The sequence below is a fragment of the Nomascus leucogenys genome, chromosome 12 (genome assembly GCF_006542625.1).
Source record: "Nomascus leucogenys isolate Asia chromosome 12, Asia_NLE_v1, whole genome shotgun sequence".
NCBI classification, from domain to species: domain Eukaryota; kingdom Metazoa; phylum Chordata; class Mammalia; order Primates; family Hylobatidae; genus Nomascus; species Nomascus leucogenys.
The window spans coordinates 103482966-103627144 of NC_044392.1; the positions used below are offsets into that span (position 1 = coordinate 103482966).

Below are 144179 nucleotides of genomic sequence, written 5' to 3' on the forward strand. Positions count from 1 at the left end.
GTCATTCAGGAGCAGGTTGTTCAGTTTCCATGTAGTTGAGCGGTTTTGAGTGAGTTTCTTAATCCTGATTTCTAGTTTGATTGCACTGTGGTCTGAGAGACAGTTTGTTATAATTTCTGTTCTTTTACATTTGCTGAGGAGAGCTTTACTTCCAACTATGTGGTCAATTTTGGAATAGGTGTGGTGTGGTGCTGAAAAAAATGTATATTCTGTTCATTTGGGGTGGAGAGTTCTGTAGATGTCTATTAGGTCCACTTTGTGCAGAGCTGAGTTCAATTCCTGGATATCCTTGTTAACTTTCTGTCTCGTTGATCTGTCTAATGTTGACAGTGGGGTGTTAAAATCTCCCATTATTATTGTGTGGGAGTTTAAGTCCCTTTGTAGGTCACTCAGGACTTGCTTTATGACTCTGGGTGCTCCTGTATTGGGTGCATATATATTTAGGATAGTTAGCTCTTCTTGTTGAATTGATCCCTTTACCATTATGTAATGGCCTTCTTTGTCTCTTTTGATCTTTGTTGGTTTAAAGTGTATTTTATCAGAGACTAGGATTGCAACCCCTGCCTTTTTTTGTTTTCCATTTGCTTGATAGATCTTCCTCCATCCCTTTGTTTTGAGTCTATGTGTGTCTCTGCACGTGAGATGGGTTTCCTGAATACAGCACACTGATGGGTCCTGACTCCTTATCCAGTTTGCCAGTCTGTGTCTTTTAACTGGAGCATTTAGCCCATTTACATTTAACGTTAATATTGTTATGTGTGAATCTGATCCTGTCATTATGATGTTGGTTGGTTATTTTGCTCGTTAGTTGATGCAGTTTCTTCCTAGCCTCGATGGTCTTTACAATTTGGCATGTTTTTGCAGTGGCTGGTACCGGTTGTTCCTTTCCATGTTTAGTGCTTCCTTCAGGAGCTCTTTTAGGCAGGCCTGGTGGTGACAAAATCACTCAGCATTTGCTTGTCTGTAAAGTATTTTATTTCTCCTTCACTTATGAAGCTTAGTTTGGCTGGATATGAAATTCTGGGTTGAAAATTCTTTTCTTTAAGAGTGTTGAATATCGGCCCCCAGTCTCTTCTGGCTTGTAGAGTTTCTGCCAAGAGATCAGCTGTTAGTCTGATGGGCTTCCCTTTGTGGGTAACCCGACCTTTCTCTCTGGCTGCCCTTAACATTTTTTCCTTCATTTCAACTTTGGTGAATCTGACAATTATGTGTCTTGGAGTTGCTCTTCTCGAGGAGTATCTTTGTGGCGTTCTCTGTATTTCCTGAATCTGAATGTTGGCCTGCCTTGCTAGATTGGGGAAGTTCTCCTGGATAATATCTTGCAGAGTGTTTTCCAACTTGGTTCCATTCTCCCTGTCATTTTCAGGTACACCAATCAGACGTAGGTTTGGTCTTTTCATATAGTCCCAAATTTCTTGGAGGCTTTGTTCATTTCTTTTTATTCTTTTTTCTCTAAACTTCCCTTCTGGCTTCATTTCATTCATTTCATCTTCCATCACTGATACCCTTTGTTCCAGTTGATCGCATCTGCTACTGAGGCTTCTGCAATCTTTGCGTAGTTCTCGAAACTTGGCTTTCAGCTCCATCAGCTCCTTTAAGCCCTTCTCTCCATTGGTTATTCTAGTTATCCATTCTTCTAATTTTTTTTCAAAGTTTTTAACTTCTTTGCTGTTGTTTTGAATTTCCTCCCGTAGCTCAGAGTAGTTTGATCGTCTGAAGCCTTCTCCTCTCAACTCGTCAAAGTCACCCTCCATCCAGCTTTGTTCCATTGCTGGTGAGGAACTGCGTTCCTTTGGAGGAGAGGTGCTCTGCTTTTTAGAGTTTCCAGTTTTTCTGCTCTGTTTTTTCCCCATCTTTGTGGTTTTATCTGCTTTTGGTCTTTGATGATGGTGATGTACAGATGGGTTTTTGGTGTGGATGTCCTTTCTGTTTGTTAGTTTTCCTTCTACCAGACAGGACCCTCAGCTGCAGGTCTGTTGGAGTTTGCTAGAGGTCCACTCCAGACCCTGTTTGGCTGGGTGTCAGCAGCGGTGGCTGCAGAACAGCGGATTTTCATGAGACCACAAATTCAGCTGTCTGATAGTTCCTCTGGAAGTTTTGTTTCAGAGGAGTACCCGGCCGAGTGAGGTGTCAGTCTGTCCCTACTGGGGGGGTGCCTCCCAGTTAGGCTGCTCAGGGGTGAGGGACCCACTTTAGGAGGCAGTCTGTCCGTTCTTAGATCTCCAGCTGCGTGCTGGGAGAACCACTACTCTCTTCAAAGCTGTCAGTCAGACAGGGAGATTTAAGTCTGTGGAGGTTCCTGCTGAATTTTTGTTTGTCTGTGCCCTGCCCCCAGAGGTGGAGCCTACAGAGGCAGCCAGGCCTCCTTGAGCTGTGGTGGGCTCCACCCAGTTTGAGCTTCCTGGCTGCTTTGTTTACCTAAGCAAGCCTGGGCAATGGTGGGCGCCCCTCCCCCAGCCTCGCTGCCGCCTTGCAGTTTGATCTCAGACTGCTGTGCTAGCAATCAGCGAGACTCCATGGGCGTAGGATCCTCCGAGCCAGGTGTGGGACACAATCTCCTGGCGTGCCGTTTTCCAGGCTGGTTGGAAAAGCGCAGTATTAGGGTGGGACTGACCTGACATTCCAGGTGCCATCTGTTACCCCTTTCTTTGACTAGGAAAGGGAACTCCCTGACCCCTTGTGCTTCCCGAGTGAGGCAATGCCTCGCCCTGCTTCAGCTCGTGCACAGTGTGCTGCACCGACTGTCCCGCACCCACTGTTTGGCACTCCCTAGTGAGATGAACCTGGTACCTCAAACAGAAATGCAGAAATCACCTGTCTTCTGTGTTGCTCAGGCTGGGAGCTGCAGACCGGAGCTGTTCCTATTCGGCCATCTTGGCTCCACTTAATTTTGTATTTTTAATAGTGATGGTTTCACCATGTTGGCCAGGATGGTCTCAAACTCCTTACCTCAAGGGATCCACCCACCTCAGCCTCCCAAAGGGCTGGGATTACAGGCGTGAGCCACCGCACCCAGCCCTAACTAGCTTTTTTAAAAAAAAGACATCATGGTACTAATTTTAGTGACAGTGCATTGCAAAAATAACCTTTAATAAATTGAGAAATCTGAGAATGATGTTAATGTGTCACTTCCATTATTTTTGTAAGAACATTTTATTGGTCACCTAAAAATATTAGTCATTATCAGACTGTATTAAGACTGCTAAACATTGGCCAGGCACGGTGGCTTATGCCTGTAATCACAGCACTTTGGGAGGCAGAGGGGGGCGGATCACGAGGTCAGGAGAGGAGACCATCCTGGTCAACATGGTGAAACCCCCTCTCAAGTAAAATTACAAAAATTAGCTGGGCATGGTGATGCATGCCTGTAGTCCCAGCTACTCAGGAGGCTGAGGCAGGAGAGTTGGTTGAAATCGGGAGGCGGAGGTTTCAGTGAGCCAAGATTGCACCACTGCACTCCAGCCTGGGGACAGCCATGACAAAACAAAACTCCGGCCCCCCCACCCCCCCCACCGCCAAAAAAAAAAAAAGACTGCTAACCATCTTCTATGATAAACCTTAAGTACATTCGAAAGAATACTACCACTGATAAAAGAATTGTCATGGTACTCACCTAAGATATTTTGCTCAGAATGTCTAAATAAATTTCATATACTTTGACATAAAATGAAAATGGGAATAGAAGCAAAACTGAGTAAAACAGGTTGAAATTTGAAATATCTACCGCTCCAAAAATTGTCTCATTGAGAAATTTAGAAAGGTATAATGACTACTTTTGCTAATAAAACCTTAATAGACATTCTGAATGCTTTAAAAAGTACAAGTAACAATTCCATTACACCCATATTTAATTAAAACACAACTACATGTACTTGATTAGAAAAAATAGTTGAAGCAGCACAGGGATGAAATGCAATAGCTGGTTTTGAGGCGGACTGAGGGAAAAGAAATCTCAATTCCATTGGAAAAGTGCCTACTTACATTTTTCTGTCTTCCATGTATAGAATTGCCACTAGGAAACTTACCTAAGATCCATCTTCATGAAAACAGTAAGGACAACACAGCCTTTTCAATAAAAGGTATGCAATTTATTTTGTGCTTTTAACATTACCCCCTACACAAATTATTAGTTACATAATCAAATAGTAGCTATCATTTGATGTCCCAGGCACCAAAGGCTACATTGAAAAATTACTGTTTTACAGATACAGATGGGGTCTTGCTGTTACCCAACCCGGAGTGCAGTGGCATGATCATAGTTCACTGCAGCCCCAACTCCTTGGGTTCAAAGTGATCCTCCTGCCTCAACCTCCACAGTAGCCACAACTACAGGTGTGCACCACCACACCTGGCTATTTATTTTTTTTGTGGACAGGGTCTTGCTATGTTGCCTAGGCTGGTCCTGGGCTCAAGCACTCCCTGCCTTGGCCTCCCAAAGTGTTGGGATTACAGGCATGAGCCATAGTGCCCAGCCAACAACTAACTTTTGTATGCACTGCGAAGCCAAAAAAATTCATGACCTGCTTTATTGCAGTAGAGTCTGGAACTAAACCCACAATACCTCCGAGGTATGTCTGTACTTTGCAAGGTGTAGCAATCACTTCCATTTTACCCATAGGAAACTGAAGGTAAGGAACACAGTTACCTCCAGCTCTATGAAATAAAGACCAAATGCGTGACTGGACTCCATCTTTCCATTTAAAAAAGCTCATTGTATAGCTACCACCTCTCGTTCACTCCTAAAGGATTTAAGCAAATAAATAAGGACAAAACATTTTTCTAACAAAAACCACTTTTATTTTTAAATCAATTTACTATCAAATACACAACAGAACTTGGTGTGGAGGCAGTGTTTGATTTCAACTGGTTATCTGTTAAAAGGCTTGTGTCCCAGCGCAACACTACCTTTGTGCAGAAAATGTTCACTGAAAATAAATATCCTAAGAATGGATAATCTTCACTGCAGCATCTTGTCAGTGGCACTACTTTAAAAAAAAAATGATTCCTTTTAGAAAAGCTAGTATATTTGTATTCAGAGATTACAAGTGAGGGAACAGACTGTGAGTGTTACTAGGTTTACCATATGTGAAATGTGTGACTTACAAAAATGGCCATGTCACATGGTTCACCTTTTATCTACTAAAGTTTAAAACAAATGCCATTTGTGTCGAACTTTGTTTTTTAAAAATGCAGTGATTAGGACCGTTATTAGAACTTCTTTTACTCACTATAGACAAAATTCTTTTTGATAAAATCTTTAAAAAGTTACTTACTACAAACTGTAAAAACAATGCTGTTTTTCTATATGGCATTTCAGTTTTTAGGTTAAAAAACAAAACCAAACCCTATTTGTACTCAAAACTTGGATAAAAGCTACAATTCCAAGTCTCATTTTCCCTTAACCCCAGCCACCCAAACACTACTCATTTCATAAATGAATGCTATTTAGTACTGTACAGTAGATACATATCGACAGCTGCTATACTACTCCAGAAAAGGCAAATATCTATATTTCACCAAAAATATAAATTTGCTAGATATAGGTGGGATTTGTTTATACTAAAGTTCATTGCTTTGTCCAACCCCATTCCCACACAAAAAAATAAGCAATAAAATGATACTAAGCTAAGAAAAGACTATTTTGATGGCAATTATCACTACAGTGATAGACGTCCTCTTTTTACTACACTGAAACGTGGACAGAAAGGGAAAGAATTTGTAAAATGAATGAGGTAAATGTCATACATTCAATAGCGTAAATAAATACAAATACGGTTTTACAGGAACATGAACATAAGTTTAAGGGTTTTATTATCAAAGTCTTGTAAAACAATTTCAGAAACTGTACATCAACATGGCACAGACTATAGCCTACTTTTGTTTCTACTGCACAAAAGTGAAGCTTGAAACTTCTTTAACTAAGAAAACAGTTGCCTAACTACTTTGCATATATAACATGAAATCACCGTGTGCATAAGATTACTACTGCAGTAACACAAATTTATTGGTTTTATACAACTTGAGATCAAATAAAGGTACATTATCAAGTAGATTTGTCTTATTTTAAAAGCCTATGAAGGTCAATTTAAAATGCACTACCCCTTTTTCCAACATGGAGCTTAAAACAAATTAATGAAAGAGTGGAAAATTCAAAATAAGGGCAAGAGATAAGTTTTTTTTTTTTCTTTTTTCTTTTTTTCTTTTAAGATAGACTCAGGATAGGTAGATAGCTTTCACTGATGTAGATGTGGAATAAATTATTACTTCAGGAAAAAAATTCCCAAACATCTTATGAAAAAGTATACAACTCTACTTCAAAATATGCTATTTACTCACTGCCAAAGACAGTTTTATTTGAAATTTTGTTTCTGTATTTAAACCCTAATTAGCCACCAAAAAAGGTTAGTGCATAATAACCTTTCAAAGTTAAACAAAAGCCACAAAAATTTTGCCACAAGGCTTAAAGGATTATCTATTTCAAATGCTCATTTCCAGATGTAACTATAAGAATGTTAATTTGTCATGTCAACAAACAAGACCATAAGTAGATCCATCATGTTGGAGGATTTTAATGATATTTAGGATATTCTTGCCACAATAACATGCAATCAGTGCATTTCCTACATGGCTCTATTACGGCAATGAATCAAATTATAGAAATACTATAAGTGAACTTACTTAATAAAGGATATCATACGACATAAACAATCCATGCCTGCTGTAGATGCATGCAGCTTTTCATTTTTGTTATGAAGCAGCACCAGAATAGTAAAACTGCTTGGTTACTCAATCAGATTTCACCATGACAAGAATTGGTTACCTCGTACCATTTTCTAAAAGCTTTTTGATGTAAATAACTAATATCAGTAACAGGAGCTTTATAACCATTTATAACTCAGAGCTGTATACATCTAGGTTTGAGATGAACAAATACAGCATTAAGAAATCACACAAAGGAATGACACTGATGCAGGTATACAGTTGGATTCCCTCAGAGGCAATATTCAGTCACTCATATCCATATCTTCTTCATGATGATCATCCCCATTCACTTTGGATTCTCTTAGTGAATCAACAGTTCCCTTTTCCACACAACATTCCTTTGTTTTAGGGGAACCTGTGTCTATTGGTTTCTTCTCTTCTTTTTTCTCTTTCTCACTGTCATACCCCTGTTCCTCTTCATCATAATCCCGTGTAACCTGCTTTGCCAAGGAGAATAATAAAAGTAAACTTCTCCAAAGAAAAATAACTTCTGAAAGTACCAACATCAACCCAAATATAAAAATAAATCGATTTGTAAACATACTTTTACATCTTTATCACTCTCTGATTTTCTTTCCCGGTCCTTTTCCTTATCTTTACTCTTCTTCTTCTTGCTTGTTGATCGTTCTCTTTCATCCCTACTTCTTTCTTTGTCTTTATCTTTCTTCTTCTCCTTTTTATGTCTAGAATGACAGTAAAATGTACAGCAACAGGTTTAACTTGTTTAGATGATGAGCCTGACTCAACTTCACAGGATATAAGTAGTACAGCAAAGATCCAACTTCAAAACCTTGGCTGGTCAAAGCACACAAGTAACATAGGCTACAAAACTAACTTGTTTATAGGACTAAAATGTTCAATCCTTAATGGTGTTTAAGTCACAAGTCAGAAAGAGAATACATTAAAACATTCTTAAGAACTGTAACTGCTGAAAACTACCGGACAGTTTTAAAATGAAAAACCTCTGAAAAATATAAAAAATACATCTAAATGATTAACATTCTTACCTCCTAGGGGATGGTGAGCGAGACAATTTTCTTTTAGGAGACCGAGGCTTTTTAGGAGATCTTGTTCCACTCCTGCTTCTTCGTCGTCGTCTCTCTCTAGAATCACAAATGTGCAAACTAGGTTTTAAAATACAGTGTGATCTTAAAAAATGCAGACACATCATAGATGATTCTAACAATGAAAGATGTGGCCAGGTATAGTGGCTCACGCCTGTAATCCCAGCACTTTGGCAGGCTTAGGTGAGGGGACTGCCTGAGCCCAGGAGTTCCAGACTAGCCTGGGCAACATGGTGAAATTCTGTCTCTACAAAAAATACAAAAAAATTAGCCAGGTGTGGTGGTGCAAGCCTGTAGTCCCAGCTACTCAGGAGGGAGAGGCAGGAAGATCACTTGAGCCTGGGGAGGTTGAAGCTGGAGTGAGTTGTGATAGGGCCACTGCACTCCAGCCTGGGCAACAGAGAGAGACCCTGTCTCAAAAAAACAGAAAAATGAAAGATTGTTTCACAATACTGGTATAAGCTAAACAATTAAATGAGTAATATAATCATCTGCAAACCATGAATCTTTACTATCCTCAAGAAAACTCCTAATTTCTAGCAATTCTTTTAATTGCTGACAAAATGTTAGAAATATTAAGCTTGAGAAAAAACTGATTTAACAAAACTAATGCGAGAGGGGCGACGTGTGAAGTAAACTATAAAAGAAGTTAGTTTTTGGTTCAAACATTCAGTGTTCAGAGTAAGTACAGAATAATTCAATGTGATACAGAAGGTAGTTACTAATAAAACATCCCCACATTCACCTTTAAATCATTAGATGAAATTCAGAGAACTAGTTAGTGGAAAGGTAGAAACGTTATACTCTAGCAAAATCGCCCCCCGCAGTCCCCCAACAACCCTGCTTTCACCAATTACTTTGAAGATACACAGCCGATATACAGCCTTCCCCTACTTTTTACTGTAACTTAAAAAAAAATTCTGTTCCTGATTCTCAAAAGTTATCAGACTTAAAAAACCCTGTACTTAGTTGTCTAGTTTCCAAATGAAGCTTTTTTTCTACTTATATAGCCCTCTGTGACCCTTGTCCTGGAAACATTACACATATCTGAGCATTCACTTATCAAACATTGTCACGACTGTGCACCTTATACTTTTTGCTACTGTCTTATGTAACTGAAACTCCAAATTCTCTAGACAGAAGAAATATTTTATATTACATTTCCGTGTCCTTCAACAGACTGTAGCACAACTACAAACAGTGGGTATTTAATAACTCACAGAAGATGCCTTAATTTAGAGTGATCCAATAATACAGCATGAGAAGGCACTTACAAGTACATTATATAAAGCAACAGGTAAAAAAAAAAAAAAGCTTCAACAGTTTTTAAGGTAAGAAAATACATGTAGTACTTTCCATCTTTTCTATCTCTTTGCCACCTATCCCTCAGGCCTGATTCAGCATTTCCTTCTGTACTTATATTTGGTTTCATTTTCATTCTTAAAAATTTAGTTTTTAAGAAAATTTTCATCACCCCAAAAACTCCCTACCCTTTAGTTATCACTCCAATCCTCCCTATCTCCCCAGCAATCAGTAATTTACTTGGTATCTTTATGGATTTGCCTATTTTGGGCATTTCATATAAAAGGAATCACGCAATACACGGCCTTTCATGGATGTTTGCAAGTTCCATCCATACTGTAGCATGTATCAACCTTATTTATTGCTGAAAAATATTCAATTGTATAGATATACCATTCTGTTTATCCATGTCTTAATGGATATTTAACTTCTTGGCTATTATGAAATAATGCCACAAACATTCACATAAAAGCTTCTCTGTGAACATGTTTTCATTTTTCCCCAGGAGTATAACTGGTGGGTAATAAAGCTCTATGTTTAACATTTTTAGGGAATGCCAGACAGTTTTCTAAAACACCTGTACCAGTTTATATTCATACTAGCAATGCACAGGGTTCTAATTTCTCCACATCCTAATCAACACTTACTATCATCAGTCAGGCTCAGCGATCATCTGTCTTTTTGATTTATAACCACCCTAGTGACTGTGACATATCTCACTGTGGTCTGGTTTATATTTCCTTGGTGACTAATGATGTTGAACAGATTTTATGTACTTACTAGATATTTGCATATCTCCTTTGGAATAATGGCTATGGATTCTTTGCCATTTTTAAATTGGGTTGCCTTTCTATTGCTGAGTTGTAAGAGTTCTTAACATAGAATATATAAAGAAATTTTCTATCTAGCACTCTAGGTTTTTACTTTCTTGATAGTATCCTTTGAAATACAAATGTTTTAAATTTTGGCGAATTCCAAAATTTGTCTTTTCTTCTGTTGCTTATGCTTTTGAAGTCATACCTAGGAAACCAACAAGCTCATGGTCTTAAAGATTCACTTTTGTTTCCTTCTAAAGGTTTTATAGTTTTGGCTCTTACATTTAGGTCTTTTATACATTTCAGTTATTTTTTTTTTTATATGGCATGAACCTCCTAGTGAATGTAAGTAATGCTGATGAATAAAACAAGCACTGCAGCAAAACATGTGAATGAGATCTGAAAATGGAATGAAGTCCAGCCCTTACTAATATCATACAAATCCCAAATTAAGTATGAAAATGTGCTTTTTGTGCAGTAAAGTCTGCAACGTTTCAATTTTCACTGACGGCTTAAAGATAGAATTAGTCTAAGAATGACACAAACCAGAACCTGAATGGCTTCCCATTAATTCAACAATCATTAAAAGGGATAGAAAAATTCTCAAGTACTAACATGCAGATGATAAATATAGCTTACTATAATAAGCTTACTTAATGGAACAATTCGGTATGGTTTAGCCATTATAACTTAAACTATAAAGAGAAAAACTCACCTCTCTTGAATTCCATGTTACTTCAAATATACTCTAGACCATAAAATATTAAGTAAAAAGAAAAATAAACTACATTATTCTTCACAAATTGCCTTTTAAAAACTTTCAATAACGGCAAAATGTAACTTTTTTCAACACTGAAATACTTATGTTCTGGAAAAGACTTCATATTGACAGCGTACTGATACTGTTAGAAGCAAAGTTAAAAAAATAATTGCCAAGAATTCACAATGCCACCTTACCTGCTTGCACTTCTAGAACGTCTGGCTGTGCTGTAACTTTTTGGTGGTGTTTTAGAACGTTTCTTTTCTTTGTCTTCTTTCTTTTTGTCTCTAACAAAGGAACACAATTTATGAATGCATTAGAAGACTCAGCTGATGCCAATTTATATAGCACTACAAACACAAAAGTATAATCAGATCTAATCCCATCCTTAAAAGCATAAATGTTATTCTGACAGAAACTGTTTTAAAAATAATACTTTATGTGGCATATCTGAAGTACAATAACTTCTTTTAAAATCCTATTTTCCTAGGTTTTCTCCCGAGTAGACTAAAGTGGACTATGGGTGAGAAAATAACTAGGATGTTGGCTTGAAATATGCTTGGTAAACACCAATAAGTTAACTGTCTCTAGGCTCCTCAAGACTCCTTTTTCTCTCAGCTGATTACCACTTTCCCAACACACCTCTCCTATCAGGCCAAAACCCACAGAGCACTACCAAAATAATCCATCAATATCATGAATATTCTTCCAAGACACACATCCCAGGTCAACCTCTATCATGAATCAAGCAAGCTTCTATCTTTTTCTGCTGCTATATATTATGAACTTTCAGGGCTTATTAGAAAACATCAACAGATTGTGACTACAGCCATAACTCAATTTTTTTTTTTTTTTTACAGATTCCTATAAATTTTTACTCCTCACAATATTTTTTCCCCAAGATCATCATTCTCCCCAAGACTCTAAGCAAAGAGTAGATAAACGATATATATTTGTTGAATGAGAAGTCTCATAAACAACCCCCCCCTTTAACTATTCTCTAATTTTAGGAATCAAGTATCCCTCTCTCACTGTTGTAAGCTAATCTTTCCATTCTATATTCTGTATTTCATTTTTTTCCCTTCTCTGGTCATCCTCGGTTCCCTCTTCATTCGAATCTTCATCATCTAACTCCTAGATTACTAGAAGAGTCCCCTAGTAGGTCCCAGTCATGTCTTCCATAAACTGATTCTGTACTCTGTCAGAAATCTTTTAAAGTACAAACCCGAAAATATTAATTCCCTGTTCACCATTTTCAACCCATTCCAGTTGCCTCCTGGATCAAGTGCATAGTGTGAACAAAGCCTTCCACGATCTGTCTCATTATAGTTTTCTGACCTCATTTTCTAGTCCTAGTACATCAAAATATTGTCATTTCAAGAAACAGCATTCTCCACCTGAAAGCATGGCCCCCGTTGAGTCTAGTAAAATCTTTCAGAATTTAATACTCGAGTCATTCTCAAACCTCTTCCAATATCAGCAAGTAGCAATCATCATTTAACGGTTCCTCTCCTGTAATTAAATCCATCACTCCTCTCCTAGTAATCAGAAAGTCCTTAAAGAAATGCCTAATTCCTTTGTATAACTGTTCTATTAATCTACCTTGTTTGATTCACTCTGTAGCACATAAGGACTAAAAGCCCCAATACAGGTTTAACAATGATAGTAAAGCTACCCCCCACTCTTCTGTTCTCATTAGTTGAGTTTTATGCTTCCCAAGAGTAAGTTATGTTGTGTCCCCAGCTGTACTTACTTTAATGACATGATTTAACTAAATATATAAATAAATAAAATAATGCCAAATACAGAGTTGCTTCTAGAAAATTAAGATAAATGTTTTAGCAAGAGATAAAAAGCAGTTGCTAAAAAAATTAAATGCTGTGAAATTGTATGCCTCACAACTATAAATGACTGGGGGCATACTAATTTAAAAGTGGCTCTACACGAAGAGACTGGTTTTTGAATGTATTTTTAGATGGAAATAAAACGTTAAGCTGTTTCTTATGAAAGAAGGTAGCAGGACAGCTAACAATTCCTACTACTAAGAAATTTTACTTAGGCCCTCGGCTAAGGGCTGTACTTCATTCAGTAAGGGCTGGACTTCATTCCATTTTTCAGATCTCATTCACATGAAGTTTCAGTTTACAAGGAAGCACCAGAAAACAAATGTCAGCCTCCTCAAACTCAAATATTGACAGTTTCTTCCCCTGTCTAGCCCTATTTCTCTGCCCCCCACCCCAACCACCTCTTTTGTTACTAAGTATCACCGTACTAGGGGTATTGGGAACCCTAAAATTTGCTTTCTCACCCAATGCTATACCTTGTTTTTGATGTGCTCCTTGACCTTCTACCTCTTTCTCTGGAATGAGATCTTCTCCGTCTTGGGCTTTTGGATCGTCGCCGACTCCTAGACTTAGAATGGGACCGCCGTCTCGATCTGCTTCTTGACCGCCTAATAATGTAAAAGGAAGCCAGTACATGCGTAGAAATGTAAAACGACTATCAATTTTGTGCTTAGTATCAGACAAAGATTCACACATACAGACTAAACAATTAAATGGGGGATAATTCCCTTCCAGTTGCTGCTATTATCTAGCCCATAGAACAAACATCTTCAACATCTTAGAAATTAGTAATACCTTTTAACACTTGGAATTCCTCACCTTTTAATGATTTGTTCAACCTGTCAGATAGGTCCTTCTATGCCCACTGTACTTACAACTCCAAGGTTAAAAATACTACTAGATCATGAAGGAGAATAAAAATATGACTTATTTGCATTATCTTATACAATTATATAGCATTTTAGCATGTATTTCTTATTTCATTCCTCATTAGTGCAGCTTAAACCTTCCTCATCACAAATCAAATACTTATATAATGCTATATATAAACTACAAATTGGTCTCATAAGTCCGTAAAGTAAATGCCACTATTATTCCTATTTTATAAAGAGAAGCCACTTATTGTGTTGCCATCTCCTATTCCAAATTTTTCTCTGAAACAAATTCCACTCCTTTAATCCACAATTTAGGAAACTCCAGGCAATGCAGACCTTTTATAGATACATACAATTTGTATAAACTGCCTCTTTTACTCTCATTTTTCCCTGACATATCTGTTTCTCTACTCCCTGCACCAAGCCCCCATCCATTGTGTTCTGACCTGGCTCTTGCGGGACATAAGAAGCACAATTAACCTTTAGATGTTGTCATCCTCCCTACTGCATTAAAACTCATTCTCCTCCATTTTTTAAGCGATGGGGTTTTGCCATGTTGCCCAGGATGGTGTTGAACTCCTGGGCTAAAGCCACCAGCCCACCTTGGCCTCCCAGAGTTGGGATTATAGGCACTGACCACCACACCCAGCCCATTCTCTTCTATTTTGAAAATTAAAAATAAGTTGCAATCCTTTGCTTAGTCTTGATCACTTAACTTCTAGTGACCATTCAACTTCTTTCTGTGCAACATTTCAAATATAGTCTAAATTTTCTGCCTACTTTTCTTTTCAAGGTACAAGAGCATGGACATCTTAAAGACTTGTGTTAAGCTCTCATTTATAAGCCAGGTAACTTAAGAGTATTATCTAACCTCTCTGACCTTGTTACTTCAGCAGTCAAGGATAGTAACACCTCCATCACCAACACCTCCATCACCAAATAGTGACAAAGATTAAATGCAGTAATAGAGTCTAGCTCGGTGCCTTAGTGTAGGCACACACAAGTGACCCTTGAATAACATGAGCTTTAACAGCACGGGTCCACCTACACAGTTTATTATTATTATTATTATTTTTTGCCACCAACCAAATGTGGATTAAAAACAGTACTTGAAGGATGAGGAACCCATGTATAGTCAGGAATGACTTTTCCTATATGTGGATTCCAGAGGACTTGAGTATGCATGGATTCTGGCATAGATGGATCTGTAACCAATCTCCTGCATATACGGAGGGACTGTACATTAAATATTGATGTCCTTCTTTCCTCTTACTGATGTACTAATATAGCTTCTGTTGCCCTAACTCCCTAAAACAACTGCCTCAAAACCCATAGTAATGCCTCAATAAACTATTTGAGTTATTGAACTCAATTAACTTTAATTTTAATCTTTTATTTTCAGCCATATTTGAAACTATTTACTAAACAACTCCCTGCAATAACATCTCCACATCCTAAGATGCTTTTATGTACTTAACTACCCTACCACAGGCTCCACAAAGACATGGGAAGTAAGTCTTTTCATGACTGTATTCTTGAGCAATTACTACACTGCCTGATTTAAATAAAAAGCACCAATAATATACTTTGAATGAAATATAGGCATATAAAATATCAGAATCATAACCTTAAGAGATTGAACAGTTGTTTTTCAAGGGAATGTACTACAGTCACTTTTCTACACTTACTAGTTCATATGAGCTTTTAACAGCCAGCAAAAGAGATTAGTGTAACATATTTTTAATAAAGTCAAAAAGCTTGTGAAAGTCACAGTCATTTAAAACACTGTGTGATGCTTGATACTACAACTGGGCTGGACTCAGTGGCTTGTATCTGTCACCCCAGCTCTTTGGGAGGCCGAGGTGGGCGAACACAGCTCGAGCTCAGGAGTTCAAGACCAGCCTGGGCAACATGGCAAAACCCTGTCTCTACATTAAAAAAAAAAAAAAGAGGTGCAAAAATTAGCCAGGTGTGGTGGTGCATGCCTATAGTCCCAGCTACTCAGGAGACTGGGGTGGGAGGATAGCTTGAGCCTGGGGGGGGTGTGGAGTGTGTGTGTGTGTGTGTGTGTGTGTGTGTGTGTGTGTGTGGTGGGGGTTACCACAACCCACAACAATCATCTCTGCTACGATGTATTACAAGTATCTGGATTCAGGGAAATATTTCACTTCTACTTTTCACTGGTCATAGTAAAGTAATTAATATTAAAATGAGAGAGTCCCAGTAAGATTTAATATAAAGAAAAAGACACAGGCTCTCTTTTTTTTTTTTTTTTAAGACGGAGTCTCGCTGTCACCAAGCTGGAGTGCAGTGGCGCGATCTTGGCTCACTGCAATCCCCGCCTCCAGGATTCAAGCGATTCCCCTGCCTCAGCCTCCCGAGTAGCTGGGATTACAGATGCACGTGCCACCACACCCAGCTGATTTTTGTGTTTTTAGTAGAGATGGGGTTTCACTATGTTGGCCAGGCTGGTCTCAATCTCCTGACCTCGTGATCCAACCGCCTCGGCCTCCCCAGGTGCTGGGACTACAGGCGTGAGCCACCCTGCCCGGCCCAGGCTCTCCTTTTTAATAAGAGTTCGGTAAAGGGAAACACATATAAATTGTAGTCATCATATTATGAGGTATATCCTACTGCAGAGGTTAAACTAAACTATGAGGGCACTGTCATGGAGGATTAAGACTGCAAGCATTGTATCTTGAAGAAAGAAAAAGGAGCTCCTCAAGGTGGAAATGAAGATGTGGGAAAGCATTAGGCAGAAAGGATCGTGAGCAGAAACATGAAGACATAAAGAAAATGGTATGTTGAGGCAATTAGTCCTTAACTTTTGGAGTGGCAAATGACATGTGTAAAAAGATAAACCAGACAGAATAGTAAAGAACCCTGAAAGCCATTCTAAGGTTTTATCTATCACCTTATCAAGACAATAAGGAGCTTCTCAGTATCTGTGACATGATCTACATTTGGGTTTCTGAAAGACAACTCTAAGAATGAGACAGAGTGGGATAAGATGGGTGACAGGGAATAAACAGACATAGCATACAGGATAACCCCTGTAATACTCCAAGAAATGACTTAAAATAAGAAAATGATATTAGAAGATAATAAAAACAGAGTGAAGAGGTCATCTCTGAGACAGAAATGTTACTTTTTAGATATTTTATAAGTGCTTTTAATAGAGACGTGAAAAGTCTAGGATTCAAGTCACACTGCTCTTTCAAAAATCCTGACAATAAATAGGAGAAATGGTTTTATCTAACCTTTGGTAAAAACTAAGGGGTAACAGACACTAAGAAAAGGCAGACAACTGACAGAACTAGGTTCCAGAAGAGATGAACCCAGGAGTGAAGGTTTAAGAGTCAAGTGGTGACTGGCTGGGCACGGTGGCTCACAGCTGTAATCCCAGCACTTTGGGAGGCCAAGGTGGGTGGATCACCTGAAGTCCCGGGTTTGAGATGAGCCTGACCAACATGGAGAAACCCAGTCTCTACTAAAGATACAAAATTAGCCAGGCATGGTGGCACACACCTGTAATCCCAGCTATTCGGGAGGCTGAGGCAGGAGAACCGCTTGAACTCAGGAGACGGAAGTTGTGGTGAGTCAAGATCGTGCCATTGCACTCCAGGCTGGGCAACAAGAGTGAGACTCCGTTTCAAAAAAAAAAAAAAAAAAGTCCAGTGGTGGAGGGGTATGTAAAGTGAAACTGAAACTAGCTGAAGTAAATGACCACAACTGGAATATCCTAGTTCTGAATGTCAACCCTAAAAGGTTCTGACTAGAACTAGGATGCAATTAAGGTCAATTAGGATTGAGTTTGGAAATTAAGAAAATCGAAGAATGGCTGAAATAGTTAGTGAATAACCTAGAGCAATGGCTTTCATATTGTCGTTTGCGCAGATGCTCTAAGACCCTTTTATGGGGTCCATAAGGTCAAAATTATTTTCAAAATAATAACAAATATTGCCTTTTCCACTGTGTTGACGTTTGCACCAATGTCACAAAAGCCATAGTGGGTAAAAATACTGAACTCTTCAACACAAATCAAGGTAGGGGCTATTCAACTGCCCTACGAGTCACCACCTTCTTCACTGGCATTTCTGTATGCACTTGCAGTAAAAGAAAAAAATAATGCCACTTTTATAAAGATGTATTTGATGAAGCAGTAAAGTTAATTTTATTAAATCCCCCTTCAGTACTATTAACATAGTAGCAGGATTAAATCTAGTCTCTTGAGTAATATTCTGTGTGATGAAATGGAAAGTATGCATAAATCACTTCTGATGCTTATGAAGTATAATGGCTATACTAAGGAAGACACCTGTGTGAGTTAGGAGCTGAACTAACTGCTTTTTCATTATCACCTTTGAGAATCTACAATTATGATTATTCAGACTTGGGTATTTGGCAGACAATTTTTTGAAAAATAAATGAAGTCTATTATATAAGGAAAACAGATGAATCTGTTGCCAATGATAAAAATCTGAGAAAATGCCAGGCGCGGTGGCTCACGCTTGTAATCCCAGCACTTTGGGAGGCCGAGGCGGGCGGATCACGAGGTCAGGAGATCGAGACCACGGTGAAACCCCGTCTCTACTAAAAATACAAAAAATTAGCGGGGCGTGGTGGCGGGCGCCTGTAGTCCCAGCTACTCCGGGAGGCTGAGGCAGGAGAACGGCGTGAACCTGGGAGGTGGAGCTTGCAGTGAGCCGAGATCGTGCCACTGCACTCCAGCCTGGGTGACAGAGCGAGACTCCGTCTCAAAAAAAAAAACAAAAAACAAAAAAAACAAAACCAAAAACAAACAAACAAAAAAATCTGAGAAAATTAAATTTTGGAAAATGACTCCATTGCTGTGAGTATGCCAGATTCCTAGTACTTGCGTTTTACTGATGAGATCTAAGGTGATATTACCAGATGTCATTTTTTGACACTAGATAACAAATACAAGTATTTGGAAACTTGTATAATTCAATGAATCAATTATTTTTCATTTTGTTGCTCTAGTTCCAAGGCTTTCCTACCACCTCTGAATTTTTGGGGGTTTTAAAGTATAAATCATCTATTTCGTCTGTACCTTTTCTTACTTTTTACATGTGTGAACAGTCATTCACACACTAACAGCAGAGGTTACTAAAACACTTTAACCAGAGGATAACAGATTAATAGCAAATTAAAAAAGATGTGAGATATATAAATTATCTTTGTCTAACGTATAATTGACTAAAAAGCAATCTAACCTGTGTCTAGAAGATGAGGGAGTCCTCCTCCTCCTAGAACGTGATCTTGATCTTGAATGCCTTCTTTTTTCTTCTTTCTTATCTACATTTAGAAGAAAAGGAACTTGCATTTAAAAGTCATTAAATAGGGGCCGGACGCAGTGGCTCATGCCTGTAATCACAGCACTCTGAGAGGCTGCAGTGGGAGGAGCACTTCAGTCCAGGAGTTCAAGACCAGCCTGGGCAATATAGTGAGGCCTCATCTCTACAAAAAATACAAAAATTAGCTGGGCATGGCGGTGTGTGCCTGTGGTCCCAGGTACTTGGGGAAGCTGAGCAGGGAGGCTGAGCTGGGAGGATTGCTTGAGCCTGGAGATGAAGGGTGCAGTGAGCTGTGATTGCACCACTGCACTCCAGCCTCGGCAACAGAGTGAGACCCCTCAAAAATAAAAACAAGCAAACAAAAAAACACATCAAATAGGAAGATTATTCCCTTTCAGAAGTTATTCTAATAATTTTTCACCTTAGTTTTCAGCTTTTACATACAACCCTTGAATGTCACAAGTAACCATTTTATAATCACGATTTTGAAGCTTACTGAAATACTATAAATTACAAATCATCCAAGCTTTTGGTAGATCCACATTAGACGTCTAATTCTCAGCTAGCTAAAGGTTCCTTTGACTATTTTACTTGCCAGACTTAAGAGGCTGTGAAGTGTTTTCTGTCCAGCAATCCATAAAGAGGGTACATTTCTCTTTCTTTGGCTCTGATTTACTCTTGACAAGGTTCTAAATGAGGGGTCCCCTTTCCTTTCCTTGGTTCTTCACAGACTCAATATTTGGACCCCAAATGCAGAAAGTCATGGTTCACTTACTGATTTTAGCCCACTTCTGTGACAGAACCAGATTTTAGTAAGCTAGCTCGCTTCCTGTTATCTGCTCATCACTCCTCTTCCCTACCTATTTTCAATTGTGTAAGTATAGAAAGGAGATCTGGAACTACACATAAGAAATTCCTTAACTGAGGACATAACAAGAGAAATAAAGCCACTGTATTCTACATTCATTGACTATCATCAAAGTGAGATTGAGTTTCTTTTACATTTAAGTCATTTCATGAATAGGGTTTAATTTATTGTGAATGTCATTATAATAAATTCATAAAAATATTGGTAAAAAATCAGTTCATAAACTACATTCAGTCATTTTAATCATATATTTTCAATATAAACAGCAGCTAGAACACTGTGTGTCGTAAACCTTACATAGACCCAGCTGTGCTATCTAAGAGCTCCTACTGCTTGCCATGTGACTGTGGCTAATTATTTGACATTTTCCTGGTTAAATAACATAATACGTATAAAGCATTTGGTATCAGTTTATCCACTATTATACTTTAAAATTACTTTCCTAATAATAGGCACATTAAAAAACATTCCCATTTATTAATGAATAAGATATTTATAAGAAAGAAAATCCAGGGCCATAGATCTAGACATATATGGGCAGATAGTATGATATCTATTCATTTAATCTCAAAAAGACAATCTGCAAAGACAACTAATTTTCTTTAAAGAAATATCATTTTAAACAGAAGCATTTTCACTAGGTTCTCTTGATCAATGAAAAAATTTAAAATTAGGCTATCCCAACTTAAACATAAAGAAGAAAAACAAAATATTATATCAAGTATTAGATAATCCTATTGACATTTTGGACTAGATTAACCACTGCTGTGGAAGGCTGTGCTGTTTGTTGCAGGATATCTAGCAACATGTTGGTCCTTTGCCCTCCAGATGCAGTTGGTACTCCTGTGACCACCAGGATTGTCTCCAAATACGTCCGAGTGGCACTCCACTATACAATCTTTTATCAGAATTTACAACATTTTAAACAACTAGGGTGTCACTCAACACAATACCACATTTATGTCAAAATCATTTTTGCCAAAATCCACACAACAAAATTGCATAAACATTGTTTACCTGGTTCTATAGCAGCAGAAATTAGGGACTGTGCTTCTCGTACTCTTTTCATAGCTTCCTCTATTTCTTTACTAGAGGTATCTGATTTCAGACTTGGTGAAACGAGACCAGCAGCTACATGATTCAACCTGAAACAGAACGTAGAAATGGGATATGAAATATTTTAAAATGCACACCAGCATTTCAAATAAATACTGAAGTATATAACATCATTTTAGCAAAATATTCCTTCAAAAAAAGGGAGGGGAGGACTCCAGGATAACTTTGGTAAACAACATATAGTACAGCATTGTTTTGAATATTTACAAGTATTTGTTTTAATAACTAAGAGTCATCTGGAATTAGAAAAATACCTATTTTGCTGAACATCCATTAACTTTCCATAAACAAACACATTTTTAGAAATGCCAGTACAAGAAAATATGCTGATGCTAAGAACTTTTATTCATATAAATTAAAAATTTTTGGCCAGGTGTGGTTGCTCACGCCTGTAATCCCAGCCCTTTGGGAGGCCAAGGCGGGCGGATCACGAGGTCAGGAGATCGAGATCATACTGGCTAACACGGTGAAATCCCGTCTCTACTCAAAATACAAAAAACTAGCCAGGCATGGTGGTGGGTGCCTGTAGTCCCAGCTACTCAGGAGGCTGAGACAGCAGAATTGCTTGAACCCGGGAGGCAGAGATCGCACCACTGCACTCTAGCCTGGGCGACAGAGCGAGATTCCGTCTCAAAAAAAAAAAAAAAAAAAAAAAAAGAGGCCAGGCGCAGTGGCTCAAGCCTGTAATCCCAGCACTTTGGGAGGCCGAGGCGGGCAGATCTCGAGGTCAGGAGATCGAGACCATCCTGGCTAACACTTTCACCCTGTCTCTACTAAAAATACAAAAAATTAGCTGGGCGTGTTGGCGGGTGCCTGTAGTCCCAGCTACTCCGGGAGGCTGAGGCAGGAGAATGGCATGAACCCAGGAGGTGGAGGTTGCAGTGAGCCGAGATCGCACCACTGCACTCCAGCCTGGGGGACAGAGAAAGACTCCGTCTCAAAAAAAAAAAAAAAATTATGACATAGTAATTTTCTGGGGAAGAGCATTACCTTTTACTTTGTAGGTGGGGAGGAACTGAGACAGAGGCCAAAGGCCTACCAAAATTACACATGAAGTCTTGAGTGGAAAGGCTAAAGATGCCCCTTACAGGTTTACATATGTAAAAAAAAAATTAAAGGCCGGGGACGGTGGGGCTCATGCCTGTAAGCCCAGCACTTTGGGAGGCCGAGGTGGGTGGATCATGAGGTCAGGAGATCGAGGCCATCCTGGCTAACACGGTGAAACCCCATCTCTACTAAAAGTACAAAAAATTAGCTGGACGTGGTGGCATGTGCCCGTAGTCCCAGCTACTTGGGAGGTTGAGGCAAAAGAATTGCTTGAATCTGGGAGGCGGAGGTTGCAGTGAGCCGAGTTTGCACCACTGCACTCCAGCTTGGGCAACAGAGTGAGACTCGTCTCAAAAGAAAGAAAGAAAGAAAGAAAATTATAGACACAAAATTTAGTAGTTATTTGTGGGCAGAATGGGAAATGTAGTAAATAATGGGTACATAGGAAGCTTCAACTTGTATTGGTATTATTTTATTTTATAAGCTGGGTGATGGGTACCAAGCTGGTGATTGGTTTTATTTTTAGATAATTTCTAAGAAAAAAGGCCACTAACTACTGAAGTAGAACGATTCCGTCCTTTTCATGCTCTCTCACTTACTGACAGTGACTTTCACCAAGTTAAGGTGAAAAGGTATAAAGTTCAAATTTATTATGCCAACAAATAACCAGTGAAAAAAACTGATGAATTTGTCACATCGTCAAGTCGGAAACAATTTCTGTGACAGCATGAAGAGCACTTATCAAAAGCACCTAAAATAAAATGTTGGCTATTAATTATATAATATGTAATACTACTTTGCTCTGGGATAGTGATTCCCTCAGCTTTGCCTCTAACTCCTACTATCCTCAGGACTCAGCCTCTGATCTTCAAACGAAGTTGTCCCCTTATTAGCTCTTTTGCTATCATCCAGGTATAAGTCATTTACAATTACTATTCAAGACTTAAATGACACTAAAACAAAATATTTTAGAGGACCTTACTTCTGTATTTCTCTCCTTGTTTCTAGGTAACAATATATATTGCTTGTCTTGAGAAAAGATAACTTGATAACTTTCTTATAAGCTATCAAAAAAACTCTTTTTCTTCTTTTTTTAAAATTTTATTATTATACTTTAAGTTCTAGGGTACATGTGCACAACGTGCAGGTTTGTTACATATGTATACATGTGCCATGTTGGTGTGCTGCACCCATTAACTCATCATTTAGCATTAGGTATATCTCCTAATGCTATCAAAAAAACTAATTCTGTAGACATTCAGATACCACATCACCAATGAAAACAAAGAAAAAACGCTTACTTGGGATCAACAGTACTCATAAGCTTCAGCAACTGATCTGCAGCAAGAGACTGCAAAAAATAAAACATAAGAACAATGAGAATACATAAAACAATAAATGACCAATATTTTCTAGGCAGAAAACTGAACAACAGAAATCCATGCAGGCTACATGCCATGAAACATATATTTTATAGTAGCCACATTAAAAAAGAAAAAACAAAAACAAAACAAAAACCGGTGACATCAGTAGCTACAGTATTGGATAGAGCAGCTTTAGCAAGTTATCTAAAGATTATGAGGCTGAACAGTCTAGATATTATAGAATTATGTCTCCTTTAAGACTTTTTGACATAAACATGTAAAACTCAAAACAGCTTAGCCAATATAATACAAAAGATCTCTACAAAGAACTTCAGAAAAAAAGGTTAGCTAAATTAAAATAAAAATTTCCATGATAGAAAAATTATAAACCACATTCCTATCTTTTCATGACTATTTACTCTGACTCTATGACACACTGATAATGTACTGGCTTCTCGTGAACCTATTTTCTATTTTGAACTATATAAAAGAAATCCATTAATGGATAAGGAGTTAGTCATTCAGTGACTGTTTAAAGCTCTGACAAGTTTAAACAAGAAAAAAAATTACTACAACACAGCCATTAGCTTCTGCTCTTGAAATGCAAACCAACAGTTAATGAAACAGATCTTCTGTAAAAATGGGTGAAAAACTTGAAGTTACTAAGTTATACCTGAGAGTTCAAGTTTGCTCCAGGAAGCCCAAGTGCAGCAAGGGCAGGATCAAGAGTAGGAGCCCCCAAAGCAGCCAGTGGAACAGCGCCAATCTGTGAAATGTCAAATTTAATTTATTTAAAACTTCATTTCAGTTCCTTATACCAGGGGTTAATACTTTTTTAATGTAAAGGGTCAGATAACAACTTTTCAGGCTACAGGGTCCCTGTACAACTCCTCAGTTGTACACAAACCATATGACTATTGCCATCATAGCTTAAAAGCAGCCAGAGACGATACCTAAACAAACGGCTGTGGTCCAATAACAATCTATTAACAGAAACAGGGGTCTTGCTCTATATATGACACCCATGTTCCATCCATTACATTTCCCCCCTAAATCGTAGATTAAGAAAAAAAGACAAAATATTTCAACATATTCTTGTGCTGATTTTAATTATTTATTGCTTCTCAGGATCCAAATCTACTATTCTTTGCCCTGCTGTTTTGTGATACTGGAGGCAGGACCTTTATAAAGCATTTCTCCTTTGACAGTTGCCATGATATAAGACTTCATTTGGAAAGAGTGCTGGAAGGACACTGACTAAGGAAGGGGCTCTTCCTGGCTCCTGTGTCCCCTTTCTGATTATTCCTGCAGCACCATGTCAAACACCCAGTAGCCCTCACCTCTCAGTGAGTTTTAGTACCAACTACTTATGCAGCTCCCCAGGGCACCCGAGAGAACTTATTTACTAGTCACCCTTCCAAAAACAAATCTAAGTTTCAGCATAGATGGGGAAAGAGGAGTCCCCTGAACTAAATGGGTATTCCTTCTGCTTCAGCCTCAGAGGTAGTGGTTGTTTCTTACACTTGTGATTCCTGTATTCATTAGAATTCCCCTAGTAATCTCCTATCACTAGTTAGTAATTCCTTAAATGTTCCCTGTTCAAATCACTGCAGGGTTCTGCCACCTGCTTGACACAATTCTGATTAATCCATAATGTAACAGACACAAACCATGAAAGTGAGGCTACTTTAAAAACATCTGTAGCTTTTGAAACAGCCTCACTTTCTCCACACTGTGCTACAAGTTCTCCTTGTTTCAATTTATTTAGTAAATACAAACTATCAAACTTTCTATAATTTAACTATTTATTCAGTACAGGCAAAATACTGTGTTAATACTATTTTAACTTACTGTCCAATATAGCTATTGCATAGCTTTATACATTAAAGGAATTTAGAAAATTACCCAGATCTGGACTGGACGCGGTGGCTCACGCCTGTAATCCCAGCACTTTGGGAGGCCAAGGTGGGCAGATCACTTGAGGCCAAGAGTTCAAGACCAGCCTGGCCAACATGGTGAAACCCCATCCCTACTAAAAATACAAAAATTAGCCGGGCATGGTGGCGCGTCTGTAGTCCCAGCTATTTGGCAGGCTGGGGCAGAATCGCTTGAACCAGGGAGGTGGAGACTGCAGTGAGCTGAGATTGTGCCACTGCACTCCGGCCTGGGTGACAGGGCGAGACACTGTCCATCTCAAAAAAACAAAAACAAACAAAAAAACCCAAAAACACAAAAAAACAAAACAAAGAATAAGGAAAATTACTCAGATCCTGATTTTATAGGTTAAAAAAAAAAACCTAGGAGTTAAGTGATAAAAGTCACACCCAAAAAGCTTAGGAACTCCTAATCTTTCATTCTACAGTGCATTTCACAGTTAAGAGTCAATTAGTCAATTATTTACGCAGGCAAAATGATATACTAGAAAGAATGCTTTTATAAATTTGCAGTTGAGGCTCATCATTCACTACAATCTTTGAAACTACTGACCAGTTACAATCTCAGTAATTAGAATACACAGTATTTAAAGTGCCTTTTAGTTCTAAAATGATAAGCTTCATACAGCATTGTCAGTGTTAGAAGCACTATTGCAACCAATTTTCTTTCACATTCCCATATCAAACATCTCCATCAAGAACTGCCTTTGTTTTCAAGCCACTTATGTAATTTAAAACCCCCCAAATAACAGGAAAAGATAAAGGGGAAGGAAAAAAATGAAGGGTTCACTTGTGAAATTTTAACCTCAGTTTTCTTTCCTGGTCCAAATGAACCTATTTTTAACAGTGTGTTCAGAGAAGTGTTCATGCCTCACGAGAGTGTTCCAAAACTACTTATGGGTTATTTTGAGAGTCAATGGTCAAAGTGATACAACAGATATTTGATGATTTTTTCAGAATGTTCCTAAAATACAGAAGTCTAAGAGATCTTCTATACTATCTGTGATTTTAATATAGACATGTGATAATGCTGTCCGAACTAGAATCTTATGAGTACTTACAAAGCTCAAATGTTTAGCTTCATCCACAATTCTGTTTTTTTTCCCCCACCCTTTAAGAATTCAACAGAACTAGTACCTGGGTAAGTGGGTTAGGGGTAGGCAGGAGTCCACCACCAGGCAGAAGACCTGCCACTGCATTAGCTGGTGCCAACAGAGACAAAGCCTTAGCTTCATCAGGAATAACTCCTGCAGAGAAACATCCTTGCATTAGAACACATTCTTTTCTAAGACAGAAAACACACAAAAACACCCAGAAAATGTCTCCCTGATACACCACCTGAGTTTGTTGAAAGTACTTATGTTCGCTAAAATACAAAGCTTGATTTCTATGATTATTTATCATTAATTTTATGTCAGAATGAACTTCAATGTGTGAAAATTTGTTTCCTTTTTCTCTACAAATGGTTAAGTTTCTAGAGTAAAAAAAAAATAGCACAATACACACTACTTTTTTGTTAACACTGCCAAGATTTCATCACCTGTACTCGATTTTTAAGTCATGAACCAAACGTAAGCAAGCACAGTCGGTTCTCCAGGGGTGTGCTCTCAACTTTCAAAAGCTGTTTTATGAACAACGACTCGTGTCGGCTGCTTCACTATAAAGCACACAGAAAAATCAAGATACACAAGACAAAAAAAGTTTGATTTAGGGGTTAATAATATGGTACAGTTACTAAGATTTTCTTTTACACCTACCATACAAATTTTGTAAAAATTAAGAGAAGAAAGTATGTAAAGGAAATATTCTGTTGGAATCAAGCGTAGGGCTTTTGCTGACTCATGAAAATGAATATGAATGTTTCTGAAGGTCTCTGAATACACACAAGATGTGTGCATGGGAGTGAGAGAGAAAGAGAGATAGGTAAAACAACATGGCACATTCCTTACCTGTACAGTAAAATGCTTTATGTTTCGCCATGTGCCATGCTAACCATACCAAAAAATGCTGCTATACAGTGCCAGTTGAAAAGCTAACTTAGCCAAACTCCTTAAGCCAAAAATGACATATATATCTGTTTTTAAAGCCTAATCTGTGTATTCAGATAAAATCTAAGGGTCCTAAAACAAATATTTATGTAGACAATTTAAATTCTATCCAACAGCAAAAGCCCTATACAGATGGATTAATCTGTTAATGTGCCCAAGCCCCCAAAATGAGAGTTCAATAATACAATTAAACTACATATTTGCAAATACCAGTAGTATTTCTGTAATACATATTAAGAAACTGCATCTCATCATAAAACATACAATATGTACAGGGCACTTAAGAGAAACTGGATAAGCTGCAGAAGAAAACTGTTGGGTGGTATTTTCAGCAGGGCCTGGTATATAGTTCAGGCTGAACCAGGGAAAAGAACTGTAAAACACAACAACAAAAAAGAAAAACCACTGTTAAATAAAGGTAATGGTTCCTTCCACCTATACTGAGAAGTGCCGATAATATAAACAAATGTATACTACACAGCACTGTTATCTTGCTTGTGTCAGAGCTGTCATCAATTTAGATACCAAGAGTTATGGAGGGGAAGGGGGAGAAGATCATTTAGATATAGGGCAGTAATGCATCAATATTAACAAACCTACAGAGATTATGGGATAATTTTGCATGCAAAATTATGTCTCAAGAGGATATATTCAGTATCAACATCTTACTCAAATTAGTGCATTTGCAACATTTCTGGCAAACTAAAATCCTCTTGAATTTATTGTGAGACACCTGATAGAAGATCTGCATCCATTAAAAAAAAAAAAGTCATGCATCTGATCCTCTGATTAAAAAAAGACTATTTAAAAATAAAACTACAATTTAAAAATAGCAATGAGGCCCCTCACCAGTTAATTTTCATGCGTCAAGAGTATTTTTTTTACTGCTGCTTTGATAGAACCATGAAATACTGCATGAATGTGTAGAAATGAAAGAAAAAGAAACAGACAAAAGAAACAAACATTAACCAAGGAACCTAAAAAATCCCCAAATCCATTACTATTAAGAGTTCCTTCCAAATTCAGCTATCTTAGTTTTACCAATTAAGACTATTCCTTACCGTAGACTATGTCTACTGTTCTAAAACACTGACCAAGAGCTAACACCGAAGTGTAATAGCTAAATCTGGAGGGAATTGTATTTACTGGAGGTAACATTAATACAGCATATCATACCAGAATTAAATTCACCAACAATAGAATTCTGAATGAAATATTCCCCTAATTCTATATACTGTATATTCCTAAATAGTTCACTTCCAAAAATAGGTCTAGAAAAATTACTATGGCCTGAAAATATTTATGAAAGTCATTTATATGATATACTGTATTATGTTCAGGGATTGGGAACTATAATACTTAGCCAATAAAAAATTTAAATTTACAGGCTAACCAAAATGTTTTACGTATTACTCACATGATTTGACCCTTGTTCCAAGACCTATACTCTATTTTATTCATCCTGAATTTGAATTCTGTAAATTTTCTGTTGATGGTCTTATCCTATAACAGGCACACTGACATAAAAGAAATTGCTTAACCAAAACACACTAACTCAAAAATTTATCTATCTATATATTACAAAACCTTAAAACTGGGCTCATACACTTTAATATCATGGAGACAGAGGTACTATCACATAACATGCCTTAACCCATTTATAAATATAAGTTAATTTCTTTAGAAAACCAGAGGCAATTTCTGTTAAGTGTTAAGGACTAGACATTTCACAACTTTTACAAGGTATGGTGTAAATGTTCACATTTGTATTCAAAGATTTCAGATAGCATCTAAAATCAACAATATTAAGATTCCACTTCCACTGACCAGTTTATTAAGGAAAGGGGAAAGCATTTAAATCCTGGTCAGCATATTAAATTATTAACTTAAAATCCAGCAGTTTTATCATATTTCAGTGATTCGAGTAAAATTTATAGTTACCAAAAAGCAAATCAAGTAGCAGTACATTGGGAACAAACTAATTATAAAATACGCCTTAGAAAATTTTACAAAATGGTATTAAAATTTCTTGTCACAGTGGCTTTTTAGATCCAAAAAACCTGCTCATTTTTTTCTGTCAAATTACTTTAACAGCCTAAAATGTAAAAAGAGAGAAAATGTAGTTAACAAATGGTTACACCAGGAAAACACTTGGGGCACTTGAGTGCTTGCTGGCCTTTAGTTAATGTCTAGAATCCCCTGTAGCTGCAGAGGACCCACTGTTTTTCAGGCATCTGGAAGGGTTTTGCATTTGCCTTCTCCACTATAAAAATCACACACACAAATAACAGAGAGAAGAATTTATTATTTAGAGATATTCTAGAAATATAGCAAGAATGAACAAGAAAATCTGGCATAAAATAAAACACCCAGTGCCCATCTGGCACCTAAGCTACAGGAAATCTTGAACTTTCATGAAAACCAAAATCACTGCAACCCTTGGTATACTGAAATTCAATGTGTTTTTTTTTTTTTTTTTCCAGATTATCAATGTGAGGAAGCTTTAAGAAAATAAAATCAACCTACTCATTTATTTAAAACAGAAATAACATCATGCATTTATTTGAAGGTTCTGTAAGCATACATGGAGTGAATCATTTACCTTCAGGGCTTCTTCATAAAACTTAACATTAAATTAACTAAGTAGATGTATCTCAGGGAGTTACAATAAGGGACATGGTTTTAAACAACTTAAAAATGTTTTAAAAGAAAACAAAACGTAAATATAATAACAGACCTAATTTCTAATTTTTAGAATTAAAAAAAATCTGCAAGCAAAAATTACGGACTGCAGTATAACAAGGGTTTAAAAATGTTAATAGCTTAGATTTAACATGCTACTAATGCTCACTCTACATCTACTGAGGTAGATGGTCATCTTAGGATGCCCACATAGGTAGTTAAACAAAGCACAAACCTTCTGCATATGGTACGACTATCAAAGCTCTGTCAACGAATACAGTGTTTGTCAGATGCTGTGCCACAACTGCTGAGTCTGGATCATGGAACTTAACAAAGCAGACACGAGATGAGACTGGCAAAGGCGAATCACTAAAAATAAACAAATAACATAAAAGAGAAACAGAATTATCAGTTAAAACAAATGCTAACTCACAAACCAACACATTTCAAAAGTAAAACAGATTAAAAAACCTAACTGTATACTAATGTAGTTAAATTCAAAAGAAAACATTCTCAATAATATACTGTTCACTGAAATAATGTAGTGAATTGCAGGTCAGATAAAAACTTATAATCACAACTTACATTTACAGTGTATCAGGTTAAAAACAGTTTGGTACTAAAGTCTCAGAGACTGAGAGGACCACAAAATTGTCAACAGTTTCTTTCATAATACTAATACTAGCTATTTTTAGATACAGGTAACAGTAGTAGTTCGGGGCTCAGAAACTTCCTTATGGCTTTCTCAGAATAAGAAAGATGAACAATTTTTATGTCAGGGACAAATGAATATCATGAGCAAGAACATGTACTCAATCATCAGTGAGTTTTCTTGAACTGCATAGAATAAACAGGTTCCATGCCCTGCACTCTTTTACCCATAGCATATGAGAACTCTTATGCACTGTATATAATCAGTGATTTCTGGCTGGGAGCACTTTCAGATAAAAGAAAAAATTCAGGCACACATGGGGATAGTACTACGCTCCACTAGTGCTAGCCTGCAAAGTTTCAATAAGCAAAAGGGCTAGTTCCCTCAGCAAATTACTTCCTTAGGTAAAAGAAAGACAAGTGCTCAACTGCAAGCTATGGCAGTGTAGGTAAGACAGATAACACAGGAAGCAGGGTTTTTTTCAACTGTTAAGTTATAGGGTAGATCAAATTTCTGCCTTGAAACTGTGCATGAACGCAGGGATGGCTCAAGCCCATACCAAAAGTTATTTGGAAAGCTAGTGCCCTAAGGCAGAAATAAACAAACCATCCCTAGTTAATCCACTCTAATGTGTATTAGAGTCATGGGGTGGGGGTTGGGGGTAATCCACACTCTTCACATCAATTACATCAAGATCTCTGATGAAGTTTGAGCTCTTTCTCCTTTAATTCTCTCTGAAAACTTTATGCACCTAGGGTACAAAACTACTTCATTGTAACATCAACATAACACTTATATCGTAGGACTCATTAATGAAAAGGAAAATCCTATATTTTAACACTATCTGAATGAGGCTCCACAGTTTCTAAAAAATGAAACACACTCATGTGTACATAAAATTGTAACTGCATCAGATTTGGTTATACTAAGAATTTCAGATTCATTGTTGGAAAGAAAAATAATTTCTTTTAATTTAGGCCTAACAAAAAAACCCACAATTTTTATCACAACTCAAACACTAACATGATGTTATATATGGCCTGAGAACTCAAACCCATTAGAACTTCTGATACAAGTTTCCCTACCAGGATCTCCCAGGCTAAACACAGACCCTAACCCAAGTTCAAAGCAAAATTAACAGGATATCCACAAGCAAGTTAAGCCACCTTGTTATACAGGCTCACTGTTGAATGTTTCTTGAAGAATACAGTGGTTTTTAGATGTGAAACGCTGCTGGTATAAAATTTAACAATGTTGCACCCGCAGTAGTAAAAATAATGTTTAAGCAATGTCTCCTTAAAGAAATGGGAGGGGTCTTACTATGTTACCCAGCCTCCCACTCCAGCTTCCCCAATAGATGGGGCTGCAGGCATGCCTCACTGTCAAGTACTTCAGCAGGTTTAGTAAGCTACGGCACTTCACATTTCTTTGCTGACATCCATGTTTCCATCACTAAATTACAAACATCTTTTCATGCTATCATCTTATATTCTTAACACCCTACACAATGCCCTGGGAAAGAGGCACTTAACACTTCTTAAAACTGACCTCTACCAATTCTTTAACACTTTTTATTGTTATTTTATTAAAAGAAATGACTCCCAAATATGATATTTTTAATGAATAGTTCTTTAGGAAAAAAAGTACTGCCTCCGTGCTCAAATTGTATTCTTTGTACTTGGCAACCTTAAAGTGACTCATATTTTTTTTCCTACTCATTAATGGCATAGGAATGCTCCAATTATTTTGGCTACATCAAAACCTGTTAAGTGATGGTAGGGTACAGATAAAATATGAATTTGAATACCGTGAATAAGAAATATAATTTCATCTCTCTCCACTTCAAATGGCCTCCTTTAGATGGGTTTAAAACAAGTTTTTGTTGGTATCTGGGCCCACAATTACATTCTTACATTTCTTCGATTAGAATTTCTTTTTTTTTTTTTTTGAGATGGAGTTTCACTCTTGTTGCTCAGGCTGGAGTGCAATGGCACGATCTTGGCTCACCGCAACCTCCACCTCCCAGGTTCAAGCGATTCTCCTGCCTCAGCCTCCCAAGTAGCTGGGATTACACGCACGTGCCACCAAGTCTGGCTAATTTTTGTATTTTTAGCAGAGATGGGGTTTCACCATGTTAGTCAGGCTGGTCTTGAACTCCTGACCTCAGGTGATCCACCTGCCTCAGCCTCCTAATAAAATTTATCTTAATATGATAATATGTTAATATAAGATAGAGGACTGATGCCTGAAATTAATTTTTGTGCTCTAAAATTCTGTGGAAGTACTGCTTCCAAGTATGACATGTATTTTACTCCGTATCTCTTTAGAATTAATATAAAGTAGGGAGAAATGAAGAACAAGATAGGGTAAAGTGAGTCCTGCATGCCACTTCTGTCCTCCAACTAAGAGTGGTGGTGTAGTTTTTAACAGTTCTTACGTGTCCTCTGAGGGCTATTTCAGAATCTTCTAGGCTCCACAGAGAAAACCTGAGATTTCCGTCATTCACCTAAGGGTCTGTAGAGAATCTTTTTTATATGAAGGCCCAGATTCTTAACAAGGTGTTCATGCCTAGTAATGTATGAGAACTTCAGGTTTTAGGCTACTGATATCAGCCTTCCAACTTCCACCTTAATAGTGTGCTAAGTGGAGAATTTCGAGCTCATAAATAAAAGTATCTCCGAAACCCACAAAAGGAGGTGTGTGACAAAGACGACATTAACCTGAAAACTTGACTGCTGACCTCATGTGCCCCCTTCTCACTATGTAAAGAAATATACAACAAAATGGCGCATCGATTAAAACCATTTTTTCTTTAAAGGTGCACTAAACTCTTTCCCTTACCTAATATACTAATTTATACTTATATAACCATTAAAGTATCCATTTTGGGTCACCGAAAAGTTACTAATGAACTTCAATGTATCTCCATATTACAGCAGCCTTAAGTTACTGCATAACTGTGACATACTTCACTGGGATCATCACCTGATAAGCACTTTGCTGGGCAATCCCACTAAAAGAAAGCATATGAAGATCTTACAAGTTACTTGGCTAAATAAACAAACTCCTGATCAAGTGGTAAAGGAGAGTCACAACTTGGGTTCAAGTTCTAGTTCTGACACTGGCAGTATGGCTTGGGCATACAAAAAATACCTGTGAATTTCAGTTCACGAACTTGTAAAACAGGGTCAAAAACATTTTTTCCTCTGGGTTTGTAAGGATTAAGATGCATTTAGAAAGCAACTCATACACAATAGATATTCAAACAATGCTGCATTTCCAATACGCATTTCAGAAACAACCAGAATCAAAATAACAGTTTAACAAAGAGTATATGTGGGGTACATTGACAGATGCTTTCAAATAGCTGCAGAGCCATCATGCTGTAGAGATGGTTAGAATATCACCTATTGTAAAGATAGTATTTCTATTTCTCAGTGAAATTATAGGCCAAAAATTCTGGTTTAAAAAGAAGGAATAAATAGATGGACTTAACAATGCAGGCAACCTCCTTGAGCAGGCTGTCATTGAAATGTCTATCATAATCCCAGAAATGTTTCCCCAAAATAGGCATTCAGAACCCAAATGAAGAGTTTCAGTAGGTGTGGGCGAGGTTCAGTCATCTATGTATTTTAAAGCACCTCATATTCTACAGGAGAGAAGTTGTTAAACTTAACCTGTCAACTGGTGACAGGCGCTATAGAAAAAAAGTAGTGTTAAGGAGAATAAAGCAGCAGCAGAGGTGCTCTATTTTACATAGGGTGGTTTGGGAAGGTTTCTCTGATTAAGGTGACATCGGAAAAACAAAAGTAGTTAAGCATGTCATAGATATGTCTAGGGGAAAAAGAGTTACAGGTGCATGTCACTGCCTTCTTGGGGGAAATCATATAGTTTTCCCTCAGTATCCATGGTTTCAGGACTCCCTGCAGGTAACAAAATCCACAGATGCTCAAGTCTCTTACATAAAATGACATAGGGAGGGGGAAGAGGTGGAGGAAAAATAAAATCATGGCATATTACCTGTGCACATCCTCTTGCATACTTTTAAATCTCTTGATTACTTATAATACCTAATACAACGTAAACAGTTGCTATACTGTACTGTTTAAGGAATGACGACAAGAAAAAAGTCTGTATATGTTCAGTACAGACGCTCTCTCCTTATATTTTCAATTCACAGTGGGCTGAATCCATGGATGTGGAACCCAGAGATGAAGAAGGCCAACTGTGTAGATAATAGTTACAATCAGGTGACCTGTTCACAACAGATAGAATTTTATGTAATCTGAGCCATTCAATGTTATGAGTAAACATTTTTGGAATGATGAGCCCTGTGGACCACTGGGAAGTATATGCAACTTGTGCAAGTCAGATTAGTTTATTGAAACTTATAGTTAAAAAAACAAAATGCAACATCAAGTAAATAAAAGTAGCCATCTACATTACTATCAAATGTAGAAGGCCACTAGTAACATTTAACTTATTGTAACCTTGTACATTTTAAAAGACAAAATGATCTTGTATGTGGGAAGATAAATGAAGGAGTCAGAGTAAAAATGTGTCAATTTATCTCTCTCTCTCCCAATACGGGGAAAGGAGTCCTTTTAATGCAGAGTATCCCAGATCATATAGTTGAAGGAGACATTCTCAAGCACACACTAGCTGTCCTGGTTATGAAGGAACTACTTATTTGACTACGAAACAAAAAGACTCTGGTCCATCACAACTTCCTCTAGGATACTGGTCACGCATTACGTAAAAGATGAACCAGTATAATGCGTACATCTCTCTTACCTTTTTTCTAAATGCATCATAAAACTGCCTTCAGAGAATAAACAGCATTTAAAAGTCAGCAACTATAATAAAATTTTTAACTTGTAGGATTGGAAAGAATTGTAGTAAATCGAATACCTCAAATATTCCACTAATAAAACTATTAAAATCATCCAATGTATCACTATTTTCTGCTATTTTACTGTTTATTAATTTTACAAGCTTAAAACAGTAAGTCTTGAGAAAACTGAACAACAGCAAAGCATCTATTTTTGTATGTTCATGTTATGAAAGCTATTTGTCCTTCATTACCAAATCAAGTATCTGTCAAAATAACAGGAATAAAGATATATGTGTTTGTTCCCAGAACTCCACGTCATGCAAAGTAAATCCTCTCTCCACATGTACATTTCTCTAAAAATTAGAAACATACCAATTTGAAAACACCAACAATCTTGTGAAAGTATTTTAAGTGGAAAGTGATGAAATATGCTAATACTTAACAAATATCTCATTATGATAAACTTTTGTCAATTATTTTATTGAGCAGAAAGTTAATGGTTACATGTACCATAACAGTAGATTCTTAGAGGATTCCAATTTCCTGTTTAGTATTTAAGTGACGTCATAAAATTCTCAATATATAGTGTTTACTGATAAGGACGTTTGAATTGTCACTTCTCCACCAATAATTCTTCCAAAAAGCACAAGACTATTATTATTATTCCAATTGTCTGTTTTAATAGTACACCTTATCTTACTTCATAGCTTCTTTTAACTATTTTTTCTTTACAATTAATCCACTTATTTAATATTCTTGCGATAGAAATAATTTTCAAAATAAAAGTGAGATAAAAAGGATAAAAAGTCATACACTCTAATTCAAATTTCAACATTTATAAAAATCCTTCTCAAGAACAACTATGAAATATCACAAATCTGTATATTATTCAAACAAAGGAAAATCTCTGGTTTATAACCCGTTTTTTGAAATTATAAAAATTAAGTAGTCAGGCTCACTAAACTAAGCGTCTGTCAAAAAGAATATGATCTTTGAATTATATTGCTGGGCCAGAACCACATAACGGCAATAACAATAAGTGAACAACCTACAAAGTTTAACACCAAATTAACACAGGCATGAATAATTTTGTTACCTTTCTCCCAAGAACGCAAAGAACAAATACTCAAGTTTTTTAAAAAAGGGATTTAACCTATATACGACGTACAGAGTGCAGTTAGTCTTGCGTTAAGTCCCCAAAGCCAAACGACCACGTTGGCACAATTTAAGGCGGAAAAAAAAAAATTTCCCGAGAATAAGAGCCAGTGTTTCCTAATCCCCAAAAGCCCTGGCCCTGCCTCTCTGCACTTTTTTGTAGGCCTAGAACACAACCGTCTTAAGTAAATCCACCAGCCACCAGCCACTCAAGCAGCCTGGCTCGGGGAAGCAGCGACAGGGGCCTAGGGAAATCGTGTGTGTTAGGCCCGGGCTGAGGCGGCGTTAGCAGCAAACAGTGATGGTGGACGATACTCACTCCGGCGGGAAGAGGCGCAGTTCGTCGATCTTGCCTAGGAAACCGAAGAGAGTCCGCATCTGCTCAGAGCTAGCGCTCGGGGAGACATTAGTCACCTGGATTACCTCGGTGCCGCCGCCTCCGCCGCCACCGCCTCCGCCACCGGGCCCGCCGCTGGGGCCCGGACCTGCAGTGCTGGGGACGACGGTAGTGTTGCTCATGGCGCTGCTCGGGTTCTCGCTCCTGCTTTAACACATCAAACACACAACAAACAGTGAGAAGGAGGGGGAAGAGGAACCGGTTCGCGGGAGAGAGGAGGGTGTCCGATGCTACAGCCTCTGCTACTGCTGCCGTTGCCGCCGCCGCCGCCGCCGCCGTTTCTCCGCCCCGCCGCACGCCGCGGGGGAGGGGATGAGAGCGCGCGAGCTGGAGACCACGAGAAAACAAACGGCCGCCCCACCTCGCCTCCAACCACGACACTAGCGGGCCCGAGCTCCCACAATGCCTTGCGGCGCAGGGCGCGTCAGCGTCGGCTCCACCCCGCGCAGGCCCAGCAGCCCTCGCCTGCAGCCCGAGAAATGCGAGGCTCCGCGGTCTAGAGAAAGGTGTTATCCACCTTCGTCTCTCGTTTTTTTCTTCTTTTTCTTCTCCCTCTCTCTTTTTTTTTTTGGAAGAGAGAAGAGGCACGTATAAACTTTTTTTTTTTAAAGCATTCATCCTCCTGCAAAAAGTCACTTCAGCAACTATTCTTATTAAATACTGCTCACGATATGTCTTTATATAATGATAATCATCTACAGATCTACCCGATTACTAATGATATTTAAACCCAAGCTAAGATGCCACCCCACCACCACCAGTATAAAATGTCCCGAAATCTTCAATGTACATGAATTTTGGTAACATTACATCTGTAACTAATTTGTCACTAAAACTTTCAGAAAAGATATATATTTTAATATTACACTTATTAATAAGCGTTTTGTACATCCATTCACAATGGATGACTTTTTTTTGAGACAGTCGCCCTGTCGCCCAGGCTGGAGTGCAGTGGCACCATCTTGGCTCACTGCAACCTCCGCTTCCCCTGTTCAAGCCATTCTCCTACCTAGGCCTCGCGAGTAGCTGGGATTACAGGCGCCTGCCACGACGCCAGGCTAAAGTTTTGTATTTTTAGTAGACATGGGGTTTCACCATATTGGCCAGGCTGGTCTCCAACTCCTGACCTCTGGTGATCCACCCGCCTTGGCCTCCCAAAATTCTGGGATTACAGGCGCGTGAGCCACTGCACCCAGCCAATTTCACAATAGCTGACTTTGGAAACAGTTTACAGTACTTAAATATATTCAAGTATGTATTTCTAAAGAAAATACTGCAATTTCTCAAGAAAAACTTGTTTCACATACATATTCTTGCTTAAAATAATTTTGAAAGTTTTGACTATTAAAAAAATCCTTGCCTTAGTTTTCAACCTCATCTGAACTATTCTCTCAACTGCATCCAGTGTGTAGTCCAGTGACTTGTAGTGTCCCAAACATGACAAAAACCATAATATCTCTGTGCCTATATACAAGTTATTAATAACATCACTCATCTCATCTGTCATCTTCTGTAGAGCATTCCTTCCCTCACTGCTATGAATTCTGCAGGCTGTTAGGGCTTCCTCTTTTCTGCTAAGTAACAGAAGATACATATATTTATTATTAACATGTATCACTCAAAGTTGTGAGCTTCCTGGGTCAGTCCAGAACCTGGCACAATGTCTGTCACACAGTCTCAATGAATGTGCTGGACACATGCACAAATACACCTGAATGACAATGTCATTTAAGACAGTTCACTAAATAATTTACTTGACCTTGAATGTTTTTAGAGGTAAAAACAACCAACCAACCAACTTGAAGCCTTACAGAGTATCTACATTAGTGAATACCTCTGGGCACAATGCAGTCAAGATGCAATATGTGAGAGATTAGAGCACAAGGTTATTGAGATCTGGATGTAGAGCCAACTGGCTAAGTGACTTTCACTAGTGCTTATACAGAAAACGGATGGGTTGATTGAATGTCAGCCTCAGCAAAATTACAAATTACGGCCTTCATAGAAACCAACTAACGTTAGGTAGAGCCAAGACTTTTCAGAATTTTAAAGAAAAGCATATAGTTGTCCCTCAGTATCTGTGGGGAATTGGTTCCAGGATCCTCCCACAAATACCAGAACCAGAGGATGCTCAAATCCCCTATATAAAATGGTGTTGTGTAACAGTGCATTTGATCTGTATCCATGGGTTCCATGTATGTGGATTCAACCAACCTGGGACTGAAAATATTTGGAAAAAAATTGATGGTCTAAACATGTACAGACTTTTTATTTCTTGTCTAACAACTATTTACACAGCATTTACATTGTATTATTAGTAGTATAGAGACGATTTAAAATATTTGGGAGGATGTGCACAGATGATATACAAACACTATACTATTTTACATAAAGAATTTGAGCATCTGTGTATTTTGATATCCTCTGGGGTCCTGGTATCAATTCCCCATGAATACTCCCCTCAGGACTGGTACGACTCTATTTGTATGTAATGTAAGCACATACCCTCATACTCTTGAGTAACCCTTATCTAAAATGCTTGGGACCATAAGTGTTTTGGATTTTGGAATTTTAAAAAAGATTTTGGAATATCTGCATTATATTTACTGATTTAGCATGCCTAATCCTGACATTTAAAATCTGAAATGCTCCAATGAGCATTTACTTTGTGCCACGTCAGTGCTCAAAAAGTTTCAGATTTTGGAGCATTTTGGATTTTGGTTTTTTGGATTAGGGATACTCAACTTTAATACTGAATACAATGTAAATACTATGTAAACAGCTGTTATACTGTATTTCTAAAACCTTTTATTTTTAATGTCATTATTTTTTATTTTTTGAATATTTTTGATAGGGGTTGGTTAAACCCAAGTATGTGGAACACATGGTTACGGAGGCTGATTGTACAACTAACTGCACGTCACTCATAAATGAGTATCTGTGAATACAAAGAATGGTAATTCATTTTCTCATTTTGAATCAGACATACGTAACTGCCAGTTACAGATACTTAATAGTTTAACATTTATTGTGAGTGCCTACCATATGCCACGCATGCTAAAATATTTGATGATAAAAGGACAAATAACAGAAGGTCAGGGTTCATGCCTTCTTCTTTTTTTCCTTAAATGTTAACACTTACTTATTCTCTGTGATGGGTACACATAAATCTTTTATATGGCTATACATTTTTCTGTATGTTTGACACATTTCATAATTAAAACTACAAATTCAAACCAAAGAAAAAGGTAGTTGTAATAAAATCCTTTAAACCACCAGAAGCCAATTTATGTACAATAACTTACTGAACAAATAGATGATACTTTGCTATCGAGAAACTAAGTGGCAAAAAGTTTATTCAAATGAAGAGGATTTTAAAATATTTTCAAATCATTTAGCAGCTACCAAAAAAAAAAATTACTGAATTTAAAGTTAGAAGGCTGGCTTAAAATACCAGCCCTGTCAGCCAGGTGCGGTGGCTCACACCTGTAATCCCAGCACTTTGGAAGGCCAAGGCAGGCGGATCACGAGGTCAGGAGATCGAGACCATCCTGGCTAACACAGTGAAACCCCGTCTCTACTGAAAATACAAAAACAAAATTAGCTGGGTGTGGTAGCAGGCGCCTGTAGTCCCAGCTACTCGGGAGGCTGAGGCGGGAGAATGGCATGAATCGAGATCGTGCCACTGCACTCCAGCCTGGGCGACAGAGCAAGACTCCGTCTCAAAAAACAAAAAACAAAACACACACGCACAAAAAAACAAAGAAAACCCAGCCCTGTCATTAAGCATGTGATTTGAGAAAATTTCATTTCATTTCTAAGAACCTATGTCAGTTTGTCAGTCAAATGAAGAGTTGAATCATAATTTTGAAGATTCTTGTAGACCTAACAGATTAAATAATTATGTTAATGTCTGTTTTACATAGGAATAAGACATATACCTAAAGACAAATGACGGATATATTAAAGCAAATAAATATAATCAATCTATGACAGTTTTAAATCACTTCAGATTTATTTAGGCTCGCAAGTAAACAAGACTATAGAAAATACAGAATCTGGAGACAGGATTCATGCCTGTTTTATTCACTGTATCTACAATGTCATTAAGAGGCAGTCAAAAAATCTCACAAATTTCTTCAAATATTATGTACCTAAATCTGTTCCAAAGATTTTCCTAGCTGCTGGAAATAGAGTAGGGAAAAGGAAGTTAATGTCCCTGATATCATAAAACTTCAGGTCTAGTATGGCAGACTTTCAATAAAAAAACAACACAGCCAGGCGCGGTGGCTCACGCCTGTAATCCAAATACTTCGGCAGGCCGAGACAGGCAGATCACCTGAGGTCGGGAGTTGAGACCAACCTGACCAACATGGAGAAACCCTGTCTCTACTAAAAATACAAAATTAGCTGGGCATGGTGGCACATGCCTGTAATCCCAGCTACTTGGGAGGCTGAGGCAGGAGAATTGCTTGAACCTGGGAGGCGGAGGTTGCAGTGAGCTGAGATTGCGCCACTGCACTCCAGCCTGGGCAACAAGGTGAAACTCCATCTCAAAAAAAAAAAAAAACCCACACACACACAAAAAAAAACCACAAAAAACCCCACAAAGATGAAAGGAGTAATGTGTTGTGAGGAAATGAAATAGGACAGGGGATGGCGGAAAAAGTGTTACCTGCTGAGACCTTACTAAAAGGAAGAAGCAAGCCATTTGAATTTCTGGAGGAAGAGTATTCCAGACAGAGGAAATAACAAATTAGAAAGACCCGAAGAATAAGAACAAGTTTGAAGCTTTCAAGAAAAGAAGACCACTCTTTCTGAAGTGAATGCATTCCAGTTTATACTTCAGAGAGAGACTTAGAAATCTTGTCATGTGGAAAGCAAAGTGAAGGAAGTATGCACAGAGAAGGTTCAATTAGCTCATCTTTGGATATAAGTAAGGGAAAGCTTCTAGTTATATATAAATGATCATTATTATCAATTTTATTATGAGTTAATGCAGCTGGGTTATGGTGGCTCATCCCTGTAATCCCAGCAGTTTGGGAGGCAGAGGTGGGTGGATTGCTTGAGCCCAGTTGTCTGAGACCAGCCTGGCAATGCAGAGAAACCCCATCTCTACAAAAAACACAAAAAAGTTAGCTGGGTGTAGTGGTGTGCACCTGTGGTCCCAATTACTTGGGAGGCTGAAGTGGAAGATCACCTGAGCCTGGGAGGTCAAAGCTGCAGTGAGCTGAGATCGTGACATGGTACTCTAGTCTGGGTGACAGAGTGAGACCTTATCTCAAAAAAAAAAAAAAAAGTTAAATAACCTACCATTTGGCCTATAAGGTCACATTATGGATAAGTGCATGATTTCTGATAGGCTTTTGAAACACAAGAAATAACTTACAGGTTCCCCATAATACTTTGAAGATTCACAGGTAGGACACGTAGGGAACCACTACTGCTACATTGAAAAAAAAAATTAACTGGTGCGTGATATTGGCAGGAAAGCATGTCAAATAATATTAGACAATGAGGCTTTATACACATCCGTAAAACAATACTAATCCTCTTAGTCCTAATGAACAAGTTTAGTTCTTTTCCATCTCAAGCTTCTAAAAAGATCTTTGTATTTAGATGGAAGGTCTTTTAGATAAAAAAGAGCAGACAGGCCACACACGGTGGCCCACGCCTGTAATCCCATCACTTTGGGAGGCCGAGGTGGGTGGATCACCTGAGGTCGGGGGTTCGAGATGAGCCTGACCAACATGGAGAAACCCTGTCTCTACTAAAAATACAAAATCAGCCGGGCGTGGTGGCGCATGCCTGTAATCCCAGCTACTTGGGAGGCTCCTCGAGGAGGAAGAATTGCTTGAACCCAGGAGGTGGAGGTTGTGGTGACTAAAGATTGTGCCACTGCACTCCAGCCTGGGGTAACAAGAGCGAAATTCCGCCTCAAAAGAAAAAAAAAAAGAGCAGACACAGGTATGCATAATCCCTCTACCCACTGGGAACCCTGTTTGCAGCTGGATAAATCAAGTCACTTTTTGTTAGCCACTTTTGTTCACACTAATGGAAAAGACAGTGGAGTCCTCCCAATTAACACAATTATGCAAATCAGCACAAGGAACAGGCCTTTTATGAAAGTAGTTGTTAAATAGCTCTTCCCTCCACCCCCAAGCAAATACATTTTTTGAGGCTAGAAAAGGCAATTTATCAGTCTTGGGGTTTCTGATGCCTAACAATATTCTACTGGAACAAGCCCAGCATTAGAAAAACATCGACCATCACCTATGTGCTAGAAACCACAAATGCCTCCTACAATCTACTCAACTCTTGTAAGGCAGATGGCTCATCACTGAAGTATACTAAGGGAATGCATGCAGCAAAGGCTTTGTGAATGAAGATAGTATGTATTTGCTCCATTTACAGGGAAATTTGGTTGAGCAAAGTATTTGGCTACAATTTTTTTCCCCTTTAGCTATAGAGAGCAATAAGAAGAACCTAGGAAATAAATTGCTGGTTACAAATCCGTAAGTTTTAAAAAACTTATCTGCAGGCCAGGAGCGGTGGCTCATGCCTATAATCCCAGCACTTTGGGAGGCCAACGTGAGCGGATCACTTCACGCCAGGAGTTCAAGACTAGCGTGGCCAAAATGACGAAACCCCGCCTCCACTAAAAATACAACAATTAGCTGGGCGTGGTGGCATGCAACCGTAGTCTCAGCTATTCGGAGGCTGAGGCAGGAGAATCACTTGAATCCAGGAGGCGGAGGCTACAGTAAGCTGAGATTGTGCCAATTGCTTTCCAGCCCAGGCGACAGGGCAAGACTCTATCTCACACACACACAAAAAAATCTGCAGATGTATTTTGATTTCTAGTTCTATAAATTAGATAATATTTCTATTGTATTTCTAATTCTATAAATTTACACAATTTTATAAATATTAATATCTATTTAAAAATCAAATTGTAAATCCCACACTCCTGTTCTTCATCTAAATGAAGGGGAGAGGATAAGGATGAGTTAGCACTAGGGGACTGACAGACAGACAAAAGAACACATGGACACACATACCAGGACAGAAAAAAAGTCTACCTATATTTATTTTCAAATACTTCTTTCATATCGTTTAATATATATTGTCTTCCAATAGCAAGAATTTTATATGTATGTTTTTAAATTGACAGAGCCGGGTCTGTGAACACCCTAAAATTATAGGCAAAAATCTATTTGTGACCATTTTTTACAACTTTGTTTTATGATTAAATAGAGGAAAAAGTAGTAGTCAGAGCATTAAGATTCTGGTGCTTGCAATGTATGCACAGTATTCTCAGCTATAGTGCACATGTATTGCTTGGAAAATCAGAATCAATTTATTTGTACAGATCTGCTTGGCTTTTTTATTTAATCGGCTCAAAAGAAACATTTGGCTGGGGAAGCTCCAGACACTGATTACTCAATACTATCTTCTATGTTATAAAAGATTCTTTTGGAGTCTTAACTGACAAAAAGCCATTGGAGGGAATGCTTCACAATCTTAAAAAATAAAAAAAAGTTCAATGCAAGAAAATATCCAGTAGAGTTATATGTATCTTTACCTCTAATAGTTTCATGTATTTTAATATGTTTTTCGTAATCAAGGAATTAAACATATGCACCATTTGACCTTTTATGTTTTTCCCCCATGCAGTAAAATTAACTTACTCTTCATGAAGGAAAATTATTTTTAAAGACTTACTTAAAACTGGAAAAAAAGTGAAAGTGTACTCAAATCAGTACATTTCATTAATAAGACTGAATTACATTAATTGAATGCTTTTAAAATGACCTTCAATCCTCATAACACTTAAAAGGTGCTAGAGTGATTAATAATGCAGGCCCTAGAGTCAACCTGAAGGGACTTTACCAATTAAGATAATTGTGTGAACTTCAGCTGATTATTTGGTGCTTCAATTTCCTTATTTAAACTAAGAGGGTAATAATAATGCCCATCTCATTGGGGTTGTTATGAGGATAAGTGAGAATACTAATACAAATGCTTAGAATAAATTACTATTATAATGACTATTCTATAAATAAAGAAACTAAGGCTTAGAAAAGTTAAGCAACTTGTCTAACATATAAAGCAGGTAATAGTAGAGCAGGGATTAAAAAAACCAAACCAGGTACTACATCTCACTCCAAAGCCTGTATTTCCACTACGTTGTACTGTCTCCTACTAGGTCTTGTCATAATAAATCCAGAAAAATTTAAACTCACATGAAAGATATAACTCAGAAGAGTTAGTTTACACACTGAGAACAGTTTCTTATTTATATTCCACATTTTAACACAGGTTTTTTGTGGAATGTTAAAAATTATAAAGCAATAAGTTTAATGCTAAATACTCAAACTATATAAACGTAAAAAACATAAGCGGCTTCTATTCTATTCCCTGATTCTACTCCCCCATGTGTGTTCCCATCTACTGTAATAAATACTTCCTCTAATTAGCCACATGAGCTAATGTGTCCCTTATGTGAAAAATGGGGATAATGATGCCATTTGAAGTTTCTAAGATTAACAATATGAATACAAAGCACTTAGCAGAGTGCCCAACACATAGGCACCCAACAAATGTTACATGTCATTACAAGAAAGTCGGAAAAAACTCTCCAATTTCCTCATCTTTTCTTTTTAATTTTTTTTTTTTTGAGGCAGGGTCTTGTTCTGTCACCCTGGCTGAAGTGCAGAGTTCACAGCAGCCTCAGACTCATGGGTTCAAGTGATCCTCCTGCCTCAGCCCCTTAACCCCACCTCTCCAGCAGCTGGGACTACAGGCTCACGCTGCCACACCCAGCTAATATTTTAAACTTTTTGTACAGACAGGGTCTCCCTATGTTGCCCAGGCTGGTCTTGAATTCCCACCAGGGCATCCCAAAGTGCTAGGATTACAGGCATCAACCACCACACTTGGCTTTCCTCATCTTTTCAATTGATGACTAACAATAGTAATACTTGTCTTACTTTACAGCATTATTGTAAAAATTAAATTGATAAGAACCTACCCTATAAACAGTTAAGTTAAAGATATGAATTATACCATTATTAGATGCCCCTTCTCCTTTAAGAGGCTACTGCAATGCAAACATGACACCAACATGAATAGACACAAACAACTGTACCTATCTTTGATTAATATTAAATTAAAACCAGGCATAATGGCTCACACCTGTAATCCCAGCACTTTGGGAGGCCAAGGTGGGTGGATCACCTGAGGTCAGGAATTCGAGATCAGCCTGGCCAACATGGCAAAACTCCATCTCCACTAAAAATACAAAAATTAGCTGGGTGTGGTGGTGCGTGCCTATAATCCCAGCTATTGGGGAGGCTGAGGGAGGAGAATCGCTTGAACCCAGGAGGTGGAGGTTGCAGTGAGCCAAGATCGCATCACTGCACTCCAGCCTGGGCGACAGAGTGAGACTGCATCTCAAAAATGAAAAAATAAATATTAATTAATTAATTAAAAGTACCATGATGTGGGTCAGAACAAAAAAATTATCAAATAACCAAAGCATAAATTTTGGAAAAGTAAAATACTACTCACAACTTTACTAAAATTAAACAATTGTTTCCTAAAAATAAAGTAAAGTAGTTTTTAAGGGCCATGTTTCTTTCCCCCAATTGCCACCCCAGTCACTTGAAACAATAAACTGTTGTTAGTTTCAAGCCACAATTAGCTCAGGCTGAAGTCTAAAGCACTTGGAGATATTGATCAAGTAATTATTTTAGGGGAGGGATGAGATGGCAGAGATGTAGTATTTCTAGGAAATGAGTTAAAAAGAAAAGCAAAAATGTCAGCACCTCTAAGATGGCCATAAATTTGTATTGATGGCTGATAAATTTAGTGTTGAGTGAAAAACATGTACCTCTAGAATGATGATGGCTGGGTTCACAGATTTGCATCATAGGTACCAAGTATTTAAATGTCCACTAGTATTTCAACACTCTGATGATGCATACCTTTAAAATATTTAAGTATATGTAACTGTGATATTGCAAAGGATAGAAAAAAAACAACTTCAAGTAGAAAAAAAATTGTGAGCAGTCTTGAAGGTGTTCTGAAAGCTAAACTAGCACTTACCAAATTGTGAGTATAAATATGTGGCCTAGAAATCTAAGTATCACATTTTAAATTAACAATCTATTGATTGTGATTGTTAACAAACTACCAAATTGTTCAGCTTTTTCTCCTTAAGTTGACATTAAGGATAAAGTCTCAGGGACCATATCGTGTCTTACTAAAACTGCAGGCGAGTTTTGCTATAGAAACAGTACTTGCCATTTATAAACATTTACTGTGTCTCCCTTTTTAAAGTAAATGAAATCGCAAGCAGAATCCTATTGAACAAAATTGTGGGTGGGAGGGGGTGGATATAAAGTCAAATTTTAAAATAGTGGATTTTGATTGAAATTGTTTTTAAAACAGACTTAGTAGTGTATGTGTTAACATAAACATAGGGTTTGGTGCCCTAACTTTACTTCTGCATTACTTCACTAGTTTAAAGCCAAAAAAAAAATCATAAAATCCACACAATTAATACAAAATCTGAGACTTTAAGTCAGAGAACATATTAATCTTGGAAAAAAGAGCAAGAATACTGCACTAGCTTTTGAAGGTTAGGAGTAATAATCACTGTAATAGGAAACACTTCCACCTGATTTAAGAACAACTGATAAACAAATCTCAGTATTATACTGCTTTTTTGAAAATGGCATAAGCAGGATTGGTTTACCACCACCCTTGTTTCAGTTTCTTTTTATAATATAATGAAATAAACCAGAAAACCCCCAAATTAAAAGCATTTTTGATAATTTTTTTACTAGTTCTTCCACCTTCAAGTAAGTAAAACTAACATTTAAAAAAAGCCCTCATATAAGAGGGAAAAAAAATTTTCCTAAATCTGGGGATTAAAATTTTTTTGTGTTGAAAGTGGAGAGAGCTGGGCGTGGTGGCTCATCCCTGTAATTCCCTACAGGGTCTCGCTCTGTTCTCCAGGCTGGAGCACAGTGGCACAATTTTAGCTCACTGCAACCTCCGCCTTCCGGGGTCAAGCCATCCTCCTACCTCAGCCTCCTGAGTAGCTGGGATCATAGGTGCATGCCACACCACGCCCAGGTAATTTTTGTATTTTTTGTAGAGACAGAGTTTCAAGATATTGCCCAGGCTGGTCTCTAACTCCTTCCTGAACTCATGGGATCTGCCTGCCTTGGCCTCCCAAACTGCTGGAATTACAGGCATGAGCCACCGTACCCGGCCAATCCCAGCACTTTGGAAGGCTGGGGATTGCTTGAGCCTGGGAGTTTGAGACCAGTCTGGGCAATATGGGGAGATCCTGTCTCTACAAAACATTAAAAAATTAGCTGGATGTGGTGGCATGAGCCTACAGTCGCAGCTAATGGGGGGCATGGGGCGGAGGTTGAGGCAGGAGGATCACTTGAACCCATGAGTTTGAGGCTGCAGTGAGCTCTGCACTCCAGCCTGGGTGACAAAGCGAAACTCTGTCTTGGAAAAAAAAAAAAAGTGGGGGCGGGGACAGAAAATATTAGAATCAAATATTAAACCTCCTAGAGGAAGCTGTTTGATGATTCAGAAGTATATGAGAAGCAGAGAAAACAAAGAATATACAAATGCATTATTCCAAAGACAATGCACTCTCTCCATTAGAAAAAATTACCATATACGACTCCAATAACAACATAATACAAATTTCAAAGCCACATTTGAAACTATCAATAAAATGCAAAATATGTACTGCCTTCACTGAAAAGAAAAGAATGTCTTCTTGGCCAGGCATCGTGGCTCATGCCTGTAATTCCAACACTTTGGGAGGCCAAGGCAGGTGGGCTGCTTGAGCCCAGGAGTTTGCGAACAGCCTGGGCAATATGGCAAAACTTCATCTCTACACCCCCCCCCCCCAAAAAAAAAGCGAGGTGCCTGTAGTCCCAGCTAGTTGTGAGGCTGAGATGCGAGGATCTCTTGAGCCAGGGAGGTCAAGGCTGCAGTGAGCCTGGGCAACAGACTGAGGCTCTGTCTCAGAAAAAAAGGAAAAACAAACAAAAAAGAATGTCCTCTTCCGGCTACTCTTAAAGTTGGCAATGATAGCCGTGAAAGGAAAACAAATGTGAAATTGCAAGTCTAAATTTTTAAAGAAAACTAAAATGTTCTCTCAATAAGTAACTTTTACCATAAGATAGCAGCTCTCATACATAAGGCAATATTCTGAAAGATAAACATAATACAATTAGAAATAGGCTAAATTTGTTACTTTACACAAAAAGAAACTTCCTAGAATGTCTGCAAAACAAATACACTTTGCTCTTACTTGACTCCATTTTATAAACAAATGTGCTTGCAAATCTGCACAAATAAACTCAATTTACCCTGACTACAATTTCAGACTTCAATAACCCATCCCATCAATTGTACCTTTCATCTGTGTCTTAATAAATTTTAATGGTAGAGACAAGCTGCTCTATACTTTGATAACAGTCCTACTTTCTGTTGTGAAACAAAACTGTACCCTTTGGCCAATGTGATTTCTAGGCTTAACAAAAATTTGGTTTCTTCACTTTCTTCTCTCATTTAGCAAAGAAGCTTGAAGAGGGAAGCCTTTCATCACTTAAATAAAACGAATATAATAAATACTAGCTAGACAATTCCATTACAAAAGGTAGCTGTGCAGTAGTCTCCAGCCTTGACACAGGAGACGTTCATTTCACATTATTTTAGTAATGTATATAAAGTCAATTTTTCTAAAAAAGCAAATACTTTGACTTAAATGCCAGTGTTGAAAAAGAGTTAGAATTTTTGCTTTCAATGTATTCTCCTTAACACAATTGAAATGGGGCTAATTCTCACGTAAGTATATATAACTATTTTTTCATGAAGAAGCTCAATTGAAGTTGATTAGCTTTCAGTTTCCATCCATTTGAGACAAAACATGTTATTTTCTCTATTGCATTAGGTAATAATTTTTACTGTAACTTGCTCAATTTGCACTTACTACATAAATACAATATAGCAGGCTGGGTGCGGTGGCTCACACCTGTAATTCCAGCAATTTTGGAGGCCGAGGCAGGTGGATCACATGAGGCCAGGAGTTTGAGACCAATTTGGCCAACATGGCAAAAACCTGCCTTTACTAAAAAAAATACAAAAAAATTAGCTGGGTGTGGTGGTGTATACCTGTAATGCCAGCTTCTTGGGAGGCTGAGGCAGCAGAAATCACTTGAAGCTGGGAGGTGGAGGTTGCAGTGACCAAGGTTGAGCCATCGCACTCCAGTCTGGGTGACAGTGCGAGACTCCATCTCTCTCTCACACACACACACAGACACACACACACACACACACACACACACCATACACTGTATTACAGTAACTAGTACATTCTTACATATGTCAGTTTGTATCTATTGGAGTTTACCACAAGCATATGGCCACTGGGATTTTTTTTCAGAATTACTCTTTGCCATTAAACAGAAGATACTTTCCTTATACAAGATGAAACAATGTTTTAATACAGTATCATTAAATGTCAATAATGAAATATTTAACTTCAAGAACAACAAATTTAAAAATTATACCTTGCTGTTATTTTTTAATAAATTGAACTAGGCAGGGTGTGGTGGCTCATGCCAATAATCCCAGTGCTTTGGAAGGCCCTAGATGGAAGGATTGCTTGAGGTGGCTCATGCCTGTAATCCCAGTGCTCTGGAAGGCCCTAGATGGAAGGATAGCTTGAGGCCAGGAGTTCAAGGCCAGCCTTGGCAACACAGACTCGTTTATACAAAAAATAAAAACAATTAGCTGGGCATGGTGGTGTGACGGCTACTCAGGAAGCTGAGGTGGGAGGACTGCTTGAGTCCAGGATTTCGAGGTTGCAGTGAGCTGTGATCGCACCACTGTACTTCATCACGGGTGACAGAGTGAGACCTAGTCTCTTAAAAAAAAAAAAAAAAGAACGAAAGAAGAATCTATTGTAGGGGGAGGGGTGGTTACTGTAAAATTTTGTACTCGAGCAATTCAATTCTCCAAAGGTGGGTTGTTACTTCCCCAAAGGTAGGCTGTTACTACGAAAGAGAAAAAGGTGGTTCTTTAATAAAGAAATCTTCTTAAAAACAACTGAAGTGTCTCTTACAATGATTGCAGGATTAAAAAAAAAAAAAGCAAGTTGGGAATTATGAAAAGCCACTAGGGAAGTCATGGTGATTAAAAAGAAAGGTTTTGGAGACAGATCCAGGTTCAAATTCGCAGTCATGCTATTCAGAGAAATTTGTGAGGTTGGGTAAGTTTCTTTACCCCTTTTAGCCTCGATTTCCTCATCTGCAAAATTAGTCACTGTGTTAAATAAGAAATAGCAAATAGAGGTATTATTAGCACTGAGCCTGGTATGGGCCCAATAAGGCAGCTATTTCCATTACTGTGAAGACACGCTGACCAGGGACCTCATTAATAATCTTGCAAAAGCTGCTATGGTCATTTTCCTTTAAAACTCAGGCTGGGCACGGTGGCTGACACCTGTAATCCCAGCACTTTGGGAGGCCGAAGTGGACGGATCGCTTGAGGCCGGGGGTTCAAGACCAGCCTGACCAACATGGCGAAACTCTGTCTCTACTAAAAAATACAAAAATTAGCCAGGTGTGGTGGTGCGCGGCTATAATCCCAGCTATAGGAGAGGCTGAGGCAGGAGAATCACTTGAACCTGGGAGGCGGAGGTTGCAGTGAGCTGGGATCACGCCACTGCACTCCAGCCTGGGCGACAGACGAGACTTTGTCTCCAAAAAAAAAAAAAAAAGGACAAACAAAAATCCACTCTTTGCTTTTTTAGTAGGGTAACAACTATTGGTAACTTTCTCTTGTTCGATATTAATGTAAAGGACTCTACAGATATAAGAACAAAAAGAGTAGAGTTAAAAACCGAATTTTACAGGTAGCAATAACCTGGACTCAGGTAAAAGTGCGTGATGAAGAATTTGTCAAAGGGCCTTCATCCTAGCTTTCAACTATTCTACCAATCCTCAGTAGACTTGATGGGGGTTAGAATTGTTTTCCCTGGCATATGCTTTTAAAACAAAATCATTTCAGGCAAAAGAAAAGTCTAGCACCCACGATAGTACATACTAGGCACGATGAATCTTAATAATTACTTGTTGAATGAATCAGTAAGTTGTACATTTCAGATGAAAACTTTAATTTCCTAGGAAACATCGACTTATATTGAACAAAATTTTCATTTGCTATTATTCTGGACTCACCAAGAGCTCAAGATTCTAGTTTTTACCTTCACTTATTTCAAAAACCTTATGCGGTAGGAATTATCCCCAAAGTAATGAAAAAAAGGAATGAGCTTTAAAAGCGGTTGAGTAAACTGCCTAAAGTTAAGTTTCTAAAGTAAAGAAGCAGCTGAGATTTGAACTTGCTTTTTAGGGCTCAAAAATCCAAGCTGTCTGAGCTTCACTAAAGTTTGTACCACGACTTGTCTCCCTAAACTGTCTGATACACAGAACATTTATTAAATTTTAAGGATTTTTGTTTTTGTCTTCTATGTTGCCAGTCCTTCCATTTCACATTACCTCCTTTGCCGGGTAAGCCATATACCCTCAATACAACGAGAATGGTGTCAGAGTACAGGCCTTGAGAACAGAAAATCTGTTTCACTCCCTACGCCGGAGGTCTGGCGCCACCACCACAAGCGACAAACACAGGCTGGGGTCCAGAAAGGCTGCCGACCGCGCCCAGATCTCAAGTTTTAGTCAAGGCCCACGTTCAGACTAGAGAGGGGAGAAGAGAGGGCTATCTTTCCCCACACCCGCGCCACGGTGGAAGCACAGAGGAGAAGGGTGGAGTCGCAGTGAACAGTGCAAACAATAAACCCGAAAGCCCCTCTTGAGCCCGTTAAACGCACTTACTTGATAGAAGTAATTCCAGGACGCTAGGCCGGCACCGGCAACGGAAAAGGCTTCTCTGTCCTCCAGCCCAGGCGCTGGTGCTGACGACATCTGGTCTGCGCCGCGGAGAGTGAAGGCCCAGCGCGAGACCGCGAGCCCAGCGCCCAGAGCGCGCGCTCACGAAAGGAGCGGGGCGTCCCGACGGCGCCACCTTTAAGCGTCACGGGTGGGGCCGCAGCCTCTGGACCTAGGACTCTCAACATGTCGCGCCCGAAGCGGATGGCGGGGCAGGATCCCCGCGCCGGTTTCAAAGCCGGTGGAAGAGACTGCGGTACCTCGGTACCCCAAGGGCTATTGAAGGCAGCGAGGAAGAGCGGCCAGTTAAACCTGTCGGGCAGAAACCTCAGTGAAGGTAAGACCCAGAGGTACGACCCTATTGTGTCTCCTGTCAGAAAGCCTTTGGCCCAGGCAACCTCCCTTTTCTCTGGGCTGGTTTGGCCCCCTTTCTCAGACTGCTAGCCAGAATTTCTGTGCTCTGATCTAATCCCTGTGCTCATTTCGACCGGTTTGGTTAGCCCAGTTCAGTTCCTTCCCAGGTTCCCGCAATCTCTGTTAAAGGGACTCTGCTAGAAATACGGTCTGAATTTAAACGGGGCGCTTTCTGGGATTCCCATATTCGGTGGGATAAGCAACATAATACGTGACGAAACTAGCTATCAAATCGCGGGCAGATCTTTTGTTTCTTTGGCCCTTATTTTCCTCCTCTTATTTTAATCTTCAAGGGCAATTACCGAAGCTAAAATTATATATTTTATCGGCCCCTTTGTGAACCTGCACTGTTCCCTGCGAGACGCTCTTCTGTATGCAACTGTGCAGAGTCCTAATTACGAGGAATAATGAGTATATTTTCATCTGACAGATGCCACACAGAGTGTTTGAATGTGGGGACATCCTGAGAAACCTGTTAAAGACCAAGAAGCACAAATTTGGATACCATGAATGAATGGCCAGATGCTCTTCTGATTGTCGTGTGTGTGTATGTGTGTGTGTGTGTGTGCGTGTGTGTGTGTAAGAGAGAGAGGGAGGGGAATGGAGAGATGGAGAAATAGAGCATTTTTCCTGTAATGTTTTTCTTCATTTACATTTAGGTTTTAAGACTGATTAAAACCTTCCGTTTTCCTTCTAATGATTGCTTTCTTATTGTGACATGTATAAAGTAGATTAGGCAAGCAAATGCTTGCTGAATGAATGAAAGGACATATGACATAGAATCCCTACTCCACCTAAAAGAGTTTTTGATCAACGGGAACATACGCATTTTCAAACTACAGTTGTGCATATATATATATATATATATATATATATATACTTGGTTTCCCCAAAACCTGAAACATTTTTCTCTGAACTTGCATACCTAAGTATCATGCTAACATTCTGTTCTCTTACCTGTTTAATTTTTTTAACAGCATTTATCACTATCAGAATTTATATCATTTATGTTTTTTGTTTTCTCTGCCCTCCAACCAAAAGGTTAATACCATGAAGTCAGTGAGCTTTGTTTTGTGCTTTGTTGTATTTCTATCACTGAGAATAGTGCTTGGTACATAGTAGAGTCTTATTAAATTTTGCGGAAGCAATAAGTAAGTGAATGAGTATTCTCAAATCATAAGTGGTGTGCTAGATGTACTTATTGACTAGACTCAGGTGGTTTCGTCTGTTAAACTTTAAGAGAGCACGTGGATTCTGACTCTTAGGTCCGTGATGATATGGATTAGAACTGCTTAGGTTATTGTTGTATAACCAGAACCTAACACTTTACCTGGTACATAAAATGATTTTAAATGAGTGAATAAACAGTATTTCATAGGAGGGAAAAATATAAATGGCAGAAACTCATGGTATTTGTAGCTTATATATAAAAAAGGAATCCCTGTTACTATAATATAGAAGGTCTTTCTCTGTCTGGCTGTATGTAGCCTTCAGTTTCATCACTTGTCAGTGAAACTTTGATGGGCAAACCACTATAATTCTGAACTATTTGTAGTTCGTTACGGAGTCATGCTTCTTATCTTCCTATCTTTGCTCACATAACATTGAGATGGTTAATCACTCTGTGCCCTAATTCCTCATTAGTCATAACGGACCTATTAAGGTCTAAATGAGATAAAATGAAGTAAAGTGCCTGGTACATAAAAAGTACACAGTAAAAATTCACAATTGCTGTTATCATGGCAGCACCTTCTAGTTGGTTTCCTGGAGTTTTTACTTTACATCTCACTCTTGCTACTCCAGAGGCTGAGGCAGGAGGATCACTTGAGTCCAGGAGTTTAAGGCTGTAGTGCCTTATGATCGCACCTGTGAATAGCCACTGCACTCTAGCCTGGACAATATTGTGAGACCCTGTCCATAAACAACAACAACAACTACCCTCACACTCTAAATCCTAGTGTCATTACCAAGAGTCATTTTTCCAAAACAGATCTTACATCACTCAAAACGTTTAATGATTTCCCATAGCCCAGAAGATACAGTATAGGTAAAGTTTTTAGCACAGCATACAAAAGCCTTTCTAAACCTTTCCCATAACTATTTACTTTGTGGCCTCTTTTCAGCATCCTATACTTTAATAAGGATAGTAGCTCATGCCTGTAATCCCAGCACTCTGGCAAATTGAGAGGCAGGAGGATCGCTTTGAGGCCAGGAATTCAAGACCAGCCTGGGGCAACATAGTGAGACCCCATCTCTACAAAAAATGCAAGAATTAAATGAGCATGGTGGCGTGCGCCTGTAGTCCCAGCTACTTGGAAGGCTGAGGTGGGAGGATTGCTTGAGCCTGAGTTGGAGGCTGCAGTGGGTGCTATGATTGTGCCATTGCACTCCAGCTTGGGCAAGAGAGTGAGATACTGTCTCTAAAATAATAATAATAATGACACTAACAAAAATTACCTTTCCCCCAAACAACCATACTTTAAAATTTTTTAAAGAACTGTTTTGATGAAAGTTGAGCAGATGGTACATTATATTCTCATATACCCTCTGTCTCAAGCTTACAGTTTCCTCTGTTATTAACATCTTGCATTAATGTAGTACATTTATTATAATTGATGAACCAATTTTGATACATTATTATTAACTGAAGTTCATAGGTTTGTTAGGGCTCATTCTTACTGTTGGACAGATCTATGAAATTGACAAATGCATGTCATATATCCACCATTAGAGTATCATACAACATAATTTCACTACCCTAAAAATCCCCTGTGCTCTACCCATTCATTCCTTACCCATCTTCTCCTAAATTGTGGGCAACCAGTGATCTTTTTCCTGTTTCTATAGTTTTACCTTTTCCAGAATGTCTCTTAATTCAAATCATACTGGTACATAATGTTTTCAAACTGATTTTTTAACTAATCAGTATGCATTTAAAGTTCATCCATGTATTTTTGATGACTTAATCATTTATTTCTTTTTATTGCTGAGTAATATTCCATTGTATGGATGTACCATTTTGTTCATTCACCTTTTGAAGGACATCTTGGATACTTCCAGTTTTGGGCAGTTATGAATAAAGCAGCTATAAACATTTATGTTCAGGTTTTTGTCTGGATATATGTTCAACTCATTTGGATAAGAGCCTAGGAGCATGATCACTGGATCATATAAGAGACTCTGTTGAGCCCTGTAAGAAACTGTCAGACTACTAATGTGTACCATTTCACATTTCCACAAGCAATAAATGAAAGTTCTCTGCCCCACATTCTCATCAGCATTTGGTATGATCAGGTTTTTGGATTTTAGCCATTTTAGTGGGTTATTTTTTTATTTTATTGTATTTTATTTTTGAGACGGAGTTTTGCTCTTGTTGCCCAGGCTGGAGTGCAATGGCGCGATCTTGGCTCGCTGCAACCTCTGCCTCCCAGGTTCAAGCAATTCTCCCGTCTCAGCCTCCCAAGTAGCTGGGATTACAGGGATGCGCCATCACGCCTGGCTAATTTTTTTTTTGTATTTTTAGTAGAGACGGGGTTTCTCCATGTTGGTCAGGCTGGTCTCGAACTGCTGACCTCAGGTGATCTGCCCACCTGGGCCTCCCAAAGTGCTGGGATTACAGGCATGAGCCACCACGCCTGGCCTGTATTGTGTTATCTTATTGTTTTAACTTAGTATTTCCTAGTGACATATGGTGTTGAGTGTCTTTTCAGATGCTCATTTGCCATCTGTGTATCTCTTTGGTGAGGTGTCTATTAAGAACTTTTGCCTGTTTTTTAATTGGGCTCGTTTCCTTATTGTTAATCATAGTTGTCTTTTTATGCCACTTGTTTCTGCTCAGCAACTGATTGTTCAATGAATAAGTGACATATGTAAATACGCTGGTGGCTTGTTGGTTATGATTCTTAAATTTTGTGTCATGTGAAGTCTAGATAAATGCGGCAGAGGTGTTTTTTGACCCAGTCAAAAGTAATTGCAGAAAGTGATTATTATTTTCTTTTCTGATAAACTTACTAACTTGTCCCTTGTACTAATGTTGTATTTTTAATATATGTCAATCTAAAAAAAGTCTTATTATCTTTGTTTTTAGCCCAAAATATTAGTACCTCAAATTATGAATTACATTCAAAATACATTTAGTTGTTTTTTTTTTTTTAGAGACAGGGTCTTGCTGTGTCACCCAGGCTGGAGTGCTGTGGCTCAGTCATGGCTCAGTGCAGCCTCAAACTCCTGGGTTCAAGCCATCTTCCCTCCTCAGCCTGTCAAGTAGCTAGAACTACAGGTGTGTGCCACCAAACCCAGCTACTTCTTTTATTTTTTGTAGAGACTAGTATTGTCCAAGCTGGTCTCGATCCCCTGGCCTCAAGTGATCCTCCCACCTCAGCCTCCCAAAGTGCTTGGATTACAGGCGTGAGCCACCATGCCCAGGCCAAAAGATACTTTAAAACATGGCTTCTTTCAGATTGCGCTTTCTCCCTTGCTCACTCTCTTGCACGCTCTCTTTTTCTCTCTCTCTCTATACACATATATAGAAGATACTTTATGCGAAATGTACGAGATAAATGTGAAACTATTTTGTATGCTATAGGGAGTTACACAGATACTTATTCAAATAGCATTTATTGTTTATCTACTGTGTTTCTCCCAGATATAGTTCTAGAGGAAATAAAGATTAATGACACCTTCAAACAATTCATAGTCTCATAAGTGTTTTAACATAAGCTTTATTATTAAGAATTGTACTTGTTAAACAAATAATAATTTAAATTTTCATGTTATACTTTAATTCTTTAATTCTTCTCTCTCTCTCTTCACATTTACATAGTCATATTTGTAAAGTAGAGTCATTTCTGTTCCTTCTTTGTTTTAGAGGTAGGGTCTCATTCTGTTGACCGGGCTAGAGTACAGTGGCATGATAGTTTATTAGACCTTGAACCCCTGGGCTCAAGTGATCTCCCGCCTCAGCCTCCTTAATAGCTAGGACCACAGGCATGCACCACTGTGCCCGGCTAATGTTTAAATTTTTCACAGAGATGGGGTCTTGCTATATTGCCCAGCTTGGTCTCAAACTCCTGGTGTCCACAATCCTCCTGCCTTGGCCTCCCGAAATACCGGGATTATGGGTGTGAGCCACTGTACCTGACCCCATTCCTGATATTTCTACATTGGGAAAACAAAACTTAGTCTTTAATTTTTACATATATAATGAAAAACAGTTAAAATTCTGTTGATTCTTGCTCTTAGATGGTAGCCTCCTTAAATAGAAATTTTCTTAATGGAAGCCGTACAAGGGCAGTGAGAGATTTTATTAACCTGATAGGATTGTTAACTAGACTATTAACTTAGTCCAGTACAGTGATAAAGAGGTTTACTCTACCTAAATTTATTTGGGTAGAGTAAGTCTTGAGGGTATTAACTTTCACCCATAACTGAAACCTGGTTACTCTTTGGGGTGTTTAGGTATACAGTTGACCCTTAAATAATTCAGGGGTTGTGGGGCTGACTCCCTTGTGCTGTCAAAAATCCATGTATAGCTTTTGACTCCCCTGAAACTTAACTACTAATAGCTTACTGTTGACTAGAAGCCTGACTGATAACATAAACAGTCAATTAACATATATTTGTATATTATATGTATTATATACTATATTCTTACAATAGTAAGCTAGAGAAAAGAAAATGTTATTAAGAAAATCATAAGGAAGAGAAAATATATTTACTATTCATCAAGTGGAGTGGATCATTTTAAAGGTCTTCATTCTCATCTTCACATTGAGTAGGCCGAGGAGGAGGAGGAAAAGGAGGGGATGGTCTTGCTTTCTCACAGGTGGCAGAGGCAGCAGAAAATCCATATATAAGTGAACCTGTGCAATTCAAACCCGTATTGTGCAGGGATAAACTGTACTTTCTTTTTGTAGGCTCTAGATCTTTTTTGAAAAGTACCATTTATTATCTTCCTATTCATAAAAGCAGGTCTGCTGTAGAAAGATTAGAATCTATAGAGAAAAGCATAAAAAGTGAAGAAGCCAACCAGGGTTAGTCACCGTTAATGTTGTGGAGGTTTTTCTTCTAATACGGTGTGTGTGTGTGTGTGTGTGTGTGTGTGTGTGTGTGTGTGTGTGTGTGTGACTATGTATAATTTGACTATTTTTTATTTTTTTATCTAATTTAGTTTATTTTTTGATTGAGACAAGATCTCACTCTGTTGCCCAGGCTGGAATGCAATGGTGAGATCACGGCTCACTGCAGCCTTGACCTCCTTAGCTCAAAAGTGATTTTCCCACCTCAGCCTCCCGAGTGTCTGAGACTACAGGGATGTGCCATCATGCCTGGCCAATTTTTATATTTTTTGTAGAGATGAGGTCTTGCTATGTTACCCAGGCTGGTCTTGAACTCCTGAGCTCAAGCGACCTGTCCACCTCAGCCTCCCAAAGTGCTGGGATTACAGGCATAAACTGTTGTGCCTGGCCCTATTTTTTATTTTTAACAAATTTAGAATTGTACTGACTCCTGTTTTTTTGACTTCTGTTTGTACATTTTCCTTGTCATTTGAAAAATCTTATTATTTTTAGTGGCTGTATAATAATAGTCCATCTTATGACTACTATAATTAATATGTATTAATATTTAAACATTCAAATTTTGTTGGCAATTTTTAAGTAATCATTCTGAGTGTCAGTTCTATAACTTATTTAGAAAGATATTCTCAAATAGGAATAATTGTTAATAACCAACTTCAAAGAAAAATACTGTACATGTAAGTAACAGCTCTTTTTATGAGCAGCAACATGAGAATATATTGTCAGTTTGGTTCAATATTGCAGCTCTTTTTCGTCGGACTAGATAAAATGAAGATGGAGTTGGAGGTGTTGATTGTTGCTTTCCGGTTGCATGACCATGGTAGAACAGTAGTGCAAGAATGTTATTGGATGATTATCTAAAACTGAGGAAAAATAAAAGGTGCCAGAGTTTGAAACAAAAGAATACTGTAAATTCTAATGGAAACTGCACTGTTGATCTGAAAGGCAAATTAAGAGGATAATGCATTAAATAAGCCAGTTAAATTAGCTTGGAAACCAATTATTTGAAAGGGAAATATGGGTGTAAGGCTATCCTGCCTTATCTTGAAGAGAGCAGTTTGGTAGCTTTTATTTGTGTAGTTAAGTAATTGGGTTTAGGGCACCTAATCATCAAGAAAACCTACTGTTTTAGGGTAATGAGAATTTGCCCTATTCAATATGTATAGTTTGTTGGGACAGAATAAAAAATGTGACACAGGGTCAGGTGCTATGGCTCACACCTTTAACCAACACTTTGGGAGGTCGAAGCAGGCGGATCACTTGAGCCTGGGAGTTCAAGACCAGTCTGGGCAACAAGGCAAAACTTCGTCTCTACTAAAAATACAAAATTTTTAGTAGAGATGGGGTTTCACCGTGTTGGTCAGGCTGGTCTCGAACTCCTGACCTCAGGTGATCCACCCGCCTTGGCCTCCCAAAGTGCTGGGATTACAGGCATGAGCCATTGCACCCAGCCACATTCTTTTATCCTTCTGTGCAAACACTATTTTAAGCATGTTTTTTATTTCTTCTCTGTCTCTTTATCTACCCATATCATATAAATGTCCTCCTCAAACTAGATAGTTCTCTGTGATCAACCCATTTGTGAGTCCTCATTTCTATAGTTAGTTGTTACCAGTGGAAAAAAGAGTAAGACAGTTTGCTTAAAAAATAAAAAAAAGCTGGGGATTGGGGGGGCCAGGTGTGATTGCCCATGATTATAATCCCAGCACTTTGGGAGGCCAAGGTGGGAGGATCTCTTGAGACCAGGAGTTCGAGACCAATCTGGGCAACATAATGTGACCCCGTCTCTACAAAAAATTTAGAAATAAGCTGGATGTGGTGGCACATGCCTGTAGTCCTCATAGTTCTAGCTACTTGGAAGATGGAGGCAGGAGGATCTCCTGAAGCCATGAGTTCGAGGCTGCAGTGAGTTATGATCACACCACTGCACTCCAGCCTGGGTGACAGGCTCTCAAAAAAAAAAAAAAGAAAGAAAGAAAGAAAGAAAGAAAATACATCTATACATCTTCCCCGCCCCCACCACCCAGTATCTCTAAGGGCCATGTTGTCCATTGTGGAAGCCTGTACTCATGTTGGCTTTTTAACTTTTAAATAATCAAAATTAAATAAAATTAAAAATCAAGTTCATCAGTTACTTTAACCACATTGCAAGTGCCTAGTAGCCATATGTGGCTAGTAGCTATCCTATTGAATAGTGCCAATGTAGGGCATTTACGCCATTGTAGAAAGTTCTGTTGAGCCATGCTGCTTAAGGATATTGTATCTACCCTGTGATACATATTATATGTGTATATTTTTCCCATAGAATTGCCTTAATGTGTTACATCACCTATATTTTAAAATTATTCTTTTTTGGGGTTAACTTTAAGTATCATTTACAAAGAGTATGTTGCATCCATTTTAAGTGTACAGTTCAATGACTTTTGACAAATATATACCATCACGTAACCAGTACTATAATCAAGATATAGAACATTTCCAACATCTTGAAAAGTTTACTTGTGCCCCTTTGCTGCCAGTCCTACTGTTGGCTCTACATAACTATGGATCTGCTTTTTGTCAATGTAGATTAATTTTACTTCTTTTAAAATTGCATGTAAATGAAATAATACATTTGCAATTTTTTTTTTCGCTTAGGGCTTCTTTTGTTTAGAATCATGTTTTTGAGGTTCATCCATGTTGTCTACATCAGTTGTTCTTTTTTTTTTCTTTCTTGAGACAGGGTCTCCCTCTGTTGCCCAGGCTAGAGTGCAGTGGCAACGTCGTAGCTCACTGCAACTTCAAACTTCTGGTCTCAAGTGATCCTTCTGTTTCAGTCTCCCAAGTATCTGGGACTCATGGTGTATGCCACCATGCCTGGCTAATTTTTTTGTTTTTAATAGAGACAAAGTCTTGCTCTTTTTCCAGGTTGGTCTCAAACTTCTGGGCTCAAATGATCCTCCTGTTATGGTCTCCCAAAGTGCTGCAATTATAGGCATGAGCCACCACACCCAGCCAGCAGTTTTTTAAATTGCTGAATAATAGTCCATTTGTGTATACAATTCAATTTATTTATCCATTAGTCTGTTGATGGACATTTGAGTGGTTTCCAGTTTTTGGCTGTTATGAATAAAATTGCTATAAGCTTTCTTGTATAGTCTTTTTTTTTTTTCTTTCTTAGAATCATTTCACAGGTCTTACAAACAGAAGGTATGTCTGTGTCGTGGACAGTGGTGAGATAAGATGGTGGATCTCTGTGCCTCATGTACAAGTCTTTGTGTAGACATACCCTTTCTGTTGAATCCATACCTGACAATGAAATTGCTGTATTGTATAGTAGTAAGTATAGGTCCTGGCATGGTGGCTCACGCCTGTACTCCCAGCACTTTGGGAGGCCGAGGCGGGTGGATCACATGAGGCCAGGAGTTCGAGACCAGCCTGGCCAACATGGCGAAACCCTGCCTCTACTAAAAATACAAAAATTAGCCAGGCGTGGTGGCGCATGCCTGTAAGTCCAGCTGCTGCTCGGGAGGCTGAGGCAGAGAATCGCTTGAACCCGGGAGGCGGAGGTTGCAGTGAGCCAGGACCGCGTGACTGCACTCCAGCTTGGGTGAGAAAGTGAGACCCTGTCTCAAAAAAACCCAAGAAGTATTTGTTTAACATTGTAAGAATTCACCAAACTGTTTCCCACTAGCAACATATGAGAGATTCAGTTGCTCCGCCTCATTACCGGCACTTTGTATTGTCAGTCTTCTAAATATTAACCATTCTTGTGGCTGTGTTGGCATTTTTTTTGTGGTTTTAATTTGCATTTCCTTTAAAACTAATGATGTTTAGCATCTTTTCTACTGCCTTTTAGCCATTTGTATATCTTCTGTTAAGTGTTTGTTCCAACTTTTGTCTTTTTTTTTTTTAAATGGGTTTTTACTCTTGGGTAACAAGACTTTGTATATATTTGAGATACAACTCTGTCTCAGATATCTGTATCAGTATCTGTCTAATGTTTTCTCCCAGTGTAGCTTATTTTCTTAATGGTAGCTTTAGAAACATGTAAGTTATAAGTTTTTATGAAATCTAGTTTATCAATTGTTTTTCTTTTATGATGAGCTTTTTCTGTCCCAAGACATTTTTTGCCCATCTGAAGGCTGTGAAAATTTTTTCCTGTTTCTTTTAGAATTTTTCTAGTTTCATCATTTACATAGAAGTCTGTGGTCCATTTGGAGTTAATTTTTGAGTGTGTCACAAGGTAAAGGTTGAGGTTCATTTTTATAGTTTATTTTATAGTTATTCCAGTACCATTTGTTGAAAACATAATTCCTTTTTTATTAAATTATATTGGCACCTTTGTTGAAAATCAGTTTTCAATATTTTATTGTATGGAATTTTTTCTGAACTCTTTTTCCATTGACCTATATGTTTATCCTACACTGTCTTGACAAATGTAGCTTTATGGTCAGACTTGGAATCAGATACTGTAAAGCCTCCTGTTTTGTTCTTTTATTTCAAAACTGTTTGACCTAATTTAGTTCTTTTGCATTTCAATACACATTTTAGAATTGGCTTGTTAATTTCTACAGAAAAGCTTTCTGGGATTTTTATTAGGATTGTGCTGAATCTATAAGTCACTTGGGGAGAAGCGACATGTTTATAATATGGAGTCTTCCAAGCTGTCTTATGTTACATTTCTTTACTTATCTAGACCTTCTTTAAGTTTTCACAGCAATGTTTTGTATTTTCATGTACAGATCTTGTACGTATTTTGTAAATTTAATACTATTTCATGGTTTCGGATGTCTTGTAAATCTTTTAACATTTAAAATTTTTTTTTATTTGATTGCTAATACGTAGAAACACAGTTGATTTTTCTATATTGAGCTTGAATTTTGTGACCGTTCTAAATTCATTGATTGCATTATAATTTTTTTGTAGATTCCTTAGCACTTTGTACATAGATGATATATTGTCTGTTAATCGGGACAGTTTTACTTCTTGTCCAATCTGAATGCCTTTTGTTTCTTTTATTTATTTCTTTTTCTTCTTTTTGTCTTACTGCATTGGTCAAGACTTTTGGAAAATATTAAAGTACTGAGAATGAGCATCCTTGCCTTGTATACTCTTTTAAAGAGAAAGCACTGAGTCTTCTCTTTAAGTTAGTTTTAGGTTTTTCACAGATGCCCTTTGTAAGGTTGAAGGAGTTCCCTTTGATTCCTAGTTTTCTGAGTTTTTATTGTTGAATTTTGTCAGATGCTTTTTTTGTATCTCAATAATCACATAGTATTTCTCATTTTTTCTGTTAATGTGGTAGCTTGTATTGATTAATTTTCAAATATTAAACCAGCCTTGCAGTCCTAAGATAACTCACACTGGATCATGATATGTTATCCTTTTTATATAGAGTTGCAAAATTTTTTCAGGAATTTGGGTCTATAATCATTAGATACATTGGCCTGTAGTTTTTGTTTTATTTTCTCTTTTAATGTATTTATCTGCTTTTGGCATCAAAGTAAGACTGGCCTTATAAGATGAATTGGGAACTGTTCTTTTCTCTATACTTTGAAAGAGTTTATGTAGAATTAGTATTATTTTTACTCTAAATGTCTAGTAGAATTTAGCAGAGAAAATGTCTGCCTGGAATTTTCTTTGTGGGGAGTTTTAAGTAGCTAATTCAATTTCTTTAATAGATATAAAGCTACTTTCTACTGTGGTTGTACCTTTTTTTTCTGTTGTAGGGATTTATCCATTTCATCCAAATTGTTGGATTTGTTGGCATAAAGTTATTCATAATATACCCTTATCCTTTTAACATCTGTAGGATCTATGACATTCTCACTTTGATTCCTGATTTTGATAATTTGTTTCTTCTTTTTTTTTTCTTCATCTGTCTAGCTAAGGGTTTATCAATTTATTAGTCTTTTTAAATAAGTATTTTGTATTGCTTTTTCTGTTTGTTTCTATCTCATTGATTTCCACTTTTATTTCCTTGCTTCTGCTTTCTTTGGATTTAATTAATTCTCTTTTCTGAGTTCCTAAGATTGTAGCTTAGATCATTGTGGGTTGGGGTTATAGATGAAGCAACACTAGACATGTGCTGATAATTGTTAAAACTGGACAATGGATACATGGAGTTTTATTCCATTATACTGTTTTTTTTTTAAACATTTATTTTAGGTTCAAGGGTACGTGTATAGGTTTGTTATATAGTTAAAGTTGTGTCAGATGGGTTCGTTATACAGATTACTTTATCACCCAGGTACTAAGCCTCATACCCATTAGTTGTTTTTTTCTGATCCTCTCCCTCCTCCCGCCTTCCACCCTCAAGAGGACCCCAGTGTCTGTTGTTCCTTTCTTTGTGTTCATGAGTTCTCATCATTTGGCTCCCACTTATAAGTGAGAACATACAGTATTTGGTTTTCTTCTGTGTTAGTTTGCTAAGGATAATAGCCTCCAGCTCCATCCATGTTCCTGAAAAAGGCATGATCTTGTTCTTTTTCATGGCTGCATAGTATTCCATGGTGGATATGTACCACATTTTCTTTATCCAGTCTGTCAGTGATGGGCATTTAGGTTGATTCCATGTTTTTGCCATTGTGAATAGTGCTACAATGAATATTTGCATGCATGTGTCCTTATGGTAGAATGACTTATGTTCTTTTGGGTATGTACCCAATAATAAGATTGCTGGGTCAAATGGTAGTTCTGTTTTTACCTCTTTGAGGAATCGCCATCCTGCTTTCTAAAATGGTTGAACTGATTTACACTCCTGCCAACAGTGTGTAAGGGTTCCCTTTTCAGCAAAGTTTCAGGATACAAAATCAATGTACAGAAATCACTAGCATTCCTATACACCAACAACAGCCAAGCAGAGAGCCAAATCAGGAAGACAACCTCATTCACAGATGCTGCAAAAAGAATAAAATACCTAGAATACAGCTAACCAGGGAGGTGAAATATCTCTACAATGAGAATTACAAAACACTGCTCAAAGAAATCAGAGATGATACAAACAAATGGAAAAACATCCCATGCTCATGGATAGGAAGAATCAATATCATTAAAATGGTCATACTGCCCAAAGCAACTTACAGATGCAGTGCTATTCCTACCAAACTACCAATGACATTCTTCACAGGATTAGAAAAAAACTATTTTAAAATTCATGTGGATCCAAAAAAGAGTCCAAAGAGCCAAGGCAATTCTAAGCGAAAAGAACAAAGCTGGAGGCATCACACGACCTGATTTCATTATGCTACTCTTTAAATTTATGTATATGTTTGAAATTTTTTATAATATCCAACTCCATAGTAATTTTTTTGATATTTATATGCTATTGACATTCATTTTTATGGAGGTAGTTTCTATTTTAGATATTGGTAAACTACTTGTAGGATAGCTCCACAGAATTTCTTAATAATTAAGACTGTATATGCTTTTTAGTGGTTCTTATGGGACAGTTGCAACAGTGACATGAATCTTGATGCTGTAAGCTCTGGAAGAAGTTGGGCTTCCTCAAAAACGATTCGTGGGGAAAAGAATGAGTAGTAAGTAATTGTTTATGGAAAAGCAAATTGATACATGTTCAATAATAGTACAATATCAACATGTATCTGCCCCTTGATAGTTCCCACAAAGGCCAAGTTTGTTAATAAAAATATCTGAATAATAATAATAAAACATTAATACTCAGTATAGTTGATGGGTAACAGGTATTTTTATTATGTTGTGTATAAGTTTCTTGTTATCCCCACCTTCTTCCGTCCAAAAAAAGACATTTGTTATTACATTGCTTTTTAGGTATAATGGCCTTAATATACCTATGTATAGATGTTAGGAAAAAATGCATGCACAAATGTTCTATGTCTCCTCTTTAGGAGTAGAATGGTGCATCTCACATAGCTTTTTCTACATACTTCCTTAGTGTTTTGTATTGTTTTATCTTGCCTTTTTTAATCTGGAGCTTTTTGTTTGTGACTCATACTATATGGCACATTAGTAGTTTTTTTTTTCAAGAGTCACATTTATTTTTAGTAAAATATGTATGTGACCACATTTCTGTTGGCTGCTTTTTTGTCAAGAAATTCACATGCCAGTTGCTTGGCTGATCTCCTTTTCTCTTTCCTCCTTAACTAATTATCCATACCTACATACCAAAATAACAATGATGATGATAAATTGTATGGTGCTTTGGCTCTCAAATCAGTCAAGAATGGTAGAGTTATTTTATTTTGCTTCACTTTAAAAGTAAACCTCCATCCACAAACAGAAACACAGGTGGATTCATATTCTGTGTTGTTAATACTTAATGGAGATTCAGTGGTAGAAGAGTAGAGAAGCAGACAATACCTAATCAGACATAAGGAGTAAGAGAGAGACCTTATAATTTATTTTAATATGAATGTAGATAGCTCAGTTTTTTTCTTTTTCTTTTTTTAATTTTTTTTTAGAGACGGAGTCTCACTCTGTTTCCCAGGCTGGAGTGCCATGACGCGATCACAGTTACTTATTGAACTTCAAAGTCCTGGGCTCAGGCAATCCTCCTGCCTCAGGCTCCCAAGTAGTAGGACTACAGGTGTGTGCCATCACACCAGCTGATTTTTTTTTTTAAGAGATACAGTTTTTCTTTGATGCCTAGGCTGGTCTCAAACTCATGGCCTCGAGTGATCCTCCCACCTTAGCCTCCCAAAGTGCTGGGATTATAGCCCTGAGCCACTACACCTGGCTAGCTCATTTTTTGAGTGAGTATAAGTCTCATGCCTTTCAGGGGCTTGGCTTTGCTTCTGTAACACCATTTTATCTGATTAATCATCCAAAACTGCACGTAAGTGTTCTGAATCTGAAACTTTGACTATACCTTTTCATTTAGTCTCTGATGGTTTTGAAATGATAGTCTGTGGCAGCAAGGTATAACCAATTTTTGCCTTGATTAATACCAGCTTGAAGTCCTACATCATTCCTAAATGTAGTTCTACTTTTAACGAGCAGTGAAGGACTCTATTTGAAATAGTTTTGCTACAGCACTACAGCATTCTACCTTCTGGAGCTTCAAGTTATCCCTGCTCAATTTGTACAGTTTTATTTTCTATACAGGTGTCGTCACTTGCTGCAATAGCATAACACAGTGTTGTATGGTGCCATAAGAAATAAAATTGTACGTCAGATAAAATAGAGAGTAGCTACCAAAGTCAGATATTTCTCCCAAATGTTAATAGAAAGCAAGACAATATAGCACTGCCAGGCATTGAATCACATCTGTGGTACTTGTCTAGCTTTGTAACCTTGGCCAAATTATACATTTTCTTTGTGCTCTATTTTTCTCATCCATCCGATGGGAATAATAACACCTACTTTGCAGAATTGTTCCAAGGTTTAAATGAATTAGTATGTTAGAAATATTTATAAGTGTTAGCTATTATTACTAGTTCTTTCTGAGCCTTAGTATATACTTCTGTTATAAAAGTTATTACATATACATGTTGATTTCCATGCCTTCTCTGTTAATCTGTTAGCCTGATGGTAGAATGCGGTCTTTGTCTTACATATTTACCACAATGTTCTGTGCAGTGTATGTGCTATTCAGTATATGTAAACCTAGTAAATATAGTTGAATGAAGGTTAAAGTGAGAGCTAATGTGTAGAGGACATATTATTGATATATAGCCTTTTTAAATAAAATCAACTTCCACTCTAGTTACATTTATTGCTATTTAACTTATTTTTTTTTTTAGAAAATGTTTTTCAGTAGATAAATGGAATGGGTATTATAAAAGCATGTCACTTAGTATCTAGTTCTTGTTTTCATCTTTTTTTTTTTTTTTCCTGGTGTGGTGCTGATGGAACTAGTGCCGCAGTGTGTCTGGAGAATAAATGTGGATATCCCTGAGGAAGCTAATCAGAATCTTTCGTTTGGTGCTACTGAAAGATGGTGGGAGCAGACAGATTTGACCAAACTAATAATATCAAACAATAAACTTCAGTCACTTACAGATGACCTACGACTCTTGCCTGCACTGACTGTTCTTGATGTAAGTTGACTGACTATAAATATGGATTATTAACTGAAGAGACTCTAAAGCTAAATTTAGGCTTTGATAGCAGAAAACCTTTCATGTTGAGTTGGTAATGCAAGGACAGATAGTAAATTATCATGCTAGGCATAGCATAATGGTTAAAAGTGCAGGATCAGAACACCAAGTTTCTAATTCTGACTTCTGCTACTAAATGGCTGTGTGACCTGGGGAGAGTTACCTCTCTGTGCCTTAGTCTCTACATCTATAAACCAAGACTGATACTACTACCTATTTAAACATTTTGTTTGTAGAATTAAATAAGTTAATGAATACAAACAGAATCAATATTCAACAAGTGGTTATTTCTGCTCATCTTTTTTTTCTTATTACTATTTTACACAGGCAAAATAGTGGCGTGATTATGGGTCACTGCAGCCTTGAACTTATGGGCTTCAGCAATTCTCCTGCCTCAGTCTCCCAAGTAGCTGGGACTATAGGTGCATGCCACCACACCCGGCCATTTTTTTGTGTGTGTGTAGAAATGAGGGTCTCACTATGTTTCCCAGACTGGTCTTGAACTCCTGTCCTCAAACTCTCCTCCTGCCTCAGCCTCCCAAGTGCTGGGATTACAGGCATGAGCTACCGCGCCTGGCCTATTGTTACTATTTTTATCATTATTATTCTAGATAGTAAAGCAAGTCTATATGTATATATATATTACTTGCCTTCAACCTCATTGAGTTAAATTATTGAACTTAAATTTTTTGTGTTTTTATTCAGGGATTCTTTTTAGTCCTTTGTTGCCATGTCCTGTGGTAAAATGAAGCATAAGTAGTATATTTCAGAATCTGCAGGCTTCACAATCTGGTATACTTTACTTATCAACATAAAAAATCCTCCAATTCATGTGTTGAAAAGTAGAATCTAAACAGATCAATTTTTAGGGAACTTTTTATTCATTTGTAAAATGAATGGGTTGGCTTACTCTAAGGTTCTTTCTACCTTAAAAACTGTGATTCTGTGAGAACATGAGAAAAGTCCCTTTCTCTTTTCTCATATAATTTTTGTATATATTGACATAAATCTTATCATCAGAGAGCTGTTTTTAGTTTCTAACCCCCTCATCTCTTCTTTGAAATTGAAACTCTGATGAGTTGAAATTTTTCTTAGTATAATATTTAAAGTGGATGACTTAACACTTCATGACTTCTCGTCTCTTCTCTCTCCTCTCCTCTCCTCTCCTCTCCTCTCCTCTCCTCTCCTCTCTCCTCTCCTCTTCTCTCCTCTTCTCTCTCCTCTCCTCTTCTCTCTCCTCTCCTCTCCTCTCCTCTCCTCTCCTCTCCTCTCCTCTCCTCTCCTCTCCTCTCCTCTCTCTCCTCTCTCCTCTCCTCTCTCTCTTCTCTCCTCTCTCCTCTCTCCTCTCTCCTCTCCTCTTTTCCATTTTTTGAGACAGGGTCTCACTCTGTAGCCCAGGCTGGAATGCAGTGGCACAATCTGGGCTCACTGCAGCCTTGACCTCCTAGGCTCAAGCGATCTTCCCACCTCAGCCTCCTGAGTAGATGAGGCTACAGGTGTGCGCCACTACACCTGACTAATTAGAATTTTTTTTTTTTTGTAGAGACAGGGTCTCACTAATTTGCCTTGGCTAGTCTCAAACTGGGTACAAGCAATTTGCCTTCTTTGGCCTCACAAAGTGCTGGGATTACAGGTGTGAGCCACTGCTCCTGGCCTTACTTGATGATTTCTGAACAGCCGTTTGGTCATCTTCAAACTGTTCTACATACAGAACAAGTATGTTGAACAGTAGTTCAGTAGTTCAACTTGTTGCCATTGAATTTGAGGAACAGGAGATTACTGACTAATAGTTTTGTACATTGGCAAAGCTTATATATTGTTAATGATAAGACTAAGAATATTGACTTTGTCTTTTAAAAACTTGTAGATACATGATAATCAGCTGACATCCCTTCCTTCTGCTATAAGAGAGCTAGAAAATCTTCAGAAACTTAATGTCAGGTAAAAATTAAGCTTATTTACTTCTATTATTGCCCTTATAATGGTTTAAATATAATATTCTTTAAATTTCCTCAACATTAAAAAATATCTTTGAATTATCTCAGAAAGTAGTTAAAGCAGAATAAGAATTTTAAGTTTTTTAAAGCTTTAATTCTTAGTTTGTATGTTTTTTCTTTGTTTTAGCATTAACCCATCATTTCTGATTTTACAAAATGCAAGGCTAGTTGATTTTTTTTAAATGCTTAAATTTTTTTTTTATAAAACAATTCTTAGTGGTTTGTTATTGTAGTAAACCTCTTTGTTGATGTCTTGACTTTTAAGTTACCTTGATATTCTAAAAATATCTAAACAATAAGGAAGAAATGTAAAACAATTCTTTCATAAATGAAATACTTCATAGTTTTTATTAGTAGTCGTTTTTGAACTTCTCCAAGGACTCCTGGGGTTCTACGGATATATTTTTGTAACTGTCATGGACATACTGGTACATGGGATGTTCAGTGGCAAAGATTGTAGCTAACTCTGTTTGCTTTCTGATACATATCCAGACTTTTAAGAAAGAATAACTTTGCCTTATGTTTGTTATATACATATAGGCTATGGGAAAGGAGATTTAAAGAGGTCTTATTTTGGAGTAGAAATAAATGGTTTAAGAACTTAAAGCATAGTTTGAAAAACTGTGGCTTATAAAATAGATACGGTTACAGATCTATGTAACGTAGTATAGTCAAATTTGTTTTCTGGAGATAAGCTAACTGGTTCGAGGGAAAATAGTCCCTCCCAGTAACACTCCTCATTTGGTGGAAAACATAAAATTACCATTGGCCAGTGAAAATATATATACATAAAAAGGTGCTAATTATTTAGAACTCCATCAGAGTGTCTTCCCCTTACAAGTCAAAGGCATAGACGTGGCCTGTAAAGACAAGAGTGGGGATTGTTGAGAGGAAGAGAGGAAGCAGTAAGTGTTGAGTGACATGGCTTAAGCTTTAGGTTCTATACTTAAGAGTATGTAGGTGTGTTCTCAGTGAAGAAGTTTAAAAAATTAGCTAAGAAAAGGAGATGGAGGAAATCTATAGCTAAAATTATATCTCTGCCCAGTTAGATCCCTATCAAGTGTGCAAAGATTTCAGCTAGGTAACCAATAACAGTAACCGACTTAACAATATTATTGGTTCTTGTTTTAGAAGACATCTTTTGACTTTTTTTGTCCCAACTAGTTTTATTTTACTGTAATTTAGGGTTATTGTAAGCACCTTATATTTCCCATTTTCCCCCTGTTATTTGTTAAGTAACTGTATATGGCATGAAAATAGCATGGAATTCATAAGTGAATATTTAAGTTGTGATAAACCTGGGAACTAGTTGAGTCATCTCTTAATTATCACGGAGTGTATCATCCTCCATGATTTGGAACTTCTAAACCATTACACTGAATATCTCTACAGAAGGGCTTAACTGAAAAGACCAAGTATGAAGAAGAGTGGAATTGCATATTACATTCAACTTGACATCCTAGGTCCTCAAACAGAAATAGCTATTTTTGCCTTAAAACCGAACATATAAGATGTAACTCCATTGTGGTATATGTGTGCATATAGTTTTGTCAAAATTCTGAAAGTCAGTTATAGTATGTATTAGTCCATTTTCATGCTGCTGATAAAGACATACCCGAGACTGGGAAGAAAAAGAGGTTTAATTGGACTTACAGTTCCACATGGCTGGGGATGCCTGAGAATCATGGTGGGAGGCAAAAGGCACTTCTTACATGGCGCAGCAGGAGAAAAATGAGGAAGATGCAAAATTGGAAACCCCTGATAAAACCATCAGAACTCATGAGACTTATTCACTACCACTAGAACAGTATGGGAGAAACCGTTCCCATGATTCGTACTATCTCGCACCGGGTCCCTCCCACAACATGTGGGAATTATGGGAGTACAATTCAAGATGAAATTTGTGTGGGGACACAACCAAAGCATATCACAGTATAACAAATTAAGAGTCTAGTATGTCCTATCACATTGCATGTCAAATCAAGAGTTGATTATAAGCATGCAATCAAAACATCACAAATTATTTATGTTTGGCTAAAAGCCTTTATTTCTTTGTTATTTTTCTTTGAAACCCCAATGTGGTTACTTTAGATTACTGTTATTTTAATGAGTACATATTTTTGGATATGAATTTTGATAAGTACTTAAAGTTAGTAACTGTATTTGATTTCATGAGTCCAGTGTCATTGGTTAGCAAGAAATGTCTTTGATAAATATTTATTGTATTGTCACTAAATTATTCATCATTTATTTTATCAACCAATAGCCATAACAAACTGAAAATACTCCCTGAAGAAATTACAAACCTAAGAAACCTGAAGTGCCTGTATCTCCAGCATAATGAATTAACCTGCATATCAGAGGGATTTGAACAACTTTCCAATTTAGAAGATTTAGTAAGTTATGATTTTCCAATTTTTGTCTAATTTGGGGCTGGTGGGATTTTTCATCAGGCTGAGAAATTAGATATGTGAGTGAAACTGTGGGAACATGGACAGCTGATTTTGTGATTAGATTATCAGAAATGTGCATTTCAATAAGATAGCTAAATTTGTCATTGTAAATTTGGTTTTCCTGTATTATGAAATCAACTTTAAGTTTTAATTTAGGAAGAGTTTGGGAAAGGTGCAGTGAAGATTACTTTGTTATTCAGAGGCTTTACAGCGTAGCAGAATAGAGGAAAGTTGTCTTTAGCATATACCAATTCTCTTTTCTGTGCCCATTTCCATATCCTTCTTTATATTACCTGTGGCCCTTCTGCCTTCCAAATGTCCAGGTAATTCATTGAAGGTCTGTCTTCTCTACTTTTCAAAATGGCCACACTTCCTGGCAAAATTTTAATTCTATTGTTTTACTTATCTTAAATAGAGATAACTATAAAGCAATACAAATATTATTTTAGTCATATTATTATTATTATTTTATTTTTGGGGGGACAGGGTCTTACCCTGTCACCCAGACTGGAGGGCAGTGGCGCGATCTCGCTCACTGCAACCTCCACCTCCCAGGTTCAAGTGATTCTCCTGCCTCAGCCTCCCAAGTAGCTGGGATTACAGGCATGCACCACTACTGCCCGGCTAATTTTTGTATTTTTAGTAGAGACGGGGTTTCACCATGTTGGCCGGACTGGTCTTGAACTCCTGACCTCAAATGATCCACCTGCCTCAGCCTCCAAAAGTTCTGGCATTACAGGTATGAGCCACCACTGCTGGCCTAGTTGTATTATTAGGAATAATAAAAACAGTAGACATTTATCTTTGAGCATTACATATGGCAAGGTAGGCAGTTTCATCCCTTAATACAATAAGAAAGTAAAGCTGATAAAAAGGAAATTCGGAGCTGGGTGTGGTAGTTCGTGCCTGTAATTCCATCACTTTGGGAAGCCAAGGTGGGTGGATTTTTTGAGCCCAGGAGTTCGAGACCAGCCTGGAAAACAGGGCAAAAACCCTGTCTCTACAAAGAATACAAAAATTATCCAGGTGTGGTGGCACGTGCCTATAAGTCTCAGCTACTCAGGAGGCTGAGGCAGGGAAGTTGCCTGACTCAGAGAGGTTGGTTGAGGCTTTAGTGAGCCGTGATTGAGCCACTGCACTCCAGCATGGGTGACAGGAGACCCTGTCTCAGAGAGAGAGGAAAGAAGAAGAAAGAGAGAGAAAGGAAGAAAGAAAGAGACAGAGAAAAGACAATTTGTCAAAAGTAACACAACTAATAAGTAACAAAATTAGAATTTGAGTATAAGTCAATTTGACTCCAAAGTGTATTTGTCTTTTTTTTTTTTCCATTTTACCACCAAAGGAATAAGATTCCACTGTAGGCTATACCATCTGAAAGACTTTAGCTATATTAAATCAAAGGTACTAATATATAATATCTACTCCACATAGTTAAGTCATATTGCATTGTTATTCTTTTCCCTTTTACATGTTTTGGAAAACTCCTGTCATTTTAGCTTGCTTTTCATTAAAGGAAGAAATTACTCCTTTTCTATTTTTGCTGTGTGTACATCCTCCTTGATTATTTCCCTCATTTGCTCTAGTGTTTAAAAGTCAAAATATATACTCTTCTCAACCATTCCTTCAATGTCTTCTTGTCTTTCCATATGATCAAATGGGAAATAAGGTTTGGATAGTAAAAGTCATAGGTAGATAAAATGAATGGCAAAGGAGGAAGCCATCAGATTTTCTTATAAAAATTGGTGGTAAAAGGTAGCAGTTGATTTAAAAGAGTCCATTTGGAGTTGAGAGCTGAAAGGAAAAATTTAAAATAAATAAAATTTCTACTATCCACCCACATGTTCCCAGAGACTTATTTGCACAATGAAAGGATGTTTCATTTCAGAATTGTGTTCTACAGAGTCAGTATCAAATAAATAATAAATGTGAGCAACAATATATTAAAACAGATTAAACACCTATAATTTAAGCTAGTAATATTTCTTAAACTTATATAAAAACTGCTTAGCACAATGCAACTAATTAAATATTTGTTACAGGAATGACTTGGCATAAATATGGATTAATTTATATACAGTGTATTTATGTTTTATATCTAACAATTACTAACTGCAGTAATTATTTAACTTTATTAGTAATTTTATGTAGAATTTACAAAGGAGTTTATTAGAATTATTTGGGTTTTTAAAAATGCTTTGACAATTTCTGAATTAAGTTTTTTGTTAGTAACTTTTTATTTTAGGCTTTCTATTTTAGAATAATTTTAGGTTTATAGAAAAGCGAATATAGTAAAAGAGTTCTCATATACCCTACATCCAACTTTCTTTAATGTTAATATTGATATAACCACAGGAACACTCAGATGTTCATATTGGTACAATACTAATTAAACTGCAGACGTTATTTGGATTTTCCCAGTTTTTCCACTAATGTCCTTGTTTTTGTTTCAGAGTCCAATGCAGGATACCACATTGCATTTAGTGTTAGTAACTTTTGATATTACAAAATATTTATTTATTAGCAATCTTTTGATTCTTAGAGTTTTTAGTATTAGAGTTGTAGAATATGTTATGTTGTATGTTGTAGATTATGATAATATATTGTTATAAAATAATTATAACAGTATGTTTTTAAAAAAAAGATTTGATCCAGTATTTTTACCTTTTTCTATCTTCTTGGTTTCTTCAGAGTTACAAAATATTACTGTTAGATTAAATGAATTGTTTAGTGTTAGGTTGTTTAATGTTATATTAAATGAAAATCTTATTCATTGTTGCCATTGACACTACTTAACACTTTGCTGTTATGTAGTGGAGCAATTTACACCTAATTTGAGTGTTATAAAAATTACCTGATTCATAACAACATCTTTTAAAGGGAGTTTCAAAAAAAAGTTCTCTTAAAACTATTTAAAGAAAAAGCAAACATAATCATTTAAAGAAACATTGAGGTATAGCGATTAATTAAGCAATCTTGAGTGAATGAAGAGTAGAGGGTAGACTTCTGGTACCAGTCAGATCTGACTTTCTGAGGTCAGCAGAAGAACCAACAGAAAATATTTTTTTTTCCTCAAAAATGTGAATGGCCATTTTTTTCGGCTTCATTTTTCCTTTTCTCAGGAATTTTTCTTTCTTGCAAAGATGTTTTTCATTTCACATGACAGTTTATTAATAATACGCCTAATTCTTCTTAGGCACTTAATAAATACTTGATGAATACGTGAATTTTTGCATGAAAATATGATGCATAATATGGCATGACTTAGTTTTAACAGAATCCATTATGTGAAATATTTTTGAAGTTAGAATTCATTTATATCCTGTCTACTACCATTGATGAACATATAGTGAGTGGGCCTGCAAATATTGAAAAAGAATTTTGAAATGAATGATGATGTGTGAAATTTTCAGTGAATGAGGGTTACACAACTTGTCACATCTTAAGTAGTCTCTTTTATGTTGTAATTCCTTCAAAAATTTGAAATCCTTTTTAGGGCATTATTTATTTATTTTTTTACTTGTTTATTCATTTATTTTGTCTTTCTCTTTTTAAAGGATCTTTCAAACAATCATCTTACAACTGTTCCTGCTAGTTTTTCTTCTCTGTCCAGTCTGGTGCGACTCAATCTTTCTAGTAATGAACTGAAGAGTTTGCCAGCAGAAATAAATAGAATGAAAAGTAAATATTTTCTATTTTACATAATACATAAATTTGAAGTTGGTGCAACTTACATTTAGAAAGTAATTTTTAATATAGTTACAGAGAACTAAAGTAGTAGATTTTTATAGTGATAAATGCAAACAATAGCAACTAGTCAGATTTCCTCCAGACCATTATTATGTATCAACTGTCTAAAGAAATACCATCATAAAGATACTTAGGCATATGAAAAAGAAGAAAATATGATTATTAGTTGTAGTAGGATTATATACCTAAGCTATACTGTCTTTCGTTCATTCATTCAACATTCATAAAGAAGTTAGTCTCCTCTTACTGGTGAATCTACCTATGATATGTGGTTGTATTATAGCTGTAGCCTCCTCATGGTCCCTAAGTAATAATGTTGAGAAATAAGTCTTGTTTTGTCTGAGGTCCCAGGTTGTCAATCTTTTTTAAAAAAACCAAAATGTCAAAATTTATTGGTTTTATTAAAGTTTGCCATCAAACCATAATATCTGAAGTATTGTAGAACTAACATTAAGGGATTAAAAAAGTCAAGGTACATTTTAGTACCTTTTAAATTAATATACTTCATTATAAAATTAAGACTCTAAAATCATTAGTGATTTTTTTGTTTGTTTGTTTAAAGAAACTGTTATTACCAGGCACTGTGGCATGTGCCTGTAGTCCCAGTTACCCAGCTGGCTGAGGCAGGAGGATCACTTGAGCCCAGGGAGTTCTGGGCTGTAGTGCACTGTGCCAATCGGGTATCCACATAAGTTCAGCATCATCATGGTGACCTCCCACAGTGGGGGACCAGCAGGTTGCCTAAGGAGGGCTGAACCAACCCAGGTCAGAAACAGAGCAGGTCAAAACTCCCATCTGATTCATAGTGGGATTGCCCCTTTGAATATCCACTACACTCAAGCCTGGGCAACATGGTGAGACCTCTTCTCTCTCTCTAAAAAAATAAAATAAAATAAATTAATTTAAAAAATGGTTATTTTGTTACTATTTCTTGGTTGATGGTTAGCCTTTTTTTTTTTTTTTTTTTTTTTTTTGGATCATTTGTAAGCCTTCTTCAATTTAAAAAACCTCCCTTTTGTGGAGCAAGTCATAGAAATGATTGCCTGCATTCAGTTGCAGATAGTTTTGAGGTAAATTTCTAAAATTGTGTTGTTTTGCTTTAGATTAATAGTTATTTGTTGTTTAAAATTGGAGTTTTAAAATGAGTTAAATCTGCCCTAAATCAAATTGACATTTTAGGGGAGTCTTTACCTGGGATACCAATAGTTAAGATTTTGCTGTATTTGTCATTTTTTTCAACAGGGTTATTATAAAGAGCAGCTAAATGTAAAATTATCTAGAGCGAAGATATAAGCAGCATGGACTTTTTTCGTAAATTGAGTGGAAATATCTTGAGAGATAGGAACATATAGATAAATCAACTGAAAAATACATTTGAGTTTATAGTAATTTTTCTAATATCCAATGTTTTTAATGACGAGATGCTTTCTGTTTCTCAGCCATGACAATGATACTTTTAAGCTGTTACACAGAGTACATTTAGTTGTACTTTAACAGAGTACCAGAACTTTATTTTTAAATGTGTTACAGAAATGACCGGGACTGTTGTTAAATTGCCCAGGCTGGGGTGCAATGAGGTGATCGTAACTCAATGCAGCCTCTATCTCATCTCCCAGGCTCAAGCATTCTTCCTGCCTCGCCCTCCCAAGTAGCTGGGACTACAGGCATGCACCAACATGCCCAGCTAATTTTTTTTAAATTTTTAGTAGAGATGATGTTTCACTATATGTTGCCCAGGCTGGTCTTGAACTCCAGAACTCAAGTGATCCGCCCACCTTGGGCCTCCCAAAGTGCTGGCATTACAGCACAACTGGCCTAAATAATAATTTTTATGTTACTATTTCTCTTTAATTATAATTAAATGTAGAAAAATTTACATTCGTGTTTGAATATTCTTGATTATATGGCACAGGTTCATAAGTCCTCATAGCTATTTCTTACACATTCTTTAAAGTTGTATACGATTAGAAACTAATTTTTTTCTCTATTTTTGTTTTTTACCAAATATATATTACAGGGTTGAAGCATTTGGATTGTAATTCAAATCTCTTGGAAACTATACCTCCTGAATTGGCTGGCATGGAATCACTAGAATTGCTTTATTTGCGGAGGAATAAGTTACGTTTTCTACCAGAATTTCCTTCTTGTAGTCTATTGAAGGTACTAGTCAATTATTAAATAACTATATTTTCCAAAAGCTAATTATTAAAATGCATTTTTAAAGGAGCTAATCTTGTTTTACGTTGGGAGTGTGTATTAGTTATAAGTACTGTGTTCTTCCTATGTTAATACTTTTCAGAATTTTAATATGATTACTTACATTAGTGGTATTTTTAGTAATACATTTTTTAAAAGAAATAATTTAAAAAATAGAGATTTGTCCATTTCATCTGACAAGTAGTTCATAACTGGAGAAGTAGTAGATAAAGAGGCTAAAATTGTAAGTTAGGAGACCTGGAATACCAACCAGGATTATGTACCTAATTCTATAAAGTGCCACCTCTCACCTTTACCTAATCATAATCAAGTATGTTTGAAATGAATTACATTCTTTTGGCTTTAAGTATGTAGAATTAATGCTGTCTTCTAAATATGCCATGATTTGCCTTTTTTTATATATACCTTTAAGCTCTACTGTTAAAAGAGTTTATTTTAAACAGAACGATGACATATAAAATGAACTGAACAAGTTTTCCTTTAATAAGAATAATTTTCCATCTGATAATTATAGTTTCTATTAATGGCAAATCAGTATATAAAATAATCACTAATGAAAATGTTAAATAACAAACTGATGACAGTTGATCCTTGAACAATGCAAAGGTTATGGGCATTGACCCCCACGGACTTGAAAATCTGTGTCTAGCTTTTGACTCCCCAAAAACTTAACTAGTAGTAGTCTCCTGTTGACCAGAAGCCTTACCAATAACGTAAACAATTGATTAACATATAATTTGTATGCCATATGTATTACGTACTATGTTCTTACAATAAAGTAAGCTAGAGAAAAGAATCTTATTAAGAAAGTCATAAGGAAGAGAAAATGTGTTTACTATTAATTAAATGGAAGTCAGTCATCGTAAAGGTCTTCATCTTCATTGTCCTCATGTTGAGTAGGCTGAGGAGGAGGAAGAGAAGGGGTTGGTCTTGCTGTCTCAGAGATGGCAGAGGTGGAAGGAAATCCACATGGAAGTGGACCTGTGCAGTTCAAGCCTAAAACCCATTGTCATTCAAGGATCAACTGTGTTTATAGTAGCATGCTGTATTGATATCGTAAGTTTATATCATCTGCTTACAAGATGAATCATCTGTCTGAAATGGTGAGCAACATAAATCTGTGGTATATGTCAAGCAATTCGACTTTTCTTGTAATGTCATGACTTTTCTCTGCTTCTTGGGAGAACTTGCAGCATCACTAGTGGCACTTCATATTAGTCCCATGATGTTATTTGAAATTTATGGTTTTGCACTAAACACTATGAGAAACACATGAGAACTGCAAGAGATCATTTTTTACTGTGACACGCAATTTACTGGAGAGGTGAACTGCTCACCTGGAAATGATTAGCTTCATACAGGTTTTAAGTGGATACTCACAACATAGGCTTGCCACAGTACCAACAAGAAGTGGCAACAAAATTATTATAGTGGTACAGTATGTACTACAGTTAATTTTATGTAGTTATGATTTTTCTTTTTTTGAGGCAGAGTCTTTGATTTATTTATTTTTTTTGAGGCAGAGTCTCACTCTGTCATTCAGGCTGGAGTGCAGTGGTGCAATCTCAGCTCACTGCAACCTCTGCCTCACGAGTTCAAGTGATTCTCCTGCCTCAGCCTCCCGAATAGCTGGGATTACAGGTGCCCACCACCACGCCCAGCTAATTTCTGTATTTTTAATAGAGATGGGGTTTCGTCATGTTGGCCAGGCTGGTCTCCAACTCCTGACCTCAGGTGATCCGCCTGTCTCGGCCTCCCAGAGTGCTGGGATTATAGGCGTGAGCCACCGTGCCTGGCCTAGCTTTATGTAGTTATGACTGCATCTTCACATTTGTTTACATTTCTCTGTAAGTTGTATGTAAGTTTTGATAAATTTTAACTTTTTATAATAGATTTGTATATATTTTATAGTAGTCAGTGATAAACTAGTATCTACATATATTAAATGCATTCATGACATATGTAACTTTTTTTATTTTTAAAATTTTTTAGGCTACACAGTTGGTTTGCAAGTGTTTTCAAATTGTCACAAATCTCCAAATAAAATTTCAATATGTCTTCTGAAAAAAATTTATATAAAAGTGGACCCTCACAGTTTAAACCCTTGTTGTTCAAGGACCAACTGCATAATATAAATAACTTTTTAAAAAACTGATATTACTTTGTTTTGCAAGTAGTTTTTGGATTTATATTTTTATTATTTAAATGTAACTACTAAATAATTATGTCTACTTTGGTGTTTTTTGTTTGTTTGTTTTTTTTGAGATGGATTCTTGGTCTGTCATCCAGGCTAGAGTGCAATGGTGTGATCTGTGCCCACTGCAACCTCCGCCTCCTGGGTTCAAGTGATTCTCCTGCCTCAGCCTCCTGAGTAGCTGGGACTACAGGCACGCACCACCACGCCTATCTAATTTTTTGTATTTTTAGCAGAGACGGGGTTTCACCATGTTGGCCAGGCTGGTCTCAAACTCCTGAACTTGTGATCTGCCTGCCTCAGCCTCCCAAAGAGCTGGGATTACAGGCGTGAGCCACTGCACCCAGCCTACTTTGGTTTTATAAACTTGATGTTTCTGCCACATTCAACCTTTAGTTATTTTTAAATTGCCAAAAAATTTTCTCACTTGCCATTCTTCTTTAGCTGAAAGATAGCCTAAATATAATTGAAAATTTAAACATCTTGATATTTATAAAGTTACATTTTTTCTATGTTTTTCAATCACTTGAAATTAAGAGTACCTACAATTTTATTTTCATTATCTACTATAAAATTGAATACAGAGACACACATAACTCATCTTTGATTTTGTAGGAATTGCATGTAGGTGAAAACCAGATTGAAATGCTAGAGGCAGAACATCTTAAACATCTGAATTCAATTCTTGTGCTAGACCTGAGGGATAACAAGTTAAAATCTGTTCCAGATGAAATTATACTACTACAGTCCTTGGAAAGGCTTGACCTAAGCAACAATGATATTAGTAGGTAAGTTTAAATATCAAATGAATAGAAATTGTGTTTGTATTTGGTTATAATTCATAACTTGAAATATTTGTTAAAAAACCAAGAGGTTCCTTTTTTCTAAATTGAATTCACTAAATATTGATTGAGCAGTAATTATGTACAGATAAAGAAAGATTAATTAGGTTTTGTCTTTAACAGCAAGCTTGATATGATAATAGAAGCAGACATATTTATGACTTACTCTAACTAGGTTATCATTAGTATTATTATTATTACTCTTACTAGAGTAAAATTTAGTTCTAGTTACCCCCTAGAACTAAATTCTAAGAACACTGGAATGTATTTACTTTAAAAGCATTGCCATAGCACTGTTTCCCAAATATGGGTACGTATTAGAATCATTTGAGAAACATTAAGAAAAAAAAAATACAGATTCTGGGACACTAATTAATCAATCTCTGATGACGGGACCCTAGAATTTTTGTTCTTTGTTTTCTTTAAAACAGTTCCTAGAATTTGATGCTTCTGGTCTTCCAACCAGCAATTAATTGGGAACCACCATATAGTAAGATAAACTCTAGACTTTTTAGCCCGACATTCAAGGGTGTCTTAACAATCAGACTTAATTCATCATTTGTCATCTTTTGCTCATACAGGTGTCTTGCTCCCTGACTACATTGAGCTATAAATATACCAACCCTTTCTTTGTTTTATTCCTTTACCGTAGGATGCTTTTTTTTTTTTTTTTTTTTTTTTGCCTGATAGTATTTGATTTTTCACTTTAAGCCCAAATCCGGTTTTTGCTACTCCCTTCTCCCCCTTAAAGCCCCACCAGTGTCTATATTTCTACTCTCATAGCAACATGACTTGTTTAGCATTTGTCTTATTATATATGCTTTTTATATCATATTCATTTGTTAATATGTAACTTATATACAGTAAAATTTACCAATCAAGCATACAACTTGATGATTTTTGGCAAAGGTATATATTTGTGTAACCATAATCACAGCCATGTATCTCCCTGAAAAGTTTCCTCATACCTTTTGCAGTCAATTCCCTTTCCATACCCCAACCCCTGGCAACCACTGATGTGCTATGTTACTATAGTTTTGTCCTTTTTAGAGTGTCACATAAATGGAATTACATAGAATGTAGTTTTTGTGTCTGGCTTCTTTCATGTAACATAAAGTTTTTGTGATTCATTCATGTGGTTGTATGTATCAGTAGTTTTATTTTTATTGCTGAGTGTTATTCTGTTGTACAGAGATAGATATACTACAGTTCACGTGTCTTTTCAGTAGTTGATGGACATTTGAGTTGTTTTTGATTTTTTGCTATTGTAAACATCTGTGTGCAAGTTTCTGTGTGGACATTATTTTCGTTTCTCCTGAATAAACGTGTAGCAGTGTGTTTGCTTAGTTGTATGGTGACCATATGTTTAAACGACTCCACTTTCGAAAGTGACTGTACTATTTTATATTCCCACCAGCATTGTAAGATAATACTTATTATGTTTTAGTTAGCTGTATGTGTTTTTTTTCCTTTGTTTAACTGAGGACTTGAGAACAAGAATCTTGATATCACTATACCAGTGCCCAATATTTTGTAGATGCTTAATAGATTTTATTGATATTGAATTTTTATGTATAAATGGTTGTTAAAATGTGCCAGAGATGAAGATGACTTTCTTTATTGAGTGGAAACATGAACTGGACATTCAAAAATTATCTTTTTCTATTTGTCATCTTTTTTCAATTAGAATTTTGTTTCCTTGCTCTAAGTGCAAAATCAAAACATTTAGTATCAGTGAGGATGTCTATCTTGAATCACTGATTCATTCAAATTTATGTTTAACATTTACTTTTTTAGCAAATGTTATAATTTAACAAATGTTTTATAGCTCACATTTTTTTAAATTAATCTCAACATGACAATTTTGAAAACAAATCTGATTTTTCTTTTATATGTTTAGCATTTATCTTGAAAGGAAATGTTTTAGGTCTGCATTACTTGGCCTTTCTTTGAGACTATTCTGTGATATGTTGTTTGCCATATCATGTTTTATAGTTAACTATGGTTGGAGTATACTTATATTTGATGCTTTCCCTGAAATCAATTTAATCTTTTATAGTCTTCCCTATTCATTGGGGAACCTTCATTTGAAATTTTTGGCATTAGAAGGAAATCCTTTGAGAACAATTCGAAGAGAAATTATAAATGTAAGTATATTTGGAATTCAGCTCTTTGTTAAATTGAAATTCAGACATATATGTTGATTTATAAAACTGCAAGACATGTCTTGGTGAATGTCTTTGTCTCCACCCTTCTAGAAAGGAACACAAGAAGTCCTAAAATATCTACGAAGCAAGATCAAAGGTACTTTAAAATGTTCTCTTATATTTTGAAGGATTCATAAAAAGTAGTGAAGAATTAATAGTACATAAATTTAAATGTCTTTTGGGTATACATATTTGGAAGTAATAGATCCTGGCATGTATGGCTTTAATTCTAAATCCATATAGTCTGTAAGTATGCTCAGGTTATAAAAATATCTTTAAACTCACAATAATAATGTTCTATCTGTAATCCATTTGAATTGTGTTAAGTCTGCCAATTAGAAAATTTAACAAAAAAGATTCAGTAAGCACTTAGTACTTCAACTTTGAAAAAGGACTAAAACTTGACTTTCAGGATATATGGGTTCTATTGACTAGAAAGTATATTGACAAGTATTTCATTATCTATTTTTCGTGCACAGCTTTGCTAAACTCTGACAAAATTAAGACAAAACATACTTTTCAGGGTATGTTAATTTAGCAAGAACATGTACCCAAAGTGAAAATAATACAATAAACTTAATTTTTAATAATTCACTAAACATGTCATATACCCAGTTTTTATTTCATGTCTATCATTATAGAATAAACTAAAACATTTTGAAAAAAAATAGTTGTACGAGTCCTTTGCTAAGTAACAAACCACTCCAAAACATAATGGCTAAATGCAGTAGCTGTTAATTTAGCTCACAACTCTGTTGGTTATGCATAGCTTAGCTTAGCAATATGTTGCCAGTCAACATATATTAAATGAGTAAGATAATTGCATAGTTTAGCTATTTTTTCTACTTTATCCTTCAAGTGAATTATTAAAATAATTTTCTAAGACTCTTATTTTCTACCAAGGAAAGTGTTTCCTTCTCCAAATATGCTTTCTCGTCCAGAACAAATTGATTATTCTGTCGTGAATCAGTTAGAGGTCATGTCAGACTGATCAAAATTTTATGAACAGAAAGCCAAGATGAACTTAGTGGAAGTTACAGTTATGTACAAACATTTCTGCTAGACAGCTTCTATCCAAAGATGGGAGAGTGAATCCATGCATATGATTTTATTCTTTCCAGAAACCCCACAAAAAGAAAATTGGTAACGGAAATGTTTTAAAGGTATACTTCCATAAAGATAGGGAGAAGGGGGAAAAATAAAATAATAAACATGTGGACATTGGAAAGTGAGTTGTTTAGTCAGTTTGGGCTACTATAACAAAATATCTTAGACTGTAATTTATAAATAACAGAAATTTATTGCTCATGGTTCTAGAGAACTGTGATCAAAGCACCAGCAGATTTGGTGTCTGGTAAGGACCTGTTTCTCATAGATGGCACCTTCTCCATCCTTTCACATGGCAAAAGGAGGTTAACGAGCCCCCTAAGACTTCTTTTATAAGGGCATTATTCCCATTCATGAGGGTTCTGCCCTCAGTATCTAGTTACTTTACAAAGGCCCTACCTCTTAATACTGTTACCTTGGTGGTTAGATTTCAACATAGGAATTTTGGGGTAACACATACATTTAGGCCGTAGCATAAGTGAACAAATGGTCACTGAGTTAGTAGATCAGAAAGACCTTTTGGCTATTACGGATAATGCTGTAATAAACATTCATGTATAGGTTTCAGTGTGAATGTATGTTTTCATTTCTCTTGGTATATATACCTAGGAGTAACATATTTCTCGGTCATATGATAACTCTATGTTTAATCATTTGAAGAACTGCCAAACTTTTCCAAAGCAGCTGCACCAATTTACATTCTCACCAGTAGTATATGAGGGTTCTGATTCCCCTCATCAGCATTTGTCATCTGACTCTGATTCTAGCCATCTTGCTGGGTCTGAAATGGCATCTCATTGTGGCTTTGATTTGCATTTTTCTGATGAGTAACAATGTAGAGCATATTTTCTTGTGCTTTATTAGTCATTTGTGTATCTTTAGAGAAATGGCTATTCAGATTCTTTGTCTATTTTTTAATTGTTTTTTAATCATTGAGCTGTAAGAGTTCTTTACATATTTTAGATACAAATCCCTTGTTAAATATATGATTTGCAGATACTTTATAGTTCTCTGTGGGTTGTCTTTTCATTTTCTTGATGTTCTTTGAGTATAAAACTTTTAATTTTGAGCAAGTCCAATTTTTCATTTTTTTCTTTTTTTATTTTTTTGTTAATCTAAGAAAGCTTTACAAAATCCTAGGTTATAAAGATTTGGCCTATACTTCTAAACATTTTATACTGCCATTGTTTTAAAATTTAGGTCTTTGATCAATTTTGAATTACTTTTTTATGCAGTGTGAGGTAAGGGTCCAATTTCATTGTTTTGTACATGGCTATTCAGTTTCTCAGCACCATTTGTTGAAAAGAGTATTCTTTCTACTTTGAATGGTCTTGGCATTCTTGTAAAAAATCAACTGGCTATAAATGTATTGGTTTATTTCTCTACCATCAGTTTTATTCTATTGATCTATATGTCTGACCTGTGCCAGTTCCACGCTGTCTTGATTACCATTGTTTTGTAGTAAGTTTTGAAGTCAAATCAGGAAGATTGAGGGCTCCTACTTTAGGAGGGCTCCTTTTCTTTCTCAGGATTGCTTTGGCTATTATGGATTTCTTGCAATTCCGTATGAATTTTAGAATTAACTTATGAATTTCTACAAAGATAAAGTTATGCATTTCTGTAGATCAGTTTGGGGAATATTATCCTAACAATATTAAGTCTTCCATTCATGAGCATGGAATGTTTTTCCATTTTAGATCTTTAATCTCTTTAAACAGTGTTTTATAGTTTTCAGACTATAAGTTTTATACTTCTCTTAAGTTTATTTCTAAGCATTTTATTCCTTTTGATGCTATTAGGCATATAATTGTTTTTGTAATTCCATTTTTGTGCTGTTCTTTGCAACTGTATAGGAATACAATGATTTTTGAATGCTGATCTTGTATCCTGCAACCTTGATGAAACTATTAGTTCCAATAATTTTTTGGTGTATTCCTTTGGATTTTCTATATATAAGACTATGTTGTTTGCAAATAGAGATAGTTTTACTTCTTCCTTTCCAATCTGGATGCCTTTTATTCCTTTTCTTGCCTAATTCCTTTGGCTAGACCCTCCAGGACAGTACTGAATAGAAGGACTGAGACTGGACATCTTTGGGGGAAAGCTTCTAGTTTTTCATCATTAAGTAACATTAGGTTAGCTGTGGGTTTTTTGTAGATGCCCTTTATCAGGTTAAGGAAGTTCCCTTCTATTTCTGGTTTTTGAGTGTGTTTATCCTAAAAGATTTGTTGAGTTTTTGTCAATTTTTTTTCTGCATCTGTTGAGATGGTTGTGTGATTTAAAAAATTCTGTTAATATGCTGTATTACCTTAATTGATTTTCAGATGGTAAATCAACTTGCATCGATGGTTAAATCCCACTTAGATTTCTCTTTTGATATCTCTTTGGCCCATTGGTTGTTTAAGGATATGTTATTAAATTTCCATTATAATGTGCCCCTGACATAAAAAATGTTTTAAGTCTGTTTTTTCTGATACTATTATAGACACTCAGCTTTTCTGTAGTTGTCTTATTCCTTGGTTCTCTCCTGTGAGCTAGCTTGTGTACAGTCTGCTTGTATACAGTCTAGGCTGTATCTTCAGTAGATCCAGGAATTTCATCCCAACTGCCTTTTACCATAACCTTCATTGTTTTTGAGAGCTTTCATGCTTTGTTGTGAGTGAAGTCAGTTCCCTTGGAAGAGATTAGGAACCGTTTTTATGACCTGTTTCTCCCCCAGGCAAAATCTTTGAGCACAGGCTGTGAAGCTGGGAATATGGAAGATGGCAAGCTTCTCTAAGAGTAACACTCTCCTCTAGGAGCTGAACACTCAGTAGAAGGAGTCAGCAATAGACTTAGGTTCTCTTGGTTTGCCTCTCCTTTCTTTGAACCATGAACTTATGAGCCAGGGGAAGAGCAGTCAGGGCCCCAGTATTCTCATCATGCCAAGCTCAAGGTAGGGCCTTCTTTCTGTGCATGGGACCGGAGAGGAAGAAGGGAATCCTCACCCTACTCATCAGGGATTTAGCATTAGCAACGGGAAGCTGGTGGCAGGATGAGAAATGCTGACACTCCTCTCAGGAGGAAAGCCCTCTGGCTGGGAGATAGGGTTTGGGGCTGGAGGGCTGTGGGAGAGGAAACCCTGTGTTCTCAGTTGTAGCCTTCTGGAGTGGAGTTTCTGCCTCTGACCTAGAAGAGGGGAGAGAGGGAGCAGTCTAGGTTCAAATACCACAGACTCACCTCTTACAAAATTTCCATAGATTTTCTTGAATAGCTATTTCTTCATTTGCTGTTTGCTGTTAGAATCATTTCCAAGGCCAGGCATGGTGGCTCACGCCTATAATCCCAGCACTTTGGGAGGCTGAGGCAGGTGGATTACTTGAGGTCAGGAGTTCGAGACCAGCCTGGCCAACATAGAGAAACCCCGTCTCTACTAAAAACACAAAAATTAGCCAGGAGTGGTGGCGCACACCTGTAGTCCCAGCTACTCAGGAGCCTGAGTCAGGAGAATCACTTGAATCTGGGAGGTGGAGGCTACAGTGAGCCGAGATTGTGCCACTGCACTCCAGCCTGGGCAGCTCAGAGCAAGACTCCATCTCAAAATAAATAAAAATAGAATCATTTCCAGAGGCTTTAAATTATTATTGTTTTTTGTTTTTGTTTTTGTTTTTGTTTTCAGAGTCTCATTCTGTCACCCAGGCTGGAGTGCAGTGGTGCAATCTCGACTCACTGCATCCTACGCCTCCCAGGTTCAAGGAATTCTGCCTCAGCCTCCTGAGTAGCTGGGACTACAGGCACCTGCCACCACGCCTGGCTAATTTTTTGTATTTTTAGTAAAGATGGGTTTTTGCCATGTTGGCCAGGCTGGTCTTGAGCTCCTGACCTCAGATGATTTGCCTGCCTTAGCCTCTCAAAGTGCTGGGATTATAGGCATGAGCCACTGTGCTCAGCATCCCCGTCAACCTCTTTCTTTCTTTCTTTCTTTCTTTCTTTCTTTCTTTCTTTCTTTCTTTCTTTCTTTCTTTTTTTTTTTTTTTACACTTTTTAACCAGCTTTTCTGCGGAGCAGATTAACAGAGCTCCTCTTGCTGTCACGATGGACGTTGATCTCTGGGAAGTATATTTTCTCTGTGAAGTCTATGCAAAAGGAGAACAAAAATTGGGTAAAACTAGCAGTCTGCCACAATAAGCAATAATTGAAAGCCCATTGGCCAAATGTCAGTAGAATCTTTTACTGAGAACTTCATATATATATCTTTCCCTTCTTCTCAGTTTTTCATAGCTCTTTTATCTTTCAACCCTTTATGTTGTCTCTTTCCCTGTTTCTTTGTTTTCTTTTTTCTTTTTTTTCCTTTTTTCTCCTTTCTTTTGGGGATGGGGAAAATTATTTTAGAACAGGATTGTAAAGCAAGGGAAAACCAAGCCAAAAACAAATGCATGTAAGGAATGGCCTTATTGTTTAAGAAGTTCAGAAGTAGAAAATATCCAGCTCAGCTACTTTAAAAAATAATAAGAGGAATATCTCAATATAAATATTCAAAGCCTGAGAGAGTAATTTACTTAAAAAGAATTTTTAAAATTTTTGATTTTTGTTTTTTATTTAGAAGCAAGGTCTTGCTCTGTTTCTTGGGCTAAAGTACAGTGGCACTATACTAGTTCTCTGCAGCCTCGAACTTCTGGGCTCAAGCAATCCTTGTGCCTCAGCCTTCCAAGTAGCTAGGATTACAGGTGTGCACCACTACACCGGGCTGTTTTTATTTTTTTGTAGAGACAGAGTCTTGCTATTTGCTCATTCTGGTCTTGAACTCCGAGGCTCAAGTGATCCTCCTGCCTCACCTCCCAAAGTGTTGGGATTTACAGGCATGAGTCACCATGCCCAGGCCATATTTATTTATTATTTATTTGTTGCTCTGCTTCTTGCCAATAATTGGTCATATTATTAACATCTTACCACTCTTCCTTCTGTCCCTGGTTGTTCAATCACATTTAAATAATCCCTTGGTATTTCCTGACATTTGTAGTTTCTGGAGTTTAATTATCTCTTCCATTTTTCTTGGTATTTGTACAGGTACACATACTTAGAAGATACATACTTAGAAAATCCCTTTGGACTTCAAAATAGGTTGAATTATTCAAAGCATGTATTGGCAAGACTCTTAAAATGGTGATATCACGTGGAGAACAATTGTGTGCATAGTCTAAGGGGAATTTCAAATAGAACTGAAACATTTATTTTGAATTAATACTTAACTTTGCACATACATACAAGGGCCCAAGACTTTTTCCTTATCAAAGCATAACTTTATTATTTATAAGTAATAAGTATGTTCTCAGTGAAAAGATGCTCAGTGAAAGAGCAATCTACATACATATCTAGAGGCACATAAGAATCACCTGTGGAGCTTTTTAAACACTACATGCCCAGACCAGACTTTAGCCCAATTAAATCTGAATTTTGGGGTAATGGGGCCTAAGTATTTAAACAATAGTTAGAGTGGAATTGCATTTAATTATCTCTAAATTTTCTGGAGCTCTTTGAGGAAAAAGTTGGGACACTTCATTGCTTCATATTTTTTTTTTCCTTCAGCTTTTCTTCTCTGCTTTTTAACTACTGTTTTCTCAGTTTTAGAGGTAGAAATTGATTGGTGAAAATTGAAAACAGTGCCGATCATTTGATTCAAAGGATGCTGGTAAAATGAGATAAAAACTTTGTGCTGAAGTGAGTAGAGACTACTAACTTTAAAGAAACTGAACAATCCAGAAACATGAAGTTATGTACCAGTTTAAAATAAACTTTCATTAAAAGGCACTTGTCTGTGATGCTTCAAATGTAGAAACGTGGTCCACAGATTCCTCAGACTCTACTGTGCCAGAAAAATCTTGTTCTCTTTTAAAGCTTATTTAATTTTGGTTGTGATTAATTTATATTCTTCCCAGTGTCTAGCAGAAGTGCAGTAATTCATGTAGGATTTAGATAAACTTTCTACAATGTACTGTTATTTATCTTTTGCTAGGAAGAGTAAATATACAAGTCCCAGATATCCTACAAATATAACTCTGAAATTGTTATCATTTTTGAAAAATTAATCTTTTTCTAGAGTACTTAAATCATTCTCCACAGATGATCATTATTATAATTTTTACATTTTAATTGGTGTGTTGTTATGTTGAGCCTACACATCTCTATCTGTGGAATGCAGATAATACCTTTTTGAAAGGTGTGTTTTGAGGATCACAATTTCATGAGGTAGCATTGTGTGGAATTACCCTACAATGTCCTTGATTCATCTAAATAGTATTAAACCTTCTTATTTGGTTATCACAGACTTTCAAATAATCCTGATAGTTATTTACTTGTTCTCTGTTCTACATCAATAGGCTAGGTAAATATCAATGGACTATAATTTAAAAATTTGTTTTTATTGTTTATAAAATATGTTTTTAAGGACTAGATTTGAGGTTTGCAAATTAGCAATCTGACATGCAAATCTTACACTCGTTACAGTTTGTGATAAGCTCAAAGGATCGATTTTAGATTTTAAAAAAAGACCCTTGTAAGAAGAGCATCTCAAGTTGGAGATGTTGAGTGCAGATTCTAAAGCCTCCCCAGTTTATTGGCAGGAGATATGTTCCAGTGGTGATGATACTGTGCCTGCCGAAGGTGAGGTCCTGCCAGATTGGTAAAGTTCCCCAGTGGGTGCTGCTGTGGTTTCAGTGATGGTTTCCCCTCTACAATTTTGTTGAGACTTAATCCGCAGTGCAACAGTACTGAGAACTGTGGTCTTTGGGAGGAGATTTGAGTCTTAAGGGCTCCACTCTCATGACTAGGATTGGCACTCTTTTTTTTTTTTTCTTTTGAGATGGAGTTTCACTCTCGTTGCCCAGGCTGGAGTGCAATGGCGCGATCTTGGCTCACTGCAACCTCTGCCTCTTGGGTTCAAGCGATTCTCCTGCCTCAGCCTCCTGAGTAGCTGGGATTACAGGCATGTGCCACCACGCCCGGCTAATTTTGTGTTTTTACTAGAGATGGGGTTTCTCCATGTTGGTCACGCTGGTCTCAAACTCCCGACCTCAGGTGATCTGCCCGCCTCGGCCTCCCAAAGTGCTGGGATTACGTGTGTGAGCCACTGCCCCTGGCCAGATTGGCACTCTTATAAAAAAAGGGTTTGAGGTTGAAGGCAGTGTTCTCTTACACTTATGCCTTATGCCATATGAGGACACAGCAAGAAAGCCCCCCACCAGAGACCAAATGCTGGGCCTTGATCTTAGACTTCTCAGCCTTCACAACTGTGAGAAATAAATGTCTATTGTTTATCAGTTACCCAGTTTGTGGTATCTTGCTATAGTAGCACTAACAGACTAAGACAGGTGCCAACCCCAATTACGCCATCATGGCATTAAGCTTAATTACTTTATTTGATTGCAAACATTGCCTTTATTCAAGCTCTATCACCTGATTCTGATCTGTGTTCTGAGTTTAATTTCTTGCTGTGTCACCAGGATCACCTTGCTATGCTACCTTTGATAGACATAATAATGACCCTTCAATGATGGCCACACCCTAATCCCTGAAACCTGTGAATGGGTTACCTTACATGGCAAAGGGCAATTAAGATTGCTAATTGACTGACTTTAAAATAAGGATATTATTATGAATTGTGTTGGCCCAATATAATCACAAGGATTCTTAAAAGTAGAAGAGAGAAGCAGAAGAGGAGGTCAGCGTAATAGGATGTGAGAAGAAACACTGTTGCTGGCTTAACATGGAGGAGGAAGGCCATGAAGCAAGGAATATGAGGTGGCTACTAGAAGGTGGAAGGAGCAAGGAAACAGATTCTTTTTAGAAAAAGGAAGGCAGGCTGGGGGCAGTGGCTCACGACTGTAATCCCTGCACTTTGGGAGGCCGAGGCGGGCGGATCAGAAGGTCAGGAGATCGAGACCATACTGGCCAAGATGATGAAACCCCCTATCTACTAAAAATACAACAATTAGCTGGGCATGATAAAGTTCCATGGTGGCGCATGCCTGTAATCCCAGCTACTCGGGAGGCTGAGGCAGGAGAATCGCTTGAACCAGGGAGTCGGAGGTTGCAGTGAGCCAAGTTGGTGCCACTGCACTCCAGCCTGGCAACAGAGTGAGACTCCGTCTCAAAAAAAAAAAAAAAGGAAAAAGGAATACAGACTTGCCAAACCCTGATTTTAGCCCAATGAGACCCATTTGCAGACTTCTGAACTACAAAACTGTAAGATAATGTTTGTGTGTTTTAAGTCACTAAGTTTGTGGTAATTTGTTAAAGCAACCATAGAAAACTCATAAATTGGGCATAAAATAATTTATGCCAGTAAATTATATATTAATGAATTGGAATTATATTTTTAGTTTCTTTGCAATCTTGTACTAAGGAACAGTCTTTGGGCAATTATTGTCTCTGTTATCGGGCTTAGGATGGACTCTGCACAATAGGCCTGGCCATAGTTTATCACTCACAGTGTCTTACTCATTTTTATATCCCCAGCACTTAGTACAATGACTGCCCGCAGAGTAGACGCACAGTAACAGTTTGGGGGATAAAGGAATACATTTGTAGTGATTAGATCTAGACCCAGGGATTGCTACTGGTTATGTATTACCAATTTATGTTCATCATCTTTCATGTGATAAAAGTGGGGTACTTGACTAAAGAAATAGGTTTGGATATTTAGTGTCCATTGGCCTCACCTGGAGGGCTTGGTGAACCAGATTGCTGGGCTCCACTCTTAAAATTTATGATTCATACGTTTGGGATTGAGCCTGGAAATTTGCATCTCTAACAAGTTCCCAGGTTAGGGTGATGTTGCTGTTCTGGGGACCACACTTTGGGGCATTTTACGCCTCTGTCCCTCTCAGATGTCTTCTCAGGGGATAAACTAGCTCTGCATGTTCTCCAAGAACTATCTGCTTTTTTTTTTTTGTAGCCACCCACTCCATCCTTAGGGGTTATACTCTACAGGCCTGGATAACATATTTAGCAGTTTTCCTAAGGTTCGTTCTTCCACCTCCCAGCCTGTTGCCTCAGAGAATGATGGTTCACTTAGTTCCTCTCATTGTAAGAGTAATACAGGATAATAAAATAAAACGTTAAAAAAAATCTAAAAAATGAAATGGAGAAGTTTAAAAGATGGCAAATTCTTTTCAATTCTTCTACTATTGACAAGAACTTGTAATTTCTCACTCCATTCTGAGGTGGTTACTCTCTTGGGAATTACCCTCAACACGTACTGCTCCCATAAAAATACATTCAACATACATATATTACTGTACTTACCATACGATTTTGTAATTTTTGTTTATCTTGTCCACTAGATTGAGTTCATCTTCTGTCTTCGTCTCTTACTTATAATAGTACCTACCAGTTTATGTGTGATGGATAATGTTATAGAATGAAGGAACAAATAAATAACCAAATGCACTCTAGTTTTTTACTTTTATTTCTAAGGGACAGGATCATCAGCTTTTCCAACCCCTTCTAAACCTTCTGGAGAGGCAGAGTGATCAGTGCCTATTTGCTTCAAAGGGATAAATTGAAGCTCTGAAGATTTCGTTCTATGTGACACTCGTTCAACTAAATCACCCATCATGCCCTCCAAACTCACCAAATGAATATATTTGAAAATTTCTTTTTTTTTTTTTTTGAGAGGGAGCCCCGCTCTGTCGCCCAGGCTGGAGTGCACTGGTGCGATCTCGCACTGCAAGCTCCGTCTCCCGGGTTCACACCATTCTCCTGCCTCAGCCTCCCGAGTAGCTAGGACTACAGGCGTCTGCCACCAGCCGAAAATTTCTTAAAAAGATATCTCCGTGGCCGGGCGCGGTGGCTCACGCCTGTAATCCCAGCACTTTGGGAGGCCAAGGCAGGCGGATCACGAGATCAGGAGATCGAGACCATCCTGGCTAACATGGTGAAACCCCGTCTCTACTAAAAATACAAAAAATTATCTGGGCATGGTGGCGGGCGCCAGTAGCCCCAGCTATTCGGGAGGCTGAGGCAGGAGAATGGCATGAACTCGGGAGGCAGAGCTTGCAGTGCAAGATCGTGCCACTGCACTCCAGCCTGGGTGACAGAGCGAGACTCCGTCTCAGAAAAAAAAAAAAAAAAAATGAGATATCTGCATTCTTGCTTATGTGATTGACCTCTTATTTGGCTGTGTTCTTGTCAGTCACTTGTACAGTTACAACTTTTTTTTCTCTCTCTCTCTGGAAACTTATAGGATCTTCTATTCGTTGCCATTGTTTGAAATTTTATGGTAATTAACTTTGGTGTGGTCCTACTTTTATTTATTGTGTTTGGCACTTATATGGCCCTTTCAATTTGAAATTTTGATGTTTTTAAAAATTATGTAGTTTTTTTAATGAAAAAGACAGTAAATGCACATGGTAAAAAAAAAAATCAACAATATGCAAAGATATATAATGAAAGGAAATCTCTCTCGCAACAGTCTTCTCCCCAGAGACAATAGACTCTCTCCTTATATTCTCCTTGATGCTAATTATTAAAAGGAGCTCTTTGGAAATTGTTGAGAATACCCTATCTCATTATACGATCATGGCAGTATACGTAGATATTTTAAAAACAATGCTGGATTTTGTAGCTGGTTTAATACTGTCTCTCTGCTTATTTAATTTTGGCACTGTGTTATATATTATTTAAAGTAACTGAACCAAACTGCTAGGGGAGTAGTACTACTACTAGAGCATTAACTTGATGTTAATACTTTCCTTGATGTCTTTCATTTCTGTTTGATATTCTGTCATTTATTCTGTGCTACTTCTGTGAATAAAGTATTCATATGATACTTGCCTGGGAAGCAATAATAGCTTAATCATTATTGACTAATGAATAACTGATGAGCTCAATGCAAGAGAAATATACTTAGTAATATTCAACAAATGTTTATTGAATGCCTACTGGGCTGAAGCAAGATCAGGTATACTACTAATTTTTTTTGTTTTCTTTTGGCGTGCCTTCTGCTCTTATGTGTTAATGCTGGGACTGTTTCATCGTTTTCACATTGTTGAAAAGTGATAGTCTTATTTTACTTCTCTATCGTTCAAGTCTTTTTTGCAAAATATAACACAAAGCCATTTCTTTTAAAATGTGTATTTTTAAAAATATATATACCATATGATGACAGTGTTAAACAGTCTCTGGAGATTAGTAAGGTGGTTGATGGTGTGCATGTGTGAGTATGCAAGCATGTTAGGAAAATATCTATAAAAAATAAAGTCTTGCATTTGCTAGGAAAAAAATCTTAACCTATAAAATGTACCAGGGACTTCCCCAGTTATGCAGATTGTCAAATTTTAAGTGATTGAGGGTAATCAGTTTTGTTGTCTCCTAAACTAAAAAGCATATGCTTATTTGGTAGACATTTGAGGGAAATAATGGTTTTCTTTCATTAACAAATTTCTTCTAGTGGACCATATTATTTTACTTAAGAGGAAGGATTACTTGTGATTTGTTTCTTCTTATAACATCATAGTTATTCTGTGAAGGTTCTTTCTTACTGCTAAATTTCCTTTCGGTAGGATTCATTAAACAGTTTTGAAGCCATGCTACAGTAACTTTATTTTCTATTAATTAAATATTACATTCCAGATTGAGATTTGAGTCATTGGAAATAAAACATATGACTAAAGGCATTCTCACCAATAATATCTAGAAACCACGTACACTATTTTAATATATTATCAAGAATTTTAACAATGACTTTGTAGTATAAATATTGGCTTCATCTAACTTTTCTTTTGCCAGATGATGGACCTAGCCAAAGTGAATCTGCTACCGAGACTGCCATGACACTACCAAGTGAATCCAGAGTCAATATACATGCCATCATTACATTAAAAATATTAGACTATAGGTATGTAATTTATTATTTATTATTATTATTTTTATAGAGATAGGGTCTTACTGTGTTGCCCAGGCTGGTCTTGAGCTTCTTGGGCTCAAGCCATCCTCCTGCTTTGGCCTCCCAAAGTGCTAGGATTATAGGCTTGAGCTACCATGCTTGGCCTAATTTATTTTTTTTTTAAACATTACCAAACACATAGGAAACTTTTTGGAAAGAAACCCTTCAGTAAAAAGGACAATTGATGAGGAAAAATTCATCAGAGTACTTGACTTAGAATAATAGTAATTGCAAAAAGCCATGGTGAAATAGAAGGATATTAAAAGTATAATAGAAATAGAAGGATATTAAAAGTATAATAAAAATAGAAAGATATTAAAAATATAAATGACCTTCAGTGTCTATTCCTTCTGCAGTTTGTGTTTTACTATGCTTGAGAGAGAGATGGTTTTGTTAATAGTGATATTTTTATAATGGGAACATTTTATTATTATAAAAAAAAAGAAAGACAGTATTAATAATAAAGTTCTTTGACTCAGTAATCAGCATCCAGAGAGAATTTCATATTAGTGGGTGTCTATGTTAGTAAATAAGAAACTAGTATCATTTAGTTAATGAAAACCTTGACCAGCAGGCAAAGCTTGAGAGGTTGTACCCTGCTAATTTATCTGAACATAAGTCAAATAATGTACCATAGTAATAACGTGCTGTGGTAGCAAATATTCCAAAACTGAAAAAATTACAACATTAGTATATAAATTGAGACAAAGCCAAAAAATTTTAAATATTTTTTTTGGAAGTATATTAAATTGGGAAAAGAAGATACCTATGCAGAGATTGAAGGTAGTTGTAAAGTATCCTTTCAGTACTGTCTAAGGCAACAACAACAAAAACATAAGCAATAGTGTCAAAATTTTTGTAGCAATTGGTTCATTTATGGGTATTGTAGCGAAAATACAAAAGAATATAGACTGAAGTCAGATAGGTGACTAGATTTATTCAAGAATCTACACAGCCAACATCAGTGTATGGTCTTTTATCGTTAATGTATCAGTAGGAACTATCTTCTTAGCAGTCAGGATACAGTGTCCATTTCACATTTGTTGTGTTTCATTCATATTGTTCTCACCTCTTGCCTGCCACTCTTAGAAATCACTGCTCTAAGCTAAGTTTCTTTTGCCACACTAACACAGGTAGCACTCTTCTGTACTTATATCTGACTCCTTCTTACAAAGCATGGCAACTTAGCTTTTTTTTTTTTTTTTCTTTTTTTTGAGGCAGGGTCTTGCTCTGTTGCCCAGGTTGGAGTACAGTGGCGTTATCTTGGCTCACTGTGGCCTCAACCTCCTGGCTCAAGTGATTCCCCCACCTCAGCCTCCCAAGTAGCTGGAATTGCTGCACGCTATCCTGCCCAGCTAATTTTTTTATTTTTTGTAGAGATGGGGCCTCTCTATGTTACCCAGGCTGTTCTCGAACTCCTGAGCTCAAGTGATTCTCCTGCCTCAGCTTCTCAAAGTGCTGGGATTACAGGCATGAGCCACCATGCCTGGCCAACTTAGTGTATCTTATCTTCCAAATAATATGCCCATTTATTCAGTAGATATTTTTGGAGTCTACTAAGTATCAAATTCTGTGCTAGGTATCATAATAAATTGATTGATGAGACAGACTTCATTCCTGCCTTAGGCTTTTTTAGCTTAGAATTTCTTTTATGCCTGACTTCTGGCTTCCATTCCCTCCTATACAGATATCATTTATTGAGTCTCTATTCTAAGGGGACCTAGGGCGTTGTACTAGGTACATATGCTGTTGCTTTTAATCATGCAGACAATCTATAAAGTAGTATTGGTCCAATTTTATTTGGGATAACCATTTCTACTTCTTAAAGGCACAGATATCACAAAAGCATAATCTTAGGTTGCTTTGATTCTAAATTTATTCGAATTTGTTTTTCTTAAAGACTTTAACTGGAAAGGAGTGTCCTATTTAAAATATAAATTCTCAATCTCAAGACATAAATGCTTTCAACTAAAATTTTTAAATAGCATGAATCTTTTAAGTCTGACTAGCATGAGTCAGTTCCCATGAACTTGAGCATTTGTGATTGAAGAGATGAAAATGCTGCCATCTACACAGAAGAAAATTGGATGCTAAAGCAGAAGTAGAAGGCATAATAACTGTGAAATGTAGCCTGTCTTTTTACATATTTGTATTACAATGCATTTCCTATACAGTTCTTCCATATTATACATTATATGTAATGTTTTTCTGTTCATAGTCATTCATTTGGCATTCCGTTGAAGTTTCTTGTAGGTGGATGACATTGTGTTAAGCACTAATAATTTTAAAAGAAGAATGTAAGGATAATGGCTAATTATAACATAAAAAAACAGTTAAATCTGCAAATATTAGTTCTATATACTAGTCCCACTTATCCACAGTTTCACTTTCTGCAATTTGGGTTAATTGTGATCAGGTGCAGTCCGAAAATATTAAATGGAAAATTCCAGATGTAAACAATTTATAAGTTTTAAATTGTGCACATTCTGAGTAGCATCATGGAATTTTATGCCATCCCTCTCTGACCTGCCCAGGACATGAATCATCCCTTTGTCAGCATATCCATGCTGTATATGCTACCCATCCTTAGTCACTTAGTAGTCATCTTGTTATCAGATTGAAAAAATATGGTATATACTATATAGGATTCAGTCCTCTTAGAAGATTCGGGCATTCCCAGGGGGTTTGGATGAAGGGCAACTACTGTATTTTCATTTAAGATTAAATTTATATTTTATTGAAAACCTTACTGAAAATTTTAATAAAGAGGAAATTTATTTATATTTACATTTGAAAACGTGGCATAAATAACAACAAATCCTTCAGATTCTAATGTCACAGAACTGAGATTCAGGGGAGGTAAGTTATAAAGCTCATTAATGGTAGAAATAGGAATAGTTTAATCTCAGTCCACTGCTCTGTCTACCTTGTCATATACTAAAGGAGAGAGAAATTGGTCTAGGTTACTAAACTAAAATTAAACTAATTTTAAACTAATTAAACTAATTTTAGTTAGTTTAGTATAATGTTGAACTTTTTAAAAAAGTTATTATCTTGCAGAAATTATATACCCAAACAAATTTGACGGAAAACTCCTCTTATAGATTAAGACGGGGCAACAACTAGCTTTTAAAATTATAGATTTAATTCTACTCAGAGGTAAAGGAATGGGCTCCATTTACTGTATGACTTGTAGATATCTTAGACTCTGAAGATAAATATCTATTTTTATTCACATTGAGTATATGAATGCCCAGAAAATGTAGCACAATATGTTATAACACAATATGTTGTCTGAATTCTTAACAGTGAACCTTTTATGGCTTGGTAGATTATGTGGCATTTGTTACAAAATTTTATAATCAATGGCTTTGAAAAATTTCATAAAATCTTTAAACACCTTTAAAAATGAAGAGTAATAATCATATCTTTTTGGACTGCTAAGAATGGTTCGTTTTTTAAACCCATTTTTCATTTAGTGATAAACAAGCAACTTTGATTCCTGATGAGGTGTTTGATGCAGTAAAAAGCAACATCATCACTTCTATTAACTTCAGTAAGAATCAACTATGTGAAATTCCAAAAAGGTAAGAACTATTTATAATGCCATGTCTATAGATCGTGACTCATTCTGTTGTTTTTCCATCTTGGTTGCAATCAAAATTATTTTTAATGGTTTTTAAATTTAAAACTATATGTAAAAATTTTTACATTATTAATATTAGAGGGATTTAGCAAAATGTCATTAAGTATTTACTGACAATTTTATCATTTGTTGTGAGAGGTATAGAGGTTTTAAAAAAGTTTGTTTCTTTTTCTTTTATATTTAAACTTGGAAAATGGGTATAAGAATTATTAAAAACATTAAGTTATTTTTCCCATATAATGAAATATAGGGAATATATATATATATATATATTTTCATGTAATGAAATATTAGGGAAAAGTGTTAAGAGACTAACATCAGGTCCATGTGGATTAATAGGAATTTCCATTTGGGGCTTTATGTTAATGAATTGCCAAGCCACTAATTTTTCCACTGATAGGAAAAGCAGAATTAACTGAAGCCTGTTAATATTTTTCTCCTAGAAAAGGATTCTTCACATGCAGTCATTTGCTTTATACATTGTACTGTTAAATACATTTTTTGTTGTTAATTACAGCAAAATCTTTAGATTATGAGAGTTAATTTAGTATATCGTTGAACTTTAAAAAAACATTTGTTATCTAGCAGTAAACTATTTACCCCAAGAAAGCTGACAGATAATCTAGCAATTAAAACAACCCAATGTGAGACAGGATAGGGTACTGGTAAGGAATTTGAGCAATAGAGTCAATTGCTTATACCATGTCCCAGACCTGCTGTATAGTTTTTGGACAGGTTAACTAGCTGTTCTTAGTTTTCTCACCTGTGAAATAGGGATAATAATAGTGCCTGTTTATAAGAATTAAACTAAATGACATAATCCACACAAAGCATTTAACTAGAGCCTAATGCTTTTATGCATGTAAATACTTAAAAGGAAAAAAAAAGGTGATGTTATGGAGGAGAGTGATGTGATGAATTGAGAAAGTTGAATGACTTTCATCTGACTATCAAAATATTTTTAGATGTTTAAAACTTTTGAAAAGAGAGACAAACTATAATTTGCTTTCTATTTCACAGAGCATAGTTTAGGGAATGTAGATCTTAAAAGACGACAAATTTAAGATAGTCCATGGCAAAAGGGATCTCTAGTCCATCTTCTGGTTCTCTCGTGTTTTAAAGGACTGAGAGGATATTTGATAGAACTGAGCATTTAGATTTACTCTCAGATAGGACAGGTTTGCTTTCGGGGGAGGGGGGTCCTGGATCAAATAAGTTAATTGGGAATAAAGATATACTTGAGACATTACTTATTATTTACTGCCTCATTTTATCTCACTATCTGACTCTTCTTTTGCAAAACAATGTCATTCTGTTGACACAGCTATTATATCACATTTTGAGCAACTTAGAATGTGAAGAAAATAATCAAGACATGCCTTATTATGTGGCATTAAAAAAGCCATGCTTTTCTCTAGAAAGTTCCCAAACCACTTTCCCTTTTTAAAAAAATTTTTATTAACAATCCATACTTTTCACCAAAGATTATAAAAATAATACATATTCATAAAATTTGGGAATAAATAAAGGAATATATCAGTTGTAGTTTCATCACTGATTTACTCTGTTAACTTTGTGGTATACTGCATATTTTATTTCAAGCTATTCTCCATTTGCAGTTATACATGCAATTTGCGTCTTTTTTTTTTTTTTTTTTTTTTTGAGACAGGATCTCACTCTGTTGCCCCGACTGGAGTTCACTGGCACAGTCGCGGCTCAGTGCAGCCTTAACCTCTCAGGTTGAAGTGATCCTCCCACCTTAGCCTCCCTAGTGGCTGGGACTACAGGCATATGCCACCACACCCTGCTAATTTTTGTAGAGACCAGGTTTTGCCATGTTGCCCAGGCTGGTCTCAAACTCTTGAGCTCAACTGATCCACTTCCCTTGGCCTCCCAAAGTGCTGGGATTACAGGTGTGAGCCACCGTGCTTGGCCGTAATTTGTGTCTTGACTGGTTTATTTGTCATAAGTATTTTTCTGTTTATAAACCATACTTTAAAAACGTAATTTAACTATATACTATAAGGTTGATTATGACAATAAAGGAAACATATTGTTTCTCTAGGCCAGATTTCTAGAAAAATTATTAAGTCAGAGTTTGACTCTTGATATATCAAAAAAAGTTTTATCAAGTTTTATCAGTTACACATTGAAACTCATTTTCTTTCACTACATCTTTTTCAGCACAGCATTTTATATCCTTTCTTTTTTTTTTTCTTTGCTAATGAGATAGACTAAATTGTAATTTAACTTTCATTTGGTTGTCTTTTTTTTTGAGACAGAGTTTTGCTCTTGTTGCCCAGGCTGGAGTGCAGTGGCGTGATCTCAGTTCACTACAACCTCCACCTCCCAGGCTCAAGCAATTCTCTTGCCTCAGCCTCCCAAGTAGCTGGGATTACAGGTACCCGCCACCATGCCTGGCTAATTTTTTGTGTTTTTAGTAGAGGCGGAGTTTCACCATGTTGGCCAGGCTGGTCTTGCACTCCTGACCTCAAGTAATCCATCTGCCTCAGCCTCCTAAAGTGCTGAAATTACAGGTGTGAGCCACTGTGCCCAGCCAACTTTCATTTGTTAGTAAATCATATTAATAACAGGAATAAAACTATAAACCTTGATTAGGCTTACTTAGAAATGTATAATTCTTCCTCTTTAAGTTTTAAACTAAAGCTCCTTAGTGGTGATACACCACTTACGTAGTAGAAAACTACTGCGTTACAGGATGTCTATTTAACAATTTGTTTTATGGATTCAAGTTATTAACAGAATAAAGTATAAAAGTTTTCTACATTTGATTTTTCTCCTTCATGCCATAGTTGGTTTATATATAAAATAAATAGTTTTTTAAGTGAAACTTTAATGTATATCTAAAGCCAAATAGAAACTTTTGGACAGATAAGAGTGAGTCTTTTTTAAAAAGTTATTTTTATTAGTTACATATCCAAACTCATTAATGTTCCTGTGAAAAAGTAAAAGGTACAAAAAGTCATAATTAGCAGAAGTTAAATATAGGAATTTCCCCCTTTGATCTGCTTACAGTTTTGAAGTTCTGGCAGTGAATTCAAGTGCTAACATTTATTTTTGTTTCAGGATGGTAGAACTGAAGGAAATGGTTTCTGATGTCAATCTCAGCTTTAATAAACTTTCCTTTATATCCGTGGAGTTATGTGTGCTTCAAAAATTGACTTTTTTAGATCTCAGGTATTTACTGATACTATTGCTTGACTTTTTAAAAAGTTATAACTTGTCTTTGAGTTTTGCCTAACTTATTCTTTTTACCTCATATTTTCCTAGGTATGTATGGAAACTGGCCTTTATTTATTAACAATAGTTTAGGAGAATCCAAAAATAGTGTTTAGGAAACCCAAGAAAGAATTTAGGAAAAATACTGTAATCAGACATTTATAATTTGTAAGTAATTTACAAGTTATGTGATAAGACAAAATTACTGAAAATATTAACCCATTCTAAGCAAAATTACAAATAAGACATGGAAAGTATTTTCTTCACATTGTTTCTTTTCTGAAAGTAAATAGTATAAAACCAGCTGAGTGGGTTATTCAACACAACTTAATGCAGACAATAACTGGAGAAAAGTACAGAGAATGTAGATATAGAAAAAGAATATAGATTGTACTGTAGAAAGTATGACTTTGCATATTAGGCTTGACTTCTGAACACAAAGAAATAGGTTAGAGAAAAGTAATTATTTGTAGTTGGGAATAATTTTCTCACAGGTATTTTCATTATTAGTAGTTATATTGGCTCTAAAATCCTTTTACCTTTTTGTTAACTTTTCTTCTAACATTGCTCCCAGATCTTTCCAACAGTAAATGAGATTTTGTTTATTGCCATGAAACAATAGTGAGAGCTAAAAAAAAATAGTCATTGTGTAAATTTAAATTCTCAACTTAGAGTAGGAAAAGATTTGCTTTATACCTATGGAGTAGAAAACTCCAAATCTCTTAATAGAATCTTTTTAACTTCCTGGTTCATTTTTAAAATAATTTTTAAATTCCTCTTAGAGTAGAATTTCATGTCTGTATCATATATATTAACACCAATGGAATATTTATGTGGTATTATAGACATGGGGGAAATATTAAAGACCCCACTTTGAAGGAGTTAATTAGTTTACAATGTTTACCCTGTAATCACTATTAAACCTGTAAAGAATTCATTGCATTATCAATTGGTTGCATATTGGTATTATTAGAATTTGGCATACTAACCTAATAACTGCAGTAGGTGACTGATTCAGAATTCTCAGAATGCAGCCTTTATAAAGTCAGATCACGGATTGACAAACTGATCTACATATTTTTTTTCCTGCTCAACATTTTAATTATAAATTAAACTTGTAAAATTTTTCAAACTTTGTAAATCTTCTGTTTTGATTTCCAATTTAGGAACAATTTTTTAAATTCTTTGCCAGAAGAAATGGAATCACTGGTAAGACTGCAAACGATCAATCTTTCCTTTAATAGGTAAGAGAACAGACAATTCTAATTGTTGTTCTGTGGAAATATGTAGATCTTTCTCATTGGAGAAAACAACTAAAAGCCAAATAAACAAAAAGGCCCCTTCTACTTTATTTCAATATCCAGATTTTATTTTCACTTAGTTCTTCTTAGAGTTAAAAATATTATTTTCTTAGAATTCTCATAGTTGATGTCTAACATATTTTCATTCCTTTTTACCATTTTGAGAAACCTGTAGCCTAGAAAGACAAATAAAATAAATAATTACAATTGCTCTAATGGAAGCATAGTGCAGGGGAAAATGTCTTCTGAGATTACTTCAAGGTAGAGGAGATAGCATTGAAACCCAGGTTTGAAAAATAGACACTTGCCAGCCATTCAGGTAGAGAGCATTCTAGTTAGAGCAAATAGCATATGCCAAGGCACAAAGATGTGAGAACATATGGGGTGTTTGGGAAACTTCAAGAAGTTCAATGTGCTTTGGACAATAAAGCAAGCAGGTAGAGGAGTAGAAGGAACAGATAAAGTTTGGCAAGTAAGCAGTAGCCAGACGTTGAGCTTTTTATGCTCAACAAAACTTAGATTTTGTTCTGCAAACACTATCAAGATACTGCAGATAATTAAGAGCAACTAGTATTTATTGGGAGCTTATTATTCTGTTGGTGCTGTACTAAGTACTTTACATGTAATAGCTCATGCTTACAAGAACCCTACGTGGTAGGTTCTGTTACTGTGTTCATTTAAAAATCAAGGATTAGAAGCTAAATAACTCATCTAAGGTATGCACAAATAGTAAATTATACAGCTGAGATTTGAGTCCAGGTGGTTTGGCTCCAGAAGGTGGGCTCTTAACAACTATGTCACATTGTTTCTTATGATGAAAATGGATTCTAAAAACAATTTAATTAAAATATGAATAACTGGCCAGGTGCAATGACTGACACCTGTAATCCCAGCACTTTGGAAGGCCGAGGTGGGCGGATCACCTGAGGTCAGGAGTTTGAGACCAGCCTGGCCGATATGGTGAAACTCCATCTCTACTAAAAACACAAAAATTAGCCAGGCGTGGTGGTGGCCTGTAAACCCAGCTACTCGGGAGGCTGAGGCAGGAGAATCGCTTGAACCCCAGGAGGTGGAGATTGCAGTGATCCGAGATTGCGTCACTGCACTCCAGCCTGGGCGACAGAGCAAGACTCTGTCTCAAAAAATAAATAAAATTTAAAAAATAAAATATTAGCAGCTAATATTTAACCCAGATAATATCCTAAGGTCTTCAAATATATTCATTTAATCCTTATAACAAGTGTATATGTTTAGTACTATTATTATTCCTCATTTATAGATGAGGAAGCTAATGCATAGTGATGTTAAAATATTGCTCATTTTAATTTTTCTTCTGTCTGCTCCATTACTTGTGCTTTCTAGTATATAGACTGCACCATTATTGTCATTATTTTAAAATATGTGCACTTCTCAGATCTCTCCTAATTTTTACTTGTGAATTGAGCTATCAGTTTTATATTGTGTTGTCAATTGAGCTAACAGTTGCCTTGCAAGTAATGTCTTTGGGGAAGTGCCAAAAGCTAGCCTAAACTTCTGTGTTATCAGGTAATTATCTTGTTCATGGGTTGCAGGGAGGGAAGAGAAGAACCTATTAAGGGGTCATGTGGTCCATCTGTACTCTTGGCTATTGCTTCTTTAGTCTCACTGGAACTTCAGCACTGCCTTGAGTTTACACTTCACTATTGCTTTTTTTCATCAAGGCAGCAAAGGAAGGGGGCGGTATGCGGAAGTGAAAAGGCAAAAGCTCTCCTTCCTGCCCATTCTTGTGTTTTCTAGTCAAGGCTGCAGTTTACCTCATGCTAAAACTGTGCTAGCCTTTGTGCCCTGCGGGGTCCTCAGCCATTTTATGTTAATTGCAAGTATTGCTTTGAGAGCTATTAGCCTTCCCATATCTTGTGGCATCTTCAGGGTTGCTTGGACAAGAAAGCCAGCAGTCTATGCTAATTTGTTGTCTTTTTAAGAACCCAAAGTGTACTCATTTTGGAAGCCTCAGTCAAAGCAAAATATAAATCTCGAATTTTACTTAATATATTGGGAGTGATTATGTTTCATAAGAAGTAAAAGTGAAAGGAAGAATACCTGCATGGATACATTTAGAGATTTCCTCTTGAATGGGAACAGAAGAACATGGGAGAATTTACTCTGAACTTTGGCTGATTTCATACAATAAATAGTAACCGTTACAAGTCTGTCTGTTTAACATGTATTTCAAGGTTTTCAAAATTAACCCTTTCTCTTTATTTTTTGTAAAATTCAAATACAGGACTTAATGCCAATTACAGATAACATACACTAAAGAAAAAACTGTCATGTCAAATTTAAGATAATATGTTTTAAGGAATGATTTTGGTCTGATTCCAGTATATTTAGGTGTTCTCTTCATGTATTAATAGGTTTAAAATGCTACCTGAAGTTCTATATCGTATCTTCACACTTGAAACAATTCTGATTAGTAATAATCAGGTTGGATCTGTGGACCCTCAGAAAATGAAGATGATGGAAAATCTGACCACGTTGGACCTTCAAAATAATGACCTCTTACAAATTCCACCAGAGCTCGGTAATTGTGTGAACTTAAGGTAACTACATCATTCTACTGCATTGTTTCATTTATTTTATTGATTTGTTGAAGTGATTTGTTTTTCTTTTTGAGATAAATTTGCAAGAAGTTAAAGTAACAGATTTAATATCCTGTTAAAGATAACAAGTAACAAAACCCAGAGTCCCAATTCTGTTTTTCAGATTTTACCAAATGCATATTTTTAGTTTTGCTTACCTGGTATATGTGTGAATATAATAACTAATTGTTTCGAGTGGCGCTTTGCTTATCACTGTGTATGTGTATAACCTGAATCTCTACTGCATACAAATGTCAGGGAAATATTAACTCCTTAGTTTTGAATACACGGTTTTTTTGGAAATTGATTGCAGATTACCACCATTCTATTTCGAGCCCAGTACAGTCTTTCTCACTCTTTACATCTGCTGTTCCCTCAGCATCAGGTACTTCTACCGTGTTTTCATCAATAATTGGCCTATTGAATGTCACCTTTGAAAGCCTTCCCTGTCCTCCAAGCAGAATTAGCCCCTGATATCCCGTCATGCTTCATTTGGACTTATTTATACAGTTTTTGGGTCTTTCTTTGGAAAAGAGTTGTCCCAGTGCCTAAAACATAGGAAACACCCAGTAAGTGCTTATTAAGTGAATATAAAGGAGGTTTGAGATATCAACAGAAAGCCAAGTGCTTAAGCAGAATGTGTCAGAAGTAATTTAATTGCTGAAAACTGCATATTAATGATTTGGTATATTTTACTTCACTGGAGCAACACTGGTATCTGCTCTAGTACCTCATATGAGTAAGTTATAGGTGACCAATACAGTGGATTCCTATTCTTTGTGGCAGTTATGTTCTGTAGACACGCTGAACACCCAGTTAGTGAATGCTGACCTGTTGCTTCTGGGGGAAATACAGGGGTTGGCTTCTTGCAAGAGTCTAGTCACAACATTTCCGGCACCCACTCAATGTATAACTTTGTTACACGTGTGTTTCTGTAGCAAGATACCTCATTTAATATTATTGTCATGTCACTAACGTTGAAATCATGGCCAACAGCACTATAATTCATGCCTGAACAAAGCTTACCTGACACAAGTATTTTTTTCGTAATCCACATTTGTTCTTAGGAAGACTAGACAGTACTTTAGCATTACACTTGGTGACCATTTAACACAGTGAAATCACCAACAAAGGTATGAAAATTTGAAAAGCGTGGCACTAAATGAACCATCAAAATGACCCGTTTACAGTATAAGAGCTGAAACAAGAAGACAAAGCATCACCTTGTTCAACCTCACCTGGGAACATGCCCGTGGGGTGACTCCAATTTTTTGCTCCTCTGTGCGTGTTTATGAATGACCTCGAAGTGCCACACATTGATTTGGGGGTACAAACTTGAGTGAGTAGGCAAGTTTGCAAATATAGCACCCACGAATAATGAGGGTCAACTGTAATCAGCTTTTTTTCTAGAAATTAAGAAAATAAGTCTTTAAAAGAATTCCCAAGAAACACAGAAATATTTGAAGATATAATTTAGATCAATAATATGGTATGAGTCCTTTGATTTTTGTTTACATAAACACTTAACTGTTAAAAAGTAATATAAAAGGCTCTCTTAATTGATATTTTATTATATAATGAAACAAAACAAGCTCTTAAATCTTAAGTTGAACTCTCAGAACATGTAAATAGATTTATATATGTATATCTGCTCAAAGGAGGGAGAGGGCAGAATGTGTTAATGTTTTTGGGAGGCAGGGGGTAGAGCAGTGGTGGTGATACAATGATTACATTACAGTCCTTGGCTTGGATGACTCATGCTGATGTTTGTTTAAATCTTACTTGACCATTTAGTATACAGTCATTTAATAAGGTTGAGAAGGCTGGATAAAAGGGTGGTTCAAATCACAGCTCCACCATTTAGTAGCTGTTTGATCTTAGACAATATTTCTTACCTCCCTAAATTTGTATTTCCTCATCTATTAAAATAGAACTATTAATGGTACTTACATCATAGGATTGTTGAGAGAATAGGATTGTTAAGAGTGACTGAATATAAATTACTTGGCTCAGTACCTTTCACAAAGTAAGTATTCAATTAATATATTTCAGGTGATTAATTAGTTATAATTCTAATGTTTAAATGCTCAGATATGAAAAGGGGCAAATAGCTCAGGCATGGTGGTTCACTCCTGTAATCCCAGCACTTTGGGAGGCTGAGGCGGGCAGACTACTTGTGGCCAGGAGTTTGAGACCAGCCTGGCCAACATGGCAAAACCCCCTCACTACTAAAAATACAAAAATTAGCTGGGTGTGGTGGCACACACCTGTAATCCCAGCTACCTGGGAGGCTGAGGCATGAGAATTACTTGAACCTGGGAGGCAGAGGTTGCAATGAGCTGAGATTGCACCTCTGCACTTCAGGCTGGGCAACAGAGTGAGACTCTGTCTCAAAAAAAGAAAAATAAAAAGGGGCAAATAGAAAAAAAAAATACAGAAATTTTATTTATAAAATTGCAAATGAAATTAGACGAAAAACCTTGTTAATGGAAAATGTTTACATTCTTAATTTCTCTCTTTTGTTTAGAACATTACTACTGGATGGAAATCCATTCCGAGTTCCTCGAGCAGCCATATTAATGAAAGGAACAGCTGCTGTACTTGAATATTTGAGAGACCGAATTCCTACTTAACATGGAGTTGCTTTATAACCCTTGTCATGTATTATTAACCCTGGTTAATTCTAAGGAGGATATAACATTTGTTTTAGTATCATCTTAAAAGATGATTCCTATAATTGATCTTGTAGTTTCCCAGTATCACCTACCCATTGGTATAATTGGCCTGGGCCATATTCACTGCCAGTAAATATTTTTACATTTTTATTTAAGATTTTTGTAACGTGTTGTATACATTTGTAATGGTGATAACCACAATGTGTTCATACATTTGTTCTAAATGTTTTGCATAGGATTTATCCTACTTTCATTTTCTTATAGCAAAAAGTTTTTTCAAAAATGAATTTTTATTTAATGTGGTTTAGTATCATAATAACAAAGCATTTTTGTAGAACTGTTTTTTTTTCTCATTTCTTTTTGTATTCCATACAATGTGACCAATTGACTTGAATATGACTAGCCAGTTTCTATGTTTTTGTTAGATATAAAATTAAATCGAATTTTGTTGAATACTGTTCTTTGGCATTTAAAAAATAAGACCTTCTTATCTTGGACCACATGTCAAAAGAAAAAGGAAACAAAAATATATTAAAAATAAGACTTTTCATTACCCGTGATAGGACTTTTGTGATATGGCTAATCTCGGTACACATTTCAACTTAAAACTTTTTTATTTACAGCACCATAATTTTAAAATTTACTTGCAATCTTGGTAAGACTAAACTTGCAGTGCTTTTCTAAAAGGGAATTTGATATAGGTAAACTTGATTTAATAAAAATTAAATATCATTTTTGTTTACACCAAAATTATCAGAAGTAGGTTGATTAGTCATTATAACACTTACCATATGATTCTATCAAGAAGTCAATTCAGTAGCATGTATATCAATTTATATAGATAGGTAGATAGATAGCTTTTGGATGATTGAGGCATGCTTATATTATGAAAAAAATTGCTAATAAAGATAAATACTACATGTTCAGAATAAAAGTTACATTTTTCAAATATTGATTACAATGTTTATGTTTTCATTTTAAAAAACATGCCTTTTCGGCTGGCTGCAGTGGCTCACGCCTGTAATCCCAATACTTCGGGAGGCTGAGGCGGGCAGATCACTTGAGGTCAGGAGTTCAAGACCAGCCTGGCTAACATAGTGAAACCCCGTCTCTACTAAAAATACAAAAACAAAACAAAAAAAACTATCCGGGCATGGTGCATGTGCCTGTAATCCCAGCATCTTGGGAGGCTGAGGCAGGAGAATCACTTGAACCCAGGAGGTAGAGGGTGACAGAGTGCCGAGATCGCGCCACTCTGTACTCCAGCCTTGGGTAACAGTGAAACTCCATCTCAAAAAATAAAAAATAAAAACAAAAACATGCCTTTTTCTTATTACAACTCTGTTGCTGACTACGAGGTCTGCTTTGATAGTAAACAAAAGACACTTTACAATAAGGTGACATTTTATTATTTATACAATAAGGAGACTTTTATGTTATCCAAAACACTTTTTTAAATACTGAAAAAGTTGAGTACACCAAAGCCGAAAAATGGCTCTGCTATACACTGCACAGCATTATTTTAGTCCCTGTATTTTGTATCTGTACAGAAAGCATCTTCAAAAATGCATTCTAACCACATTGTACACCTTTACCAATTAGTGTCAATACATAAAATAAAACTGGAGAATACAGCTTGCATTTTCAAATTAACTGACAAAGTAAGTAAGTTCACTGGTTCGGTAAATTTAAAATATAGATTCATAGGACTTCTTTGCACATAAAATGAAGCAGCTTTCAAGGTTGTTATGGTCTCATACTGCAAAAAAAACCAGTAAGTACATTCACGATCTATGTTAATAAAGTAGTAAATATGTCTTCATTCAGTTTTATTTACATCAATATGTAGTTCAACTAAAAAGTACTTTTAATTGTGATATAGTAGTCTTTTTAACACATACAAAAATGACAATTTTTTATATATAATTTAAGCTCAAAATCACAATTATCTCAAAATATTAATTACAATACAGCCATTTCAGTTAAACATGTTGTGATTTAATTTTTTTATAAAATGGTAAAATTGTATTATTAAAGTAAGCAATTTGTTTTGAATTGGCTAGAGTACACCCAAGTAGAAAACCTTAAATGTGAAGAGGTGTTTCCTGCCCCCTCCCACCCGAATTTGTATACAGCCACCTAGGCTAGCAAAGAGACAGAAAAGGCCCCCATTTATAAAGATTAAGCCTCTTTTGCTATACTGCTGTGGCTTGTTGGTTCTTCCATAAAAGCTTTACAAGGGGAGTGTCAATAAACTATGCAGTGAAATGCATGCATTAATATACAATATGTCTGTAAAATGTCAATGTTTACTATTGCACATTAAAAGGTTCACAAAGACTGCAAAAGAAGGTCATAAAGAAGCACTTTCTCTACCAGTCGAATATTGTAAATTTGAAAACGACTTGATAATATAATGGGATTTCTTTGAAATCAGATCCCAATTCAAGTTCTTTCTCTGGCTAAAGGAGCTCTGGTTACTTGGCCTTAAGATGTCACTGTTGTGCTGCACATATGGTAGTGAAGTCAGATATCATTAAAAAAAAAAAAAAGTCTAGAGACTGTCTTCATTTTACTAAAATAGTGACCCAAAGTTGTATCACTGCTTAGGAATTTTTCTTAAACTTACAGAAGAGTGAAATATTTCACTAACTGAATTATATGAACCGAAATGAGAAAAAGAAAATTTATGTGTGTGTGTTTGGCATATGGGAAAATACAAATTCATATAGGTAGAATTAGAACTTCTTTACAGAGTAGTAAGAGGATTATGCCCCAAAATAACTGATGTCAAAAGTAATCAATTATCAAATAGTTTAGGAAAAAATAATTTTCATAGATACTTTTTAAAAAACATCCAAAACATAATATCTAGTATCCTTTTACATATAATTCTTAACAAACCATCTGAAAACCTACCACTGTCTTCCTTCAGAATTGCTTATGTTAGTTTAATATTTTTTTTGAATAGAAAGAGCCTAGTTCATGTTATGGTTTTCTTATATATAGCTGGTTGGGGGAGCCCTTGGGCGGTTATAAAGTGGAAAAAATAAAACTATATTACTTTCAATAACCGACAGTAATCTTGCAGTAGTTTCACTTTTTTCAAGGTCTTTTCTGGTGGTCTTTAAAATTTACAGACAGAATTTGGTAGATTTATTTCTAATTTTCCACTAGTAAAAAATTGCTTCTTCATATGAAGACAATGTCATTATCCTTAAGCTTCCTTTAGTCCCTACTGAGTACAAAGAAAAACTTGATTGGCTCTTCAAACAAAAACTAGCTGTTTGTCTGTCAATTACCTTTCTCTTCATTTCAAACAGAAAATAGGCTTGTGTTTTCAAGGATGAAAGTGTATTTGAGGATGTTAAAGAGAAATGCCCAAACATTATAAAGCCGAAGTATTAAGCATTCATTGCATTCCACTGACGCTAGGTGTCATCAAAGCTAAAACCAAATTTTCTAGAGTGAAACTTAACATACAACAGTCCTTACTGACCTGAACCAGATGCCTTTTCCACATTCAAGACAAATAAGAGTCCTCTGAGTGGAAACACTACAAGTATTGAAAACAAAAATTATTTCAACAATATATTCTGAAAATTAATGACCTTTCTAGCAGATATGGGAGCTGCTTTATGTTGTCTGCCTGAGAGTTTCATCTCGCTTTTCCTATGGACTTCCCAAAAGTATTACATAAGATTTCCTGACTAAATAAGACATATTCTTCAGCAGAGGGTTGGGGAAGGGTAAGAGGAACGGAGAGATACAAAGAAATACAATGTGATTTCTTTTGTCCATTTGTCAAATGCTTTCGTTTAAGCTATTAAAAAGGTCAATTGGCCTGCATACCTGGGCATTATTTAACCTCATTATTTTAGCTGTGCAAAACAAATGTGCAAAGAAAAACACCTCCTATTTATGTGTGCCTATACATAGACACAAAACCTGAGTCACAATAAAAGTTTTTAATATAAGAAAGCTTTTCTTAATATAGGAAAATAACCTTTAAAGAGCCAAAAATATCTTTGTACAATATAAGCAGCTAACTTTAAAACTTCAATGTACTTAAGTATCACATATTTTATAAGATCCAGCAAAAAAGGGATCATTTACATTTGATAATTTTCTTAACTATAGCTGAGATAACCACATTTTTATTTCTAACATGTATTTTCATTCCCCTGGATTCATTGATTTTTTTTTAAAGCACATTCAAATAAGTCCTGTTTAATTTCTGACAAACAGTTCCTTCTTGTTTCTAGATATTGAGGACATAGGAGGTTTAGGATTGCTAGGCCTGTAATTTAGTGCCAAGCCACAATGGAATTCCAAAGTTCAAAACAAAATATATCACTTTGTTAAGAGAAACATTATTTGCAAAAATATTTGTAGACAGAGTTGGGCCAAAGTCTGCATGAAGCTATTCTCTCATTTGCAGGCTCCCTTTCTACTGACTGTTAACTCTTAAAAACCCTTTCTTTCTCCTTGCTCCATTTCCTTATTTTTCAGGAGGCTTCATACGTTTTTCCTACCTGAACCCTGAATTATCCCAACTGAACGAAGCTCCCTTGCTCATTTGCAGCCACCAGTTACAATGTCCTCTTTCCTTACCTACATCGTTGTTCGCTCTTCCTCTTCACGAGCTTAGAACTCTGGGATGACTCCTTGGCCTCTCCTCCTGTGCCACTTAACTACTCATTAGGGGAAAATCTGCTTGAGTGTTCCCTTGCCTTATTAGACACTGATTTAAGGCTCAATTCAGGACATACTTATTCCCTGGGCTACACCTCAGATGCTAACTGAGGAAAGTTTATAGAAAAGTGACTGAAAGTTGCTTCTCGATGCTGCTCCCAGTGGTCCTTGTCATTAATTATGCATTTATGTCAGTTAAGTCGCTGACACTTAGGGAGAAGGGAAAGCCATCTGAACCAAAATATTCAGTCTTTGCAACTGTGATTGGATAGGAGGGCCTTCGAATACTTGTATCAGTAAAGAGATAGTGGGCAGGGCCCTTGAATGCTTTTTTCCTCAAGCCTGGTTTGGGAATAAGGTGGAAAATGCATGCCAGAGAGTAAAGGATTAGAGGCATTAGCCGAGGGAACTGTAGTCAATTCCTGACTTTTTATATGATCCTTGCCTGAGGATCACCAGAAGGATTTTGTCTTGTGCAGAAGACTAAAAGCAGAGTCATACTTTCTCTGCCAACAGACTTGTTGCCATGGGAACCAGTGCAGAAAAATGAAAATATGACAAGAAGCCAAGGATTAAATGTAGAAAATTGATAGGGAGTTGATTTCTACATGGCAATTTAAGCATTGAAGATTTAAAGAAACAGGATGTTCCTTATGTGGCCAGATCAATGAAAATGGACAAAATGCCTTGCCAGTAGCTGGTCCTAGGGGGCTGAGGTGTGGAAAACGCAGGGAGAAAGTGGTAAGCATGCTGTAGTTTGGATACGGGGAGCTTTGTAAAATCTAATTCCACTCCTGATGAGGTTAAGCTTGCAGCCCAATGTTAAAATTAACCGTAGGATCAAATATACCCTCTGGAAAGGCATGCCCATGCTTAGCTTGATAAAAGCAGCCTGATGGAACAACTTTCTTTTCACCTTTCCAAAACCAGCACATACTACTCGACAAGATTATTGCACATCTAGTGTATTATTGCTTGATGTATCTTTTCAAATACTCCAAAAAACCCAAAAAACCCACCATTTGCAAATCTATGCCTCCCTTCCCCCAATAAGGCAGCTATTGTAAGTACCCTAGAATTAAGTTTCTCATTAAGGAAATAATTATTTTCCTTCATGTGATACAAATCCTCCCTGTGTACCCTTCTCTGTCATTCTGTACTTACTTAATAATAAACTGATCAAACCAGACTGTAGGATTCCAGGAAAACCTTTAACAAGGATTTGGAGTTTCAGCACAATCTGAGAAGGACCTACATGTTGTATTTTCAAAGGCTGTAGGGAGACTGTACCTGCCGTGTCTCCGAAGCTTTCCTGAAAACCTACAATTAATGTCTCATTCCTATGACTTCAGCTTCGGCCTATTTTGAAATGCAGTTGCTCTAAGGAGCTGTAGGAATGTCACCGTGTAAAGGATTTGATTTAACCCTTCCTGCAGAGCTAGTTTTCAAATAGTAATGGCACCTGATGTCCCCTTCTTCCCTCACCCACAAAGGAAAGACTAAAAACGTAACGGCCACCTGGGCAATGGGTAGGGCTAGAGGCCAGGAAGTAGGAGGCAAGCCATTATAGCGTAGTTGTCTTTAGGGTACATCTGAATGCAAATGGTCTGAATAAAATATGCTCTTTGTGCAGTGTTATGTACACTGGACAGATTTCACTAGACATGCCTGTTTTCTTTCTCACTTAGGACTTCCGGATCTATTTGTTAGAGTTTCCTACTGAAGCCTTTGACAATCTCAACAAGTTCTTGACATGTCAAAAGCTCGTTAATTTCCTTTATCCCAAGAGTACTTAATTCTGAATCTGAATTCTGAAATCCAATAAAACACCTGAATTTTCTATCACTTGCTGTTTGGAGGCCAATTTGATAATACATGCAGGACCCTAAACAGAGGTTTGAATACTGAGATACTGCTGACACTTACAGAATTCCTTATATCAATATTCTAGTGACTTTTAGGATTGGACACTTATGTGCTTGGTTTTTGCAGTAGGAAGCATTAGAATAACCTGATGCAGGACTAATTGAAGCTACATAAAGCATTGCTTTTTCCTGAAGACAGGTAGGCAGATCTCTCTCTCAGATAGGCAAATAAAACATAATAGGGTCTCCACAAGCAGCTATGCCTTTGAATTTAACGTATGATAGAGACTGCTGCTTTTCATTTCTAATATGGTCTCTTTAAAATCAGGTAGCTGATGCCTGGAGGATGACTAGCTGGTCAGGATTAAACTAAGAATGATTAGCTTTTGCTGTGACCTGGCACTGATCTCACTGGTAGATCATACCTTGGACAAACGAGCTCCTCCACACAGAAAGGCCACCAGATACCGACTGTATTTAATGGTTTTACTAATCTATGCATTCTTCAGATAAGAATCTAAAATAGTTACAAAAAATCTCATAGGGTATCGAGAATTTAAATTTGGCTCCTTAAAAATTTTTAAACAATTTGATTCATCCTCTCAACTTTCTATGAGGTTGTTTAAATGATTATTTGCTATATCATGTACCTTAAAGAGTTAATAGACAAAATTCTGTAGTTTTCCTTAGTTTATCATATAGCTCAGTCACAAAAGGACCAATATCCCTCATTTTAGAATATTTATTGCTTTCTACTACCACAAGTATTTGGAATTTTTAAAAAAGACTTTTAAGTAGAATAACGATGTCTGTGTAGTAGGCATTATGCTTTACAGAACTGATCTTTTTTAAAAGGTGGCTTCTCCATGTTGACAACTGAATATACAAAGATACAGAGCTTTTTTTTCAATACCTTTCAACCTGGATCTCCAGTAATATGCCCAAACTGGTACTTGAATGTCAGGAGTCCTTTGATTAAGTATTTAAAGGCACAATCTCCATTTTCAAATGTAAGCATGCTGCACAATCCATCACATATTTTTAATAAATTCACATTTTCTAAGTTGATGCGCAATGACACTGTTTCTACAAGGAAAAACCAAACACTTCATCACAAAATGGCAGCTAATTTTCCAGACCATAACTGAACTCATACACTTTTTGAACTCAACTTTATTATACAGTCGCTGTTCTACATCTAGGCTAATCCTGAGTGAAAAATCTTTGATTTTAACCTCAAAGAGCAAGCAAAAACTCTGGGATTTTGTTGGAAATAAAGCCATATGGACTATTAATATTCTCTTGCTGGTGTAATGTAATCTCTAAAGAGATTCTTCCCTTAGAATAAGTAAGTTGTAAGGATTTAGATGGCTACACTTCTTAGTGCTTAGAGAGGCTGCTAGGGCAGCTGAAATTGTCAACACTGGAGAACCCTTAAGTGAAGGCTCTGGCTGGACAGGCCATGTCAGCATTTTGGCTGTCTGTCTAAATGACATGCAGGAGACTTGATCTATGTCTGCGTAGTTCCAGGCATTCTTTAGTTTTTATACTTCCTAGAAAATTTTATCTTAGGGGCTGTTCAAGTTGCATTTCTTACTGAACTCTAGTGGGTCCTATTAGGTACTTAAACACACAGCAACGCCCAGTGGTGGAGTGTTTGCTAACAGTAAAGAGTATCATGTTTTCCTTGTATGTAGGTACATGATAAGTGTTAAAGATACACAAGTCCACCAGATGTATGTACATTTTTCTTAGGTGTTTAAAACACAAAAGAATTATTTTAAAGCTTTCAAGGGGGCACTAAAGGTTAACTTCTCTTCTTCCCTCAGACTGATCCCTTTAAGTGGAACAGTAAGCCTTTGTTATCAAGCCTTAAGATGAAGTTCCTTCCTCCAGATAGGAGGAGCTGCCCTTGATTCCTGCAAGCCCCCTCTGACTTTGACCCAGAAAGGCTACTCCTTGGAAAGACAGAGTCAAGAAAAGTGAAAAGCTAGAGCTTAGCTAACCTGTGACTATCTCTCCGTGATATGACTTACTCAGGATGATATTGCAGTTATTTACGTCCCCACTGTCACCTGAGCCTTGTCCTTTTTGACAAGATATATATATATATACAAGGGACAAGAACTTTCCTTCCTGAGATAACAGAAAAACGTTCCTTAGGTCATATTATAAAAGCAACAGAGCCGAGGATGGTGGCTCATGCCTATCACCCCAGCACTTTGGGAGGCCGAGGTGGGAGGATCACTTGAGCTCAGGAGTTCGAGACCAGCCTGGGCAACATAGCAAGACTCTGTCTCTGCAAAAAATAAAAAATTAGCCAGGAGTGGTGGTGCATGCCTGTAGTCCCAGCTACTCAGGAGGCTGAGGCGGGAGGATCACTTGAGCCCGGGTGGTCAGGGCTGCAGTGGGCCATGATCACGCCACTGCACTCCAACCTGGGTGACAGAGCAAGACCCTGTCTCAGAAAAAAAAAAAAAAAAAGGCATTAAAAAAGCAATAAAGCAGAAAGCAAGCATTTGCCATTTTATTAAACAGTGAGAGAAAGTGACAATACTGTGTTCTTTCCTCATATTTTGTACCTACACGATAGCATTTGTTAGACTTCTTGTGTGTCTCCCCACTAGACTGTGTTTCTTGAGGGGTAGGACCATGGCTTATTTATTTTTATATCTTCCATTGTTCTTATAATAGAATTTTGAACATAACCCTTTGTTCATTAACATTCGTTGATTAAATTGAATGCACAGTGAGAAAAAAAATTGTTTTAACAGTTAAATAATTTTTTAAAAAAGGATAAACATATAGACTGGCTAGAGGATAAACCTTAGAATGGTCCAGAGGCAGACTTAGAAGAGAATTACTTAAACATCTCTCGATTCAAACCTGCAGGTCTGGATGAATACTCGAAATATAAGTACATATTTTGGAGTATAGGTGAACCTGCGGGGCATATTTATGGCAAGACCAAGCAAAAGAAGAAAATACACTCCCTTCACTTTGAGTAGTTTATGATGACCTAGGGCCCTAGGTGACAGGGATAGTAACTATCATTTTTTGGGAAATATGTGAAAATGCAAAAAAAAAAAAAGGTGCCTGATAAGATAGATAGACATATATACACACACACACACTCACACACAGACACACACACACAGCGATATTAATTCCCAAGTTTGAATTTCTCTGGGAACTGGCCACAAACAAATGCCTGAACTGTTTGCTAGCAACATTCATGGTTTATATAAAGAATATAGCAGTGATGTCCTGCTAGAATATCTGTCTTGATCATAAAGAGACTGTGAGAGCCTATCAAGTGCAAGATACCTGTTGCTTAGTTGGACGATTCTGCAAGTATGGCTGAAGATTTACATCCCAAAACTGGCTATCAAAGATGGCTGGTTTAAAACAATCAAGACAGACAGTATAGACAAATATCACAGGGCAAGAATAGCTTGGATGATGATATCCTGGAGAAAAAATCACTTTCAGAGAATGGGACTTGTTCACTAACAACTTTCTCTTTTACAGATTCTAGCTGAATGATCATCCATAAAAGCGAAGTCTTAGTAGGACGGATATTCACTTATCTGTCAGGGTGGTGACACAGTCGGACAACCAGCACCTTTGGAGTTGGGGTTGGGGAGGGGTGCACGAAATGTTTCAAAAGGATCTCAGTGCATTTTAAGTGACAGCTTCTCCTGCCCTCTTCTCTTCCCACAGCTGCTGGGGGTCCTGCACCCCAGCCCGGCCTAGATAATACTTCCATTTGTTGTACCTAAAAGCAGAGCTTCTCAACCTCTTTACATCATGACAGAACTAAAAAAATGATATTTGTTCTACAGTATGGCACGGAGACGGGTAAAAAAGTGAAAAGAATAAGCCACAAGGCCCCGTGCTTTGAGGAGATCCTCATAGCCTGCTCCCGGGGAACTGTGCTAGTGGCTGGAGAGCAAGCACTGACCTAGAGGTTGCTCCTAGGAATAAAAAATTAAGGTTATCCATAGAAGGCAAAGAAAAAAATACTTTGATAATAGTGGATACCAAAAATCTGAGGTAGTGCAAAAGAAAAGAAAGGAAAAAGAAACAAAAAGCAGAATTGGAATACATACATAGAAACTTTCAAGACGTTCCCTCTTATACTCTTCAGTAAAATTCTATCTAATTTTCATTCTAGTATTTAAATAATTCTGGATTTTACAACCAAACCTATCATTAAAAGGTTATGGAAAACAGAAGGAATAAAAAAGATGAAATAGAAAATCAGGCAAATCAAAAACTCAAAAGCTGTATCCAAAACAATGGCGGACACCTGCCGTATTTGCTTTAAAATGGGTGGCACTGTTGTGTACAATTTAAATTTGTTAAGGAGATATTTAACTTCTCTGAAAAGAGAGGAAGAACCCTTGGTAAACAAACCCAAAATGGTGCACTAAAATCGGCAGGCTTGAGGTCAGAAAGAACTAATAAAATATTAACCCCCAAAGAAGGTTAAATTGAATTTGCTAAGAAAGAGTATTCTGGATTAGTATCTGGTGATCATGTGGCTAGAAGGAAATTGTTTTTCTGGAGGAAAACACCAGAGGATATAAATGGCTTCACATAAACTTTGGGAAAGAACACCTTGTCTTCCCTCTACCTTTGCTCCGGGTTGGAAGAAGAAAAGATTCAATGATTCGCAGGGGAGCACCTGAAACCCATATAAGTAGGGCTTGGGTGGAATTAGCAAAGGAGAAGCTCAGACCAGGAGGCTGGCTAAGCTGTGAGAGTGACGATATAATTAGCTTAGAGGAAGTAAACAAAAACATTTGGCCTTTTTAGCAATGATCCAGCCATCAGAGGCCCTGGAATTTCAAATGACTAAGAAGAACCAAAATAGCTTGAGGACACATGTCACCAAGGCTGCCAAGGGTTCTCTGCCTTCAACACCCAGATATTTCCACTGAAAGGAGAGAGGCTGGGGAGATTGCAAACTACCTTGGGAATCCAATGATCACTTTGTGAGAGACATTTTGAAATACATTTCTTATTCACTTCATAATAAAATAAAATCTGATTGTCATATTATGCTGATTACTCATACACCTAAATAAAATGAAAAATTAGGCGTTTATTGTAGATGCCTAGTTATTGCCAGATGGAAATAAAGCTATACCCAGATACACACATATTCAGATTGGACTAGTTTTAGAATTACAAAAAGAAGGCTAGGCAAACTTAACCACAGTTCCTGATGTTTAAGTTTTGGAAAGTTAACTTTAAAAATGAATTTTGAGTAACTTGAGACAAATCTATTCCCACATACTTGGAATGGGCATACCTGAAGGAAGTTAGAGGAGAACTCTTAAGCTGGTGGGCATAATAATTAAACTGAACGATTAAGGAACATCAAAACTTTAAACACTCAAGACTTACTGAGAAAGTGGTTTCTGTCTCACGAGGTTTTGGGTGATTGATACAACTTGAGAGGTTTAGTAAAGAAACACATAAACTGCTTAAAATCAGCTCAAAGCTTTTTTTTTTCTTAAATTGTGTAAATTTAGAGCATTGTTTCACATTTTCTCAAAAGAGAAAGGAAAGGGGTGTTGTTAGCAATTGTATCAGCACAAGGGGCATAAAAACGGACTGTGTAAGGCCATCCCAGCACTTTGGGAGGCCGAGGCGGTCGGATCGATAGAGCCCAGGAGTTCAAGACCAGCCTGGGCAACATGGAGAAAACCTGTCTTTACTAAAAACACAAAAATTAGCCGGGCGTGGTGGTGGACGCCTGTAGTCCCAGCTACTCGGGAGGCTGAGGCAGGAGAATCGTTTGAACCCAGGAGGTGGAGGTTGCAGTGAGCCGAGATCGAGCCACTGCACTCCAGCCTGGGCGACAGGGCGACACTGTCTCAATACAAACAAAAAACACCCACGACAACAAAAAAAATCGGACTGTGTAGAGCCTGTGCTCCCCCAAGCTAGAGAATTGCCAAGGCTGGGATTTAAAATGTAGATATGAGGCCTCCATCTAGTGGTGGCTCTTCTGAACTGCAGACTCATGTTTCTTTAAAAGAGTATGTGGCTGTGTACGACTCAATATGAGGAGAGTATTTGTCAGACGTGAACGCAGTAATTTAAACTAGAGGATTTTATTGAGATGAAACACAATTTGTTGCTTTATAAGGGTGGGTTACAGAGGGAAATGTTCACCCCTTCTCTCCAGTAATTTAAGAATAGCATGAATCCTTCCCTGAAGATAGACAGATGAACCAGATCCTCTCCAGGTCCCTTTCTGTCTTATGATAGGACAATAATTTTGCTCCTTTCTCCACAGACCTTTTACCTATAGCCACACTGTCTGACATTAGTCTTTATTTAAGAAAAGTACGGCCGGGCGCGGTGGCTCACGCCTGTAATCCCAGTACTTTGGGAGTCCGAGGCGGGTGGATCACGAGGTCAGGAGTTCAACACCAGCCTGGCCAAGAAGGTGAAACCCCATCTCTACTAAAAATACAAAAAATTAGCCAGGTGCAGTGGTAGGCACCTTTAATCCCAGCTACTCGGGAGGCTGAGGCAGGAGAATCGCTTGAACTCGGAGGGCGGAGGTTGCAGTGAGCTGAGATCGTGCCACTGCACTCCAGCCTCCAGCCTGATGACAGAGTGAGACTCCGTCTCAAAAAAAAAAAAAAAAAAAAAAAGAAAAGAAAAGTACTCTGGTAATTTTTTAAAATGAGATAACTTTTTTCCTTGTTCTGAGAAGCTGTATGACTAAAGCTTTACCTATGACATTAGAAAAAAATAGTTTCTAGAAATGAATGGCAATTAAACTAAATATATTTCTAATATGCACCTTATTTTTCACTGTAAATTCTTCTTTTGACACCTGGAAGAGCAGGAGGGAAGCCAGAAACCAAGAAGAGCTGAATGATTACTCCTCTGGCCAAGAAAGAGCAGAGAGAGAGGAAGGGAATTCAGGGCTGTCTGAAGAAGGGCCATGGTCACCAGAACCAGGACTGGACGATACGCCTGAATCTGATTTTTTCATCCAGTTCCTCTCTGATTCTCTGTATCAGTCCTCTATCGCCCTTCTTTTGTCTTTCTTATTCTTTCTTCCTTAATAACTTATTAATTCCCCTCTTTCCCAGCCCTAATCTGTTCTTGTTCCCACTCACTCATTATTCTCATTATTCTAAAATGCTCTTACTTAAAAATATTTCATTAAAGTGCTCTTACTATTCTAAAATATTCTTACTATCCTAAGATAATGTCACTCTCTCAATTAATATTTCACTTTTCCAGTTCATTTTTCATTCATTTTTGTTCAAAGAGACATTGGCATTCTTTTACCCACGTGAATGTATAGACACTGGGCTATAAGATACCAAAGAGTAGGACCCTGGGGAGGTTGAGGCATCATGCTATCAAAGACAGCAATGGTGGCTGTCTCCTTCAAGGTATACTATGACTTTATCTAAATCTTTCTAAATCAAAAATTTTATGAAAAGAAGACATAATTAACTTGATAGTTATCAAGTTCTCTTTATACAAAGAAATTAAAAAGCAGAGGTAGAATAGGGGCAATTAATATTAATAGTATAAGTAAAAGAGTCAATGACAAAACATTTACAGTTTTGGAATATTTCACCCAATTCTGGAGTCACTTTGCTATGAAACCCAAATAGAAAGACACGGGAACTATTGTTGTGAGAGCGCAAGGACAGAAATGTTTTACTTGAAAGGAAATTAAGGTCCCATGAGGTAATAAAGGGATTGTGGTTAGGAGCTTACCAACCTGGGGCTCTTAGATATCATTAGATTCCCAGTTAGATATCATTTTTCTGTTAAGGGGCTGGATTCCATTTTTTGTCCCTTCAAGGGAAGGATCTAATGAAGCCAAAGATTACGGCAGTATAAATAGTATGCTCTCTTTCTACTTTGAGATCACAGGCCAGATTCTAGCTCTATAAAAGTTTGGGAGGGGTAATATGGTTTTGTCAAGGTAACCCTGGTTTTTTTCTGTGCTCTATCTAAATAGTTCATCATATCAGTTATATAGCTTTTACAGTGGCTTGATAATTTTGGCTGAACTATATGACATCTTCACTTTAGGGATATAGGGGGTGGGATCTATTCATGAAATGATGCCAAAATACAGTGTGTAAACATTGTCATGCTCAACTGTGGCCAAACGCCTGTGGACAGACTATTCTTTTACCTACTTATAGGACGGGCAGCACTTGGCAGCAGTTTAATTAAAATTTAGAGCTAAATAGGGGGGTGGAGACCCCTTTCTCTCAACTACACTTCTGTAGCCTTGTCTCTCTCATGACATCTTTTATTCTTCCCTCCACCTCCAAATTGTAAAAATTGCTTAGGTAACGTAATCTACCAAGTGACAATGTGCATGACTTCTTCTCAAAGAGAAATGAAACCCAAGCAAATCAAAAGGATAGATATGATGTGCTCCAATTACATAAAAGCCACTTCTTAAACTTTTTGAATGGTATTACTTTTTGCATAGTGTTAAGGTCCTTAGAACACATAAAAGGAAAATTAAATGTAACTGCTGAAACACAGCAGAAAAGACCAAAAATGTCTTAGAAAAATGCTGAAGAGAGGAGGAAGACTGATTTAAAAAGGAGAAATTTTTTTTCACTGGGAATTGTGAGTCAACTGAGAAGATGAAAGGTTGGTAGTTTAAGGTTACACAAATTGAACATCAACTCGCTGTTTAGTTCAATATTTAGAAAGTGCAGTATGTGCCAGGCCTGCAATCCACTTAATAATTACACATGTATTTATTGAGAACCTACACTATGCTTCTGACACGATGACGGGCATTAGGATATATGGTAAACAAAACTGCTGGTGACTTTACCTCTCCTGGGGCTCTTCTGTCTAGAAGGTCTTTGTTAAGTATTGTCTGATCCCCTCTCTCAAAAAGCTTAAAGTTCATAGGAAAAACAAACATCAAATAGCCATGATCTCAGGCAGAATGGGAAAGACACTAAAAAATATAAGAAAAAATTAATATGGTAGTGCTGAGTACAGAAATTTTTTTCCATGGAGATTAGGGAGGGTTTCATGGTTCTAGTGCTATTTCAGCTGGGCGCTGAAGGCTGCATATGATTTTAATAATTTAGAAAGGGAACAGGGAGAGGAAGGCATTCCAGTAGAGGGATAGTGTGGGCAAAAGCTGAAATATAAAACACAGTGAATACTTGGAAAGTAAGGATTTATATGTGTCTAAAACACTGTGTATGCACAGGGTGAAGAAAAGAAAACAATTTCCAGATTTAGAGGATCAGAATTCCTTAGAAGAACAGATGTTGATGATATACGGTATGTGTGATCCAATCTCATGCAAACAGTATTTTCAGGGGATCACTTGATTCTGTAGTGAAAATGTTCTCCACCCAAAAAGTGAAGTAAATAAACATGAAATGCAGCCAGCTGAATGATTGTTCAACTCCTTGCATTTCGGAGTGGGTCATTCTAATTTTGGACAGCATGGATTCCCACGCTCCCTGACAGTGGTCATAGGAGGGACTTTTTGGGGCCGCTGAACCTAGAAGACTCTTTTCAAGCAAACCCCCCGCGCTTTCTAAAGTGTTGAATTCCATCTCCTTCTTCCATGTCAGGGGCATCCAGACATAGTGCTGGACCAAGCTGAGGGGCACCATTCTTCATTTCCTTTCCTCTCTAGAACAAACAAATTGGCAAAATTCTCGCTCCCCTTCCAGAGATTCAAGAGATTCTGGTTGCTATTTATCCTGTCTAGTAAGACATTCACACTTGCCATGTTTAGCCTATCAAATGTTGCCCTAAATCCTGGCAAATATTCATCCAGCTCACACTTTTCGTGACACTGTTGTTTTTTTTTTTTTGAGGTGGAGTCTCACTCTGTCACCCAGGCTGGAGAGCAGTGGCGCCATCTCAGCTCACTGCAACTTCCGCCTGCTGGGTTCGAGCAATTCTCCTGCCTCAGCCTCCCCAGTAACTAGGATTACAGGCGTGCGCCACCATGCCCGGCTAATTTTTCATATTTTTAGTAGAGATGAGGTTTCACCATGTTGGTCAGGCTGGTCTCCAATTCCTGACCTCAAGTGATCCACCTGCCTCGGCCTCCCTAAGTGCTGGGATTACAGGCATAAGTCACCGCGCCTGGCTTCGTGACACTCTTCATGTGAGCTGTATGAAGGTCACAGGAGCCAGCAGAAGACCTACCTGTAGCTCCAAATGGAACAAACCATGCTCAGACCGTAACAGATTTGACTAGATAAAGACTCGATTTCCTTTTGCAATAGGACGGTTGAGGGCAGGAACAAAGGGACTCACCACATTGCCTTGTACCGTCTTTGATGTGGAACTTCTCTCATCACTCCTCTTGACTGTGAGATTCTGTGCTGAGGGGACCACATTACATCCTTTGTAGTACCTGATATGTAGTTGATGCCCAACAAATATTTATTTTAATATTTATAGTCATAATATTTAATGTTTTTGTTATATTCCTCAATGAAATGTCTCCAAATGTTTTGAGTTTATGAATAATATACCTTAGGCCTCAGAGATACAGCTAGAGTAAATGTTTTCCTGTGGAGGAAATACAAGAGTTTGCTATGAAAATAAAGGTCCCTGTACTAAGATACTTTACTCTGGATGTAAAGATACTTGGCTATTTGTTAGGCTGCTTATTCAACCTGTTATTTTAAAGAAGGAAAAAAATAAGCACAAACAATACACTTGTGCAACAGTGATAAAAAAATACACTTTCAAAACTCGAGAAAGATTGGGTGATTCATTTAACTTTCTTTCAACACGAATTTCTACACCCAGTGAAATCTACGCTACCTTAAAGAATGAAAAAATGCTGGGCACAGTGGCACACGCCTGTAATCCCAGCACTTTGGGAGGTTGAGGCAGGTGGATCTTTTGAGGCCAGGTGTTCGAGAGCAGCCTGGCCAACATGGTGAAAACCCTGTCCCTACTAAAAATACAAAAATTAGCCCAGTGTGGTGGCACGCACCTGTAATCCCAGCTACTCAGGAGGCTGAGGCATGAGAATTGCCTGAACTCGGGAGGTGGAAGTTACAGTGAGCCAAGATAGTGCCACTGCACTCCAGCCTGGGTGTCAGAGCAAGACCCCGTCTAAAAAAACAAAAAAAGAAAGAAAAGAAAAGTCACATAAAAGTCTTTTTTTCAAAAAGCAAGAGAAAATTATGCTAGGTTTCAAAATCTCACCTGTGGAAATTTGGCCCAGACCTTGTCTTTGGGCAGGACTACATGGTGGTTCCAACCTAGACTAATAAGAGTCACGGAATTTTTACATAAATGCCGCGTGAATTTCACAACCTTCCACCCTTTGAGGTGCTGCCATAACAAAATTGGGCACAAAAGGGGTGTTTTGCAGGCAATTTGTGGAAGTACTGACAGAGCTGCAGAGGTGTCCTTCTCAGTTCTGCATGCCTTAATCCAGGCCCGTTTCTTACATTGCTTAGTGTTCAGTGTGTCGTTACAAAGAGCATGAGCTCAGAACCCACCTGGGAAGACTCTGCAGGCTGAAGAAATGCCTCTGACGTTCACCAGTAAATTTTCTCCTCCCTCAGGTCTTTTCTCCTTACTTCCTATAGAACTGTTCTTAGGGAAGGTTGACACAATCACACGGTTAAAATCCTAAGGGACTCAGTATTCCTGTACTTTAACTGTACGTTTTTTCAACAAAAACTTAGAGTAGACTTGCACCCCCGGTTTTTCAAAAATCTCTGAATTCTCCAAAGTAGAAGCTGTGCAATTTACATCCTTATCAGGGAGTGTTGCCAAACCATTCTCTTGCAGGCAGTGTTGAAAGTAAGGAAGATTGGAACCTGCCTCAGTAAGAAGCCAAGAGGCTTAGAGAAAGTTCCTCAATCCAGCAAAACCCAACATTTTAAAAACAGAAGCGGAAACAGTTTTATAAAGGCATTGCCACCCCCACCATTGCACACAAGCTTTCTTTGTTGTTGTCACAGTAACATTATAAGCACTCCATCTTTGGGCCTTGGTTAATGCTACTACTCTGGGTTCCTTCATCACCCAAGAAAGTTCCTCCCAAATTGGGAGCTGTAACCATCTGTTGATACTCAAGGCTCTCCAAACAGCTAACACTCTAAGAGGGCCTCTTATCTTTGTTTCAGCAGGATAGAAGCAGACATCCACTGCCTTTGGAAAAACATGGGGAGTTGGAGGGATGGATCTATAGCAGCAACTGCAGCAATAAAGACAGGTCAGTTTTACATGCTAGAAACAGAAATGCCCTCAGAAGGTTCAGGATATGACTGGAAAACTTGATTGCATCTACCTTAGTTTGTACAAGTGGTGCATCTTGGAAAATAGATTTCCCAAATAGTTTAGATCGAAATGGAGCTGACACTCAGGATCTCCTGTAAGAGTGACCCGCGTGCTTTCCATACATAGCGCACATCTATTTGTCCACAGCCCACATTCTGTTTCCTTGCTATAATGTATTCTTTGGGTATGGTGTTGGTGGGTGATGGGAAATATTCTGAGCCAAGGCAAGATGCTTTTCTTAACAGAAGGTGGTTGTATTGCTAAGGAAAAATGTTCATGCAAGTGATCACCAACCTGGAGATTCCCCCCAAGTCCCAGATGATCAGGTAGCTACAAGTGTGAAGAGAGGACACTTTACCAACCCAGAGTTTGAACATTTAATTAAGCTCAGTAAGATTTAGCATTTCTGTGAGAGGAACTATAGTGGAACTTCAACCCCGCTTTTGTTTATATTAGATAAAGGACCCATCTTCTTACCCTACTGGACTTCATTATTTGCATAACTTTTTACTGTGCCAATAAACTTGCTGTTTGGTCGGCATATCAAGAATTAGTTAAATGTGTTGTTTGATCGAATTCATGAAAGACTTTGAGTGGTAGTCCTACATCAGCATGGCTTTTGACCTGGTTATGTTGTATTCTTGCCTCTTGATAAGAATGTATTCATCGGACATATTTGATCGGTGTGCTAACGAGGGGTAGAAATTAGTTACGGACAGCGTTAAAACTGTCCCTCACAGTTAGTAAACACACTAAATGGAAAGACAAGGTGGCAAGCACACTACATTTTCCAAAGCTTTACATTGGAAAGCTTAAATATTAATAGATATTAAATATATATTAAGTAGATTTTATGATTAAAAATAAAATGGTTTTTTTGGTTTCTTTCATCTAACCATTTTGACAAATTCAGATACTTTTCACTTAATATTTGAATATATAAATCTAATTTCTTCCATGTTTTCTCCCCTCTGAATCTTCTCTCTCTTTAGCTCACCAGCTGAAAGATATGTCAGTCCTATTTTTAAATAAGCAATTACATTAGTGATATGTGTGCAATCATCTTTAAGATTAACAGCAAATTAACATTGGCTTGTCAGTCTCTCCTTAAAGCTGTTTCCCATCTCAAAGGTAGTGATCCAAGGTAAGGTCCAGAAACAACTGAGATTGTTTTACATCTATGTATTAGGTTGGAACAAAAGTAATTGTGGTTTTTGCCCTTACTTTTAATGGTAAAAACTGCAATTACTTTTTCAGTAACCTAATAATTACAATTCTAAGTAATGGAGATACATATCTTTTATAGGATTCAATGAGCAATACATTAGCATAATGTTGTATTTCATACTGACTTTGAATATTCCTTGTCAAAAATGCACTTATACTTTGAAGTTATTATGTATGTTTCGGTTATTGTGTTGTCAGAAGGCTGGAGTTATCACAGCGGAGCTTTTATGACAAAATATTATGAGCCTTGTAAATAGTTTTAAAAACTGTCCACTAATGTCTATTTGTCTTGCAAATTTTGCAATTTTACTAGTAATTTTCATCATTTGCTCTTTCTACCTCTAATATTTCTCAGTCTCCTCCATTAGATCTTACTGACTCATCACATATAAACACCTTCCTCAGAAACAGTCCAATAAAAATTAAAGACCAAGAGGTAGAATCTACTGGAGCCATCATGAATTCCAGTCCTTTTTGTTGTTATCGATTTTTCTTTTTTTTTTTTTTAAAGGCACACCCTTGACTTTTTTTTATTGTTAAAATAACCAGATTCTAATTTCAGGCAGCAAAATCAGTTACTGCAAAAAGTCAATAATCAAAAATCAATTTATAATTGGTTTTCATCACCTATAGAATTAGTTAGGTTTATACCCCTCAAGTGTTTAGTGATTCTATTCAGTCAACCTAAAAAAAATTGCCTCTTTTCTACTTAAAAAAAATTATTTATTTATTTATTTTGAGACAGAGTTTCGCTCTGTTGCCCAGGCCGGAGTGCAGTGGCACAATCTCAGCTCATTGCAACCTCTGCCTCCCAGGTCAAGCGATTGATTCTCCTGCCTCAGCCTCCCAAATAGCTGGGATTATAGGTGCCCGCCACCATGCTCAGCTAATTTTTGTATTTTTAGTAGAGATGGTGTTTCACCATGTTGGCCAGGCTGGTCTTGAACTGACCTCAAGTGATCCGCCCACCTTGGCCTCCCAAAGTGTGGGGATTACTAGCGTGAGCCGCCACGCCTGGCCTGCCTGTTCTCAGTATGCAACATGGCAGTACTATTGACAATGAGGTGCTTTGGCCTATCAGATAACTTTTCCCGTTGGTCAAGGATTCCTTTTCTCTCTTCCTCATTTCTGCACTGCAGAACAGGAAGTACTAAAGAAGTGGCTCAGGACAATGTTGTCACATCAGGCGTGGCAGAGGTGTTTACTGGGATTATGATCCTTTCAGCTGCCTGTCTCAGAAGGGATTTCCTGAAGCCCTGGGTTTGGTATAGAAACCGTACGAAAAAGACTTGGGGCAGTTCTACAGCCGGCTCTTCCCCCATTTCTCCCACAAAAGATTAAGAAAAACTGATGGGATGATTTCAGATGTTTCATTGCCACCAAACTACAGCCATGAGTTTTTTCTTTATGTGATCTTATGAGGCCAGTAAAGGTCTCTGTCTTGATTAATGATGATCATCCCATAATATCTGGATATGGTGGCTTGACATGAGTTTTCAACAAAGAAAATTAGTCTCTGAAAGACATTTCTCATCTGAAACTCTCAATATATTAAAATGCATTTAAAAGTTACTTCTGGGAAACATACTAAGTAGGCCAATCATTTAATCATTAGCTAATTGTCAAACCCTATAAAATCATGGTATAATGTCACCCTGACATAAAGCAACATCAAAATTAGTGCATCATCTATAAAGTGAAGTATTATCTTCCAAGTGACAAATTCTATTGCCAAAAAATACCACTGTACTTCTAATAAGTGACACTCATTTTAATAGACCCTACAAAAATACAATATTTTCAATGTCCCCATAAAACAGTTAACTTACAAATATTATTCTCAGAGCTTTGGTGACATCGTTCAATGATACTATTGTGAAAATCCTCATACAATACTTGAAACACTGGCACGTAAATTCATTATATAACAAAAGAACTGTGTAAAGTTATGAAAGAGAATGCATGCAACCAACTCCGGGAAATTATCCTGGAAATTCAAGTTAATATTGTAATTAAATTAATGACTAATATGAAAGATAAATATTTTGAAGGATTATAAAATAAATGTTGATCATTTATGCAGGAAAATAGTTTCAATGGAAAAGTAAATAATTCTACATTAACCATGCTTGTCTTTCTCTCCAGTGAAAAAGCATTCAGGATTTTACACACCTTGAAACTGTTTTTGGAAAAAAAAGTATTTTATCTATTTCTGCCCAGAAAAACAGCCATTGAAATTAATGATACAGGTAGACCACAGCTCTGAGAAATTATATTTGAAGTTTCATATTTAAATACCAAGGATTTAAAATCACCTACCATAACTTTCTAACAGCAGTCTTTCATAATGATAAATTTTATCAATTTCCAAAACTCATTTTAAATAATTTAAAAAGTAGCAAATTAGATTAAGCAACACACAAATAAATTCCACATTTACAAGTAAAGAAATCACAGGGGCTACAGTTTATAATCAACATGAACTTGAAAGAAATAAAGCAATACCTTTCCTGCCACCCATCATCCACTGCTTAAATTTGTGGTGAAAAAGACTTAACTACAATGACCTTTAGTCTGTTTCTAAACTCTGCATGTATTGTAATTAGCTAAAGGCATTGAACAAATTAGTTCATCCTATTTTTATTCGGGTACCAGAGATAAATGGCTAATTTATGAAATATTTCACTCTGTGCCATGAGAATTTAGCAAATGAATATGGAACCAAATATAAACACTTTATACCATATGTACAGTTACTTTCATAAGGCATTATCATGTAATTTTTATTGAAAAAGATTCAATATAGTAAAGTCTTATTTTAAGATATATTTTTTCTCTATCTGAGATGTTTAGTTTATGAAAATATTGTTTTTCTCTATATTCTTTTTGTATATATGCCAACATATACCTTGTGCTAGAAATATTTTATGGGAATTACAATTCTTTATATTTGTATTTTCTATATAAAGGCATATACAACTTTGAGGCAGTGTTTCTGATGGAGAGCAGAATTCATAAAGAGCTTGTGTGTGCTTCCGTGCTCCGAAATTATATGAAATCCACTTTGAGGAGAAACTTATTTGATTAAAAACAAAAACAGAAACAGAAACAAAACTGCACCAATGCACAGCCAGAGGCTGACAATTAAAACTAATACATAACCACATGAACATCGTATTTATAGAGTTAACATTTTTAAGGATGGTCAGTGCTAACATATAGTATTATACATTTGGCACTAATGTTTGCCATTGGTCCAGCAATTGGCAAAATTTGTTTCTATGTATAAATTTATTTTTGAACATTAGGTCTGGCTAGACGTATCTTCACTATTTATAAAAAATATTTAGACAGTAAGCTCACGTTGAATAACTAGGTCTACTGTGTTCTGGAAACTCTTCAGTAGTAATACAGCTTTTTCATGTTCCATATGTACAAAACTGTGTCCATTTGCCTGTAAATACACAAATAAAACAGGGCAATCAATGCAAACTATTATCACTGTATCATTGTTTCTATTCATAAAATTCACGGGAGCATTGAGCAACAAAAATTATCAGTTTTTATAATTCACAATGGAATCGTAATTATGGAAGTAACTAATTTTATCCAGATTCAACCAAATTTATCAATTCAACAAATATTTATTAAGTACCCAGTATGTCTTTGCCACTGTGCTAATCATCAAGCTACCCTGGTAAATAACAGATAGACGTACTGGTGACATAGTTGTTCAGTTCCATTGTTGTTGTCCTGATTTGTTTTTGCAGGGGCTGATTGGGGTGGTTTGGAAAGGGGCATATGGCCATTACCTTAGTGTTATATAAACACTAATATAAACTCATCAGCATGACCAAATATTTCAATCATGCCAAACATGACTGGACACTTACAGTACATTTAAATCTTATTTTGACTCACTGGAAAGTTCTTGGTTTATACGATTTTATATTAGAGAAATATTTTTTATTTCCCTTATTGCTAAATGCAAGTATACTTAGTATCTAAGCAGTGGTTCTCAATCAATCCAGTGTCCCTAAGGAGTGTGTCCCTTGGGGATAAAACACACTGATATTAGCAACAGAGGACCGTGTCTGCCGTCTTCTGTTTAAGAATCACTGATACAAGCAATTGATACTCAGTTTAAACATAGCCTAAGGTTACAGTTTCAGGTTCCATCTGTCTATTATGTGATATTTAGGTCACAAAATGTACATTGATCTCTGTATTGAGTGCTATGGGTCTCTGATTTTCTCTACATTAAGTTGCAGATTGTCTTGATTGGAATGATTTTTATTATTAATACAGAAAGAAGTGTATCCCATAAGCCTTCACTGCCATAAAGGCAAAACTAAATACAACCTTATTGAAACTTGATAGAAATAAATCTTGGCAACTGAATGACTGATGGTTATGTAATTGTCTTCTTTGCGGTTTGAGACTCAGTTGATTAAGAAAAGAGTCAGTCAAGTTGACAGCTTGGCTGAATAGAGGTAATAGAGCCAGTTCACTGGTTGACTTTTTCAATTTTCAATGGACTGATACTTATTTTGGTTACACATTGCCTTTTTTATTTTACTATTTTTATGCCTTCTTAAAATATGATTAATATTTCAGATAACCAATCACTTAATAATTAGACTCTTTCATCGACTTTGGCTTTTCAGATTTAAAGCAGCATTATATCTCTAGAAAGAACATACAGCCTTTAAAACTTAGATGAAAGTTATATGATACATTATATCTCATCACTAGTTCATTAAAATTGATTGACTAATGATGTAGTAAAGAAGATTCCAAAATATTACACTTGTAAACCATAGTAAATCTGCCAGTAAAAAAATACTAGACGACAGAATATAAATTCCTGGAAATTCATGTAATTAGAAGTAAAAATTTGCTTTGAATTAAAGAAATCTTAAATACATTCCTTAACAACATTTAATAAGTGAAAATGCCCACAGAAGTTGGCATTGGCTGTTTCAGTGTCAGGAAACAGTAGTTGAGTAGAAGTTTGGGTGTGTTACACAGCTCAAATTTCTTGTTCTGTGTTATACTAAAAATCAGACAATGAGGTTACATTTGAGGTTATTTCTGATCAGTTGGTGATGAAGAGTAAAGAATACAGCATATGGTCCATTCTTTTTTCTACTCTTAACCTGTTTCAGACATCAGGAACATAGCAAACTTGCATGAAATAATTATTTATTCCACTGTAGCTTTGAGGGATGTACTGACTACCTTAATGCCTTCAATTTGACCAAAAGTTATAACTTAATTGTGGAATTAAAATTGAACTTTAATAATGGAGTTCTTGAATGTCAAACCATAATAATGACTTTGTGAGTGCTCAGATTTCTCTATCTGCACACTTAAACCTAGAATTGCAATGAATTAAAAATCCACTGAGAATTTTCAGGGAATTGTTCAAAATTTAAATATCTCACAGTTACAGAAATAAAAAATTTTCTAGGATTTGGAGGCCATGAATGGTATGTTGTTCATCATCATACTTGACATTGTATCAATGTTAAAAATATCAGTGTTAAGGGCAAAATTGGTATAAAACTTAGCAAATTAATCATAGCTGTTAATTTTGAGTGGTACTTCTATCATGAAAGATCTTCAAAGAAGGTTAGTCAGCTCTCAATGTGATTACTTTAGCATTTTTTTTAATCAAAGAATGTCTGTTTTGTACTCACGTCTGCAGGCATTGTGCTAGGCACTGGGGGTGGGTAGTAAGAAACAGATGAAACAGGAAGGCTCCCATCAAAGAAGTAGCCATTCAGGAGGGGAAATAAGTCATGCACGTAACTAAAAATAACATAAAATGCCACATGTGGAATGAGCCCTCAGTACATATATGCTGAACTGAATTAATATCTGAAGAGGGAAATAAAGTGTAGAGTAGTTCAGAGGAGGGCAAAGAGAGGGACATCTTCTCTTTGCTGTTTCACTGAGGCATAGAACAAGTGTGATTCCCAAAGGACCACAGTCCTTGTCTTGGCTCATTCCTAGAGTCTCCTTGAGCCCTCAGTATGTTAACAGTTGTTTTTTTTATCAGGTAAATTCTGTGACAGTATGTGCGGAATAAACCGTTCAAAAATGTTTCACGTGTGGAATCATTTTTCTTTCTAAGAAATAAAAAAAAAAGCACCAAATCCAAAACATGTGACTTTAGACCATAGGCTTTAGCATGGGAAGCAACCATAAAAATAAACTTATGTAGAGGGGCTATTTTTTTTTTAAACAAGGTGTTAGTTCAAAAAACCTCTTCTGCAAAAGGAAGAGAGGTAGCCCAATATGTAGAACATTTAGACAGATCTTTTTAGAGAGAGACAGAGAAAGGGAGAGAGGTGGAAGAAAGATTGAACCCAGCGAACCAGCTTACTTGCCAATACGTTCCCACCCCAGCATTGCTCATGAAAGCCCAGTGTGAAACCTGTTGGTTTAGACTAATCCTGTCATTTTATAAGTGAAAGACCTTCATTTTAAGGAGGACAAACAACTTGTCTGAGGTCAAACAACCAGGGAAAGGGCTAAGGCGGAATCACCTGATACCGTAATATTCCTTCTTCTTGTTTCTTTCATTACTTCACTGAAATAATAAGACCACAATCATGTCAAGTAATTTGAGCTGACATTTCACTGGACAGGATAAAATAACGAACATTTTTCCCTTAAAAAATTGTTGCTATATCACCTCCAAAGACAATTCTGTTCTTTACAGTGGTTGCCAAACTGTGATTCCCAGATTTCTATCACGTTTAATTTAACTTATTCTAAAAACATTGGTGAAATAACATTTAGTCCTAAATTAAAAATCTACAGAAATGCTGAATCTCCATTTTTTTTTGAGTGGAAGGAGATAATAGAATAAATCTCAGTTCCAGAGAAACTTTCATTCTTAGGACGGAAGAGCAAAACGAATTGACATTGTATTTGTTAACATGAATGTGGTTATCAGGCTTACAACTTGGATGGTTCAGACAGGGAATCAAACAACTATGTTACTATATTCGTGTAGGGCTTCTCCAGTTAAAATAAAGACCAGAAGAATCACAATATTCCAACTAATGGAGTTTTGCATTTTTGTTCGTGCGCGCACATGCGTGTGTCTGTGTGTGCGCGCATAGAAGAAGAGGCTGAGGAAATAAATGGTGGTACTATGCAATGTTCATTGCAGGCTATAAACCCAATGATGCTTTGAAAAAATAAATGCATATGATTTACGTGTATGTATATTATATTAACAAATATATGCATACTATGCAAAAGATTATTTGAAGAATAAATGCTAAATTAATAAAACATTTAAATTTTATTGCCGCATTTGGCTACCTATATGTTTTATATAAACACACTATCATAGATTTGAATAAAATGTGTACAATTTCGAGGAAATTGCAACCTAATGAAAAATGAGAAATAAATGGCTTCTTAAGTTGAAATGAAGTTACCAAGAAAACAATCGAAAAAGGGAAAAGATATTCTGAAAATTTAATCCTTAAAAAATATGTAATTAATGGGTTTCTAGATTTAGCTGAGTTGAAAGTATGAAGGAACATTTTACTATAATCATTGCATTATTTCCAGAAGCTCTCTCTCCTTTATTTAATTTTTTATTTGATATCTTCTGTGCCACAAAATGTTTTTTAATTGTCTCTTTTCATGATTTAGACATGAAAAGACTGAAGGTTAATGAAAATAGCATTTGCAATTCCAGCAAAAAGTAGAGCTTTGCAATTACAGCTCATCAATCTATCGTAAAACACACTTGGTTTCTGAATTTCCTCTCTTGTTCTCTCCTGGATTTATGTTTGATAACCTTCTGGTAAATGTTTTGTTAAATGGATAAATTATGGATGTTTATATTGCAGAAACAGTCCAGATGAGGTGTAATTCTCCCAGAAATTCTGTTGCATTCTTATTATCCAAAGCTCTAAGCTTAAAAACTAGCCTCAGAGAAGGCCTGGCCCCAGGGTTGGCGGGATCATCCAACAGGGAGGACAGCACAGATCATTTCAAACTCCAAAAAAAGAAATCGGCTTAGAGATACGGGCATGTGATTTCCGGTTGATTTAAATTCACCCCCCAAGGGATAATCCTTTTTAAAGGACCAGTACACATAAATTTTGTATGTTAGAGAAATATTAGTACATTGATATCTTGCACTTTGAATGCCTACAGCTCTTAGAATGAGGGAAAATGAAATAATGCAGCGACCAAATTAGTGTCTTAAGCACTACCTCAGCCTCTTGAGTAGCTGGAACTACACATGCGTGCCATTGCGCCTGGCTAATTTTTAATTTTTTTCGTAGAGACGGGGTCTGCTTTGTTGCCTAGGCTGGTCTCGAACTCCTGGCCTCAAGCAATCCTCCTGCCTCTGCCTCCCAAAGCACTGGGATTACAGGTGTGAGCCACTGTGCCTGACCAACACAGTTTTTAAACCTATTTCTAGTTCCCTTCTAATTCAATTGTATTCAAATCTTACTCTCCAATGTATTATATCATTATAAGCAATTATTTGCCTAAACATTAAAAGTTATGTGATTATTCCTCCAGAGTCCCCCACCCTCAGTGTCTCTGGTGCTTTTGATTTTTAACCATAAATAAAATAAACTATAGAAATGTGGAACTTACTTGGCCTTGTTGGGAAATGCTTTAGTACAATTTTCAAATACTTTAAGTTTATTTCTTTAAGGGTCCAACACTTCATTTGAACCATAAACAATTTCTCACTCTTCAGGTTTCTTTTTTTTTGGAAGATTTTCCTTTTTAGAAATTTTTTAAAATTTAGAAAATGAACATCAACCCTTCCTTAATGATTTACGGTAATAATTGTGAACATCAACACTTTCTTAGGCACAGCCATGGCCCAGTTAGTTTGTTTCTGTAACAAACATTTCCCAAAATGTGCTGTGTGGAAGTGGTTAATTGATGCTTTGGTACAGAGGACTGTATGGTTAAATATGTTGAAAAATATATCTGTAAGATATCTCAGAGTTCTTAGCCTGTTTAGTACAGTGTAAAGTCCTGAAACAAGGGATACAGTATGAAGTGATTTCAAAACTTAGTTGACCATGAACTCTTTTTTCTTCGAAGATATGTCAAAAAATGTCATTGAGACAACTGTTCTATACTGAAAGTACAAAATTTTCTTTTAAAAGCCAGAAACAAGATTTTAGAAGTACGATCTGCTTTTACTTTAAAAGCACAATGTACTTTTAAAATCTTGTTTCTGGCTTTCAAAAGAAGTTGTTCTCTTCTGTTTCTTGCTTTTAAACGAAGTTTCTCTCTTACTGCAGAGCGAAGCTGTTGGCTATGACTTCTTGCTTCTGGCAATGAGCCTGGAGCCAAAGGCTTTTCACCTTGGTGGTCTGGACAACTAGATAGAAGACTCCCAGGTATGGTATAAATTCTCTCTAATGAGATTTAGTAAAGGAATGAGATTTAGTGCATGGGCTTTGTGACATTAATTATGGATCCTCAGAAGCACTTTCTTTGTTTTCTAGCTTACGTTTTTGTTTCTTATAGCTGAGGCTGTTGAATAAGTGAGTTTTACCTAAGCAAGAAAATTCTCTCAGCAAGCTGATCACACCTACTGGTCATTAAGAGAGCCAGCAAATTTCCATTCAGACAAGGAAGCATTGATTCAGTGTTTGTATATATATCTGTGTACAACAGATCCAGCCATAAACAGACATTTCATTTAGACTTCTCTTTGTGGAGTCTGAACTTACCTCTCCCATTCTGAGCCTTGAATGCCATATCTTGCTCGCTGTCTCCCCCTATCGCCATCCTGAGCCTCACTGCAACTCATCTCCATGTCTGAAATTCTCCCAGTCCACGAAAAACTTATTAAAATCCCAGGGTTTCCTTTCTTCATGACTCTAACACATGAGTCTGGGGTCTTCCTCTCCAATATTCTCTCCTTTATACTCCATACTCACCCTTTCTAGCATAAACCTCTTACCCCTGCTCCTGAAAACTCATGCCAGTCTAGCCCACAGGTATTCCTCCTCCTCCTCCTTTTCTCTCTGTTAAGTCTGGAGGAACTTCTGCTCCACCAGGAATAAAGTCCCTTCTTTTGCCTCCCTCCACAACCAGAGATCTCCATGATCCCCAGTGCACCCTGCCACACAGGTCTCCTCTGCCTTTCCCTCAGTGATTCACTGGAGGAGGTAAGAAGAGGAGGGTCTTACATCTCGTATGTTTGTTTGTGAGTGGCCATCCTCTCTGCATCCCAGGATACACACTTTTATATTAATCACTCCATTCCCTTAACACAGCTACAACATTTATTAGATACATCACAAAATCGAGTACTTTATTAGTTTCCTAACGAGTGCACACATTCCCCTTGTCTCCCTAGCTATTAGCTCCCTTAGGACACATGACTTCCCTCCTACCTGTTAAGGGGCTTCTAATGATATTCCCTTGTAAGACACTAATCAGGATGTGGAGTGGAATTGTCAGTGGTTATAGAACAGAGCAATGATAATAGGTCTAACGGGCATCAAACCCCATGATTTTGGCCAAGATAAGATGATCTGAGCCGAAAAACTTACCAAAAACTAACTTTAAAAAAGTAAAAAAAGTGCAATAATAGTGACTCTGCTAATAGTCCAAGTATTTGTTGATAGACATATTGTTGACAGTAGTTTCTTGAACTGTCTATATGAATTGCTGGGCCAAGCTTCTAAGACAAGAAAAAAAGAAAAATATCTAGCTTGTCTGAATTATTATCTCATTGATTATTCTCTTCTAGCATCTTGAAATACAGCCATAGACAAAGAGTATGTTTGGATTGCAAATTCCAAAACCCTTAAAATGATGACAAGGTAAAAGAGACTATAAAATTATCTTCAATTAAGTACCTTATTTATATATCTCATATTAGAAAAATCTGTTTTGGTTATTGGCAAAATCTGGATGTCATCAACTAAATCTCTGTAAATTATATAATTTCTCTTTCTTGCCAAAATTAGGCTTATGTATGGAGATGGGGGTGGGTAAATGAAGAGGAGAGGGTTTGGCTTCCCTGACTGAACAGGACATACTTGCGAGTGAGTTTTAGGTTACAACTGTGAATCATGTTGTTAACTGTCAGGTACAGTATATATTTTTTTCCAGTCTATTCATCTTTTCAACAGAGTAACTATAATTACTAGATTTTCTGTATGCATATATATTTTGAATTATAAAGTGTATAATGAATTAGACTGAATTTTTAGCTGGAAAGAACATTTGAAAAAAGAAACTATGACGATAAGTTAACAAAACTGTCATTTCAAATATTGGCAAATTCACATGGCTCATTCTAGCGTAGTTTTATATTCCATATGCTTTCAGTTTTTTCTCTATTACATAATTGAACTTAACAGAAGGTGAGTCTTTGAAGGGTCAGTTGCTCTTTCCATATGCCACACTGTCTTAGAGTAATTATAATGTGTCTATTCTGGGAAAATGGATAGCACAACAGAAAAATGATGTGAATATGTTTTAATTAACATCATCCCTTATTGCACACATCTTCATGTAATTCAAATAACATGCTCATAGTATCATAACTGAATAAGAAAAGAGGGGATGGTATAAAGAGTTATACAGAAAGAAAGAGATCGAATAAATTCTGGGTTTGGGAAGAGGGATTAGGAAATATATATCTCTTGTGCTCTCTCATATATCTTTTGCTGTTTGCTATTGGGTTAGATTAAACCCCAAAAGTATTGTCACTTAGGGAGGGCCATTCTTTTCTTTTTTCTTTTCTTTTACTTCAATTCTCCAGGTTGAACATTGCCATTAAGCTTTGTAAATAAATTTGCTCCGTTGAAAACACATGATTCTGATCTTTTAAGTGATAGATAACTCAATGTTATTAACCCATTTTTTCCCAGCATTCTTTAAACTAAGAGGCAATAGTATTATAAATAGATAAATATATAGCTTGCCTTCTTAGAATCTGATATTGCAAACAATTTCATTTTAGAATTAGCCATTCTCGTTTCTTTCAGAAAGTATAATTGGCCATGTGTGCTTTTTAATTAGTATGAATGAAACTGTAAATACGTAATTTATTTGATTAAAGTCCATGTACTTTTTCCTTTATTGAAAGTGGGCTTTGATTTTTATTGGACTAGGTACAAGTGAGTTCTATGGCAAAAATAAAATGTCACATCCTTGATAGTCATTTGTGGAGAGAAGAGACATCTTGGATGCAGCTTTTCTGCAGTATTCTTGGCTGAAAATTTCTTCCTACTTCTTGCGTGAGGAATCCATTTCCTTGCACTTTGCTGTTGTTTTTACCTCTCCAGGATTAGAAGTACTGAACCCTCATAACCCTCACGTCCCCACATACAATTCTAGAATTTCATAGCTGGAAAAGAGCATCCTAATACCTTGCAAGTAGACACTAATGTCTTTATTTTTATGTTTTATATTTTTGAGACAGATTCTTGCTCTTTCACTAAGCCTGGAGTGCAGTGGCATAATCACAGCTCACTGCAGCCTCCAACTCCTGGGCTCAAGCACTTCT

The 144179-nt window shown here is 36.8% G+C and overlaps 3 protein-coding genes across 14 annotated transcripts in view; 1 reads left to right on the forward strand and 2 right to left on the reverse strand.

The window, feature by feature from the left end:
- Positions 1 to 4774: 4774 nt before the first annotated feature.
- On the reverse strand, positions 4775 to 52886 carry SRSF11 (serine and arginine rich splicing factor 11). 11 transcript variants are annotated; one of them, XM_030823145.1, is made up of 13 exons: positions 52776 to 52886; positions 36760 to 36981; positions 30035 to 30168; positions 26207 to 26316; positions 23809 to 23901; positions 23073 to 23122; positions 20626 to 20753; positions 18660 to 18741; positions 13024 to 13155; positions 10901 to 10990; positions 7770 to 7865; positions 7307 to 7445; positions 4775 to 7199 (listed from the first exon to the last, which is right to left on the reverse strand). In XM_030823145.1, exons 2-13 carry the CDS (start codon positions 36957 to 36959, stop codon positions 7005 to 7007), a joined length of 1449 nt encoding a protein of 482 aa, XP_030679005.1. In that variant the 5' UTR covers positions 36960 to 36981; positions 52776 to 52886; the 3' UTR covers positions 4775 to 7004. The 11 variants fall into 11 exon arrangements, with proteins under 11 accessions (XP_030679005.1, XP_030679003.1, XP_030679004.1 ...); XM_030823143.1 differs by having other exon boundaries at positions 4775 to 7202; XM_030823144.1 differs by having other exon boundaries at positions 4775 to 7202; positions 36760 to 36984; positions 52776 to 52868.
- LRRC40 (leucine rich repeat containing 40) lies at positions 52884 to 112500 on the forward strand. The gene is made up of 15 exons (XM_003260185.4): positions 52884 to 53166; positions 69137 to 69318; positions 71246 to 71319; positions 73642 to 73771; positions 77383 to 77506; positions 79593 to 79735; positions 82602 to 82774; positions 84888 to 84975; positions 85087 to 85132; positions 97909 to 98017; positions 101545 to 101652; positions 104799 to 104909; positions 106118 to 106195; positions 108646 to 108831; positions 111398 to 112500. Exons 1-15 carry the CDS (start codon positions 53016 to 53018, stop codon positions 111501 to 111503), a joined length of 1809 nt encoding a protein of 602 aa, XP_003260233.1. The 5' UTR covers positions 52884 to 53015; the 3' UTR covers positions 111504 to 112500.
- Positions 112501 to 133391: 20891 nt separating this feature from the next.
- LOC100590153 (leucine-rich repeat-containing protein 7) overlaps positions 133392 to 144179 on the reverse strand; it is a 107207-nt gene continuing 96419 nt past the window's right edge. For both annotated transcript variants that reach the window (XM_030823155.1, XM_030823154.1), the window contains one exon: positions 133392 to 135095. In XM_030823155.1, coding sequence (XP_030679015.1) covers positions 134988 to 135095 — 108 coding nt within the window. In that variant the 3' untranslated portion in view covers positions 133392 to 134987. The remainder of the gene's footprint in view (positions 135096 to 144179) is intronic.

Coding starts and splice junctions, on each gene's coding strand:
- SRSF11 (XM_030823143.1), bottom strand. CDS start 36,959: ATGAGCAACACTACCGTCGTCCCCAGCACTGCAGGTCCGGGCCCCAGC. Junction 10,991..13,023: donor AGGAGCACATCAAAAACAAG/GTATAGCATTGG, acceptor TTCCTTTGTTAG/AGACAAAAAGAAAGAAGACA. Junction 7,203..7,306: donor AGAGTGATAAAGATGTAAAA/GTATGTTTACAA, acceptor TCCTTGGCAAAG/CAGGTTACACGGGATTATGA.
- LRRC40 (XM_003260185.4), top strand. CDS start 53,016: ATGTCGCGCCCGAAGCGGATGGCGGGGCAGGATCCCCGCGCCGGTTTC. Junction 85,133..97,908: donor TCTACGAAGCAAGATCAAAG/GTACTTTAAAAT, acceptor TTCTTTTGCCAG/ATGATGGACCTAGCCAAAGT. Junction 101,653..104,798: donor CTATGTGAAATTCCAAAAAG/GTAAGAACTATT, acceptor TTTTTGTTTCAG/GATGGTAGAACTGAAGGAAA.